Genomic DNA, 144,179 nt, shown 5'->3' on the forward strand with positions numbered 1-144,179 from the left:
AACCATTATCACAAAACACCATTATCTCAAAGCAACATGCATTTAATGAGCTCAGTTATTTCTTATCCAAGAAAACCAAGGATTTTGTAGTCTATTAGGCACCAAAATGTGAAAGATTATCATTGCAAAAAATAAATGTGTGGGGTTTTTTTTCTCTTTGAAAATGTTCTTCTATTAGGAAGTATAATCTTACTTTTAAACAATGCATGCAAATCTCACTAAATTTAGTAGTTTCATTATACACATCTAGAAGGTTTTAGTAAACCAAGTTTTAAAAATGACTGTTACATATTCTCATGTCAATAAGCAACCACAGGGACTTCCCTGGTGGTCCAGTGGTTAGGGCTTTACCTTCCAGTGCTGGAGGTGCAAGTTCTACCCCGGTCGGGAAGCTAAGATCCCACATCCCTTGCAGTGGAAAATCCAAAACATAAAACAGAACCAATATTCTAACAAATACAATATAGACTTTTAAAATGGTCCAAATAAAAAGTACTTCTAAAAAAAGTAACAACACATAGAAAGCAAATTCAAACCATAAGTAAGAGAATCACAGTGTCCTCTAGGTAGTAACAGTGTTTGCTTTATAGTTAACATCCGAACACTCCCAAGGTCTCATAGAACCATATATTCAGTTTACATCCCAGATGTACCAAGCGTGAGTCAGAGAGCTCTGATAAAGAGGTATGAAGACGTGACAGAAGCCATCTCCTGATGCCAAGGCTAAATTTAGAATCATCATCTTCTTGTTTTTGAAAGACAGAGATGAGGAAACCCTTATTTTGAACAATTATCATCAGTCTCTGATCAATATCACCTATTTAATATATTTCAGGAAATGATAACCCTGCTGCATGAATATTAAGCCATTGTGACCTGACGTATTCTACTGGAAAGGGTTTTTTTTTTTCTTTTTTTTAATAAACCCATTTACCCTGGCCAGATTTTAAATCCTGCAGCTCTGAATACAAACTGCAAATTTTGAAATCAGGAATAAAAAGTGTTGGTGATGGACCCACTGGGTATCAAAAGTATAGCATGTATGTGTACTCTCTGATTCAGAAAAACTACTGAAAATATTAGGGAAATAATTACATATAAATGTGCAATTTATGGATCTTCATTACAGAATATTTACAACAACAAAAAAATGTTCTCAAAGTGTTCAAAAATTGACAATAAGTAAAATGTCTACAATATAAAATGAACGAAACAGAGTATTTTGCCATTCCGATAGAAGTGTTATTCTAAACATACTTACCCACACAAAAAATGCTCATGTAAATAGCTACCTGAAAAAATGAAGTGTAAAATAGTAGGCTAAATATGATCCCATTTTTATTGCAAAGAAAAATAAATACATATATTAGTGGTTTTCTCTAGAAGATTGCACCTCGTTTTATCATTGAATTTAGTTTTCTCATTTTCCTTATATATATCTTCTAGTTTTATTCAATTAGTAGGTATTACTTATATAATGAAAAGTTTCAAATTAGTACTAGTAAAAAATGAAAAATTGAAGTGCAAAATAGAGAAGATTTTCTCTTGTCCTCTCTCCCATATCTAAAAATATACAACACAGAGAAAACCAGATTAAACACATTAGGATTAAAACAATCAACAATAAGCACTAAAGTACAACAAGTAAAATTCAACTGCATTTGATCTGCTTAAAACAGTATAAATATACATGTTATATCGTGAAAAAAATTACCAGATTTAAAGGAAAGATAAGTATGTTTATATTTGACTTTTCCTCAATGTCTGAGTGATCTTCTTGGGCAAGTCACACTTACAGTTATCATACCCATAGGATGAGATGGGAGGAGTAGATGATTTCTGAAAGAGCTTCAGATCTAATATTCTATCAACCACTAGAAAGTCCTCTTATCCTCGAATACGCCCTATGTCATAGAAGGTCCCACACCAGTTTTAACAACTGTGCACAAGATCCTCTGAGCAAGGAGTGTGTCTTGCATAAATATTTACACATTAAATAAGTCTCCTTCACATAATAACAGTTCAACAAATATTTGATAATAAATCATTCTTCTTGGTATAGTCACATGTTCATGACCTCAGGAAACCTGTCCCAAGATATTTACAAAAAAATCGATTGACCTCTCTGCACAAATAGCAATGGATAATCTGGTCTAAAATCCAATCATAGTGTAAAAGCTAATTATAATAAGACATAGTACACAGGGTCTGAGTAAGCTGTTTTAATCCAGTTCTCATCATGAGAGAACATGGCCCCCCAAAGTCACTGAACACCGTTGTTCTTATGCTCTGTTAAAGCTCTGAGACGTCTTCCACAGTGGCTGCGTTTGATCCATCTTTCTGGTTTTGCCTTCCCTTTGCTCTGCAGAGGAGCATGAAATTGTTTTGGTAATTTCATCAGCTTCAGAAGAAGCCAGCCTAAGTATGCTGGTTAAAATGTTCAGTGAGCACATCTGTCGGCATGTTCGACGTGAGAAACAAAAGACTAAGGCTGCAACCGTAGCTTTAGGAACCAGCAAACAGAACGGGTAGCTAGGGCAGCCCACAGTCAGGAAACCAACCAAGCTAGTACATGGATGCTAGGGACACAGAGCCTCACAGCCAACAACTCCTCAGCTGGGCACAGGGACAGGGCAAAGTCAGAATGGAGGGGAAGAATGGAAAAGGAAGCGCCGTCACCTCAGTAAACGGAGGCAAATCATATCTCTGTCATTCTTGCTTCTATAAATCATATTTGTTTTGTGGTTTTTTTTTTGATGGGTAAATGGAAAATACGACATATGATTTAATAAAAATTAATCAAAACTTTCAAGACATAGTGTGGTCATCATTTTGCAATATATACAGATATTATTTTGGTATACAACTGAAACTGACATAGTTACATGTAAATTAGACCTCAATAAAAAAAAGAGCTTTCAAGTTTCTAGTTACCATGACATATTCAATGCACTGTAAAATATTTAGCAAAACTAAAGATACTTATATTACCAGCATTATATTCTCTTTTGTAAATAAGGATCAGGAAAAAGATCAACTATTAAAATAAATGCAGTGAATTATTTTAAGTAGAAAGATACACTCACAGGGGGAAAAAAAACGTCTATGGAGGCAACTGTTTTCTGGGACTTTTTAATGTAAAAATCATAGGTTCAGCTCCGGGGTCCCTTCAATACTCCCTACTATATCATAATGGACTTTGGTTTGCAAATCTTTTGTGTTTCAACCGTTCTACAATCAGTTACATGAGTCAAATCCACAGTGTCCAAAAAGGGCCTGTTTAATTCTTAACTATATACACAGACTCTAAATATCTTACATGTGTATATACAAGATACAATTTTTTCTTTGGGGAATATATTATCATTCATAAATTCAAGTAAATGCTTATAATTGTGAGTATCAAAAAATACAAAGCAATACCTGCAACAAAAGCCTCTTTTTGAGAAATAAGCTATTTTGATTGCACTAGGTTGCATATAGATGTGTCTATTAAATGGCATACATGAAAATATAAAACATCATGAAGTAAAACAGACCTTAAGTAATCAATCAACTTTAAAAATATATCTCAGCCAAGATGCATGAAATTTGGAGAATGCCACCAACCACAATAGTCTACTTAAGATGTTGCCTTTTATGTCAACATCCCATTCACTCCCTGGAAGTGGTTTTTTTCCCTTCTCTAAGCGCCTTCAAATTTTCATCTTCATCTTCACTCTTCATGTTCTAACTACGGTCACTGTTACGTACTGTGGGATGAATTTTTCAGAGTGTAAACTCCTTGAGGAAAAGTTGCGCCTTTAAAAATATCTGTAAACTCCAGCCACATTGCTTACCATACTGGAAACAGTACATGATGTTTTGGAGATGAATTCATACCTTCTTTTCTCTTAGGTAGCTCTGGAGCCAGAAGTGTGATAACCTTTAAAGCTTTTATTTGTTTTGATTTTCTCCCCAAATGAAATATATTGGAGATCTCAAAAGCCGGGATGGACTCCAAACAGAGCTGATAAAAGGTGCACAACTTCTCACTTAGTGATCAGGAGAGGAGCTGCTTTCCTGACCCCTTGTAATCCTCAGCCATCTCTAGACATATCTTGTGACTAAAGTACACTTTATCATTCGAATAAATTCTATCCCTGTGAGAAACATGGATGGCAGCAGTGACCAATCAACCAGAGGTGATGAGAAGTTTGGAGTAAGACACAATGAAGAAACAGGACCTGAGTTTTCACCTGGAATGAGGCTTGACTCACTGAGAGGCAAGAGCCAAGTTGGTTCCTGAATTAGAAGTCAGTGGGCCACAGAAGAAGGAATACTGACTGCATTGGGTGTTATAGGCCTTGAAGCCAGATCTTAGCTGCCACTGGGTAATTCTTAACTGGGGGAACACCACTTAATATTCCTGGCCTCAGGATATTTTAAGTTCTCTTATAAATTGAAGAGGCTAAACTCAATATGTTCTGATGTTTCTATAAACTATTAAATTCTATGATTACAAATCAAACATATCTTAAGCCTCTCAGTAACTGTGCAAACCTGAACAGTATTTTCAAAAGTTTTTGAAAGCATAGTGTCTGAAACTGATGATAATAATAGTGATGATAATAACAGCTAATTTATTCAACACATTTGTGAGATGGTTTGGGCTGCTGTCCTAGACCATGAGGATACAGAGGAGAACAAAACATACCTGGTTCCATGGAGCTTATGTTCTAGTTCAGGGAGCCAATATTTCATAATCCAGTGCATTTGATTGCAGTGAGAACCCTGGAGAAAAATAATGCAAAGATGGTGATAGAAAGTGCCAAAAGGCATTTACTGCATACAACCGAATATTTACTACACATTTTACATGTATCCTCTCATTACATCTTAATAGCAATCCTACAAGATAACTGCTATTTCCCTGCACCCTATTGCACAGATGGGGGCAGAAAAGGGTACAGAGACATCAATCATATTTTCCAAGGTCACAGAAAAATTAAGTAATGCAAGTCCAGAGCTTGTGTTCTAACCATTATGTAGTTCTGTCCTCTGCTAGATGATACCATAGTACAAATCTTTTAAAAGTTCATTAACCAAACTAAGCCTCCGTGGTGGCTCAGTGGTAAAGAATCCACCAGCCAATGCACAAGACATGGGTTCTATCACTGGGTTTGGGAAGATCCCCTGGAAAAGGAAATGGCAACCCACTCCAATATCTTTGCCTGGGAAATCCCATGGATAGAGAAGCCTGATGGGCTACAGTCCATGGGGTCTCAAAGAGTCATACACGACTGAGTGACTAAGCAACAGTAACAACAAAACAAAGTACAGATTCTGTGCATTTAGAAAACTCTGTTTTTTCAGCTATGCTTATCACCTAAAAACTATGAAAGGGTGTCAAAATTTTTAAAAGAAGGCATCCTGACATGTGCTTGGGCTTAAGTCAGTGCATCTTGGGCCATAAGTTTCAAAAGCAGCATGCAACAATCATAATTAAAAGATCAAAATTGAAAAAATCATGACCAACTCTTCACGCCATGGTCCTCAACCTTCAGCCTGCTATGCTAGTGAAGCATCCTAAATGAATAGGCATGAGAATGCCAATATTATCTCTGTCCCTCAAGCTTGTTCAAGAAGGAACAAGGAGTCACATTTCCATGGAACATAATACCAGAGGCTGCAACAGAATCAGATTTCCCATAAAGCAAACACACATGAGTGTCATACAGAGGAGTGGTTAAGTGTGTGGGTTCTGGACTCAAACAGATCTGGCTTCAAACTCACTCTTTAACCAGCTCGATTTTCTTAGGCAAGCCCACTAACATTCATGAACCCTAGTTTCCTTATCTTTAGAAGAAGAAGAAGAATACCAACACAATATGCTTTTGTGAGAATTAAAAGAGTTAACATATGTTAAAGACCGAACCCAACACTGGCACATAGGAAATCTGCAGTAAATGTTACCTACTGTTATTATTATGAATAAATGTGCCAATTTGGGCAAAGGGATCTACATTTCTGGAGGAGTAAAGGGTTTGGCATCTAACAGGATATTTAATGTCATTTTTCAAAGAACTCTGCACATGAATGTTGAAGGAAGTCCCCACTGTCCCTTCCCAAATTGCTGCTTCAGAAATATTTTTAGGCACTAATAGTTAACCGGGCTTCCCTCATAGCTCAGTTGGTAAAGAATCTGCCTGCAATGCAGGAGACCCCAGTTCGATTTCTGGGTTGGGAAGATCCTTTGGAGAAGGGATAGGCTACCCACTCCAGTATTCTTGGGCTTCCCTTGTGGCTCAGCTGGTAAAGAATCTGCCTGCAATGCAGGAGACCTAGGTTCAATCCCTGGGTTGGAAAGATCTCCTGGAGAATGGAAAGGCTATCCACTCCATTATTCTGGCCTGGAGAATTCCATGGACTATGCAGTCCAGGGGGTCGCAAAGAGTCACACACGACTGAGCAACTTTCACTTTGCTTCCCTGGTGGCTCAGACAGTAAAGATTCTGCCTGCAGTGCGGGAGACCTGGGTTCGATCCCTGGGTTGGGAAGTTCCCCTGGAGGAAGGCATTGAAAAACACTCCAGTATTCTTGCCTGGAGAATCCCCATGGACAGAGGAGCCTGGTGGATTACAGTCCATGGGGTCACAAAGAGTCGGACACGACTGAGGGACTGAGCACAGCACACGGTTAACAGTAGCAGCATTTTCAAAGAGAAGGGCAATGACATAACTCTGACTTGTTTCTGTACATTTATATAAATAACCAGTTAGTGGCTTACAAGAAGAAAGAATGAAGATGACTCCAGCTGTGTGTAAAAATAGCCAGAGACACTCAGCCCCCTCAGTCAACGCACAATAGCCACCGACAATCTGCTCATTTCCTCTCTGTGTTTGGATGACCTGAAGGCACTTCCCAGCAAGTAAATTCATGACACTAAAGAAACGTTCATTCCCAGTTTACACAGACTTCATCCCACCATATCAATACCCACATAGCCAAAGAAAGGGCTTTCTAACACGTTGTTTCCATGGTGTCTATGTGTTTCTACCCTAAACAGACAGATGCAGATGAAGCAATGCATGTCAATCCCATTATGAGGCTGTGAAATGGGCAGAAGTTTTGCTCCACACTCATGCAATCACACACACTGTGAACATCCTGTTTATTTGGCTCGCCTTCCGATGATTGGCTGTGGTGTATCAGCACATTACTGACAGCTGGGAATTTCTCCAGTGGAACATGCCTTTCCTATGACAAACATCCAAATAGCAATGGGAACACGTGTCTGCCCACTGTGTCCATACGAAGCAGCACGGTTTCCCCAAAAGTAGAGCACATTGGGCGCCTGCATTTGGTTGGAACGGCACCGAGGGGGCCCCTGGTGACCCTTACAGGCCATATGAGATAATACATTCTTGGGCCCCTATTTCCGGACTGCTCTGGGCAAGGTCAGGATGGCAAAGATTCCAATTCCACAATATCAGATGTTACGGTAATTCCTTGGAGCTAATGTGTAAGAGCAAAGGAATGCCTTCAAACCTCATCTAGGCCCTGTGGAATCTGTTGAAAATGCATGACAGCTGTGGGCTTTGGCGAGGCTGTCTGTGAATGTATGAGATTTGGAAACAATTCAAAGCTAGAAATAACTGCACAACTCCTAACCCGGTACCGCGTCTTGCTCTCTCCCTCTCTCTTCCCATCACTCATTTCACACGCGCTGTAGCTGGGTCACCATCTCGTCCTCATGACTTTGAGGCATTCTCCATGGCTGGGAACAGTGGGTCACATCCTCCCCACACAAACACAGATGTGAAAAGAAGAAAGAAACAAGGGGTGGGGGTCAGAGCACCAGAATGATTTTAATAAGGCACAAGAACAGGATATTGAGAAAGAGCCTTTTTTTTTTTTTTAAGTATCCAATTGGGAGTTGAGAAGCAGCAGCAAACTTGCACACTTGTTTAAAAGCCCATCTGCAGCGCGAATCATCATCGAGTTTTCCAGTGATTTATAGAGGCACTCATTTTCCTAAACCTGCATCATTTTTCAAGGCTGTGACTATTTACACTTGGCTTCTCCAAGTCTTCTATGTATTCTGTGCCCTTCACCATTTACTCTCTCACGGCAAGAGTTTGCGTGTAATACAGTTGAAAAGGACCTACGAGAAACCAGTTCTGCTCAAAGACTCTTCTTTTCTTAAATTGAATGTTCAGTTCAGTCGCTTAGTCGTGTCCAACTCTTTGCTAACCCATGGACTGCAGCACGCCAGGCCTCCCTATCCATCACCAACTCCCAGAGTTTACTCAAACTAAATCAAATGACTGTTATCCAACTGCCTGACTGATTTCAACCTCAAAATTCCTACTCTTGTCATTTTGACTTGTGTCATCTCAAGATGCAAAGACCTTCTACAACCTGACTCATAAACAGTATGACATCCTAGGAAACCCTGGCTCTCCTCCTGTATGTTCAGTACTGCTATGTACAGTCCAGTTCCCCCTCAGCATCTGTGTATGTGTTTGTGTGTCTGTGTGTTGGGGCGGGGAGTAGGGGGCAGGGATTGGTTCCAGGACTTCAGTGGATTAAAAAAAATAATAATAATAAAAAGACCAAGGATGCTCAAGCCCTTTACATAAAATGGCCTAGTAGAGCGGATATCTGAATCCACAGGCTCTGGTCGGTTGACTTTGCAGATGCGGAAATTGCGGTTCCAGAGGGTTGACTGTATGTTTAAAATATGACCTCTTGGCACAATCAGGTTATTCTCACACAGCTTTTCCTCTCTAGTTAACCCAGCTTTGACACACATGGTCGCTGCGTGTCAGTCATTAACAACACAGACTCTTAGCTCTTAGCCCAAAACAAACCACACATTACCATTATCCAAAGTTCGGCTAAGGTAACTGGCCAAGATGGAGGCTTTAAAAGTAAGGAATTATTTCTCCAGTGAATATTATCCCGTCGATATCCTAAAATGAAACAAAACCACATATATCATATTTAAAAATAACTTAGGGCCTGGAAAACAATGTAAAGGGGGGAAAAAACATTCCTCCTGAGAACTTGCTGGATGCTGCCAACCACCTCCTTGGCCAGCTGGATCCGTGTGAGTGTTCAGAAGCAGAGAAAAAATTGCTCTGGCCGACCATGCACTAAAACTGATTACACCTAACTTGAAGAATAGACTCCCAAAGAAACTCACTCGGGGGCACAGATGCTTGCTTGGGGGCATTTACTCTTACATTAGGATCAATTCTAACAAGCTGTGTTACTTGGATTCCCAGGCCACAATGGATTAGAAACAGTACATTAAAGAAAGACAGCATGCTGGTAAAGAAAAGTGTGTTGGGAACTACCAGTAGCACAGCTGCCCGGCTCTACAGCAAGAGAAGAGAGCCCCAGTTCAGCAGTGTGATTGTCCAAGCATTCAGGGAAAAAAGCCCCAGAACATCGCACTACAGCACAGAACAATAATGGACATGCATAACAGCAACTCTGAGTCATCAAGGAAAAGATACAGGCTATATAAGAATTCATGGAAGTGCATATATTAATACATTCACAGCGTAGTCACATCCAGCTCAGTGTTCTGTGATGACCTAGACGAGTGGGGTTGGGAGTGATGGGAGGTCCAAGAGGGAGTGGATATATGCATACATATTACTGATACATGTCATTGTACAGTAGAAACTAACAACATTGTAAAGCAACTATACTCCAACTTAAAAAAAAAAAAAATATTTAAAAAAAAAAGAAATAGTCGTCCTTCCAAAGAATTGACTTCTTTTACGTCTAAAATAAATAAATGTGGACTACTTCCCCAAATAACAGATTTTTTAACTATAGGATTTAAATAAGGAGACTTCTAAGGATTTAATGTCAGTGTCTCTTATTTTTCTTATGCTTGTACCCCACAAGATATACATTACATGCCATCAGCTTCATTTCAGCACTTCTTAAATAACTTCAAGAGTATGCTACCAGAAAAGAGAACCAAAGAGACAGAGATTCTGCCTCCATCACTTAATATCTACAAATGGAAAGCTATGAACACATCACTCTATACACACACTCAGAGATACACAGCACTCCACACCAATGACAGGAAGGACTAAAAGGAGGAGGGTGCCTGCCACGTTGGTTTCACAGAGAGAAACTGATAGAGTGGATTAGGCAAGTGAGTGATCCAGGCAAGAGGAAGAGGACAGGGCCATTTCTAACACACAGCATTTATGGACAGACAGCAACAGGTAGATCTGCTTAGGGATTCATGGTTTGGATGGAAGAGTGTGTGCTCTCCTTTCTCATCATCTCTGCTCTCTTGTCTGGATTTCACATGACCTCTTCCCAGCATTGACATTCCATCAAGCAATCACCAACCTGGCTCTCATCCTATATCTGTGACTCGACCTGCTTGTAACTCCTTTTATAAATCCCTCAATGGACAACAGCTCCACATCCCCTTCTTCTGATAACTACCCTTTATACCATCGTATTTGTTCCCTAGGGCTGCCATAACAACCACAAACTGGATGGCTTAATACAGCAGAAATTTGTTCTCTCGTAATTCTAGAAGCTAAAGGTCACAAGTGAAGGTGTGAGCAGGGCTGTGCACTCTCTGAAGACTCTAGGGGAGAAGGCTACCTTGGCTCTTTGAGCCTCTGGTGACCCCAGGTGTTCACAGCTTGTGAGAGCATAACTCCACTCTGCCTCGATCTTCACACAGCCTTCTTCTCTGCATGACCCTGCATCTCTCCTCCACTCACCCTAAATCCATTACTATGCATCCCAAAGTCCTTAACTACTGACAACTGCAGAGACCCTACATCCAAATAAGATGATGTTCTGAGATTCTAGGTGGACAAATTTGGGGGGCAATACTATTGATCCCACTACCCCAATTCACAGAATTACTTTTAAAAGCAGTCATGCTTTATAGAATGACTCTATAGCTCTGGACATGCAGAAACATCCCAATAAAAGACATTTATGGAAACAAATCAGTTCTCATTCAACAGTCAGTCTTCTCCCCATCTTCCCTAGTCTTAGATACCCATCTCCAAAGTTAGCTGCTGCAAGTTTCAGACACTCACTTCCCCAAGATCCTTGCAGCCAGGAGAGATCACATGACTCAGTTCAGCCATGGAGACAACAGAGGAAATGAAACAGAGACGATTTACTTGGAAGCTGGACAAACTTCAGCTTAGGGTCTTATACTCACAATGACCCCAGTCAAGAAGCCCTCTGCCCAATTTTGTATTTTTAATATTGATCTGTTTGAAAGAAGATCCCCAGAATTATATCTGTTCAGGCCTCACTAATGGCTTCCCAGGTGGTACTAGTGGTAAATAACATGCCTGCCAATGCAGGAGACGTAAGAGACACAGGTTCAGTCCTTGGGTCAGGAAGATCCCCTGGTGAAGGGCATGGCAACCCACTTCAGTATTCTTGCCTGGAGAATCCCATGGACAGAGGAGCCTGGCGGGCTACCGTCCATAGGGTCACAAAGAGTCAGACATGAATGAACTGACTTAGCATGCACACATGCAGGCCCCACCAAAGCTAAATGCAGTCATTTCTCTCCTAACAGAAAGAGTATGTTTTACAGAGAGTCTTCTTTTGTGCCCCCTTTCTTCTGCTTCAGAGGCTGCCATGAGGATATGATTATCATAGTAACTGCAGCCATCTTTCTATCACAAGTGGAATGTTGAAAGAATCCTAGATATTCTAACCCTTGACATCATTTAGTGCTGAACCATACCTAGAGCCAACTCCCTCCAGATTTCTTGTTATATGAAAAAATATATATACAATAAAGATTTTTTTAGTTTTTTAAGTCACACAGAAAGGAGAGACATCACTTTGCTGACAAAACTCCATATAGTCAAAGCTATAGTTTTTCCAGTAGTCATGTACAGGTGTGAGAGTTGGACCATAAAGAGGGCTGAGCACAGAAGAATTGGTGATTTCAAACTGATGCTGGAAGACTCTTGAGATTCCCTTGGACAGGAAGGAGATCAAACCAGTCAATCCTCAAGGAAATCAGTCCTGAATATGCACTGGAAGGACTGATGCTGAAGCTGAAGCTCCATCCAATATTTTGGCAATGTGATGCAAAGAGACAACTCACTAGAAAATACTCTGATGCTGGGGAAGATTGAAGGCCAAAGGAGAAGGGAGCAGCAGAGGATGAAATGGTTAGATAGTACTACCGACTCAATGGACATGAATTTGAGCAAAACTCTGAGAGATAGTGGAGGACAGAGGAGCCTTGCATGCTGCAGCTCATTGGGTTACAATGAGTCAGACACAACTCAGGGACTGAACAGCAACAACAAAGGTTTTCTCAGTTATAGAGCACAAATTTACTAACTGGTATAGCACTTGACCTAGGTTGGACCAGTTAGAGTCTTGCTCTGAATACCTGGACTTGAGTCCCAGAGAATCTTGTCATTGTCCCTTTCTTGGCTAAAATCACAAGCTATGAAATTCTGGGATATATGGCTACCTAAATTCTTGCCACATGAATAAAGCCATACAGAAAGAGAGATGAATGAACTTGACACAGAGAAGCACAGCTAAGAGAAAAATAAAGAAGCCTAATGCTCTCGCCCCTGATTCCCAATGTTATGAGAGCTTGTGGCCTTTTTCCGGTCATGGTTCTCCAAATGTTTCGCAGCTTATCTTCCTATTAAAATCCCCTCTTGTGTTTAAACCAAGTCAGGAGTGATTTCTTTCACTAGTAAGTTAAATAGGCTAATTAGTAAAGCTTCCTTTCCTTCTGCCAGATGTTACCATTTCCTGTGTCATTTTCTTTTCTTATTTCTCTTTACCTTCTGCCAAGGAACTGGAATCCAATCCCATGGCTTCAAATGCCCTTGGTGGTAAACAGCAAGCTATGTCGTCCAAAATACCTTGGTTGACTTCCTTACTCTGTTACTTGCCAGCAATGAAATGTTGGCAAGTAACCATCTCAAAGCCTCATTTATATTCTTTCAAAGAAAAGGATCATGGTAATATTAATTTCATGTGTCCCTAAGAAATAAATAAGCTGGTATGCATAGAGCATTTAACAAAACTACTTTACACACAGTAAACACTAAAATGTACTAATTATTATTAAAAATGCAACTGTTAGCATTATAATTTCTGAATCACAAGACAAAAATCTTTCACTAACCTCAATCTCTGGCTTACATTTTAGTCCTACATCTCTTATTCCCTTCTGAGACTTTCATTAATATTTACCTATTTCACCTTCAACTAAACTGATTTCCCACTCTTCTTTCCATCACTCATCTCCCACCCACAGTGTAATCAATAGTCACACTTCAGTTTGTGACACTATTATTACTGTCTCAATGATTCAGCCTCAGACCTCAGCTGGTCTAGTGTTGGTTTTGTTAATTACCCCATTACACGCATATGTAATGCATTCCTAACCAAAGAGCAGAAACAAAAAAATCACAAGGGTTACAGTTTATTACATTGTTACATAATGAATTACAGTTTGTTGTATTTTTCTTTTATTTATTTAGTTTAGCTATTCAAAAATTTTTAAAGTAAATTTGAGACTCTACAATCTTGATTCTTCATTGATTGACTGCACAAAAGCCTTTCACTACTTGGCTCACAACAAATTGTGGAAAATACTTTAAAAAAATGGGAATACCAGACTGCTTTATTTGTCTCCTGAGAAACCTGTATGCAGGACAAGAAGCAACAGTTAGAACCAGACATGGAACAACAGACTGGTTCAAAATTAGAAAGGAGTACGTCAAGGCCGTATATTGTCACCCTGCTCATTTAACTTATATGCAGGGTATATCATGTGAAATGCTGGGCTGGGTATTTTTGCACAAGTTGGAATCAAGATTGCTGGGAGAAATATCAATAATCTCAGATATGTAGAAGATACCAACCTAATGGCAGGAGGGAAGAGGAACTAAAGGGCCTCTTGATGAAGGTGAAAGAGGAGACTAAAGAGGCTGGCTTAAAACTCAACATTCAAAAAACTAAGATCACGGCATCCAGTCCCATCACTTCACGGCAAATAGATGGGGAAACAATGGAAATAGTGTCAGACTTTATTTTCTTGGGCTCCAAAATCACTGCAGATGGTGATTGCAGCCATGAAATTAAAAGACGCTTGTTCCTTGGAAGAAAAGCTATGACAAACCTAGACAGCATATTAAAAAGCAGAGACATTACTTTACCAACATAGGTACATATAGTCAAAGCTATGGTTTTTCCAGTAGTCATGTATGGATGTGAGAGCTAGACCATAAAGAAGACTGAGCATCAAAAAACTGATACTTTCAAACTGTGGTGCAGGAGAAGACTCTTAAGAGTCCCTTGGACAGCAATGAAATCAAACCAGACAATCCTAAAGGAAATTAGTCCTGTATATTCATTGGAAGGACTAATGTTGAAGCTCAAGCTCCAATACTTTGGCCACCTGATGTGAAGAGCCAACTCATTTGAAAAGACCCCAATGTTGGGGCAGGAGGAGAAGAGGGTAACACAGAATGAGATGGTTGGATGGCATTACCAAATCAATGGACACGAGTTTGGGCAAACTCTGGGAGATAGTGAAGGACAGGGAAGCCTGGTGTGCTGCAGTCCGTGGGGTGGCAAAGAGTCAGACACAACTGAGAGACTAAACAATAACAACCATCTTGAATCTACTGTGCTAGGCACAGGTGGTGATTCAAAAAAATCAAATAAGATATCTCTCGTTGGTCATAAAGAACCTGTGTTCTCTATGAGGAGATACAACAAGTGGACAAAGTGTTATTGTATTTATCATATCTTTCCAAGCATGAGGAGGAAAAAATACAAAGTGTTTAGAGATTTCAGAATGATAGATCACTCCTATACTGAGTACACTTTCTTTTAGAAACTTTTCCACTTGGGTAAGAAGAATACCTTTCTTTGGGTTCTACTCTTTAGGGAGATCTGCTCATTATAAACATAGAAACTGAATTTATTAAAAAAAAATACCTGGATACCATGTCAATTGCATCCATCAGACAGAGCTGATCCACCCCAATATGTGATTTTTAAATGATGGCTTTTACATCAAATTTCTCTCAGTTCCCAAATGATTATTCCTTTAAATCTCTTGCTGTCTATTCCCAAAACAAAAGATGAGTGCATCTGCATGCTACACTGGACTTCAGAGATGATATTGCTTCATTACCTAGGGAAGATTTGAGGAGCAGAATCAGTTAAATAAGAGCAAGTGCAGAAATGCAGTAACTGGTCCCGTCCTTCTTCTCAGTGTGGATGCAATAGATTCTTACAAAAGAGGGATCTTTCCCCACTTGTGGATGAGCACCCATTTTTTTCTCCATATGTTCCAGGTGTGGCATCCTGACATAGTCCTCAGTTCAGCTCAGTTCAGTCGCTCAGTCCTGTTTGACTCTTTGTGACCCCATGGACTGCAGCACGCCAGGCCTCCCTGTCCATCACCAACTCCTGGAGTTTACTCAAACTCATGTCCATTGAGTCAGTGATGCCATCCAACCATCTCATCCTCTGTTGTCCCCTTCTCCTCCTGCCTTCAGTCTTTCCCAGCATCAGGGTCTTTTCAAATGAGTCAGCTCTTCGCATCCTACTTTACATAGTCCTACCTTAGCAAATTAGCATATTGGCAATAGGTCTGCATGGCAGCTAAGGAACAATTTGCAATATTAAACATTTCAAATTTTTCTTAAATTTTAGTACATGTAAATGTAGAAGTAGCATATAAATATATTACCTGGTATACTGATTGTTTATATTATCATATGAATTTAGATATTATTTTAAAAGGTAATCAAAGAAATATATTATTGCTAGCACTTTATTCAAGAAAGTTAAAATACCTATAAAATATTTTCTGTGACGATGCTATTTTGTCATGTCTCCTTACTAAAATGTTTAAGCACTATGTATAATATTTATGGTGATTTAGAATCAGATACTGTTTTAAAAATTCTATTGACAGTTCCAGTTATGCTAGGTTACCTCAATATACATACATATCATCAATATACATACATATCATATAATTCTCCAAATTGGAAATTAAAAATACAAAAGTCTAAGAACAATGGTGATTCAATAAATGCTTTCTAAATTGGCATCACTGCCAACATAACATAATTATGTAAAAAAAAAATCACGATTATAACAGCACAACTGATTTTGTTGAAATGAAGGCAAGAAAAATTGCATGAAATAAATGTATCAGATCAGATCAGATCAGTCGCTCAGTCGTGTCCGACTCTTTGCGACCCCATGGATCGCAGCACGCCAGGCCTCCCTGTCCATCACCAACTCCCGGAGTTCACTCAGACTCACATCCATTGAGTCAGTGATGCCATCCAGCCATCTCATCCTCTGTCGTCCCCTTCTCCGCCTGCCCCCAATCCCTCCCAGCATCAGAGTCTTTTCCAATGAGTCAACTCTTCACATGAGGTGGCCAAAGTACTGGAGTTTCAGCTTTAGCATCATTCCTTCCCAAGAAATCCCAGGGCTGATCTCCTTCAGAATGGACTGGTTGGATGTCCTTGCAGTCCAAGGGACTCTCAAGAGTCTTCTCCAACACCACAGTTCAAAAGCATCGATTCTTCGGCGCTCAGCCTTCTTGTTTATATTTTACTACTCATCCAAAAAATGTCAGTTGATCAACACAGGATTCCCAGACATTCACAGTAATTGTGAATTTCATAATCTTGGATATTAGCAACACTGTAGTCTTACACATTTTTCAATTTTGACATTATCTGGCAAGCAAGGTTTTTAGGTAAATTTATCTTTTATATTTTCAGACAAATGGTATGTGGCTCTCATTCATACTTCAGTCCTAGGCTTGCAAATATTAACAGCAAATCTAGTTTTAAAGGCACTTTATAGGTTAAGGACAATCTGAATTTGGCTTTGAAATCCATGTACAAGCTGAAAGAATCCTGAACAAAGTAGAGTTTGGGCAAACTTGTAAGGAGCACACGAAAAATGAGCAAATGGACAAAGCTGGGGATACCCCAGAGATGTTAGAATACAAGGTCCATGAGAGCACAGAGTGTGTCTGTTTCCTTTATTGATATGTCTTTGGAGCCTAGGACATAAATATTTGATGAATGAAGTAATGAATGAATGATAACTAGGAGTCTGATTTAACTAGATTGTAGAGCGTATAAAACACCATACAAGGGAAAGGCTTAAAGGAACAGATAACGGGAGACAGAAAACAGTTCAAATGATGTTTTATCTAACTCATCGGAAAACAGGGCATTGTTGGACTTCCCTGGCAGTCCAGTGGTTAAGACTCCACCCTTCCACTGTAGAGGGTGCAGGTTTGATCCCTGTTTGGGGAAGATTCCTCATGCTGTGCCATGCGGCAAACAAACAAACAAAGAAACAGGACATTGTTTTATAATAGAAAGTGACAGACATCACTCCTCATCCTTTCTTCAAGATGAGGATAATATTGTCCTAGAACATGGAAATCTTCATTGTTAGGATCAAAGAGATTATTGTTGAAAAAAAAAAGAGTAGTCCTTGTTGGTTATCCATATAGCATGGGGAACCCTGCTCAATGTTATGTGGCAGCCTAGATGGGAGGGGAGTTTGGGGCAGAATGGATACATGTTTATATATGGTTGAGCCCCTTCGCTGTTCACTTGAAACTATCACAACATTAATCAGCTGTACCCCAATACAAAATAAAAAGTTAAAGAGAAGAAAGAAGAGAGAAAAGAAAGGAAAAGGAAGAAGGAAAAGCTCTACGTGAAGGATCTTTAGGAGACTTTGGCTTAAGTCTAGGCAGATCTTGGAGGTTTTATTTCTGTAAGACTTCTACACACTTCTGGGAAGAACAGTGGGAAAGTGTCTTGGAAATGATTGTGAGCTTCAAGAGTGAGATATCTAGAAACAGGAGAGGGACAGAGGCCACCTCCTCACCTCTTGGGACCTGTTGCCATTGAACATAAGAAGCTCATGCTTTAGTAAGGGCATGTCACCAAGCTGTGTCCTGTGCAACGATAGTGATTCCAAGTGTTAAGAGGAAGAAACGATCAGAGTGCACTGTCACTGATCCATTCACTATGTCCTATGAATCCGTCCACAAAGAAATTCTTTTAAGTTCCCTTATGAAAGAAGAGCCTTAAAAAAAAAAAAAAAAAAAGAAAGAAAGAGTAATTCAAATCAAAGAGTAACATTGAAGGTAAAGAAATAAATTAAGAGAAGTTCATCTACAGAATCTATCAAAAAACAAACAATCTAGCACTGCAGTGAAGAACTTGTGCAGAATTCTACAGCTAGAACTATAGGGAAAAAAGAGAAAAAATAAGAGAAAATTTTATGAGCTGTTCACTTCTCACCCATATTCTAAGTTGGTTGTTTACAATTTCAAGTTTTCTGTTCGGTCACCAAGTTTCTGTAGAAGTCTCATTTTATTCTTTTAGTTCATAAATATTTTATTGCTAAAACTGAGGCTTCACTCTATGCCTCTTGAATCTGGGTTCCCATTTTGTAGTTGAAAAAATTATATAAAATCTAAAAAAATAATCAAATTGTTTGAATTTTAAGTTCTTTGCACCTAAAATAAATAAATGCCTAAGTTTGCCTAAAACGTGGTCCTAATTCCCCACTGTATTGGGGGACAAATTTCAGTTAATCTGGCACAAAGATAAGAGTTTTTAATGATACCTGAGACCAGGTGAATTTTTTAAATGATTTTAATGCTAAAATTTCACAAAGCTACAGGAAACAAAAATTTTCCATTGCCAAAATGTTTATTTGGTGATTTTTAAAGACAGAAAATAAAGTTTCTTTGAGTAAGTTGTCCTATAGTACAATTCTTTTGTATTTTAAACTGTGGTTTCCCCAAGTAGGCATAGAATAATTTCATGCTCCCCTGTGACTGAGGTCTCAGTTAAGACTTTGAAACACAGAATAGAAGTTCAACTATTTCTCTCTATTTAGTGATTTCTTCCATCCAAGCTTCATAAGCTAAGGTCAATAAGAATAAAATGTATGAGTGAATGGAGATTTTGAAGCAATGGATTATTTATACTATGGTTGTTATTAAGACGTAAGGTGGGGAAGTAAAACGAAATTCTATAAACTGACTTCATGAAGACTTAACAGTTTTTTTAAAACCCAGAAACTAGAAATTCCAATGGGAACATAATTTATCTTAGTTCTAAAATATTAGTAAATTGCTGAGAAGTAGAGTTGCATACCTAACCAGGGAAGAATTGTTAAAAATAAGTTTAAACCAGGCTATCTTCCTCCCAGGGCTTCCCTGGTGGCTCAGATGGTAAAGAATCTGCTTGCCAATGCAGGAGATATAGGTTTGATCCATGGGTCAGAAAGAGCCCCCCAGAGAAGGAAATAGCAACCCACTTGAGTATTCTTCCTGGAGAATTCCATAGACAGAGGAACCTGACAGGCTAAAGTCCATGGGGTGGCAAAGAGTAGGACATGACTGAGAGACTAAACAAAACAACATCTTCCTGCCAAGATATGTTTATATTCTAGATACATATATATATATATATATATTCTAGTTTCCACTGAGGATTAAGTGAACAAGTCTTTAGCAGGCTATTTCCATATTATGCATACATATTACTACATAAGACAGGAATACTGTCTTTCAAATTATTTAAGTTAGGTGGACCTAGCAAGCATAGGCAGGATCAATGTAGAGCTTCCAGAACACTAAATCATCTATAATTCAACTGCTGGATTGTACAGAACAGAATAGAGTTTCAGACAATATTTTTAAAGTTGTTAGCTAAAATTTAAGAACAAATAGGTCTTGCGTTGGAGACTCGCTGACTGCTAGTCCACCCTTCAGTTCAGGCACTCAGTCATGTCCTCCTCTTTGAGACCCCATGGACTGCAGCACACCAGATCTCTCTGTCCATCGCCAGCTCCCAGAGTTTACTCAAACTCATGTCCATTGAGTCGGTGATGCCATCCAACCATCTCATCCTCTGTCATCCCCATCTCCTCCTGCTCTCAATCTTTCCCAGCATCAGGGTCTTTTCCAATGAGTCAGCTCTTTGCATCAGATGGCCAAAGTATTGGAGTTTCAGCTTTAGCATCAGTCCTTCCAATAAACACCCAGGACTAATCTCCTTTAGGATGGACTGGTTGGATCTCCTTGCAGTCCAAGGGACTCTCAAGAGTCTTCTCCAGCACCACAATTCAAAAGCATCAATTCTTTGGTGCTCAGCTTTCTTTATAGTCCAACTCTCACATCCATACATGACTACTGGAAAAACCATAGCCTTGATTAGACGGACCTTTGTTGGCAAAGTAATGTCTCTGCTTTTCAATATGTTGTCTAGGTTGGTCATAACTTTTCTTCCCAGGAGCGAACATTTTTTCATTTCATGGCTGCAGTCACCATCTGCAGTGATTTTGGAGCCCCAAAAAATAAAGTTTGTCACTGTTCCCCAATTTATTTCCCAAGAAGTAACAGAACCAGATGCCATGACCTTAGTTTTCTGAATGTTGAGTTTCCAGCCAACTTTATCACTCTCCTCTTTCACTTTCATCAAGAGGCTCTTTAGTTCTTCACTTTCTTCCATAAGGGTGTGGTGTCATCTGCATATCTGAGGTTATTGATATTTTTCCCGGCAATCTTGATTTCAGCTTAAAAGAAACAACAAAAACAATGAGTTGCAATGAACAGAGTTCATGGGCTAGGGGAAGTGGGAGGAATCAAGAAAGAAACAGAAATGCTGTTAAGAAACACTGGCAGGTAAGGATGGATAGCTGAGCTGCAGCTGGATACAGATGGTATAAATGGGGTGAATGGCACCCTCCAAAAGATATGTCTATATAGTTAGATGCTTTTGATTTGTGGTGATGGAGAAGACTCTTGAGAGTCCCTTGGACTGCAAGGAGATCCAACCAGTCCATCCTAAAAGAGATTAGTCCTGGGTGTTTATTGGAAGGACTGATGCTAAAGCTGAAACTCCAATACTTTGGCCACCTGATGCAAAGAGCTGACTCATTGGAAAAGACCCTGATGCTGGGAAAGATTGAGAGCAGGAGGAGATGGGGACGACAGAGGATGAGATGGTTGGATGGCATCACTGACTCAATGGACATGAACTTATGAATGTAACCTGTTGGGCAGGGGGGAAATCTTTGCAAATGTAATTAAGTTAAGGACCTTGAGATAAGGAGATCATACTGGATAATCTGGGTGAACCTTACACCCACCGGCAAATATCTTTCTAAGAGTGAAGTAGAAAGATATCTGACAAAGAGGAACAGGCTCAGAGAAGAGGCACTAGCAAGACTGATGTGAAAACTGAAATCTTGAATGCGAAACCAAGAAATGCCACCATCTACCAGAAGCTAGATGGGACAACGAACAGATTCTCCATCAAAACTCAAAGAGGGAGCTTGGCCTTACTGACACCTTGATTTTACACTCCTGTCCTCCAGAACTGTGAAGGAATAAACTTCTGTTGTCTTAATCCACCGAGTTGGTGGTAGTTTGCTGTGACAGCCCTATGAAAGTAACAAAAAGGACCTTGAGCTCCACACTGAGTCTGGGCATGCTCTGACGGCAAGTGATTTTATTTTGCTGTAGAGGTGGTTTAAAAGTGAACTACAAGATTGACAGGAAATTACAGCAAAGATTATAGGGAAGGAAACCTTTTGGTAAACAATTACAATAACTCACAAAAGAGGTCAACCTATTGTTGCCAAAGGTATAATCTTCAAAATCTTAAGACAATATAATTCTCATACAGATTCACAAAGTTTTACTGAACTTATTAATAAGGAAATAGAAGTGAAGTGAGAGTGAAAGTCGCTCAGTTGTGTCCGACTCTTTGCAACCCCATGGACTGTCCTGAATTCTCCAGGACAGAATACTGGAGTGGGTAGCCTTTCCCTTCTTCAGGGAATCTTCCAACCCAGGGATTGAACCCAGGTCTCCTGCTTTGCAGGCAGATTCTTTACCAGCTGAGCCACAAGGGAAGCCCAAGAATACTAGAGTGGGTAGCCTATCCCTTCTCCAGCGGATCTTCCTGACACAGGAATCCAACCAGGGTCTCCTGCATCGCAGGGAGATTCTGTACCAATTAAGCTGTGAGGGAAGCCCAATAAGGAAATAAGCAGGATACAAAAGCCAGTCTACCTTTCTGGTTCATTGTCCTAACACATACTAACAAATGTATGTAGAATTGGTAAAAGAAAAATATTTTGGAATGAGATTGCTAAATTACAGCAACAACAACAAAATAATTTATTTTGCTTAAAGGTCGGACATCATAAACTTTGGATTATCTTCTTTCCAGGGCTAAAACTATTGCATTACTACTGGAAAACAATAAGCGTGCATCTTCTTTATTCTCTACAAGCAAATATTTACGCTTACACCTGTAAAGTGTTCTCACAGATACCAGTAAACATCAAGTCAAGGAAAATTACATTCTTACGATAGATGACTTTTGGGTTTGTTTGTGAGGCCATCAGATCAGATCAGTCGCTCAGTTGTGTCTGACTCTTTGCGTCCACATGAATCGCAGCACGCCAGGCCTCCCTGTCCATCACCAACTCCCGGAGTTCACTCAGACTCACATCCATCCAGCCATCTCATCCTCTATTGTCCCCTTCTCCTCCTGCCCCCAATCCCTCCCAGCATCAGAGTTTTTTCCAATGAGTCAACTCTTCGCATGAGGCAGCCAAAGTACTGGAGTTTCAGCTTTAGCATCATTCCTTCCCAAGAAATCCCAGGGCTGATCTCCTTCAGAATGGACTGGTTGGATCTCCTTGCAGTCCAAGGGACTCTCAAGAGTCTTCTCCAACACCACAGTTCAAAAGCATCAATTCTTCGGCGCTCAGCCTTCTTCACAGTCCAACTCTCACATCCATACATGACCACAGGAAAAACCATAGCCTTGACTAGATGAACCTTTGTTGGCAAAGTAATGTCTCTGCTTTTGAATATGCTATCTAGGTTGGTCATAACTTTCCTTCCAAGGAGTAAGCGTCTTTTAATTTCATGGCTGCAGTCACCATCTGTAGTGATTTTTGAGCCCAGAAAAATAAAGTCTGACACTGTTTCCACTGTTTCCCCATCTATTTCCCATGAAGTGATGGGACCGGTTGCCATGATCTTCGTTTTCTGAATGTTGAGCTTTAAGCCAACTTTTTCACTCTCCTCTTTCACTTTCATCAAGAGGCTTTTGAGTTCCTCTTCACTTTCTCCCATAAGGGTGGTGTCATCTGCATATCTGAGGTTATTAATATTTCTCCTGGCAATCTTGATTCCAGCTTGTGTTTCTTCCAGTCCAGCGTTTCTCATGATGTACTCTGCATATAAGTTAAATAAACAGGGTGACAATATACAGCCTTGACGTACTCCTTTTCCTATTTGGAACCAGTCTGTTGTTCCATGTCCAGTTCTAACTGTTGCTTCCTGACCTGCATACAAATTTCTCAAGAGGCAGATCAAGTGGTCTGGTATTCCCATCTCTTGAAGAATTTTCCACAGTTGATTGTGATCCACACAGTCAAAGGCTTTGGCATAGTCAATAAAGCAGAAATAGATGTTTTTCTGGAACTCTCTTGCTTTTTCCATGATCCAGCGGATGTTGGCAATTTGATCTCTGATTCCTCTGCCTTTTCTAAAACCAGCTTGAACATCAGGAAGTTCACAGTTCACATATTGCTGAAGCCAGGCTTGGAGAATTTTGAGCATTACTTTATTACGTGAGGCCATGCCATAGCTTAATAATGAAAGTCATGTCGTTATGTTTTTGGCTTATTTTCAATTTTTCTTAATATTTGAGAATCAAGTTGAGTTCAAAGTAGAGTGGGAAACATGTATTTTAGAGACCTAAAAAAAATCTTACAAGACTAATATCTACCTCACTGTTATGAGAATAAAGTAAATTAATAGAAAAGGTCAGTTTTCATTCCAATCCCAAAGAAAGGCAATGCCAAAGAATGCTCAAACTACCGCACAATTGCACTCATCTCACATGCTAGTAAAGTAATGCTCAAATGCTTTTGCAAAGTAATGCTTTTGAACTGTGGTGTTGGAGAAGACTCTTGAGAGTCCCTTGGACTGCAAGGAGATCCAACCAGTCCATTCTGAAGGCGATCAGCCCTGGGATTTCTTTGGAAGGAATGATGCTAAAGCTGAAACTCCAGTACTTTGGCCACCTCATGCGAAGAGTTGACTCATCGGAAAAGACTCTGATGCTGGGAGGGATTGGGGGCAAAAGGAGAAGGGTACAACAGAGGATGAGATGACTGGATGGCATCACTGACTGGATGGCATCACTGACTAGATGGATGTGAGTCTGAGTGAACTCTGGGAGTTAGTGATGGACAGGGAGGCCTGGCGTGCTGCAATTCATGGGGTCACAAAGAGTCGGACATGACTGAGCGACTGATCTGATCTGATCTGAATACATAAAAAGGCCCTGGAGGAGCACCCCCTCCAATATTCCATCATAATTTCACATTATCCTGATGTAATTTGTTTAGAAAGTCTTCTAAGAGGATATATTTTTAATAAAATGCACTTATATTCCTGTACTCAATAATATCTGAGCAGCTACTGTGCATATAAGGTTATATTCCTTCAAGGACTTTATTGTACTGCTAAGGTTAGAAAGTGTTAGAAGTTTTAACATAAGAAATAATAAAAGCAATAGAAATAGTGTTGTGTTAGTTGTTCAGTCAAGCCTGACTCTTTGCTATCCCATGAACTGTAGCCCGCCAGGCTCCTCTGTCCATGGGATTCTCCAGGCAAGAATAATGGATTGGATTGTCATTCCCTCCTCCAGAGGATCTTCCCCATCCAGGGATCAAACCTGGGACTCATGCATTGCAGGCAAATTCTTTAATGTTTGAGCTACAGGGAAGACTCCAGTAATAGAAATATCATATGATAAATGTTAACCATATTTAATCAAATATTAAAATATATGACTCCCTTCTTATTTAGGTCTCAATGTAAAGTTTCATGGAGAATTTGCATGTAATGGGGGAAGATAATGAGACAAGATTAGAAAGCCAACAAGATCCATTGATGGCTTTGAATTTCATTGATGACCAGAAAGGGAAATCCAGATTTTGCTTGAATAGAATATAGAAGGGACAAAATTAGGGCTTAATGAATTCCATTCACATAATTTGTCCTCAAAACAGATTTAGTAACAAGACAAACTTCCTTGGAAACATGATACAAACAGAAGTCTTTGTTGGCAGCTGATAAAAATATATATATATAATCATAATTTTTTGTTAAATAAAACAGTTTGATGATTTTAAAAAGAGCTGCAAGAGTACTAGAAACTTATGTTTTAGTGGCTACACAGAGGAGAACTTTATGTCAACTATATGAGTAAATTGTGATATTAACATCAGAATTTGTCTAGTACTGTACATATGATGTGACACAGATTTGTTTTCAGGATGCCATTTCTGAGCCATGATTTCAATTAAAATGCTTAAATTTAATTCCCACAGTTCACAGCTGGCTCACAACTACTGCAGCATATATAATACTGTGTTATAATTTTTCCTATTGTACCTACAGTGGAATGTAGCTCCTCAAAGACAGGAACCATGCTATTTTCATCACAATATTCATAGCACAGCACCTGACATACCCAAGATTCCCAATACATGCTAAATTGTAAAAGAATTTATCCATAAATAAACAAAAAGTTTTGTGGTATTCTGCCACAAAACAAGCTTTTAGGGTAAGTTTGCTAAATTATATTATATATAATTACACCTCTAAAAGTGTTTGACTTCACTTTGTCAGCTTTTTGTATATGATATACAAAAGTTCTCTCAAAAGGAAATATTATTAGGAGTTTCTAATTCAAAGCACTAAACAATTCACACAGATATAGAGAGATATATTAATATCTTGAGGAAAACCAGGATATGTCACACCAAAAAATGCCCATTGTATGTTGATTATTTTGAACAAAAAGACACTTAAGAAACAGCAGGTGCAAAGATCCTCTGACCCTCCTCTGTTTCTACTGTGTCTCATGCCTGTTCTCCCTACAGATGATGTACACCAAGTGATCACTCTGGTTCCAAGGCACAGGAGACTGCAGTGGTCACCCTCTACCCAAAGAATAGCCACACAGTGATGGTTAATTAGGGCTCAAATCACATTACATAAGCAATAGCCAATAGTCAAGGTGAATAAAGTCGAATTTTAGGACCTATCAGTTCAGTTCAGTCGCTCAGTCATGTCCGACTCTTTACGACCACATGAACTGCAGCATGCCAGGCCTCCCTGTCCATTACCAGCTCCCAGAGTCCACCCAAACCCATGTCCATCGAGTCGATGATGCCATCTAACCATCTCATCCTCTGTCATCCTTTTCTCCTCCTGCCCTCAATCTTTGCCAGCATCAGGGTCTTTTCAAATGAGTCAACTCTTCACAACAGGTGGTCAAAGTATTGGCATTTCAGCTTCAACATCAGTCCTTCCAATGAACACTCAGGACTGATCTCCTTTAGAATGGACTGGTTGGATCTCCTTGCAGTCCAAGGGACTCTCAAGAGTCTTCTCCAACACCACAGTTCAAAAGCATCAATTCTTTGGTGCTCAGCTTTCTTTATAGTCCAACTCTAACATCCATACATGACCATTGGAAAAACCATAGCCTTGACTAGACAGACGTTTGTTGGCAAAGTAATGTCCCTGCTTTTTAATACGCTGTCTAGGTTGGTCATAACTTTCCTTCAAGGAGTAAGTGTCTTTTAATTTCATGGCTGCAATCACCATCTGCCGTGATTTTGGAGCCTAGAAAAATAAAGTCAGCCACTGTTTCCACTGTTTCCCCATCTATCTGCCATGAAGTGATGGAACCGGATGCCATGATCTTAGGACCTATGGAATTAAACAAAAAGTAAGGAACTGGAAGAGTCTTGATTAATCAGGCAGATATTAAAGGTCAAACGTGTGTGCTAAGTTGCTTCACTCTTTGCAATTCTATGGGCTGTAGCCTGCCAGGCTCCCCTGTCCATGGGATTCTCCAGGCAAGTATACTGGAGTGATTTGCCCTTTCCTTCTCTAGGGCATCTTTCTGACCCAGGGACTGAACCCACATCTCCTGCTGCTCCTGCACTGCAAGTAGATTCTTTACCACTGGGCCACCAGGGAAACCCATTAGGAATCAAAGCAGAACTATAAATCCACTGGGATATGCAGGAAGGCCAGAAACAGGAAATATGGCTATCTCGCCATTTTACAAAGAGGCTGTCCTTTTCAATGAAGTTTTCCTAGAATTTGGGGAATCCTGGGAAGCTCAGCTTCTCTTCTTCACAAACAGAAAAAGGGGCAGTGTTTTTGATAATGCGTGTCTCCACAGGTATACAGGGTTCAGTAAGTGAAACATGAGATGAAGTTTACAATCGAAGGTGAAAGCTAAATGCTATCTCTGATTCAAGAATGCCAAAGCAGAGCTCTAAAAACTTAGAATGAATTTTTAAAGTAATTCTTTTGATGAGCTATATATGTCAAAAGTCCCAGAAGTATCTGTTAAAAGACACTAGACAAAGAATACAGAGCTAAAGTTTCAGCCACACTTAGATTCACCTGAGCTAGATAAATTGGCTTCCTGGGTAGAGGTAAAGAATCTGCCTGCCTCTGCAGGAAACGTAAGAGACGTGGGTTTGATCTCTGGGTGGGGAAGATCCCCTGGAGGAAGAAATGGCACCCCACTCCAGTATTCTTGCCTGGAAGTTTCCATGGACAGAGGAGCCTGGTGGGCTACAGTCCATGGGGCAGCAAAGATTCAGACACGATGGAGCACACAGCACACACCGATAGATTGTCTAATATGTAAGCTTATCTTGATGTCTCCATTTCAGTTTACAAATCAATCAGTTTACACTCAGCTCTGAAATTCAGGATGGTATAAAACAGTACAAAATGTTATTTAATCAGAAAAGATCCAAAATCCCTTAAAGGGATCAGCATATAGCAGAAACTCTCAAGTGAGGGACTCCTTACAATAAGGTAAAGGGAAACAGGCAACACAAACTAAAAGGGTTGCAAGGAGTCAGCACAAATGTAAGGAAATTCGATTCTGTTGACTACATGACAAATATAAAATACTTTGAACATGGTATTCCCTCCACATAGAATGTAGCTCTTAACACAGACTTCAGGTCACGTGCTTTTTGGAGAAGCCTTATCTCTTCTCATGGAGAAGGCAATGGCACCCCACTCCAGTACTCTTGCCTGGAAAATCCCATGGATGGAGGAGCCTGGTAGGCTGCAGTCCATGGGGTCGCTAAGAGTCAGACACGACTGAGCGACTTCACTTTCACTTTTCACTTTTATGCATTGGAGAAGGAAATGGCAACCCACTCCAGTGTTCTTGCCTGGAGAATCCCAGGGACGGGGAGCCTGGTGGGCTGCCGTCTATGGGGTCGCACAGAGTCGGACACGACTGAAGTGACTTAGCTTAGCTTATCTCTTCTCAAGTAGGTTTCCTTATTTTCCATTCACATACAGTTTTGCTCTTCCCTTTATGTCACATTCCCCAATTTTTAACTACAAAATCCCTCATATATTCATTAATTTCTCTATTTTGAAGATAAAGACATAGTCATAGCAGAAACTATATGTATTTTTGTTCACCATCTTAACTGTGCCACCTAGAATACAGCTTTCCAAGTGCTAAGAGTTCAAAAATATTTCAAAATATTTCTTGCGTACATGAATGAATGAATACATAAATGAATGATATCACTAACAGAAGTCACTACTATAATTTTAATTGCAACCAAAACAAGTAGGGGGCTTCCCAGGTGACACTAGTAGTAAAGAATCTGCCTTTCAATGAAGAAGATGTAAGATATATCAGTTTGATCCCTGGGTTGGTAAAATCTCCTGGAGGAGGGCATGGCACTAACTCCAGTATTCTTGCCTGGAGAATCCCAGGGACAGAGGGGCCTGATGGGCTACAGTCCATGGGGTGGCAAAGAGTTGGACACGATTGCAGTAATTTAGCATGCACACAAGTCCACAAAACAAGTAGAATACCATACTTCTGCCCATAAGACTGGACAAATAGAAAAATATAGCCTAGAAAAAATCAGAACACAATTAAAGAGAGGCAAACACAAGCTACTACGAAAATTTCTGTTTTCAGAAAAATAAAATGAGTTAAAATTGTGGCTCCCCTTTCCTCTGGCAATGCCTCCCCTAAGCCCAGTTACTGAAAGCAGACCATATAAGAAACAAAGGAAGACAGTAAAGTGATTTAGCCTTGCCAATGGAGGATGCTTTAAAAGTGGTTTTAGTCATGTTCCCATTACACCCACCAGAGGAGTCCTCCTTTGGAGCTTCCAGTCATAATTGTGATGAGCAAAGTTGGAGGAAAAACTCTGAAAATGATTAAAGAGCCAAAAAACAGATACCATGATGAAAGCCTAAAGGAATCAGGATTATTTCACCCCCAGAAAAAGTTGGCAGATTAAATATTGGAATGTTCTGGATGGTGAGCAGCTGTTGTACATTCCCAGGAGCATAGGTAAGGGAGGAAGGCTTCAAGTTCAGTCTAAGGAAGGACTCATTCCCCCTCCCACTCCAGTTCCCTATACCTTCTATGCACGGCCACAGATTTCAGGGGGGCCTCACACCCCTCAGTGCTGACCCTCTTCTATCTCTTTACTCATGGCTCCCTTTAAAAGTCCTTCTTATAAAAAAAAATCTGACTACAGAAGTTTCATGAAGACTCTCCCATGCAGCAGCCCTCATCCTCTGGAGCAACTATTTGAATCTATTGTTTCTGAAATCTTTTCAAAGCATGTGTTTAAAACTGGAAGCCTTAAAGGATCTCAGATTTCCTTAATGTCTTAAGTCAAAAGCAAAAATGTTTGATGTAGATAACATATTTTCCATAATATTGAAGATATACCCTCAGCAAGGCAACATTTTTAAGGGCACAGATGCCAGCTTGTGTTGTCCCCTGTTGGCTTAAACCTAAATTCCTTTTCCTGTCTTTTTAAGGTCATCAGCAGTTGCAGTTCTGCTTGAAGGTGGGTGAGTGAAGATGGAGGGAAGGAGACTGCAACATCTCTCACAGACTTAGACTAATATATCCTTGAAACAACATAGGCTCATTGGTGTTCACTGAACTGCACTTGATAATCAACTTATTGCATGAACTTTCTCCCTGAACCATAGGCTCTTTTCCCTTTGATGATACTGGAAAGTAAGAAAGCAACTACAGTAAAGCTCAAACAGAATGAAGATGAGTGGCAATTATAGCATCTTATTTGATCTCAGTATTTGTAATCACTGATAGACCTAAATAATATTTTCAAGGAGAACGATTATTTTCCTTTGCTGATACGTCATCTCAAACTTTCCTTAAGGACCAGTGATTTGGGGCTTTATTCATATAGTGTACAAAACAGTGTTTAATAAACTTCAGTAAACTCAGGATTTGGTATGAGCTCTTTTTCCTATTAAATAATACTATCAATGTGGTACTCAGTCAAATACAGAATTACTATTAAGATTCATTCGAAATCTATGGTGCAACAGTCCATACAAAGCTCAGCAACTTATATTATAAAAACTCAAGTAAATTTATTATAACATTAATAAATAAACAATATTTCAAACTAGCAGAGAATCAAAACTCTCAACTAGGGAATTTCTGGCAGTCCGGTGGTCAGGATTCTGTGCTGTCACTGCCAAGGGCCCAGATTCAAGCTGAGCAGCAAAAACAAAAAAAGGGAGAGTGAGAGAGAAACAGATAAACACCTCTCAACAGTACTTTTATCTAGGAAACTTTAAAATAAAACTCTTAACAGAGTCACAGTTCTTTATGAAGACAAGACAGAGTCATCCCATGTCCTAAAAATTCTAAGAATGAGTTATGTTTTGAATTTTAATTGTGTATGCTTATGTATGTATATACATGTGTATTTTAAGTGAAGAGAATAGGTTTTATTCATTTCCATATGAGTCAAATTAATTTTGGAAAGTATATAAGAAGATCTATCTTTGCCCTGAAAAATTAGAACCCAAAGGGAAAAAAAAATTTTTTTTAAATCAGTTAAGAAGGAATTATAATAAGACCTGATTTACAATCTTAAATGCACTGTTCAAATATTCTAATAAGCCACATAGATACTGTGCACAAGTTCATTTTCATCACACCGAAGTGAACAAAAGTTATGACTAACAAAAGCATTTACCATCAGTCAATTAAAAATAGACACACAGTAAAAAAAAAAAAAACAATTCAAGCAACTTTGGGGCTCAGTGCTAACAATTTTATTTCATGTGACCAAATCTGTAGCGTTTTTTTTCTAGAACCAATGAATTTAAGCCTGCCACAGTATTTCATCTTTGGTCTGCATTTATAGAACATATTCGGGGGGAAAAAATGCCTCTGTCAGAGTCCAATTCTAAAGAATTTGTGCAATGCTTCCAAGTTTCTAATTGTATAAATATTCATGCTTCCAAACTGCACATAATAATTAAAGTAGTGTGTTCTACTTCAAGAAAACCCATATTTCATATTGGACGTTACCCATGGTAACATGGACAGAAGTGCATTTATGTGCTCTGTTACACATGCTTTTCATTTAGTATCTAAAAATGATACAGCCATGTGATAGGCAACCCAAAAAAAATCAAGTTGATGGGAAAAGGCCTTGGAAGTATAATATCTTTTTTAATAAATGGTTTTTTATAAAAATAGACTAAACTTCAAATTTAACCAGGTCAGGGCTCCCTCCTCCAAGCAGCGTAAGAAAGTTTCACACAAGCTTATGATAAAGTGACCCCTTATCCATGCAATAGAGTAATACATGCACAAGTAACACAACTGCCTGTTGAGGCTAAACTAAATGCACTTCCTGAGTGTGAAAAGTCTTAAAAGAATCTTACTTACAAATAAATGGCTATGAATTGGCCACTGTCTCACTGGACTTCCATGTTTTTCCTCATCCTTATTATTCTCTTCGCACTCTGCTCCTTCTACATCCATGGTCAAATAAGGTAAATGGGAGATCAAGATCAAAAGGAACTAAAACTGCAAGATTAAGGAATTGAAATGGGAGAAATGGGACTTTTTGCATAACAACTACCGATTAGTAGGCTTCCAACAAGTGCCCCAAGGGCATTGGACACATCACACATTGTCACAAATCATTCTTGTCACTAACAAGCTTGTGATAGACACAGCAGTGACTTTAAAGCCCATGTTTTTCCCTCCATGCCAAATTTTCTTCCTTTGGGGCACTCTGTTGAAGCTCCAAAAAGGTATAGTGTTCCAGCAGAATTAAATGAGTGAGCAAAACAAGTTTGCACAGTCAACGGAACCAAAATCAGAAGACAAGGTCTTGCCTATTTGGATGCCTATCTCTTAAAGGTCAGTCGTACTCAATACAAAGATGAGCCAATGATGGTACGAAATAGGATCCCATCCACCCAGGTGATAGAAGCTAATTGATTTAAAGGATCATATGGAGAGAGACTGCCTGTGGTTGCAATTATGTACCAAATAGAGAAGCCGAAGTCTAGTCTCAGGATGTGTCAGTGTGGAAAGGGCACAGAGGGTGCACACAGCCCCAGGTGAAGTCTTTGCCTGAATCATGTATCCCCATTGGCCAGCCTGTGATGAAGGAAGTGCATGGGTTACCGTTCTGGGGGATAAAGAATGTCAAAGATGTAAAAGAATGAACGTGAAAGTTGCGGATGTTATTTTATTCCATGTCACAATCAGGTTGTCTTCAATGTCAGAGCCACCTTTCCTTTAAAATAAACCAAAGATAGCTCGTTTTAGGGCTCTGTCCTCCCAGAGAACCAAGATTTCTCCCTGTGCTCCCAGGTGGACAAACTGATAATTTACCTAGCTTAGCAGACTAGTGTTTCAGAAAGTTCTACTCATATACAAAAGGAGAGTTTTCTTACTTCTTACTGAGCAGAAGTCAGTTGTATTTTTTATTCCCTTAACACAAGGCCATTAGTACATTTTTTGCTAAAACAAATATTTGCTAAAACAAAAGAAATGAATGCGAAAAAGAACTCATCAGTTTGATTTATAAGACAGTCTAACAAAATGAGTAGACTTAATACCACTCTAACCACATGGATTTGTGAATTATAGCAAATTGACCTGGTAGGATTATTGAAGCCTGTTAATGAAATTTCCCTAAAAGGAAGTCTTGTGTTATTGGTGTTTAGTCACTAAGTCCTGTCTGGCTCTTTGCAACCCCAAGGGCTGTAGCCCGCCAGGCTCCTCTGTCCATGGGATTTCCCAGACAAGAATACTCGAGTAGGTTGTCATTTCCTTCTCCAGGTGATCTTCCCAACCCAGGGATCTAACCTGTGTCTCCTGCATTGGCAGGCAGATTCTTTACCACTGAGCCACCTGGGAAGCCCCTTGGTATTATGTAATAACACACAAAATAATCTGAAAATGAGGTCATTCTTGATTTATTCCATTGTACATTTTCAAATCATTTACAATGTTTATTATCAACATGAATATATCCTGAGGACATTCCAGATAAATATACTCATTATTATCAGATAAACTTACATTGAGAAAGACTTGGAGCTGACATTCATGTAATGCTATCACACTGGACAAAAATCTGTTGTCAATTTTGTATAAGTGACAATAAAAACAATAGTTTATCCATGACTTTGTTGTAGCCACAGGTAGTATTGACATCATGAGTAGAAAAAAATCCCTACAAGAGTAAACCAGACAGAAAGAAATGGCATATATTTAAAACTCTACATACATAAATATTTTAAAACATTTACATTAAGTATATTTCTATTATGCATATTGTTTGAAAGAAATCCTATCTTAAGCTCTCTGAGAAAAATTTAAAAGTTCTCAAGTGACTATGAAAACTAATATAACTTCTGCTGTCTCCAACTTCAACAGCCAGATTCACTGGCTTCATCTGATTTTCAACAACCGATTTCCCAGGTTTAAAAAAATAGCTCTTATAATAGCTAAGGTTTCCAGTAAGCTGTTCTTTAGAGGTCTGGCTTGATAATTACTCCAAGCTCCACAGGAAATGCAGTATTTTCAACACATTCAGAACAGCACACCTGTGTCCCCCACGCAGCCTCCTGTAACCTCCATGCAAGTGTTTCTAACTCGTTGTGTCTTTTGGGTCTCCTCCATTCAGAGAGGGACACAAATGGGAACGTTTTGATGTATGTTAATTGATGTTTGTCCAAGCATTATGAAGTAATAATCCACAGGAGCCACAGAAACTTTTACAAGGCAAAGTCAAGGGAACAATCAAAGCTTTGAGTGGATTATTGCATGTCCACACCCAGGCAAAGCTGACTTACAGCTTTTCATCCTTCCACAATGATACTATAAATAAAGCAAAGAAATTTTTGTTCTCGTCTAATCCCCTCTATTATGTGGTCTTGTAGGCCGTCTCACGCAATTGGTGCAGTCTACACCACGAGCTCGCGGTGTGGCGGGGTGAGGTCACAGAGCCTGTCTGCCGGTCTCTCACCGTAACTCAATGGGACCGTGAGGGACCGGCATGTTCCTGTGAGTAGAATCTCCGAAGGACAGGAAAAGAACTCATAAATCCAAAGAAAGAAAATGGTTTGCAAAGTTGAGGTTAAAATGCCCCAAATGCAATCTCAGAGAAAAAAAGAAAACAAAAACAAAACAGAAGCAACTAACGCTGAGTTGTTGCTCAGTGGAACACTCCATCATTTCCTTCCATTTAGCAAAGATAAATCACTCCTCTGTGTAATACGGTGCCCTTATGCTTCACCTTCAGTGCTACAAAGAACAAGCAGTAGCTGCCATAATTGAGGAAGGAGCAGACGCCCCCATCGGAACAATTGGTGTAAATTGCTGGATAATCATTTCAGCAGCAGTGATTGGTATATTTGAACACCAAGAAAAGACTGAATTGACTCCCTCCTATGTGATTCCTTGTTTACATAAAAGCCCTCAAGGTATTAACAACTTTGTGGTTCACTTAATTTCTTGGAATTACATAAATATATATACATTGTAAGAGAAATAAATTAAGCAATACCTCCAAGCTGTGCTTATTTCAACTCCTGTAGTCATTATTATTTTGTCCTTTTAAAAAATCAGACTGTATGTGTGTCCAGGCAAGTGTGTGTGTGTGTGTGTGTGTGTGTGTGTTGCATACACCCCTTCCACCTGGCAGAAAGCCCACTACACCATTTATTTGGTCATAATACAAAGCTAATAATCATGCCTGATTTAAGGCAGACAATAGAGAGTCATCATATTAATAAGATGGTGAATATAAATTATTATGGGAAGTGTTTAATCTGTTCTTATGCTGCCACCCTGAAAAAAATGGGTATAGACGTTGTATCAAGGTTATTTAGAAATTCTCCACACCATGCCTTAGAGGATTAGGGTTTGTGACAATGAACTCAGTACTATACACACTGGAAATAAAAAACAACTGCTAAATTAATGAACAGACATGAGAAAAACACAGTGGGTGCATGTGTGTTTTCAGTTGTCTAAAAGGGTAGGATAGAGGAAATCTAAGAAAGATTATTCCAACATAAGAGTGGGTGGGAAAAATCAACATTTGCATTACTGTCTACAGATTCAAGGTCTCTTAATTTAAAAAACAAAATCAAAATAAAAGATGTTTGCTTTATCACTGATGAGCAAAGGAATTGGTTGTCCTTGGGTCAAATGTTCATGCAATAACTGGGAACTTAGTGAAGGTCACAGGGTCCTGTTGCTTTCCCAGGACTATGGTATGACAAGTTTTCCTAAAAAAGGATGTGAGCAACACAGGCAATGAAATGAATTTATAAAGACACTATCAAGATAAAATTTGTAAAAAAAAATCATAGAAATGTTTATTCATTCATTCGAAAAGACAATGATCAACCTTTCCAGAAAAAGTACATGGGTTCTGAACAGGAGCAGTGTTACATTCAGACACTAAATGATTTGGGGAAGCCCAAGGATTATACTAATGTTTCAAATGCACAGGAACAAACTGCTTTCAAAGGTCACCTAGAAAGGCTCACTTAGAAAAAGGCTTTAATGAAAAAAAAAAAACCTCTCATCTTCACCAAACCAGTATTCCATGTATGGAAGTCATACTGGTTCTGAAAACTGCAGCGTAATTGGTAGAGAAACCAGTCTGGCCTGACAAATGTTACCACAATCACTCCTGGCTTTCTTGGTAGAGGCTGATGGTAAGGAAAGGTAAGGAAATTCCTTTTTTTTTTTTCTTGAAATCCGAAACTGCCTTGGCTGCTAAGTTGCCCAGCTTTACCACTGAGCAAAAATTAAGGGAAGATCTTGGAGCAGTCAAGGTTATTAGTACAAAGACTGAACCTGGAATACGGGGTTCCCATGGCCTATAGTCTTAAGCCCCGACTCTTAGCATGGCATATAAGGCTGATCTATGATCCCTTCTTTCTGTTCTTCTCCATACATTCTGTGTTTCATGCATTTCAGAAATCAATTAATCTATTTACATTCCCACCAACAGAGCAAGAGGGACTCCTTTTCTCCACACCCTCTCTAGCATTTATCATTCGTAGATTTTTTGTTGAAGGTCATTCTGACCTGTGTGAGGTGATATCTCATTGTAGTTTTGACTTGCATTTCTCTAATAATTAGTGGTGTTGAGCGTCTTTTCACTGTGCCTCTTGGCCATCTCTCTCAGGCTTCCCTGGTGGCTCAGATGGCAAAGAATCTGCCCACAATGCAAGAAACCTGGGTTCGATCCCTGGATTGGGAAGACCCCCTGGAGAAGGAAACAGCTACCCACACCAGTATTCTTGCCTGGAGAATTCCATGGACAGAGGAGTCTGGCGGGCTACAGTCCATGAGATGGCAGAGGGTAGGACATAACTGAATGACTAACACTTTCACTTTCACTTGGCCAACTGTATGTCTTATTTGGAGAGATGTCTGTTTAGGTCTTCTGCCCATATTTTGGTTGTGTTCTTTGTTTTTTTATATCGAGCACCAAGAAAAATGGTACAGATGAACATGTTTCCAGAGCAGGAACAGAGACACAGATGTAGAGACTGGACATTTGGACGCAGCAGGGGAAGGGGAGGGTGGGAAGAACTGGGAGAGTAGCATTGATACACACTATCATGTATAAAACGGATAGCCAACAGGAGGCTCGGCTTGGTACTCTGTGATCATCTTGATAAGTGGGATAGGAGGAAGATGGGATGGAGGCCCAAGAGAAAGGGGATATATGTACACATACAGCTGATTCACTTCAATGTACAATAAAAACTAACACAACATTGTAAAGCAACTATACTCTAATTTTTGTTAAAAAAAAAAAAAAAAAAGTCAATTTATTCCTCCAACGCACCATGCATGTTTCACAACCCCATGTATCTGCGTGTATCTGCCTAGCTGGTCCTTTGTTCTCTTTTCCAACTAGTGAATTACTTCTCACTTCCCAAAGCCCCAGATTGAATGCTACACCCTTTATCTAGCTCTTCCTTATTCCCCAGATACTTTTAACACCCTTTTGGCATTGCATTTTTTACATTGCATCAGTTATTTATTTGTATGCATCTATCTTCTGAGACATTGAACTCACAAAGATCAGGACATCTTCTTATTTATCTTGATGTTGCTAGCATAGTACACAGCATCCAATAGGAGGAAGCTGCAATTTAAAGAATTAGGAAAATACTCATAATAAAAGCCATTAATGGAGAGAAGATTTTGGATAATTCTGAATGTCTACTAAAGTCTTCCACTTCCCAGTAAGGCGTGTCTAAGTTTCTCAACAGAAGGAAAAGGAGTATTTGTTTTAAAACTCTGTAATAACCTGTGTGTGGTTTTAAAAAAGGAAAAGAAAGGGTAAATATCCTAACACTACAGGGAGGACATTGCCTCACACACGTCAGAGTGCTGACCGAAGACAGGAGCCGTGAAGACAGGCTTTGTCATTGAATTAAGGGCATCAAGGTTAAAGAGCATAAAAAAAGAAGTCTCAAGATGAACACGGGAGTGATAGCAGAAATAACCTCATATGATCTCCGAAAGGCAGAGAAAATAACAGCAGCAGCAACAGGAAATGACAAAGGGACCAAAGCAAGACAGGCCTGAGAATGACAGTGTGTTTTTCGTGGCCACTACATGGACAGGAAACACTGGCGGCAGCACTCTTTCATCAGTAAACAAAATCAACAGTCAAGTCCAGGGAGAAAAGTGGGGCTTTGAAACAAAGTAGATCCGGAGTGAAATCCTGGCTCTACCAGTTACTATGTGTAAGAACGAGGGACCTTCCTGGTGGTCCAGTGGCTAAGACTCCACACTCTCAATGCAGGAGCCCTGAGTTCAAACCCTGGTCAGGGAACTAGAGTTCACATGCCACAGCTAAAGATCCCACGTGCTGCCATGAAGATCCAAGAGCCCCAGCACTGCCAAATAAATAAATAAATATTTTTAAAAAAAAATAATGAACCTCGGGAACATCGATAGCCTGGGCCTTCTAAGAGATGCCATTTCTGGGAAACTGACCTTTTATTCACTGGATCCACAGCAAGCACTAAATGTGGAAGCGTTATTTTGTACCGGTGACTTGCAGATGGTCAGATGGATTTACAGAAAAAGCGGAGCTCATCTGGCAGAACTGTCACACTCTGTAGCACGTACGGGCTGCACCTGTACCTCCATCTGGGAGGGCAGTGTGTTGCCTCCTGCTTTGTGTAATTGGTACCATAAGCTTCCACATCCTTTGTGATGAAAGGAACTTCACATCCTTTCACTTATGTCTTTGGTGTCTCTCCATCAATCATTTCAGTACACTGTGATTGCACTATTGTGACAACCACATATTATCTATATGACCCTTGACAAATTACTTAAATTTCTAAGTCCCAGTCCCTCATCTGTGGTACCTGTCATGTAGTAGAAATTTGACAAATGATTGCAATGAAATAGCAAAGAGATTTTTTAAATAATTTCCCAGCTTCAACATCTTTTACCTTTGTTTCATTCCTTCTTACTTCTTGTATTTAATCAGTCACCAAGACACATCAATTTATCTTTCAAGATATTTATTATATGAGCCTTCCATTGGTTTATAAACCACTATGTACAACATCCCTCACTCTCTTGGAAATTTACAATACATATTACTATATTAAGACTAATAATTCCTAAAGAAAAAAAAACTTTACTTAATATTTGCCCAGTGAAATTACCTCTGGAACTGTTTTTGTTTTTTGAATTTGAATTATTTCAAAACCCTAAGCTCTTCTGTTACCAACCAAGACGAAACCATAAACCATGAAAAGTTTTGACCTTGGAAAAGACTCAGGATGAGTGAAGCTGGTTTTCTACTTTACTTTAAAATGATAAATAAGGATACCAATATTGATGTTGGTGGGATAGTAACAATATATTCCTAAATGATTTTGTTTCTTCAAATTTGATTAGTTTTATCCTGATTTAAATTATAAAACATAGTCAAAGTTTATACTTTTATTTACTCTATAAATTTTATTTTAAAAATCTGTCTTTGTACAATAGAATTATCTCTTACTCCCAGAGTCATTCTTGCTTTTCTTACCAAACACAGCTAAATTCCAGAATTTTAGATCCAGGAAGGAATTCCAACTAAAGATCTTAACCCAAGCCATTTGGTCACCAAGACAAGCACAGTTCTGTGCCTTCATGGGGTCGCACAGAGTCGGACATGACTGAAGCGACTTAGCAGCAGCAGCAGCCTTCATGTTTACTTTCTCACTCTCTATGTGTGGAAAATCAATACAAGCCTAGGGAAAGCCAAGATAGGATATTGTCCTTATGTGGCTGCATGTTGAAAATAGAGCAGTTCTAAAAGTAGATATTACTTGTAGTAAAGTAGATATTACGTGTAGAAAAGTCTAACGAGCCCACAACAGAAATGAAGGCTGTTAACGATCCAGAGATTTGGGAGAAAAGTCCAAGGTGAAAGAGACAGTAAAGTGGCAGCTAACTATAGATTGAGGGTAAGTATATTTACAGGAAAAGTTAAATAGTCATAGTTTTATATGAAATTAAGATTTGGTTTTTGTTTTGGTTCTGATTAACATTAGCTTATAATTAAGAAGTTTTCGCTGTTATTTTAGCTAAGTTGGTCTTTCCAATGTGTTGCCTCTTTGTATAACTATTTTAAACGTCTCATTTAAAAAAAAAAAAATACAACAGAAGTAAAAAAGCCAAATTCATTCAGTTGGCCACTAACAAAGAACGACTGGATATGATTTTTCTTCCAGAAGAAGAAAGGTTGAATATTGACCCCAATGAAGCAAAGTACACAAATCTACATGTGGTACTTACATATTTCACACAGAGATTTTCATCTCATACATTTTTGGGTGATTCACTCATACAACAAATTTTATTGATATATTCTTTATGAGATATGCTATTTGGGGGGATACATGTTCTTAATAAACATGTGAAGAACCTCAGTTTAACAGTAACTTTGGCCTCCAGAAAAAGTTGGTTAAAAAAGGGAATCATAAAAAAAAAAAATGCATACATACCTTAAATATTTTGTTCTAACTCAAAACATATAAATGAATATTCATTTGCCAATCTATTGATGTTGGGCCAAGATTGTTTTAGTACAAATCCATTCTTTTTCTTTCCCGAATGAATCATAATCAAAATGCATCATCTAAGATTTCCATTTGTGCTTTTTAAAATGAAAACCTAAAAATATATTTGAGAAACAATATAAGTACATAACTTTCCCAAGTGTATATATCTTCTGACATTTTATAGCTGTCTTGGTTACAATTATTTTGGTAGCAACTTTTTAGCATCAGTTTTTATAGATTCTTTCAAAACAACACTTGTTTGTTTCACCTTCCTACTTAGGGAAAGTTATGCACTTATATTGTTTCTCAAATATATTTTTAAGTTTTCATTTTAAAAAGGCACAAATAGAAATCTTAGATGATTTATTCCTTTAATCTCTAATTCAGTTCAGTTCAGTCCCTCAGTCATGTCCGACTCTTTGCGACCCCATGAATCCCAGCACGCCAGGCCTCCCTGTCCATCACCAACTCCTGGAGTTCACTCAAACTCATATCCATCGAGTCAGTGATGCCATCCAGCCATCTCATCCTCTGGCGTCCCCTTCTCCTGCCCCCAATCCCTCCCACCATCAGAGTCTTTTCCAATGAGTCAACTCTTCGCATGAGGTGGCCAAAGTATTGGAGTTTCAGCTTTAGCATCAGTCCTTCCAATAATCTCTAATTAAATGTTATAATTCCAAAAGAAATAAAGCTGAGAAAGGCTGATCTTCAAAGATACTGTCCAAGTTGACTTGTAGACTGGCATTATAGAGCAGACACCAGATCCTGTCCAGTGTCTACAAACCCCTTACAGAAATACGACATCCATCTCATGCTTTATGTTTTTTTTTCCTTCTAACTATAAAATTTCTGGTACACTGGTGAGTATTTATTAAATAACTGTTGACTGAATGAGGGCACACAAGTAATTATCCAATCTTTACTGTACATGCCTGAAGCTGTGTGTCTGCAGCTAATCCTTTTAGGAGGCAACATGATTTGTGGCTCAGCTGGTAAAGAATCCGCCTGCAATGCAGGAGACCTGGGTTCGATCTCTGGTTTGGGAAGATCCCCTGGAGAAGAGCATGGCAACCCACTCCAGTATCCTGGCCTGGAGAATTCCATGGACTGTCCATGGAGTCACAAAGAGTTGGACATGACTGAGCAACTTTCATTTTCATTTTTCATGATACACTGAAAAGAGTATGAATAATGTGGTTAAACAGACCAACATACGGATGCCAAGCACGTGTGACTTCTGGTGAGGTATTTCACCTAGGTCTCACCTTTATAAGAGAGCTAAAAAACCACCCTTGGGGAGTTATTATGAAGATTAATCAACAGAGCATACTGAAAGTGTGTCACAGGTCAGTTGTCCCAGAGGCAGACTGTGAGATGAAATTGGACTCTAGAACATTTATTAAAGAGTGCTTTTAGGATCAGCACCTGGGGAGGGAGGATAAAAAGGGATTGGGCAAAGGGAAGTTTGAGCTTTGATGCAGACCTGACAACAGCTCCCGCTGACCCCACGGGGAGCTTTAGAGCTAAAGTGAGCCATTGGAATTTCCCCAGGTAAGGCGAAAATGGCTGGATTTTATACCTGATGCTTGATCACCAGGGTGACCTTAGGCAAGGTGACTCTGTGCAGCTGAGGAAACCCCAGAGGGCTGCATGTGACCAACCCTCCCATGGGATGGGCAACAGACTCAAGGATCTAGGCATCCATTCTCCATATTCATCACAAAAGGCCTGACCAATGATATTAGCAAACAAAAGGTAGTTCCTTTCCTTCCAATCAGCAGTCCCTTTTCAGTTTAGACAGAGTCCTCATTCTCTCCAATCACGATCCATGCCAACATGCCCTCAGCTATCAGAGTTGACTCACTTCTCCCCATCTTAGCATTGGAAGCACACCCTTCCCGATAGTTAACTTTTCCCTTCCTCTGCTAAACAGGCACTTTCTTCCTCTGTGCTCACCAACATATCGAAAGCACTCTTATGTTTTCTTGGTTACAAGATCAACTACAATTATACCAGTGTATGTAGTCTATATTTTTACTCATCTGAATGGTCTGAATCTCTATTTGTTTTATCTTACAGAGCAATATTGCACCTAACACTTGAAAATATTTTAAAATTTTAACATATCCACCAAGAAGCAGGCATCATTAGTCAGCCCTTATCAAACATCTGTTATCTGCTCCCTGAAGATCTGAAAGCCATCCACTATTGGAGCAACAATTTCTAACCAGAGTTCAGGCTGCAATCAATGAGAGATATTGGAAAATAAGTTGAGTTCTTCTGAACTAAAACTTTTTCTAGTAAGTAAATGTCAGAGTTTTATGAGTTCAGAATACATCAGGGATTTTAAAAGCCCTGCAGAAGTTAAGGCTGCATAGTCCTTAAAGTGCCTTCAGATGTGGGTCAGCTGGTCACCCTGTAATGAGACCCTTTTCACTGAGCTCTCTCACCTTCTATAAATGGGGTGAAAGTGAAAAGGGGATTCTCCTCTAAATGACCTTGTCCTAACCCTGTAATCTCTTTTATGGTTTACTTTTGGAGGTTGGGAGGGAGGGATATTTGTTTTGTAATCAAAAATTAACTTAAAAATGGAATGAGGATCATGGAATTCTTAAGAATAATCAGAGGATAAGACTATTTCAGGAAACTTGCCTCATTCCCCTAAGATTGAGATTAGGATGCCCTTAGCTATGTGGGAAAATAAAAACCTGATCAAGGTTATCAACTACTGTACTGTTTCTGAAAATAGTCCAGCAAGTGGCCATAGAAGGGGTGGTGTGGTCTTTACTTAGGTAGTAATGACATGACATCCTCTTCCTTTGTTTTTTAACTATTTTTTTAATTGAAGTGTAATTTACAATGCTATGTTAGCCTCAGGTGCACAGCAAAGTGATTAAGTTATATATCCTTACATATATATAATAGCTATATTAAGTTATGTATCTATAAGCCATATGTATATATGGCTTCCCAGGTATTTCAGCTGGTAAAGAATTCACCTCCAATTTAAAAGACCCCAGTTTGATTCCTGGGTTGGGAAGTTCCCTGGAGAAGGAAATGGCTACCCACTCCAACATTCTTGCCTGGAGAATCCCCATGGACAGAGGAGCCTGGTGGGCTACAGTCCATGGGGTTGCAAAGAGTCAGACATAACTGAGTGAGATATATATATATATATATATTTTTTTTTTTTCCCCTTTTACACATCTTCCTCTTTTGAATGGCCACTTTGCTTAGAGGGAAGGAGAATTCTGTCTGCTTTGTGTTACTTACAGTCAGTGGACTGCTTCAGGACTAAGTTTGCTTCTAATGCAGCATTAGGCAGCTTTTATAGAAAAAGAAAGGTCTGGGATTCTCAACAATGCAATTCAACACTGAGGTTTGATCCTGGTTCCTTTGTACATGTGAACATTCCCCACTGTACCTGTTGTTAAGAACTCTGAAAACTTTGGGGAGAGAAATGGGAGTAAGAGAGGAGGAGCCCCTGGAGGAGGAGAGAAGAAAAATGTTGGGAAGGAGAAAGGAGGGGGAAGAGGAAGAAGGAAAAAGGAGAAAAAGAGGGTATTGGCAACGGAGGAGGAAGGAAGTCAGAGGAGGAGGAGAAGGAATATGGTCTTAGAGAAGATCAGAAGTGGAATGGAAACTCCATGTGTGGCCAGAGCTTGGGGACACTGTGTACCTGTGCACACACATGTTCATGTGCATAGGGAGCCCTTTTGTTCCTCAGTTACACTAGAGAAAGCTTGGAATGAGGGGGGTGGGTGAACACGTAATCAGTTCTCACGGGGTCTTCTCTGCTGATTGTGGCACTTTACATTCAGAAGCCCACAGAACGATCCTATAAAATAGACATTATTTTTATCTCCAATTTATATAACAAGGAATCTGAAGTACAGAGGGATAAGCCACTTACCCAAGGTCCTAGAGCAAGCAAATGGTAGAGCCAGGATAAAAGTCCAGTTCTTTTTGACTCAGAAGTCTTTGCTCACAATTGAAGAATGACTAGTGTTAATTACAGATATCATAACTGCTCTTGTCAGTCATTCTAGTTTATATTTTTGGTATGAATATAAAATTCTATTTCATATGAAATAGAGTATGTGGCAATAAAGATTTGATATGTGTAGCTGTCACTGGGTGAGTTCTTAACACAGTGACAGCTGCATCCAGGATCGCCTGGCTGGAGGACACCCTCTTCCCCTCTCAACTAGCGATAGTGGTATGGGCGGTTATGGCTGAGTCTTCCTGCCTTTGTGTATCTGGTCACAACTCTCCACAGTGTGGAAAGAAACATCTCTCCCACAGACAAAAACCAGCGCTGGGTCTCTACACTTGTCACTCAATGTCTTCCATAAAGGCTCCATCTGGAAAGAAAGATCACCTAGGGGTGTGCTTTGAAGACCTCAAAATCTCCTCACCAAAATAAATATCTAACTCATTTGTTTGTTAAAATTTGAAGTCCCATAATTATCATCTTGAGCCAACCAGGAAACACATTTTTTTTGTAGGAGAACAAAGTAAAATTGTGAACCTCAATTTACACAGTTCCAAAATTTCCTAACCCCTCAGCGTGTACCACGGATGCAGATGCTGGGAGCACATCACCTAAACCCAGCAAGATTGTCAATTACTAGGGATTACACTGACTAGGGTTCTTCCTCTGCAACCCATGCTTGCACACATTTGTAATATTTTCTAAAATTTTCTGCATATGCAACCCATATCTTTTCATCTATTACTTGTGTTCAATTCTTTAACACATTTTCTGAGATGTTGGAATATTACACAGAAGAAAACTAGAGTAAGAAATGCCAAGATGTTGCAAATGTTTAGCTGACATAATCCAGGGGAAGGGGGAAAACCTTCGTGGGTATTTTCTGCAAGACTATCATTAGATCCATGTAAGCTACACCTATATTTAATGAGTGTCCTTGGTGAATATTCTCTCGTATTACATGACAGAAAAAAATGTGAAATAAAATTCCAAGGATGTTAAAATGTTATGTTGTGTTCAAGACACATAATAACATTTATTTTGAAGGTAAAGAAAAGGCATACAGGGGCTTTCCTGGTGGCTCAGTGGTAAAGAATCCACCTACCAATTCAGGAGACATGGGTTTCGGCCCTGGTCCGGGAAGATCCCACATGAGGCAGAGCAACGAAACCTGTGCGCCACAACTATTGAGACTGTGTTCTAGATCCGGGGAACTGCAACTATTGAGCCCAAGCGCTGCAGCTGGTGAAGCCCATGCGTCCTAGAGACCATGCTCTGCAATGAGAGAAGCCACTGCAGTGAGAAGCCCGAGTGCTGCCACTGGAGAATACAGCCTGCTCTCTGCGAGGAAAAGAAACTAGAGAAGCATACAGCAGTGAAGACCTAGCACAGTTAAAAATAAGTAAACAAATAAAATTACAAAAAGAAGAAAGAAAAGGCATATAATTTAGGGGCTGGAATTTTTTTTAATGTTTTATTTTGGAATAATTATAGATTTACAGATAAATTACAAAGAGAGTAGAGAGAATTCCTTTATAACCTCATCCAGTTTACCCGAATGTTAACATTGGCAGAACCATGTTACATTTGTCAATACTGAAGATGGACATACTATTAACCAAACCACAGACCTTATTCAAATCACCAGTTTTTCCACTAATGCCTGTTTACTATTCCAAGATCTCCAGGATGCCACATAGCATTTCGTATGATTTTTATTAAAGCATAATCTGGTTCTTTTCAACCCGTGAAATAAATGAATGATGGACAGATAGTTGGTTTAAATGGCACCAGATCATAAGCCTACCAGGGTGCTTGCAATTCTTGGTATTATCCTAATGAAAGAAAAACTGTAGGAAAAAAATTGGAAGAGAAGGTTCTGGCATCTCATGAGGACAGAGGTAGCCCATAAGCAACGCCACTCTGCCATTTATGTGTAGAAGGATAACTCATAAATGGCATAGAAAGTTGAACAGAGTGATCTAGTTTAAAAAAAAAGACAAAACACCTTTACTCTAGGGGATCCTATCATAGGCTGATAATGGGATGGGATATATAGGAGGTAATAAAAAGTATACCTTAGAGTTAAAAAAAAAAAAAAAAAAAGGCCAATACAGGTGAAATCCTACTAGAAAACCATCATCTGGTTCAATATATTTTAAAAAATCATTTTAATAAATGAGCAGATGGCCCTAAGGAATTGCTTTGCCAATATGATTACAGGTAATTTTATTAAATTTTCAATAATGGACATCTACCAGGCCTCCTTATGTGAAACATTCTTACATTTATCATCTAAATGGTAACCGCATTTGCCTTCAATAGTAGGAGAGTTTTTAAAAGCTGGCCAAAGTCAGCATCAAGATAAGCCAACTACCAGAAGATCTAAACCAACATGACTTAAATTTGAAAAGACAAGATGAAAGAAAAAAGGTATTACAATAGAGAGAGGGAAACTTAAGCTCACAGGCAGAGCAGACACAGAGAAAACATGGAAGGAAATCCAAACAGCTGGTTTGTAGATGAAAATCTTCAGTCCAGCAGCTCCACACAGACACCCCTGTCTCACTCTTCACAGTTGGATTGGAGAGAAAGGAAAAAATGCTCTCTCCGCTTTCTCTCCACCCGAGATGCAAAGTTTTGATTCACAGTCAATATTCTCTATGGGCTTCCCAGATGGCACAGGGCTAAAAAAATCCTCCTGCCAATGCAGGAGGCATGGGTTTAAACCCTGGGTCAGCAAGATCCTCTGGAGTAAGAAATGGCAACCCACGCCAGCATTCTTGCCTGGAGAATCCCATGGACAGAGAAGCCTGGCAGACTACAGTCCATGGGGTTGCAAATAGTCGAACACGACTGAGCGCACGCACACACACACACACACACATACACAATCATCTATGAAATCTCAGCAAAATTTTGTATCAGGAAATTAGAATTATTTCATGAAATACTGACCAGGTTAATTAAAATATATAGAGAAAGTGTCATAAAACACTGCATACATGTAGGCTATAACCAATAGCCATGGTTATCATCATTTTACCAGGAAAAGGTAATCAACAAAGTCTAAATGAGCTAAGATTGTAATGTACCTAGAGGAGTGTTAGCCCTATAGTTTATCTTCAATAAACAGTACCTGTTGCTTTGAAATCACTATTTATTAAAAGACAGCTACTAAGGATTATCTCTTTGCCTTTTCATACTGTCCATGGGGTTCTCAAGGCAAGAATACTGAAGTGGTTTGCCATTCCCTTCTCCAGTGGACCACTTTTAGTCTGAACTCTCCACCATGACCCATCCATCTTGGGTGGCCCTACAGGGCATGGCTCATAGTTTCACTGAGTTAAACAAGGCTGTGGTCCATGTGATCAGTTTGGTTAGTTTTCTGTGATTATGGTTTTCATTCTGTGTGCCCTCTGATGGATAAGGATAAGAGGTTTATGGAAGCTTCCTGATGGGAGAGACTGACTGTGGGGGAAACTGGGTCTTGTTCTGATGTACGGGGCCATGCTCAGTAAATCTTTAATCCAATTTTCTGTTGAGGGGTGGGACTGTGTTCCCTCCCTGTTGTTTAGCCTGAGGCCAAGTTATCGACACACCCCTCCACTGGAGACTCCTGGACACTCACAGGCACCTGACTCAGTCTCCTGTGGGGACACTGCTCCTTTCTTCAGTCTCCTGGTGCACACAAGGTTTTGGCTGTGTCCTCCCAAGAGTCTGTTTCCCCAGACCTGTGGAAGTTCTGCAAACAAATCCCAATGGCCTCCAAAGTCAAATTCCCTCAGAGTTCTCAGTCCCTTTGCTGGGTCCCCAGGTTGGGAGTTGGCATCACCAACTCCATGGACATGAGTTTGAGGAAGACCAAGGAGTTAGTGATAGACAGGGAACCCTGGCGTGCTGCAGTCCATGGGGTTGCAAAGAGTCAGACATGACTGAGCAACTGAACTGAACTAAGGATTATGGATCATGTTTACCAAGCATTAATGTTTTATGATACAGTTGATGTAATTAAATTGTAGAAATTCAAATCCTGTACAGTAAGACCCCTACATACAAACCTTCAAGTTTTAAATGTTCAAAGATGCAAACGTGCATTTGCATGTCCAATCACATAAGTTAGCTCGTGTATCTGGCATACGTTGTCATGTGCGTGCATTCCCTACAGGTGGTTGTGCTTTTGTGGACTTTACTGTATAGAGCTGTCGAGTATAGTAGTACTGTATCCTTATTTCAAGACCAGGGTGTTCGGAGCCAAGCACATAAGCAGTGGTAATGTAGCTGGTATTGCTACCAGTCCCTGTACGCCAGCTGTTATACTCTACTACTGCACTTTTCATGGTACTGTACTGTAATATTTAAAATGTTTGTGTTTGCTTGTTTTTTATGTATTATTTATGTGAAAAGTATTATAAATCTATTACAGCACAGTACTATACAGCTGATTGTGTAGGTACCTAGGCTTACTTTGCTGGGCTCTAAGAAGGGAACTCATTCGTGTGTAGGGGACTTACTGTAGTCATCAGGGGCCTGATTTCCTAAATCTTATTCCATTAGATTGCCTAATCTTTGACCCTAAGGGAGTTATGCACTAATGTAATTATAATTATTAAACATAATAAGTTAAATAAAGAGACTTATAGCACCTGTCATTTCTCTACTGTCCTTCCTAAGATTCTCATTCTTACAATTTGCTGTTTAAAAAAAAAAATCAACTTAATTTGAAGTGGAAGATTATGATGCAATTGAAATAATTCCATGCCCATAAGTACACCAGGGCCACTGAGGCTAAAAATCCCAACCATACAATGGTCAAAGTATTTCTAAGTGTTTTTCTTTCAAAAGTTTCTAAGGAATAGCATTCTTTTGAAGCATTCCAGTCACACTGGTATTACTGACATAAAACCAGTATAAATGCACAAATCTGATAACTGACCTTTCTAAATTTGAAAAGAGAGTGCTTTACTCCAGATTTGGAAAGAAAACTGGCCTGGACACTGTGAGATTTCTGGAATATCCTGATTTTCTAGCAGGTATAAACACTGTAAGAAATCTTTTTTTTTTTTTTTGTAGCCAAACCTGGAGAAATACATCTGGGAAAAAAAAAAAAAAAGGTGGAGAATGTTTCCTTCAGAGTTTCTGTTTTGTTTTTTAACCTAGACTGAAGCTGGGAAGACTGAAAGAAGGAGAAGAAGAGGATGACACAGGACGAGATGGTTGGATGGCATTATCCACTTAATGGACATAAGTTTAAGCAAGCTCCGGGAGATGGTGAGGGACAGAGAAGTCTGGCACTGCAGTCTGTGGGGTCACAAAGAGTTGGACACAACTGAGCAACTGAACAACAACAAGGGGGAAAAATATACCCAAAATTTGGTGATCATAAGTATCAGAAATAAAGTGAAGTCTGGTAGTAAGGTGAAAGTAAAGGAAACAAGGAAACATGGGCTTCCCAGGCGGCACTAGTGGTAAGGAACCCGCCACCAATGCAGGAGACATTAGAGATATGGGTTCAATCCCTGAGTGGGGAAGATCCCTTGATGAGGAATTTCAACCCACTCCAGTATTCTTGCCTGGAGAATCCCATGGACAGAAGAGCCTGACGGGCTGCAATCCATAGAGTCACACAGAGTCGGACACGAATGAAGCAGCTTAGCACAGCACAGCACTAAGGAAACACACAAGAGTGTTAAAGACTGTGCAAATCTTTAAACTCTATTCTTATCCCAGGTTTCCCTCAATGACCCATCTCTCCCATCAGCAATTTCCAGTTGGAAATAAACCAGCTAGTGAAACTAATTCATACTGAGATCTAACGTTTTAAAGGCACTATTTGTTAACACAAATGGCCCTCTAACAGGTAGAGCTCAAGCAATTAGGGGAGAGTGTGGGTATGAGGGTTCCCCCAGTATCCTGAGACCATCATAGACCCTCCACCCCTAGGTCTGTTCTTCTTCTGTCAACACTCAATTCTCTTCCTGACCAAGAGTAAATATTTAAAAGGAGGTTAACTAAGGCTCAGAGTGCAGTCAATTCATGGATTAGAGATAAATTAACCTGTTGGTATTGCTATCAGACCTGATCTCTAGGCCACTTCAGCCTCATGCCCTAGGGCCTTGGTACCCAAGTGTGGTCCACAGACCAGCAGCATTAGCATCCCCTGGGATCTTATTAAATATGAGAAATAGCTGGCTCCATCTCAGACCCACAGAATCCCCAAGCATATGCAGACAGGTGAAGTTTGAGGAACTGCTGTAATCTAAGAGCTGAACATGGCCAGCAGGTGATGTGTGGTTGCCTGTGGTGTGTAAGCAGATCTCCCGCTCTTCTGATTAGCAGGAATCCTGGGGCTGTCTGCAGAACACCTTGTTTCCTATCTGGTCCGTGTGAAGTAATGAGACAAGAATGTACTGGCAGAAACAGTCAAGGCTGGAAGTAAGTTTTGCTCTGTTACCCTCATCTGTTCTCTGCTGCTTTCAGACTTCAAAACTGAACTTTCTGGTTTCCACCTTCACCCCATGGTATAGTCATTATGGCAGAATGATACCTAAACTCGTAGCTGCCATATTGACACCTTGGCTATGCATTTCATTACAAAGCCAAAACTAAAGCTAAGGGCCATTCAACATAATTGCTCCAAATGACAAAAAAAGCCAAGCCTAATTCTTTAGCAGGCCTTCCCATGGCAAAGATACACAGAGAGAAACTTGTTACCTATAGCCACTAACGTATCATTTTATCATGCTCCTTTTATACTTAGGCAGGTAGAAAAATGAGGATGAGAGGTGAAAATGAATATACTGGCACCACATATAAGTCACCACATCACCTAGAATGAAAATAATTGTTAAGTTATTCCCAAGTAAGGAATGGAACCCAGTCCTGTTTGATTCATGGGACTACGGAAAGGCATCTCTTTCATTTCTAGAGACTATTTTGGCCATGAAAGCTAGTCATGTGCCAACAGTCAGGGTTCTAGCCTTCAGACTCACAGTGGGGGCAAAGAAAAAGAATTCCTGTGATCTCAGCTGCTAAGCCTAGTTGAAGACTTACATGGCTTCTCCCTGAAATTCTGCAAGCTAGCCTAGAATGAATGCAGAATAGCAGGTAGTGTATAATTCTACATAAGCTTTCAATGAACAGAAAAGGGGCCATAATGAAGAGTGTTTAAGGGAGATCAAGAGTTAATTTTCAAAAAGTAAAGCACATTCTATCCCAGCAGAAATAGCAACCTGATCAAAACCACATCCTGGTAAAATATTTTGCCAGCATCCTGTGTATCGAGTACCTTTGTTCCCTTTGGGTTTTCTCATTTGAAATGCAAATATTATGTGTGGGTTCTCCCCTATACACACCAAAATTTCCTCATTGGCCTTTTCCCACTAACTTGTGTCCTCATGAAATTAAGAAAAAACAACTGTGGGAAAGGAATAAGGGTGTATGTCAACACATGCCTGCATTCCTAAGGTTTACACAAATATCAGGAAAGGTTTATAGAAGAACACAGGTACTGGAACCCATGAAAATTTTCATCTGTGTAATGTTTGGTTCTCATACAACCTGTCTTTGTAATTTCCCTAACTCTAGCTCTACTACAAGTACTCCTCCTCCACACCCTATTTGAGTGTTATGTGTAAGGACATTTAGCGGGCATTCACTGGGCAAGGAGAATATCTTTTAAACTCTTCCTAATATTTATGTGGGATTTACCTGGCAGCTCATACACTAAAGAATCTTCCTGTAATGCGGGAGACCCAGGTTCAATCCCTGGGTCAGGAAGATCCCCTGGAGAAGGGTAAGGCAACCCATTCCAGTATTCTTGCCTGGAGAATTCCATGGACAGAGGAGCCTAGCAGGCTACAGTCCATGGAGTCACAAAGAGTCGGACACGACCGAATGACTAATACTTTCACTGTCACTCTGCCTTTATCTCACATGCTAGCAATGTAATGATCAAACTTCTCCAAGCCAGGCTTCAACAATACGTAAATGGTGAACTTCCAGATGTTCAAGCTGGATTTAGAAAAGGCAGAGGAACCAGTTGGAGAAGGCAATGGCACCCCACTCCAGTACTCTTGCCTGGAAAATCTCATGGGAAGAGTAGCCTGGTAGGCTGCAGTCCACGGGGTCGCTAAGAGTTGGACACGACTGAGCGACTTCACTTTGACTTTTCACTTTCATGCATTGGAGAAGGAAATGGCAACCCACTCCAGTGTTCTTGCCTGGAGAATCCCAGGGACGAGGGAGCCTGGTGGGCTACCGTCTATGGGATCACACAGAGTTGGACATGACTGAAGTGATGCAGCAGCAGCAGCAGCAGCAGCAGCAGCAGAGGAACCAGTGATCAAATTGTCAACATCTGTTGGATTATCAAAAAAGCAAGAGAACTCCAGAAAAACATATACTTCTGCCTTATTGATCACACCAAAGTCTTTGTATGTGTAGATCACAACAAACTGGAAAATTCTTAGAGATGGGAATACCAGACCACCTTATCTCTGCCTCCTGAGAAATCTGTATGTAGGTCAAGAAGCAACAGTTAGAACCAGACATGGAACAGATTGGTTCAAAATTGGGAAAGGAGTATATCAAGGATATATACTTATTTAACTTGTACGCAGAGTATATCATTCTAAATGCCGGGCTGGATGAAGCATAAGCTGGAATCAAGATTGCCGGGAGAAATATCAATAACCTCAGATATGCAAATGACACCACCATTATGGCAGAAAGTGAAGAGGAACTGAAGAGTCTCTTGATGAAGTTAAAAGAAGAGAGTGAAAGAGCTGGCTTAAAACTCAACATTTAAAAAACGTAGATCATGGCATCCTGTCCCATCACTTCATGGCAAATAGTTGGGGAAACAATGGAAACGTGACAGACTTTATTTTTGGGGCTCCAAAATCACTGCAGATGGTGACTGCAGCCATGAAATTAAAAGATACTTACTCCTTGGAAGAAAAGCTATGACCAACCGAGACAGCATATTGAAAAGTAGAGACATTACTGTGCCAACAAAAGTCTGTCTAGTCAAAACTATGGTTTTTCCAGGAGTTGGACTATAAAGAAAGCTGAACAATGAAGAATTGATGCTTCTAAACTGTGGTGTTAGAGAATACTCTTGAGAGTCCCTTGGACTGCCAGGAGATCCAACCAGTCCTTCCTGAAGGCAATCAGTCCTGAATATTCATTGGAAGGACTGATGCTGAAGCTGAAACACCAATACTTTGGTCACCTGATGTGAAGGACTGACTCCTTGGGAAAGACCCTGATGTTGGGAAAGATTGAAGGCAGGAGGAGAAAGGGACAACAGAGGATGAGATTGTTGGATGGCATCACAGACTCAATGGACATGAGTTTGAGCAAGTTCTGGGAGTAGATGATGGACAGGGAAGACTGGCGTGCTGCAATCCATGGGGGTCGCAAAAAGTTGGACACGACTGAGCAACTGAACTGAACTGAACTGAAAGTGTATATATATGTGTGTACTTTGCTCTACATCTGAAACTAATACAGAATTGTAAATCAACTATACTTCAGTTAAAAAAATAATTAATAAACTCTTCGATTGCCACAGCTTCAAGTTTGGTACAACATACACAAAAAGCACTCGGTGAGTACTCATTTATTTAAATGCATGGAACTCTCCAATCATTTGTAGCAGGAACTGAAAAGAAGGTTAAATTGTTCTTTGGGTGGAGATGGAGGATAAAGTACGGTGAAGCATAAAAACACTGCTGCCAGTGGACAGCAGGGCCAGCCCACAGCATCTAAGTACATGCATATGCATGAGGGACACAGAGAGGAAATTCTGGGCTGAGCTACCTGAGGCCCTCAACCCTCCAGGCAGCCCTTAACAGAGGAGTGGTAGCCTTGGCTCTCGGAGAATGCAATGGCAACCCACTCCAGTACTCTTGCCTGGAAAATCCCATGGACAGAGGAGCCTGGTAGGCTGCAGTCCACGGGGTCTCTAGGAGTCAGACATGACTGAGCGACTTCACTTTGACTTTTCACTTTCATGCATTGCAGAAGGAAATGGCAACCCACTCCAGTGTTCCTGCCTGGAGAATCCCAGGGACGGGGGAGCCTGGTGGGCTGCCATCTATGGGGTCGCACAGAGTCAGACACAACTGAAGGGACTTAGCAGCAGCAGCAGCAGCCTTGGCTCTTACTCTGTTGACTTTAACCTGGACGGGAAAGAGGCTGAAAGCTGTACCTGGGTTGGCATCCCTCTCCTTAGGCCCCCAGAACCACAGAGCAAGTTTCAGCTCATGCACATTGTACTCATTTGCCAATAGCCCTGAAAATATGGACAAACACATGCATGGAAAAAAAGAAAGCGGCTGGCCTCCATCCCTCCAATGCACACAAATAGTGTGGCCCAGATCTCCCCATTTGGTGTGAGATTTCGCTGACACTGCACCATCTTCATTAATGCCACCAAGAAATTTCAACCTTAGGCAGCCTTTATCTTCATGGCTTTTTTTCCTTAACTACAATATCCTGTTACTTTTTTATTTCACATACTAATTCTGCATGATTTATTCAGCTGTCTCAGGAAAATGCTATGTTACCATACCACAAAAGACATTAAACTTCATGCAAAGTCCTCCAACATTTAGGGCCTTCATTTTTATCATAAAGCTTTCTTATTCAATCCCCCCAGAAGCAGTGAATAGGGTAACAATTTAACTATTTCTTTGAATGTGTAAAATGATTTTCAATTGTCCCCTGCTTATATTGAGAAAGGATTTTCATTTCCAAAGTAACTTCACTTGGCAGTGGACTTTCAAAATAAGTGATGGTCACAAAGCCATGACTAACTTTAGATACATGTGTGTTAGTGATTCCCAGAAGGTTGACTACCTCTGGCATTGCTAAATCAGGAGGGGACAGCCCACAAGTCTCCCTTTGGCAACAAGCGCCCACATGTAGTCAGAAGTACATAAAAGGAAAAAGTGAAAACAGCCTCTGTTTTTGCCAAAAGCCTGTCTCAGCATTGCCTCTGTGTGCTGTAACCCCAACACCTAAAGCCTGGATGCCATCTATTTTGATACCTCAGGAATGAAAAATTCTTGCTATTGATACTTCTCTGGGTTTGACCTTTGCTCATTCTAATCTATGATATCCAGGGGTATCTTACTCTCTGAGTTCCAACTCCTTCCTTATCTGTCTAAAACCTAACCAAGCCCCTCCCACCAATTCATGACTCTTCATCCTGTTCCTCTTCCTACTTGCTGATCTACTGCTGCCCTGGGGTGACAATTTGGCACAAGTCTGCACACTCTGAGGACCAGCACTCCCTGAACAAGGCATTACATGCTTTTCAGAATTCATCACACACAAATTATTTAAAGAGTCCCTATAAATACACATTTAGATTTTAAAGAAAATGCAGTGCCACTGCTGAGATTTCTCCAGAGAAGAATTCATGGTGAAAAAAAAAGCCTTAAAGGTGGGAATGAAAAGGGCATGGCCTTTCATTCTACCAGGCCTGTGACTTGACCCCACAGAGGTGGACAGTCAGCTGTGACAGCAGCCTTCAGGGTAGCAAAGGCCCCACTTTCTGTTCAGCTCCATATCTATGACCACCAATGACCAGTGTTATTCCCTCAGAAGGTTGACCCCCACCACCAGCTGAGACTGGCACAGAGCCCACCGTCTGGTCCGCTTGCAAATGCCTTCTTAAACCACCTTCTACGAACAGCTCGGTTCTCAGGCTACCCCCAGCACAGCTGTGGCCAGCTGCGCTCAGCCTCTGGCCCAGCCATGGATTATGTACCAGATGATTCTTGTCCACTGAAAATACTAGAAACAACTAGGAATACCTTGTATGGCTGAGAAATCAGATCCACCGAGAGAGACCAAAGGAAAGCTATGACATTTGAGGAACAGGCGAACATTTCTGCTGCAAACTTTCCCTGAGACAGGTATATTATGAGGAAATGTATCCTTTGGATTCCCAGACACCCATTTGTTTTCTGATTCCTTTTTTTTTTTTTCATTTTGTTTCTTTCTGGTGGGAGGAAATTTAGGAGAAGAATTCTCCCATACTTTATCCAATACTTTTTCTTTTCTCCTTGGTCAAAGACCGTAAAAACAACTTTTGCTGGAATGTTGTCACAGTTCTGAATTTGGAAACCGATATAACTCTAGCTGGCAAGGGTGAAGAACACAGGCTCCACACGGTATAATGAGCAACACTTTTTAGAACTCAGAAAACTGACCAACATCCACGAATGAACTTGGTCCACCCAAATATTTCTATGTATTACAAGTAGATAATTAAACTCTGAATCACCACTTTCAGACAGATAATTTAAACTCCACAGAGTAGCTGGATTACTTCAAGGTAAAAGCGTTATTGACATCTAAGCATTATTAACCTTTTCAAAATGTTTCTTGGCAGAACTTCCTGGTGGCCTTCACTGAGTTTCTGTCATTCTTTCCCTCCTTCTGCTCCGTGCTGTCCCACACTCAGGGACTGGAAGGTTTGGATCATTTTTGAAGTGGATGAGGGAAGAGACTGAGAAAGAAAATAATTGAAGAGTGGGTTTACTCTCTAATGGTAACAAATATCTAACTTGAAAGAGGCCTAAGAATAAATCTCCTCTATGTGGACAGCCACATATAAAAATCTTTGAAAAAAATAATCCCAGTATTTAACTCTGCAAACATTAATGCAATTCCATTTGATTCACTTTTTCCCAATATACCTTAAGTCTACTCGACTTTTCCCTTTCAAAGAGCTAAGTGAACTCCTGTCTCCCTACTCACTAATTATTTAAAGAGATGATTCAGTGCTGTGTTTAAAAATGTAAGAAGCTTTATTAGTAAGGGTCAATATCCAGAGCATGGCAAAATCGTTTACTTCATGATACTTCTTAAAATTCTTTTCCCACTGACAAATTTGGCCCTTTCACAGAGGCAGGACCAGTGAGCTTCTGGAAGGAGAAAATCTCGAGTTTGCCAAGAGTCTCCCCTACTGGGCTGATGACACCTATTAAAACTCCAAAAAGGAAAATCCTCCAGAGGTCAGGCAGCAGGCGTTTCAGTCCCAGGTCCCACTGTTTCTCAATCTGAACTGAGTCTGCCAACGGCGCACCAGGGTTCCAGGTGCCTGAAGGAACATGAATTGTTTTGCAACTTTAAAGGTATCCTACTGAAAAGAGGGGTCATGCAGAGATGATGGTACTGTTTCTGAGAAATTTTAGTGGGACCCAACTCATGTGTGGTCAGTTGTGTTCGACTCTTTGCGACCCCACGGATGATAGCTTGCCAGGTTCCACTCTCCATGGGATTCTCCAGGCAAGAATCCTGGAGTGGGTTGCCATTTTCTACTCCAAGAGGTCTTCCCAACCCAGGAATTGAACCCACGTCTCCTGCATTGGCAGGTGGATTCTTTACCACTGTTCTACCTGGGAAGCCCAAGTGGGGCTCAGAGCCTGCTGCAAATCCATTTGGCATTCCTTTTCTTCTAATACCAGCCATACCCACACTGTATCTCAGGGCATTAAAAGGAGTTTTTCACATGTCAGAGTTCCCTGGTAGCTCAGACGGTAAAGAGTCTGCTTATAATGCAGGAGACGTGGGTTCGATCCCTGGGTTGGGAAGATCCCCTGGAGAAGGAAATGGCAACCCACTCCACTACTCTTGCCTGGAAAATCCCATGCAGAGAGGAACCTGGTAGGCTACAGTCCATGGGGTCGCAAAGAGTAGAACATGACTGAATAACTTCACTTTTACATTTCAGAAGCAATTGGGAAAGAACAGATTTCATTGAAAGCATGCTCATTGTGGATTTAAAATTATAGCTATGTGGATCCTGGGGCAGAGAAAAGAGCAAGAGTCATCTTGTGACAGAAACAGGTATAGTTATCCCTTGCTAACCTTTTGTCTTCTATAGTCATAGAATTCCTGAGCTAGTTGGGCATTTGGCCCCCTGGAATAAAGACTCTTTTTCCCAGCCATTTTGCATTTAGGTGTAGCCATTTTTTAAAAAATTCTTGCCTGAAGGATCTTAATAAAAGTAATGTGTGGATCTTATGATAAATATCCCTAAAGGGAGAGAGTGGACTTCTCTCCTTTCTTCTCCTTCCACCTGCTACCTGCAGAGTGGCAAGATGGCTGGAGCTTAAGCAGCATTCTTAGACCATGGGGTGACCTTATGAAGAGAGGTCACAGGTGATGAAACATTAAGCTAGGAGGCACGAGATCCCTGCAGGCTTCAGGGAGCACAGCCTTGCTAATAGCATGGAACTTCTTTTCTCCAGACATACAACAGAGACATAAACTATCTTGTTTTGAGTTTTAGTGTTACTTTAAACCAACTTTCCTCCCAATATATCATCCAACACATTTTTTACAGTGCCTCAGCTAGAAATGTTTCCAGATGCAGTTTGTTTTTGTTGTTTAAGTATCTCCATAGCTTTAAAACAAAAAAAAAGCAAAAAAGAAAATCAAAGGCTGCCATTGACATAACAGTTTCCTGCATATTTATTTCCAAGCAGAAGAAAAACTAGGGAGTTTTTTTCTTCTCCCTTGTTTTGCCAGTTTCTCTCATACCACATCCTATTTCAGTTTTCTCACCCAGTCTATACCGTGGAGTTTTTAACCATCCATAGGATGGGGTTTTTTTCAGCAAGTAATTACAACACATACAAAAACTGAAGTGTTCACAGAGCCTCAGAGAACTTTGAAAACACTTTTTTGAGAACAGCCATTTCAGTAGTGCAAGGCCACTGATCAACTAAGAGTTCAGAGATCAGCACTGATATCTTCTGGGATCAAATGCTCAGCCTTGGAACTTAGCATTAGAAACTTATTGAAAAAAATCTTCTAAATATATCTAAATATTAATCAGTAATCCCCAAACATGTTCACTCATATGAGCTACTCCTTTGAAAAGTGTAAGCTTTATGAGGTTAGAAAGAGGAAGACTATCTGGCACATATATTTACTCAATAACTATTTATAGAATGAATCAGCCAACATTATCTGGTCTGCTTATTTTTATTCATCTGCTTATCTCTTCCATCTCCTCCTAAACCTGGCTTCACAGCAGGGAAGAGAATGAGAACGACTCTGAGGACAGGCATCAGGGAAGGCACTTAATCAAGTGGGAGGTGGTTTCCATTTTCCACTCAGAGGAACTCCGGTAGACATGAATAGAGTGTCTTCCCCTCCAGAATCGCACACCCCGTTTAGACTTTTTTTTTCCACCAAAAATTCTGCATTGATCTTGTCACTCACTTACTTTAAACCTTCCATACTTGGCAACATAGCACCATGATTTAATGGTGAAATGGTTGAAAAGAGACTGGGTCTTGAAGTCAGGGAGACGAGGGTACAAAGCTCTTTTCATCACTCAGTTGAGGAAATGAATTCACCCTCTAACTCTCCTTTTTCTCTCTCTCTTTTCCTATTAAACTGAGATGAGAGTATTAATAAGGACTTTGATGGATTATTACAAGAGTGAAATAAGACACTGGCTCATTGTCTGGTGGGCTTCCCCTGTGGCACTATGGTAAAGAACCTACCTGTCACTGCATAAGATGTCAGAGATACGGGTTCAATCCCTGGTTGGGGAAAATCCCCTGGAGGAGGGCATGGCACCCCACTCCAGTATTCTTGCCTGGAAAAATCCCATGGACAGAGGAGCTTGCAGAGGGCAACAGTCCATGGGGGTGCAGAGTTGGACACAACTGATAGGACTGAATCACACATATAGTGAGGGCAGCACAACAACACCCACTGCAGAGGTTACACTGGTTGTGGCCATGAGTTCTGGTGATGCTCTGGAACAGGGCTGCTCTGCGACACAAGTAGCTGATGTCCCTGGAAAGATGAGTAGGCACATATGAGCTCGACTCTCTAGTTCTGATTTTCTCATCTGAAAATTAAAGACTTAGACCAAAGAATTTCTAGAAACTGTCTGTCCAACTTGTCCAACTCGTATTCAGTTAGCATGGCATTATGACCCTTTGTTAAAACAATTGCAAAAAATGGTAAACATGTTTCTTTTTTTCTTAATCAGAATTTAGGGAAAACTGTATATTTGTATTGGATATTTCTCACTTGTGACTCACTTGTTGGATGACTTGTCAAGTCTAAATATACTCAATTTCATGTTCCACAAACATCAAATAATTGGGAATCCCATGATTCATATAACCAACAGGAGTATTGAGAAAACCATTTAACAAATGCAGAAAGAATGCATGCCAAAAAATTGTTGCCTTAATGGTATGATTCTCTGAAATAGTTTTATAAATTAAGCATAAATGCAATTCTTTTGTGAAAATTATTTTTAACTTACCATATCACTATGTCAAACATTTGAACCCATGAGCTATATTAAATGTGTAAGATAACAGAAAATATATATAATGGTCTATGTCCTGGGTTCCTGGCACTCAGCTCCTAAAATTTTTGTAATTTCTTAAGTGATAAAGAGGCTGGGAGCATCTTTTGTTCTAATATTTGATCTTTGACCTTGGTTCCTTACAGGGTTCCTGAATTTGCTGGGGGAAGAAGTGTCTTCTGTTTTAATGAGGCAACTCTGGCAGAGGAGGGGATCTCCTGGCCTGCTCCTGGATGGAGGGTGCCCACAGGAAAGACTAAGCCATGATTAGAAGCTTAGGATTCTCAGCCCTGCCCTCATTCTCTTGAGAAGAGAGAAGGACTGAAAATAGAGTAAACACTCAATCATGCCTATGTGAAGCATCCATAAAATTCCAAATACACAGAGTTCAGAGAGCTTCCAGGGCTACACATCACCCTGGAAGGGCAATGCAAATAACTCCACCCGGGCAGAAGCTCCTATGCTCAGGACCCTCCCGGACCGCACCCTGTGTTTCTCTTCATCTGGCTGTTTCTTTGTATCTCTTATCTTATCTTTTAATAAACTGGTACACGTGTTTCCCTAAGTTCTGTGAGCCACTCTAGCAAATTCATCCAACCCAAGGAAGGGGTCATTGGAACCTCCCATCTATAGCCAATTGGTCAGAAGAATAGATGATGACTTGAGTTTGTGACTGGCATCTGATGGAGGGAAAGAGGAAGTTGATCTTGTGGGACTGAGCCCTTGGCCTGCAGAATCTGACAGAGTGTCCAGATAGATTATATTAGAATCTACTTAAGTTCTAAGACACCCAGCTGGTGTCACAATTGCTTGTCATGGGGAAAAAACCTCCACACATTTGGTGAACAGAGGTGTCAGGAGTGTTTTGTGAGTGAGAAAAAGAGACACACCAGGAATAAAAACATAGGAGGGAAGAACAGGGTTTTTCCCTACAGCAGAAGGGAAAGACTGGGTCATTTTTCCATTTCCATAAATATATAGCTTGAGATTTTAAACCCATTTTTCTCTTTGGCAAAACATCCAATATGCTAAAGACTTTCACATTAGAGACAAGATGATTTTTGGAAGCACAGACAATAAACAAGAAGCATTTTGCTTCAACTATAGCATACAGGAGTCTGACGACTTTTCTTTCGTCAGTGCTGGAAAGCCATCAATGTGGCTCCCCTAAGAGTAGGATTGTTGCTGTTTAATCACTTCATATTTGGTCCATGGACAGTGGCCCACCAGGCTCCTCTGTCCATGGGATTTCCCAGGCAAGAATACTGCCATTTCCTTCTCCAGGGGATCTTCCGAGACCAGGGATCAAACTGAAGTCTTCAGCTTTGCAGATAGGTTCTTTACCACTGAGCCACCTGCAAAGCCCAAGAGGAGGATACTTGATTCTTTTAAACATCTGGCATCCAACTTGCCACCACTGAAAATGGCTAAAATAGCATGTCTTGTTTCTTAACTATAAAAGTCATGAGTCAAACCCAGATCCCTGGGGAGCCTGTTGTTCCTGAACTACATGAGGGACTAAATGCTCAGAGTGAGGGGAAAAAAAAAAAAATTAGTTCTGAAACTTTTGGACAAATAAGGAGAATCACTCTGAACAGAGACTAAATTGGATTGGAACATATGTTTGGTTTATGCAGCCAAAGTACATAATCAAGTATAACAAAACAAAAGCTTGATACCAGACTTGCCAGGGAAACTTGTTTTGTCATTCTGAAATCTGCTCCACTTTAAGCAAATCTTCCCCAAACCAGAAACAAATATCTAATCACACACACTGTTACTGGTCTTGGTTCACTGCACTGATTGTAAAAGTAAGAGATCAGTCCACTATTGGGAGAAAATCCTGGTTATTTAAATTTAGTTTTCCAGTTGAGAAGTTACTTTGAATGTATCTTAGCTAAGTACACACCTACTGTGCCCTGTAAGATATACTTGCCAAACTGCTAGAAATCAATCAAAAGGTCACTTTTCCTATGTGCTTACCACTGAGGCAGCCATACTGAAAGACATAAAAGTCAAACCTCCTGTTTTCATGATTGCTGCCTAATTAACTGAGCAGTTATTAATATTTGCAAATCCCAACTCTAAAAGCTTAGTAAGAATGAAATAATTCAGGGACTTCCCTGAAGGTCCCGTGGTTAAGACTCTGAGCTTCCAAGGCAGGGGGAGCAAGTTAGATCCCTGGTTGGGGAACTAAGATCCCACATGCCACGTGGTATGGCCAAAATAAAATTTTGAATACCATTGACTATCAATTCCAGTTCTCAAGTTCAATTGATTCAAAAACTATGATTCTAAAATTACTGTATAGGCTTATATTGATATACCTTACTGTTACTACTCAAAATTTCCACCTACATGTGGAACCATTGTTTCTGTTCCTAGAACCACTTCTTCCTGAAAGTAGCTTCCATTTCCAGTTTAATGCTGGATCTTTATCTTCTGCCCATCTTTTCCAACTCCCCTCTCAATCTAACTTGCTTTTCCCACTTTCCCCACCTTCTAGTCCATTCTTTCAGTCCTTCTCCTCTCTCCCCCAAAGGTCAGAAACTGCAATCAAGACCACATCTTTCAGGGTACTCACCAACATTACAAGGTTTATACACTAATATACCTTATTAAAAATCTATAAAATTCCACATATACTTCTTTTAAGTACACATGCATAAGTCGAAGGCAATGGCACCCCACTCCAGTTCTCTTGCCTGGAAAATCCCATGGATGGAGGAGCCTGGTGGGCTGCAGTCCATGGGGTCGCACAGAGTCAGACACGACTGAAGTGGCTTAGCAGCAGCAGCAGTCTTAAGAAAATTATCTTTTATATCCATATTGAGAAGAAAAACAGTGAGATGTATGGTCTTATTCTCTCAGCTGGAAAACATTCTAAAGGAACTTTTAGATGTTTCTTTTTAAAAAATATCACTTAGTATTTGTCTACAGGACAGAACATGAAATATATGATTTTCAATGTTCTGGCCCCAACCTATCTCTCCAGACTTTCTTTTTCACCAAACTTATGCCCATGTCCACTCTCTGAACCCAAACCTTATAAACTACTTAAAAAATAAATATATATGTTTCAAAGCCAAACTCAAGGATCACATTTTCATGGATCACAGATCAAAGCTGACTGATTCCCCTGAGTAGAATAAGCCCCGTTTTATGCCCTCACTGATATCTGATCCAGTTCCTGTAACAGCACTTATAATAACCAGGATACATACGGTTTGGCATTCTGGAACTAAGTCTTCTTCCACGATTGTCCTCACCATCTCAATCCATGTATCTATTTCCAGAGCTGCCACACTTTTACCTGACTCTCTCCCAAAGGCCACATTTGACCGGTCTAGAATTGGGCCCATGGTCTAAGCCAGGATGATCAGAGAACTTCTCAATAATTTTTTTTTTTCTTACACCAAAGCTTTGAACTCATTGGAAAAAACCTTGATGCTGGGAAAGATTGAAGGCAGGAGGAAAAGGGGACAACAGAGGATGAGATGGTTGGATGGCATCACCAGTTTGATGGACATGAGTCTGAGCAAGCTCAGGAGTTGGTGGTGGATAGGGAAGCCTGGCGCGCTTTAGTCCATGGGTTCGCAAAGAGTCAGACACGACTGAGCAACTGAACTGAACTGAAGCTGTGAAAGTTAATTGATCATCTTGGAGGAAAGCACAGCGTGGATGGCCAAGAGTTTCAGTAGTGAGACAGCACCACAGGGAATGAATCTGGCCTGCAGTGAGGGACAGTGAGGGTGTCACTGTGAAGAAAAACACAGGTAGAAGAGAGAAATCCAGTGCTTGGGGAAGTTACCACTGCCAGTTGTCCCCAAAGTTTGGTTGCATCCCTGTCTTTCATGCTTTGTTCAGAACTTCACTGGACTCTGTAGGCCAATGTATACCCATTTTTATTAAACTAACAGGCTGGGTCTCTGTCACATGTCACTCAGAGAGTTCTAACTCAATAATTGTCCTAATTTTTTTTTTTCTTCATACGTCTGTTTCCCTTGAACAGACTGCAAGCTTCTGGAATGCATGGGATATGTGTTGTTTATCCTCAGTGCAAAGCAAGATTCCTGGCACAGAGTAGCCTTTAAATGAATAAATAAATGAGGAAGTGAATGAGTTAAGTGAGTATAACATGAACTAATTAATCTACACTAATAGCTACTTATTCTATTCAGCTGCATCCTATATTTTCACTCTGGCCATTGGTCAACTGTTTTAGGTTCTAAGGTAACTAATTTAAGCACATCCAATCAATCTAAAAAGGGAAATGGAATAGAAAACATATACAAAGATAAACACATAAACATAATTAGCCATGGAAATAGCTACTTATCTTGTTTATTACTGGTTAAATAACAATTTATATTAGGTAAAAGAAAAATCAACATTCTTTCTAAGCGGACCGTAATTTTAAACTTGGGGACCATCATGATACCAAAACACATATTAAGTAAAAGTTTCTCTCTTTTTCTTGTTTTGACTTTAATAACCTTTATGTCAATACATTTTTCACACAGATCTTTATAGACACAATAGTCATAATACCAATGAAAGCTTTAAAATATGATGTCAATGTCATTGTAAAGATAATTTATTAAATCCTTCCTTCAAAAAAGTAACAAAATGTTTCCTCCATAAGGATAAATTTTTAAGAGAAATTAACAGAAGATTGAGTGAAGATAGCGTGGTTGGTTTATACTCTTTTCCCACCAAAAAAAATATAATTGGTGGTGGGAGTGGCCTGGGTCTCATAGCACTGCAAGATGACTAACAGTGTATAGACCACACAAACCACCCACAATGAGCTGTCATCCATTCAGCTCCATTTGAGGGAGGGAAATGAGGGTTTTAGGCTTCCAAACTTCACGAGGACTTATAGTACTCTGAGATTTCCACTTAGCTCCTGCTTTTGTCCAAATTATCTTACATTCCAGAATTCTAGACTCAGCCAACACCAGATGGATGCTTCAAGTTTCCAGAGATCTGAACCTGAAGCCCACAGGAAGCACTGCGAGCAGGCTCAGGGCCTGAGATGCTGAGAGGGCTCTCAGGGGGATGATAAACAATCGCTTTGCATCTAGTCAGCTCGACAAAGCTGGCAAGAGGCTCACCCTGCAGCTGTAGGGAGGTACAAGTCGGTTCTCTGGCTACTGGAACCCTTGGCCAACTCTTCTCAGAAATGATTCTATCACAATCACCAATGTTTCCTCCTCAAGGTCTTATTTCAAAACTATTTAACGTCAAATTTCTGAGACCTCTAAGGAGAGATATCACAGCAACTTCTCTAACCTGTTGGAACATTTAACCACAATGTCACATCACCGTGATTTCTAAATTACATTCCTCAGGTTGCAGCCAAAGTCCTTTTCCATGTTCTCTCCTCGGGGATGATAAACTACAAATAATCCCTCTTCTGAGTGAACAGCACTCCTCCTATTTAAGATAGCTGTCCCACTTAATATTTTCAAGGTCTTATTTTATGACCAAATAACCATCTGTGTGCTTCTCCTCAGAACCATTCCCAAGTTCTTTTTATAAACAGGGAGGTCCTAAGCTGGATATAATATGGACAGGAACACTTCATAATCTCCTTCTACCCCAGTTTTTGAGACGTATGAGTTATGAGTGTGTGCTCAGTCGTGACTGGCTCTTTGCGACCCTATGAACTGCAGGAGCCTGCCAGGCTCCTCTGTCCATGGGATTTCCCAGGCAAGAATACTGGAGTGAGTTGCCATTTCCTTCTCCAGGGGATCTTCCTGACCCAGGGATCTAAGCCATATCTCCTGCATTGGTAGGTGGATCCTTTACCACTGAGCCATCTGGGAAACCCCTACAAAATTTAGCTGTAAAACCTTCAAGAGGTACTCTGCTCTCAACATACATATTCTCACACAACATAACCACAGTTCCTATGATCTTGCAAAGGAGTGTCCAGAAAAAACCATCTATACTCATCATTTCCTTACCCTACATGCCACCTCAACCCAGGATAATCTGGCTTTTGTTCACACAATTTGAACTGTTCTTGCCATAACCTGAGTTAACAAATCTAATGAACAGTTTTTGGTTCATATCTAAGCAAACTTCTTGGCCTTGTTCGACTACCATGCTTTCTTCTATCTGGTGACATCACTTATTCTTCCTCTTCTCAGGAAGCACCTTTCAGATTTCCTTCAAGGGATCTCCTTGCCTGCCTTTTAAATGTTCATGATCCCCAAGATTCCTGTCCAGGCAGCCCTCTCTTCTCTTCATCCCAGCTCCCTGCCCTCCCTGGGTCGGCCCTCTTCCTCCCATATTGTTCAGTTCAGTTCAGTTATCCAGTTGTGTCTGACTCTTTGCAACCCCATGGACTGCAGCAGACCAGGCTTCCCTGTCCATCACCAACTCCCAGAGCTTGCTCAAATTCATGTCCATTGAGTTGGTGATGCCATCTGACCATCTCATTCTCTGTCGCCCCCTTCTCCTCCTGCCTTCAATCTTTTCCAGCATCAGGGTCTTTTCCAAGGAGTCAGCCCTTCACATCAGGTGGCCAAAGTATTTGAGCTTCAACTTCAGCATCAGTCCTTCCGATGAATATTCAGGACTGATTTCCTCTAGGATTGACTGGATTTCCTTTAGGGTTTCCTTTAGGATTGATCTCCTTGTAGTCCAAGGGACTCTCAAGAGTTTTCTCCAACACCACAGTTCAAAAGCATCAATTCTTCAGCCTGTAACATTAGCCATGCTCACATCCCAATGAGTATTAGACCAATGTGTTTGGCTTAGCTTTTCCCCCATAATTTTCAGTTCCTCTTTTGCAATGCCTGCTAGGAGTTGCACCCACTATTAAAACTCAACATGTTCAGAACTTCGTGTCTCATAAGGTTATAAGGCATCCTTTGAAGCAAATGGCACAGCATTTACCCAGATTCTCAAGCTAGAAATCCGAGAATGCCTGCCTCTTCTTTTATTCATACATTCATTCACTCAAAAACTCTCTATATTTGCATCTCCCCTATTTTAACACAATGCAACATACTTGGATAGGATAGTGAGCAAAACAAATAAATGCCCTACCGCAGTAACAAAATAGAGGTTAAATAAACTCCCACACAAATGTGTTCGTGTTATAGATTGTTATAAATTTACTGAGGTAGAAGTATGGTATGAAGTAAGGAAAACTACTTCGGGCTTTAAGGAAGTCACATTAAGCTAAGCCTGAGGGTGAGTCTTCCTGGTTCTGCCCATCTCCTTCCTCTCCTCTGCAACACACGTGTGTTCCCTTGAAGTCTCATAATTTCATGGTAGCTAAGCAATAGCATAAATATTTATTTCTCACCAATTACACCATCCAGTCTCCTAAAATGTAAATTGGATTCCTGTTGCTCCCACACTAAATATCCCTCACAATCTTCCCTTCAGTCTTCCCTGTCGGCTCAGTGGTGAAGAATCTGTCTTCAATGCAGGAGACGTGGGTTTGATCCCTGGGTCGGGAAGATGCCCTGGAGAAGGAAATGGCAACCCACTCCAGTATTCTTGCCTGCAAAATCCCATGGACAGAGGAGCCTGCTGGGCTAGGTCCGTAGGGTTGCAAAAGAGTTGGACCCAGACCTAGCAACTAAAGAACAACAACAAAAATCTTCCCTTCACTGTGAGGTCAAAATCTAAGCCCATTCAATACCACACATGGGAACCTTCACGCACTGATTAGAGCTTTCTTTGATTCATGAAAACATTTGTGCAGAGTCGCTCATGTAGAATGTCCTTCCCTCCACGCAGTCCCTTACCTGATGATTTTCTATTCACTTTTTAGTACTCATTTAGTACCTATTCTAAATGACTTACAGTCCAGGCCATCTGATTCCCCAACTCCAGAAAGCACCATTCACATGGGCTCTGGGGAGGTGCCACTGGTGGGGAATTCTAGGTCACCTGCAGATGTCCAGAGCTACACAGGGACTGAGCCCTGCCCCATGGTGCGGACTACCCACAGCAGTGCTTCCACAGGACCTGGACACAGAGCTATCAGAGTACTGTCCACACTGTATTGTCCTGGCTTGTTTTCCATGACCTCCCCGACTGACCCCCCTTGCAGGCAGGGTTCATGTGTTTGCTTCTACATACAAGCTCATGGCAACATGCCTGGCCTTCGGTACATGCTCAAACACTGTTTTGGGAAATTTGAAATGAAGCAAAATATTGTCAAACAAAAAGGAGAGAAAATAAAATAATGGACAATTTATTTTGCCATTCTTATGCAAGTTTGTATGAGAGACTGTGTCTTTGATGGGTGGTCATTTTCCAAAGAGTGCCTTAGGGTGTCTTCCTCTTTTCATGCTTTTGCCCTGAAGAACCTAATGGTTAATATATTTGCTTCCAGTGCCACATGGCCCTACTACTCCAGGGATAACTCCTTCCAGGACAGTCTTATAATGTAATCAAGCTAAAATATCCCTTTTTTCCATCTAACTTGAAAAACTGTGTTTCCATGGGCATAAAAGGAAGATGTACAATACAGGAAACACTATTAACTCTGAAGTACATCTCCCTTCTCTCTCTATGCATTCTAGGAACCTATCTGCAAATCTTATCACTGCTGAGGAGATTCAGTGACTTAGAATAACAAAGTCTTAAGACCCTGATGCTAGGAAAGACTGAGGGCAGGAGGAGAAGGGGGTCGCAGAGGAAGAGATGACTGGATGGCATCACCGACTTGATGGACATGAGTTTGAGCAAACTCTGGGAGATAGTGAAGTGAAGGGAAGCCTGGCGTGCTGCTGTCCATGAGATCACAGAGTCAGACACAACTTAGCAACTGAACAACAAATTTAAACATTCCTTATTTATGTCTTTTAGTTTATAAACAACTTTTAATGAGCTGGGGATGAGAAAGCCAGGGGCCAAATCCTGTGCTGCCATATTCCTGCACAGAACTTTAAAGATTCCAAGAATTCTAAATTCCAATGTACTTTCCTGGCCATTATGAAGGTACATTTGTCAAAGGAGGAGGATAGAACATATTTTATTTAACAATCTATTACTTTAACTTACAATTTCAAAATATTTAGACGTATTATATGTGGCTCTCCATTCATAATTTCACAATGGGACCCACAAACAGCAGGGAAGTTCTGAAGTGTTAAAATTATTTGGTAATACTAAACAAGATGAAAAATGAGAGACAGAAGTAGAGAAAAGAGAGAAAGAACCTCATATAAACAACATTAAAAATGAAAAGTGGACATTATTGGGTACAGCAGAAATTACATAGAATACTAAGAAAAAAGCCTGTTATTTAAAATAATCAAATTCATAGAAAAGCATAGTTTACCAGAATTGCTTTATGTTTAAATAAAAAACCTAAATAGTCCTATCACATTAAATTAAGCAAAAAATTAAAATTAAAAAGTAGGTAAAATTTTTCCATAAAGGAAAAATAAAATAACTGAGATCTGAGTATTTTATGTGTAAGTTCTATCAAAACATTCAAGAAACAAATAATTCCAATATCATACAAACTCATTCAAAAATAATTAAGAAACAAAAATGTTCAACTCATTTTATGAAACTGTTACACTCTTGATTCCAAAACTAAGGAAGGACATACAGAGAAGAATGTGACATATTAATCCCATGTGTGAATATCGATGCAAAATGCTAAACCAAATATTAGCAAGCCAAATCCAGTAATTAATAAAAATGCTATACTAAGTTTAGTTTGCCCCAGAAGTGCTAGAATGATTTGTCATTAGAAATTCTATCAACAAAATTCATTACTTTAATAGATTTAGTGGGAGAAAAGTATGACCATCTCAAAAAATACTGGAAAGACATTAAATGAAGTTCAAATTTGATTCATAATAGGTATTTATAATGGAAGAATATTTCCTTAAATAGATATGAGTACCCAGTAAAAAATAGAAAAAAAAAAAGCAAAAGTTATACTGAATGATGAAACATCAGAAGTATTCCCATTAAAATCAGGAACAAGTAAAGGAAAAGAAATAAAAGTTAATTTCTAGAAGTGGAATAACTGAGCGATAGGGAATGAATATTTTTCAATAGACACTACAGAAATAACCTCCCGAAAAGGTTCTGCTATTACAACCCGCACCATCAATATATGAGTGACGATTTCCCCACACTTCTATCAACAATGTTATTCTCTTTAATCATTGCCATCTGATTAAAACAACAAAGTTCATTCTAGCTTTGTGAAGTGCCTATTCATGTCCTTCGTAGAGCCTTACTTTTACTTCTGGTTGTCAGAGCACACCATTAGTACTGAACTGGGGGCAGGGGGTCTAAGAGAGGTTGCTAGCAGTCTTAACTGAGCCTAATGGTTTCAGTCAAAACGGATAAGTATCTTGATAGAAATTTGACCCAAAAGAGATAAACCTGCTCAGTATAACAATGTCATCTGCATCAGAAATTGAGTGAGGAAATCCTTTCCTTTGTCTGATGCCTACTCCAGCCCTTCCAGAGGCTTCACGGTAGGCAACACAGAGAAATAGTTCTGGGGTTCTCAACCCTGAAACTCCCAAAAGGAATGGTCTTTAAGATTCCAAAGTGGAGATGATGCTGCCCTCAATCAAGGGTCCTCAGGTGAGTGTATGGGCTACAACCTCAAGCCTAGAGAGGTGACCATCAACAGAGGCACTCCCCTTGCTGCCGGGTCTATGAAAACTCAGTGATAAGAAGACGAGGGAGCTAAATTCTCTTAGGTTTTTGATTTAACTTATTTCTCCTAGCAAAGACCTTTTTGACAGATGGATGTTTCCACAGAAACCCATTCTGTGACCACAGATTCAGCATCAGAGTTGGTAACCCAAATGTTAGTTACTCAGTCATGTTTGACTCTTTGTGACCCCACGGTCTGTAGCCTACCAGTCTCCTCTGTCCATGGGATTTCCCAGGCCAGAATACTGGAGTGGGTTGCCATGTCCTTCTCTAGGGGATCTTCCCGACCCAGGGACTGAACCCAGGTCTCCTGCATTGCAGGCAGACTCTTTACCATCTGAGCCAGCAGGGAAGACTGAAAGTGGAGAGAAGTAATTAACCCAAGCCTGTTGCTTAAATCACCAGGAATAGGAGGGCTAACACATTCCAGAGTTGTATGGCTTTTGAAGCCCTTCCCAACAGCCAGCTTGCTGTTATTTGTTGCTCTTCTTCAGGAACAACTGTAGTTGTTCCTCACTATACATACCAGGGTTAAGATTTAATACGCAAGCAAAGAAGTCTTTGGACACACATGAAAGTGTTCGTTGCTCAATCGTGTCCAACTCTTTGCAACCCTGTGGAGTGTAGCCCACCAAGCTCCTCGGTCCACAGGATTTTCCAGGCAAGAATACTTAAGTGGGTAGCCATTCCCTTCTCCAAGGGATCCTCCTGACCCAGGGATCAAACCTGCATTGCAGGCGGACTCCTTACCATCTGAGCCACCAGGGCAACCCCTATAGATTCACAAAAGTTTGGATTAGACACCAGCTCCTCCACAGAAAGTCTATGTGACTCTGATCAAGTTCCTCCATTTCCTCATATGGCCAATGAAGGAAACAATAGAGTCCTTCACTGGGAATTGTGAGGATTTAATCACACCTGCCTCTTAATAGGGCTTCCCTGGTGGCTCAGAGGTTAAAGCATCTGCCTGCAATGTGGGAGACCCAGGTTCGATTCTTGGGTTGGGACGATCCCCTGGAAAAGGAAATAGCAAACCACTCCAGTACTCTTGCCTGGAGAATCCCATGGAGGGAGGAGCCTGGTAGTCTACAGTCCACGGGGTTGCAAAGAGTCAGACACGACTTTAATAAGTGCTCAATAAATGGTAGCTGCTATCACTATTATTTCTCTCGAAGAATTTTCCATCTAGGTTGCCCAATCATTCTTATTCTTCACAGGAATGACTGGGGGAATGATTGAAAGTTCCTCAAAGAGCTTCCAAATCCAGCCTTAGATTAAGAATCACCGTCACACAGTCCGAGCACAATTCACAGCTATGTCTATAATGCGCCCTCTAGTGGCAGCCCAGGGACTATCAGGCACTTTGGAGATGTTTGCTTATGGCCTCCAGGGTGACCAGAGGGGTGTAAGTCCCTATCTCACAACGCCAGGGACACACTTTCCACTCCCAATTTCACCCAGGGCTTAGCTGTGGTGGTGCTCATGGGGCACTGATACGCCCTCAAGTTTGAATGAGGCTAGACTCCATAAGGTAGGAAATCACCAATCAGGACTAACAGGCAACCTTCAAGTTCCAGAAACCAGAAGTCTTGGCTACATGAACACAATCGTCTGCATATGTCCACCTGGAACCACTGTGTACACAGGTGTAAATCTTATTTAGAGATAGTTCTGAGTATCTCATGGTTCTGTAGCACAGATGGCAGATGACTAATTAAACCCTATTAGTCCAACCAGGCAATCCTAAAGGAAATCAGTCCTAAATATTTATTGGAAGTACTGATGATGAAACTCCAATACTTTGGTCACCTCATGTGAAGAACTGACTCATTGGAAAAGACCTTGATGCTGGGAAAGATTGAAGGCAGGAGGAGAAGGGGACGACAGAAGATGAGATGGCTGGATGGCATCACCGACTTGATGGACATGAGTTTGAACAAGCTCCAAGAGTTGGTGTTGGACTGGGAAGCCTGGTGTGCTGCAGTCCGTGGGGTTACAAAGAGTTGGACACAACTGAGTGACTGAACTGAATCAAACTGAATTAACAGCTTGAAATGATATCTGCTCTTGGGCTTGGCTGTTCCAAGGCAGTAAAACCAAAACCTTGGTTAAATCTTAGAAAAGCCACAACAAATTTGTTGATATAAAACAGCAACATGGCTTTTCAGTTCAACAGGAGTAGGAGGAACAAGAGGTAATACCTATACAGCAATATGTTTAGGTGCTATTCTAAGGCACTGCATATATTTGCTCATGTAACCCTCAAAGCAGAATGACAAGGCATTTATTTTCCCCATGTCTCAGATGAGAAAATCAAGGCACAAAGACATTAGTAAATTGCCTGAGGTTCAGTTCAGTTAAGTCGCTCATCGTGTCTGACTCTTTGCGACTCCATGAACCGCAGCACGCCAGGCCTCCCTGTCCATCACCAACTCCCTGAGTTCACTCAGACTCACATCCATTGAGTCGGTGATGCCATCCAGCCATCTCATCCTCTGTCGTCCCCTTCTCCTCCTGCCCTCAATCTTTCCCAGCATCAGAGTCTTTTACAATGAGTCAGCTCTTTGCATCAGGTGGCCAAAGTACTGGAGTTTCAGCTTCAGCATCAGTCCTTCCAAAATACCCAGGACTGATCTCCTTCAGAATGGACTGGTTGGATCTCCTTGCAGTCCAAGGGACTCTCAAGAGTCTTCTCCAACACCACAGTTCAAAAGCATCAATTCTTCGTTGCTCAGCTTTCTTCACAGTCCAACTCTCACATCCATAAATGACCAATGGAAAAACCATAGCCTTGACTGGATGGACCTTTGTTGACAAAGTAGTGTCTCTGCTTTTTAATATGCTGTCAAGGTTGGTCATAAGTTTCCTTCCAAGGAGTAAGCGTCTTTTAATTTCATGGCTGCAATCGCCATCTGCAGTGATTTTGGAGCCCAGAAAAATAAAGTCAACCACTGTTTCCACTGTTTCCCCATCTCTTTACCATGAATTGATGGGATCAGATGCCATGATCTTCGTTTTCTGAATGTTGAGCTTTAAGCCAACTTTTTCACTCTCCTCTTTCACTTTCATCAAGAGGCTCGTTTCTGCCTTAAGGGTGGTGTCATCTGCATATCTGAGGTTATTGATATTTCTCCCAGCAATCTTGATTCCAGCTTGTGCTTCCTCCAGCCCAGCGTTTCTCATAACATACTCTGCATATAAGTTAAATAAGCAGGGTGACAATATACAGCCTTGATGTACTCCTTTTCCTATTTGGAACCAGTCTGTTGTTCCATGTCCAGTTCTAACTGTTGCTTCCTGACCTGCATATAGGTTTCTCAAGAGGCAGGTCAGGTGGTCTGGTATTCCCATCTCTTTCAGAATTTTCCACAGTTTATTGTGATCCACACAGTCAAAGGCTTTGGCATAGTCAATACAGCAGATGTTTTTCTGGAACTCTCTTGCTTTTTCGATGATCCAGTGGATGTTGGCAATTTGATCTCTGGTTCCTCTGCCTTTTCTAAAACCAGCTTGAACATCTGGAAGTTCACAGTTCACATATTGCTGAAGCCTGTCTTGAAGAATAGCCACAAAATGGCAGAACTTAGTGACAAATGGTTTAAAGAATCCTGAACTACAACTTGAGAGCTTGTCACTGAAAGAAAACACAGACTGAGAAAAGAGAGCGACTCATGACATATTCTAACACAAAGCAGGCCCCCGTCCATGTAACTGGATGATGCCAATAGGATGTTGAAAGGACTCAGTGTGAGGAAAGGAACTTAAAAACTGTTGAAACAATCCAATCCCTTCCTTGAAATTCAGACGGCGGTCCAACCTGAGTTGAAGAACCATTATGAACTCCTCTTGCTCTGGGTCACACTATCTAAACCCAAGCCACATCTCCTGCCATAACACTCTAAACCATAATTCCCACTATGAAATATAAGAAATGTAGCAGCTCTCCTAAGGGGCTTCTTCACCATACAGGAAGATGAAAATATGGACAGGTCTGTAATCATCATGCTCTCAAGAAGTTACTATCATGATGCACTTGTTGAGATGTGAATTATACAGACTAAGACTCTAACGCTAAAATGTGCCCTCGATTAGAGCTTATTCCACTCTGCAAGCAACAGTTATCCAGTTCATGTGTCTCCATTTACTTCTTGGTTTGTTATAGGCAGTCATCGTGGAGGACCTTCAGCTCAGTACTAACAGTGTGGTTTTCAGCTCGTGTCCTGAACCAAGTCTGCATCAGTGAAACTTTCCTTGACTTTTACAGCTTCTAGGAAGTGGGTCATGTCTTGTCCTTTTTGGAGTACGTATTGTTGTTGTTTAGGTGCTAAGTCATGTCTGACTCTTTGTGACTCCATGAACTGAAGCACGCCAGGCTTCCCTGCTCTTCATTATTTCCCTGAGTTTGCTCACACTCATGTCTGTTGAGTCAGTGATACCATCCAACCGTCTTATACTCTGTCCCCCCTTCTCCTCTTGCCTTCAATCTTTCCCAGCATCAGGGGCTTTTCCAATGGGTTGGCTTTATGCATCTGGTGGCCAAAGTATTGGAGTTTCAGTTTTAGCATCAGTCCTCCCAATGAATATTCAGGACTGATTTCTTTTAGGATTGACTGGTTTGATCTCCTTGCAGTCCAAGGGACTCTCAAGAGTCTTCTCCAGAACCACAGTTCAAAAGCATATAGTATGTATAATATGTATAGTTCTCAGTAATCCTCTTCTCAGAAGTGGGGCTCCTCAAGCACCCCCAGTACTCTTCCAGCACCCTGCAGAATCCAAGGCCATCAGTGCTTGCCAGCCATTCACACCACCTCACTGTCTCTCCCCAACAGGAGATTCTGTAGCACAGACACTCTTGACCTACTTAAAGAACTCTAAGCTCTTGCAGTTAAAAAAAAAAAAAATACATGCATAAATATGGACCAGATGCACAGATCAAATTTAAGGGGAATAGATTATGGACACAGAGCTGTCAACAGGGCCCTCACAATCACATTCCTTCATCCTCCCATGTGGTATCCACCTGCAGAGCATCATCTGGGTGGGTTTGCAGTGGGTTCCCACTTTCAAAGCTGGCTCTGTGCCTATGGGGTTTTTCTTCAGCTTTGTTTTTAGCAGTGTGACTGACCATGAAACAAAAAGCCTTTTTTTTTTTTAACCATTCAGTTCAGGTCAGTTCAGTTCAGTCGCTCAGTCGTGTCCGACTTTTTGCGACCCCATGAATCACAGCACGCCAGGCCTCCCTGTCCATCACCAACTCCTGGAGTTCACTCAAACTCACGTCCATTGAGTCGGTGATGTCAGCCAGCCATCTCATCCTCTGTCGTCCCCTTCTCCTCCTGCCCCCAATCCCTCCCAGCATCAGAGTCTTTTCCAATGAGTCAACTCTTCGCATGAGGTAGCCAAAGTACTGGAGTTTCAGCTTTAGCATCAGTCTTTCCAATGAACACCCAGGACTGATCTCCTTCAGAATGGACTGGTTGAGTCTTCTCCAACACCACAGTTCAAAGGCATCAATTCTTCAGTGCTCAGCTTTTTTACAGTCCAACTCTCACATCCATACATGACTACTGGAAAAACCATAGCCTTGACTAGACGGACCTTTGTTGGCAAAGCAATGTCTCTGCTTTTTAATATGCTATCTAGATTGGTCATAACTTTCCTTCCAAGGAGTAAGCATCTTTTAATTTCATGGCTGCAGTCACCATCTGCAGTGATTTTGGAGCCCCAAAAAATAAAGTCTGACCCTGTTTCCACTGTTTCCCCATCTATTTCCCATGAAGTGATGGGACCAGATGCCATTAACAACATAATAAAAGTATATCAGGATAGCTACAAGAATCCAGTATTTTACTTTTAAAACTACTCTCCCAGATGAAAATGCTTCCTATGAAACATGTACCAAACTCCTCTGAATAGAGCCTCATTATTTTTAATATGGAGAAAACAAAACAGAGAGGTAGAGGTATTGAACTAAGTAATAAGAGCCTAAGTCAAGTTCACCTTGGACAAAAAAATACATGTCCCTTGTACTAATCAAGCATCTTGCCTCTTTCCCATTCAGGAAGGTTGAGAAGCAATTCTAACAACATAACAGCTGTTCATAAAAAGAACATAGATGAGAAAGATTCAGAACATGTCTTCCAGATTTAGTGCTTCTCAAAGACGAAATATGATCTTCCATGTAGTCATACAAAGAGCTTCATACAACAGAATCTAGGCTATCTGAAGTTCTTAAAACTGGACCATCTTCTGGCTGCAATTGACTGGAAATGGGATTATTCCCAAAGGTAGTCAAGTATGTGATAAAAATATTAGACTCTCCTACCTCTTCATTTGCACAGCTAACATTTACTAAAGGGTGTGCCAAGATTCATGCTAGTCTCTCTTAGTTTCATCACTGCTAGAGACTTAGAACGTAAATCTTATGTAACTGACCAAGAATGAAAGAACAGGAACAAAACGGTCACTCTAAACTCATCAAACAAATTGACATATTCCTTCTGTAGTAGTAATCAGTGACTAGATTCCCTCTGTTCTCCCCCCAAAAATTTAACATCCATCCTCTTCCCTCTATTCCCAACTCCTGCAGCCTTAGTTCAGGCCTTCCTTCAGTACTTCTTCTCCAGATAATTATAATAGCCTCATGCTTATTTCTTCTGCCTTCATACTTGACCCCTCAACTCCAACCTTCCTGTAACGATCTCCACATAGCATAAACCCAATAATGTTACAAGTACTTCACTTGTTCCCATAAACTTGTCAATAACTTTCAAACATGGTATCATAATATCTAGGGACTTTATGAACCACAATGCTGACTATTTCGCCAGCCTTACCTCCTGACTCTCCCTAAGCAGACTGGCTCTTTGAGTCAGGATTTTACTGCTAGGATGCGTAGCAAGTATCAATACATGGAGCCGGAGGCCAAGCAGTAAAATAGATCCAAGAATAAAAAATGTTAAGGGCAAGATACCCCCCAAAGCACTTCAAAACAAAGGATCAATGAGATAGTTAAGGTGCCTACGCATGGAACCTAGGAGATACTCGGGAGAAAAGAAATAAGATTAAAAATAGAGGAGATACCATGGAGTAAGTGGGTGGGGAGGGATAAATTGGCAGATTGGGATTGACATATACACATTACTATATATAAAATAGATAACAAATAAGGACCTACTGAATAATACAGGGAATGCAGTAGGGGAATTCCCATGTAATGCTCTACATGAGAAAAAATATCTTAAAAAAAAAAAAGGATATGTGTACATGTATAACTGATTTACTTGACAGTATACCTGAAACTAACACAACATTGTAAATCAACTATATGCCAAAAAAAAATTTTTTTTAATAGATAGGGGACTTAATCATGCAGAATGAAGAAGTTCTCAAAAACTGCTGTACATTAGCCCTGTAATTAAAAATACTCTTTTACACACTGAAACTTTTGTTAAGAGGATAGATCTTACATTATATGTTCTTACCACAAGAAAATAAAATAAAAATAAGAAAATAAAAAGAGTGGAAAGGTAGTGAATCTAAGAGACACTGGGCTTTTGTGCACCCAAGGCCATGCTGGCTCTTCTAACTGAAGCACTCTGCCCTTCCTCTTTCTCCTCACCTGACTGACTTCAACACATTGCATTTATCAAAGCCTCTGGAAAAAAAAATTCAGACTCTTAGCTGAGTTGTATCACTTGTTTGTGCTCCTTAATACTCTGCTTATGTTTATGTCAATACCCCTTTCCTCTTTGCTGTAATTGTCAACATAACAATTACACAGTAGGCAGCCTGTAAGCATTAGTACATATCTGCATGTCATATCTCTGAGCCACGTGTGACGTTAGAGAATAGGAATCAACAATACTGGAGGAACATCTTCTTTTTTAAAATGTACACAGACACTACTATTTCTTTACCTGCAAGACTATCATGTGACAATTTGAAGAACCTGGTATTAAAATCAATCACTATTTATCACTACAATCACCTCGTTTCTCTGCATGAAACCACAGGAACACAAGCCTTTCCAAAGATTTCCATGGTATCTTAAAGTTTAGAATTCTAGGGAATAAGACCCAGTTATCTTTTTTTAGGAGTTCTAAGTCCTGAAGTAACCAAGACAGTTTGACAAATTGGTCCTTTTCCTGATGGATGTATAAATTTCCATTGGTTATTATCCAAATTATTTCAAAAATAAAAGAGTCACTTATTATCATCATCTCAATTTGCAACCTTTTAAAATTAACTCCATGATTTCACAAGTGTTTGATTTCACTTTGTCATCATCACTACATTATATTTTTAAAGTACGTGGTGTGTTTGTACTGATTTAGAGATGACAGTGCCGTTGGCAAAGACTTAGAAACATATTCAACATTAATCCAGCAACTTGGAAGCAAAAAAAAAAGAGAAAAAAGAAAAACTTAGCCTCTAAGTTTGAAATTGTTAAGTACAGTTGACCCTTGAAAACATGAATTTGAACTGTACAGTTCTATTTACACATGGATGTTTTTTCAATAGTAATACTACAGTACTACACCATCCAAGGTTGACTGACTCCATTGATGCAGAACCTGGATTCCAAGGAACCACTGTGAAACCTGGTATGCAAGAGGGTCCTGGAATCAACCCCTAGCAGATACAGAAGGACAACTGCAAGATCTGGGGATATTTTTTTTTTCCTTAATACAAATTTTAGAAAGGATCTTTCTTATACTTGAACTTAATTTCTTTTCCTCCTACCCTCTTCTGAACTTTACATCCCACCTCCCTCCCCTTTACACTGAACTTCGACTCTACTCAGTGAATTAGCATTCCACAATTAGCCTGGAAACCTGAGATGTTTCCCAGCTAGAAGATCAATGAGTGTAGAGGAGGACAGAAATAAAGGTTGGAACTCAAGCAGAGTTGCAAATGTCAAGGAATTGACAGAAAGAAGAGAGAAAACTATATTATATATAACCTGAGACAGTTATCTGGGAGGAGAAGGGTAGAATGGAGTACATATCATTAACTTTTTATGAAATTTTATAAACATAATATTTACAAAAGCTCCTCTTAAAATTTCTTGTCACTTATATAGATCTAAATTCTATCCTCTTACACTTCAAGCCAATGAGACTACACTTTACTGCTTGAATAATGTTGAGTTACCCAGACAATATTCCACAGCCTGGGTTGTGTACTCACGAACAGCCAACAAAAAACACACAAAATGTAGATCTCACTCAGTGACATGCCCTTCTTTCAGGGGAAAATTCTCTTTGATTTCTGCTTGCTTTGGGTGACTCTTTAGTGTTTTCAAATAATGAGATTTTTTCTTTGTTATTTTGTGTAGAGTTTATGATTGTTTTCTGTAGGATAGTAAGTCTGACACAAGCTACTTCACCATCACTGGGGTGGAAGCTCAACTCCATTCTTACTTAAAACACCAAAGAAAATAACTATCAAAGCATCTGCATCACAAATAAATGGAAATAAAAAATGATACAAGGAAATGAATATCTTCCCATCTGCGATCTACAAAGTAGATGAAGCAACCTACTATAATCAACATTGCAAGAGATGGGATTAACACTATAACTAAACTATTTATTTTACTACAAATCAACCCCTGACATTGGAGCTAACTAAATCTCATTTGGAAATCAGCAACATCTATTCTACCTTGACTCTCTGAATGTTTTTTTATATGCACAATTGTGTGAGTGTGTGTGTGCTTCATACATGCAAGTGTAAGAAGAATACATAATTCATTCTGGTGGTGAAAGGGAATCTATCCTCATTGTGACTGGAAATTACAGGTGAAAATAAGTTTTTTACATATCATTGATAAGCATTCTATATATCACTGTCCACTGTGTGGGGTCAGAAAACTAAAATATTTGAAAAAAGAAAAAAAAAATCACTTTGGTAAATGGAGTCATTTCCAAAGCCGGATGTATTTAATGCTGAAGAGTGGCCTACCACCAGAAGTTTTGTTTTCATGAAGGATATACATGAACCCATAGAAAATGTGCAAATATTCTAAACTCTTTGGATCCCCTCTTCTATCACAATTGAAGTGAAAGTCAAAGTGTTAGTTGCTCAGTTGTGTTTGACTCTTTGTGACCCCGTGGACTGTAACCTGCCAGGCATCTCTGTCCATGGGATTCTCCAGGCCAGAATACTGGAATGGGTTGCCATTCCCTTCTCCAGGGGATGTTCCCAACCCAGGGATCAAACCCAGGTCTTCTGCATTGCAGGCAGATTTTTTACTGTCTGAACCACCAGGGAAGCCCATCACAATTGCTACTACCCAAAAAGGGTCAGGGATATCCACACACCCAAGACATCTGTCTGTGACAGCAACTCCTGTCACAATGACAATTCCTGAGAGCAATGCTTTTCAAAATATAACATGTATGGGAATTACCAATATCTTCCTAAAATGCAGATTTTTGTTTTGTGAGTCTGAAATGGGGCCCCAGATTCTGTATTTCTAACAAGCTCCCAGGTGGTACTGCTGATTCACAATCTACACTTTCAGTAGCAAAAGTCTAAGTTCAGACAATTACTCATGATCAGGGGTCAGGTTAACATCGTCTTGCTCCCCAGGGATTTCACATATCTAAGTAGGAGCAGGGAGATACAGAGAGCACAAAACGTAGAGACGCTCAGTCTCAGGTGTTGACTCTGCATTACCATGCCCCAGAGAAAGGATGCCTCCTTAACTTTTGTCCCTAAGCACCTCTCTAGTCTGGCTCAAGTCCTGACCCTGGGTGATAGCTGAGACAAGAATCATCATGGAATAGGGTATTGAGATTTAAGACCAAAAAAAAAAAAAGAAATGACAAAGAGGAGAAGGGTGATTGGAAATGTGACATAAATTCCATCTAGAAATTATAATGGCTGTAATTTTTCCTTACCCTCTGCAGTGGCAAGGAGCACACGAAAGAAGGAAGTCAGTCTGTTCCCCTAGAACAGTAGCAGTAGAGTGTTGCAAAAGGCACCCCGTATTTCTTTATTTTTTTTTCTATTAGTGGCACAAAATTTATACTCAAGACATTAAATATTTCACATAGATTGAAGAAATTTTTCACAGGGATTTTGAATGACAACTTCCTATTTTATAAGTAATTGGAATCAATTTATCAAAATTATCAAAATCAAACAAATCCAAGAAAATATTAAGAACCGTGTTTAATTCCCTTAAGGGTTATGAGTTCTGCTATTTAAAAATTATATCTCTAAGAGTGTAATAATATGAAAAAGTGTCAGAATACAATATTAAGTGAAAATATGGATGACTTAAAATTGCCTTTGCAATATGATTGCAACTATTTTTTTTGAAAAATTTTACAAAGAATAATTAAAATAACACTTGGATTTCAACCAATCATTTCCTTTAAGTAAAGAAATATGACTGATTCATTTTTCTTCCTTCATGCCTTTTTTTAAAAGTTTATGTGACTTTTTAATTAAAAACAAGCTCTACAAGTAGCTTTCAAATCATTACTAGCATCACAAAATCTTCATTATCCCCATGCTTCTCCCCAGTGCCTATTCCTCTCCAAACTATAGTATCACTAGTCTGACTTCTAAGACCATAGATTGGTTTTACCTATTTTCATACTTTATAAATCATTCAATTTATATTCTTTTATGATTTCATTCAACACTATACAACTCACCTGTATAGCTGTGTATAGTGTACACCACTCATTCTACCTAGTAACCTATGATTTGAATATAACTCAAGTTACTTATTCATGTTACTGGTGATGGACATTGGTTTTTTCCTAAATTTTGCCTGTGACTAGACTGCAGTGCACCAGGGGGCTTCCCTGGTGGCTCAGAGGTTAAAGCGTCTGCCTGCAATGCAGGAGACCCGGGTTTGATCCCTGGGTCAGGAAGATCCTCTGGAGAAGGAAATGGCAACCCACTCCAGTATTCTTTCCTGGGAAATCCCATGGACACAGGAGCCTGGTAGCCAACAGTCCATGGGGTCACAAAGAGCTGGACACGAGTGAGCGACTTCACTTAGACTGCAATGATTTTTTAGCACATATCTTTTGGTGATCATATGAATACATTTTTGTTGGGTATATATCTAGGAGGGAATTACCAGTTCATGGGATAGGCATAAGCTCATCTTTAGTGAACACTGCTCAGCAGTTTATATCAAATTTATTCTTCAATTTGAAGTGGATAAGATATCCAGTTCCCTTATCAACACTGGATTTTTTTCCATCATTTTTATTTAGCCACTGTAGTGGTAGCCCATCATGGTTTTACTTGAAATCTCCTTATATTTAATACAATTGAACACCTTGTCATATGTTTAAGGTTTTCCTGGTGGCTCATCTGGTAAAGAACCCACCTGCAATGAGGGAGACCTGGATTCGATCCCTGGGTTGGGAAGATTCCCCTGGAGAAAGGAACAGATACCCATTCCAGTATTCTGGCCTGGAGAATTCCATGGACTGTATAGCCCATGGGGTCACAAAGAGTTGGAGATGACTGAGTGACCTTCACATTTCACACATTTTCATACGCTTAGTGTACACTTCACTAGTCTTTTTTGTGATGTTTTTGCCCACACTCAAATTGAGTTGTTGTCTTTCTTACTAATTTATGAGATTGCCTTTCATATGAGGATAAGTTCTTTGTCAGATACATCTCTAATTATGTCTCTGAATAAATAGTTCTTACTTGTATTATACTCTCTTGTATACTATTTTCTTCCACGTTAGGGTTTTTGATTCCTGCCTTAATAATTTTGACTGCTGCAAAGTCAGAAAGATGTTCACGTATTTTTTTCTTCTAATGTTTTATTCTTTTATCTTTTACACTTAGATTTACAATCCATCTGAAATCATTTTTTTATATATTGTGTTTGATACTTTTTTTTCCGTAAGAAAGAGAAAGGCAGTGAAGTCGCTCGGTTGTGTCCTACTCTTTTGGACCCCATGGACTGTAGCCTACCAGGCTCCTCCATCAGTGGAATTTTCCAGGCAAGAGTACTGGAGTGGGGTGTCATTTCCTTCTCCAGGGGATCTTCCCAACCCAGGGATTGAACCTGGGTCTCCCACATTGCAGGCAGAGGCTCTACCATCTGAGCTACCCATGGCAGCACCATTTATTGAAAAGATCACCCTTTCCCCACTGTACTCCAGTGTTACCTATGTCATAGGCCGTTAGGTGTATGCCTGTTTCTTCCTAACTTGGTATGCAATTGGTGAAAAAATTATCTCATCCCAACACAGATTGGGAAAATGCTCTAGGTAAGAATGGAACAGTAAGCCATTTTTTTCTCTTATTCTTATCCTCTTATTAACCATTTTTACCATCACCTTACTCTTTCTTTCTAAATTTTTCTTTACAAAAAGACTTGGCTTCATTTCAGTTCAGTTGCTCAGTGGTGTTCAACTCTTTGCGACCCCATGAACCACAGCACGCCAGGCCTCCCTGTCCATCACCAACTCCCAGAGTTCACCCAAACACGTGTCCATGGAGTTGGTGATGCCATCCAGCCATCTCATCCTCTGTTGTCCCCTTCTCCTCCTGCCCTGAATTTTTCCCAGCGTCAGGGGCTTTTCCAATGAGTCAGCTCTTCGCATAAGGTGGCCAAAGTATTGGAGTTTCAGCTTCAGCATCAGTCCTTCCAATGAATATTCAGGACTGATTTCCTTTAGGATGGACTGGTTGGATTTCCTTGCAGTCCAAGGGACTCTCAAGAGTCTTCTCCAACACCACAGTTCAAAAGCATCAATTCTTCAGCACTCAGCTTTCTTTATAGTTCAACTCTCACATCCATATATGACTACTGGAAAAACCATAGCCTTGACTAGACGGACCATGTTGGCAAAGTAATGTCTCTGTTTTTTAATATGCTGTCTAGGTTGGTCGTAACTTTTCTTCCAAGGAGTAAGCATCTTTTAATTTCATGGCTGCAATCACCATCTGCAGTGATTTTGGAGCCCAGAAAAATAAAGTCAACCACTGTGTCCACTGTTTCCCCATCTATCTGCCATGAAGTGATGGGACCGGATGCCATGATCTTCGTTTTCTGAATATTGAGCTTTAAGTCAACTTCTTCACTCTCCTCTTTCACTTTCATCAAGAGGCTTTTTAGTTCCTCTTCACTTTCTGCCATAAGGGTGGTGTCATCTGCATATCTGAGGCTATTGATATTTCTCCTGGCAATCTTGATTCCAGCTTGTGCTTCCTCCAGCCCAGTGTTTCTCATGATGTACTCTGCACATAAGTTAAATAAGCAGGGTGACAATTTACAGCCTTGATGTACTCCTTTTCCTTATTTGAAACCAGTCTGTTGTTCCATGTCCAGTTCTAACTGTTGCTTCTTGACCTGCATACAGGTTCTGAAGAGGCAGGTCAAGTGGTCTGGTATTTTTATCTCTTTCAGAATTTTCCACAGTTTATTTTTTTCTTTTTCTTTTTTTAATTTATTTATTTTAATTAGAGGCTAATTACTTTATTGTGATCCACACAGTCAAAGGCTTTGGCATCGTCAATAAAGCAGAAATAGATGTTTTTCTGGAACTCTCTTGCTTTTCCCATGATCCAGCGGATGTTGGCAATTTGATCTCTGGTTCCTCTGCCTTTTCTAAATCCAGCTTGAACATCCAGAAGTTCACGGTTCACGTATTGCTGAAGCCTGGCTTGGAGAATTTTGAGCATTACTTTACTAGCATGTGAGATGAGTGCAATTGTGCAGTAGTTTGAGCATTCTTTGGCATTGCCTTTCTTTGGGATTGGAATGAAAATTGACCTTTTCCAGTTTTGTGGCCACTGCTGAGTTTTCCAAATTTGCTAGCATATTGAGTGTAGCACTTTCACAGCATCATCTTTGAGGATTTGAAATAGCTCAACTGGAATTCCATCACCTCCAGTAGTTTTGTTCGTAGTGATGCTTCCTAAGGCCCACTTGACTTCACATTCCAGTATGTCTGGCTGTAGGTCAGTGATCACACCATCGTGATTATCTGGGTCGTGAAGATCTTTTTTGTACAGTTCTATGTATTCTTGCCACCTCTTCTTAATATCTTCTGCTTCTGTTAGGTCCCTACCATTTCTGTCCTTTATTGTGCTCATTTTCACATGAAATGTTCCCTTGGTATCTTTAATTTTCCTGAAGAGATCTCTAGTCTTTCCCATTCCATTGTTTTGTTCTGTTTCTTTGCATTGATCACTGAGGAAGGCTTTCTTATCTCTCCTTGCTATTACTTGGAAATCTGCATTCAAATGGGTACGTCTTTCCTTTTCTCCTTTGCTTTTCACCTCCCTTCTTTTCACAGCTATTTGTAAAGCCTCCTCAGACAGCCATTTTGCTTTTTTGAATTTCTTTTTCTTGGGTTTGGTCTTGATTTCTGTCTTATGTACAATGTCATGAACCTCCATCCATAGTTCATCAGGCATTCTGTCTATCAGATCTAGTCCCTTAAATCTATTTCTCACTTCCACTGTATAGTCATAAGGGATTTGATTTAGGTCATACCTGAATGGTCTAATGGTTTTCTCCACTTTCTTCAATTTTAGTCTGAATTTGGCAATAAGGTGTTCATGATCCAAGCCACAGTCAGCTCCCAGTCTTGTTTTTACTGACTGTATAGAGCTTCTCCACGTTTGGCTGCAAAGAATATAATCAATCTGATTTTGGTGTTGACCGTCTGGTGATGTCCATGTGTAGAGTCTTCTCTTGTGTTGTTATGAAGAGGGTGTTTGCTATGACCAGTGTGTTCTCTTGACAGAACTCTATTAGCCTTTGTCCTGCTTCATTCCGTATTCCAAGGCCAAATTTGCCTGTTACTCCAGGTTTTTCTTGATTTCCTACTTTTGCATTCAGTCCCCTATAATGAAAAGGACATCTTTTTTGGGTGTTAGTTCTAGAAGGTCTTGTAGGTCCTCACAGAACTATTCAACTTCAGCTTCTTCAGTGTTACTGTTCAGAGCATAGACTTGGATTACTGTGATATTGAATGGTTTGCCTTGGAAACAAACAGAGATCATTCAAGTCTTTACAAAAAGACTTGGCTTAATTAATGTATATTATTAGCTCAGACTCCTTTAAGTCTTAAACATCTAAGTAGCTTAAACAAAAAAAAGGAAATTTTATTATAAGGAAAATGATGTCTCATAAAACCATTGGAAAAAAATTTTTTTTTTTTTTTTTGTGAGCATTACTAAAAGCCACTAGAGGAAATGCTGGCCAACTCTAACATGAAAGTGAGCTTCACAGTGGGACTGTCGGACTTCAGGTCCTAGGCTGACTGAAGTGAGTACGGTTGCCGTTCTGTTTAGTGCTTTGTAGAGGGTTTTTGTTGTGAAGAGTTTGAGGGAAGAGCAAATGAGATGCCACCCGCATGCCTGCAGGTGGCAGGCATGCCAGCATGCCCTCCACTCTCTGGCCATTTTCCCCTGTCTCTATAATTTGCTTTCTTCTCTCTCATACTCTACAAAATACTTTTTCTAGTTCTCTGAAGCACACAGCTGAAAATCTGGCCCCAAAACTCTTGAGCTAGAGCTTCAATCATCTGAGGAAATTTCATTTCCTTGGTCTCCCTAATCAGAAAATATTATAAATAATATATATTTTCATCTATCATAGAATTTAACATAGGTAGATATGATGATGATGATGATGCTAGCAACAATTAGATATGAACAGGCAATAACAGCTCATAGTTATTCATCATCTCAAGGGTCAAGTTTAATTGCTGGCACTCAGATGACCAGTATAGGACCAGATCCCACCCTCTCACCACCCCAGCCATTAATGGGAAAAGAAAATTTTTCACATTATCAAGCTGGGCCCCATTGGTTTAAGAAGGAGCATGGTAGATCCTAGACAAGGGTAGATGTCAAAATCTACATCTTGGTGAGTGCTATGTACTGAATTGTATCTCCTCGAAATCCATGTTAAAGCCCTAACCTCCCATGTGACTATATTTGGAATAGGGCCTTTAGAAGGTAATTAAGGTTTAATAAGATTATAAGGGTGTGGCCCTGATCTGATAAGATTAGCAACTTTATAAGAACAGAAAAAAAAGACCCACTCCCTCCCCCCCAACCCTCTCTCTCCTGTACATATAATACAGAAAATACATATGAGGGCATAGTGAGAAAGTAGCCATCTGCGAGCCAGGAAGAGAGCTCTCATCGGTAAACAAATCAACCAGAACCTTGACCTTAGACTTCTGGCCTCTAGAACTGAGAAAAATAAGTTTCTGTCATTGAAGTCTCCCTGTCTGTGGAATTTTGTGATGGCAGCCTGAGCTGACTAAGACAGTGGGCGTGGACAAAACCCAGCAAACCTTCCTTGTAGTTCTGTCTAGCAGGCCTCTACTGACTAGCCCTAATCCAATTTCTAGTCATCACTACTCCCCAGCCTAAGTCTGCTGATTTCCCTAGTGACCCTATGAGAGGACCCATTATTTATTTTGTAAGTAAGCAATTATTATTTAATTTGAAAAACCTAAGGTAAAAAGCATAGCCAGTAAGTTTTACTATTCAATAAAAAGCAATTCTACTAATCCACTGGTAATATACTAAACAGAGTTGTAAAGCACTTTAATGAAAGCAAAATATTCAGAGAAAATAGACATTTATACAAAATTATATAATGCTTGTAATAAGAATAAGGAAAGCATATTGTGTATTTCACGAAAAGCACAAACTTATTTTCATTTATAGAGCCACTTACAGCCTTAAAAAATTTAAGTGGAAATTTAAATGTGCAAAAATGTATAAACATTCTATGAAAGATGGTTGTTCTTTTTCTGATTCAGCTGTGATTTAGCCCCCTGCAGCTTATCTCACCCCACCAGCTCATGACTCATAAGCCACTCTGAGAAAATTCATTTTCTTTTCACTAACTTTTGTTAGTCATCCCCAGCGTGCTTTCTTTCCCCAAGTCCTCCCATTTGGAGTATCATTTAATTCCTGAGGCCACTACCTTTTCTCTAATTTACCATGCTAAGTCTCAGGCCTGCAGCCAAGCATCCACATCTGCCGAAATGCCTCTGCAAGACCAGTGGAGTCCCTGGGTGTGTTAGGGGAAACAGACTGACTGAAACTGCCCACACTGGCCAGGCAGGCATCATAGAAACCATTTGTGTGAGTTATTCTTACCGGGAGGTCCCAGTAAGGAACACGAAACTAATAAGTCACCACCAATGGGAAGAGTTAGGTCAAAAGGAGACACCATGTATCCTACCACCTCCCAGAATCCTTTTCACTGGCATCCATCTTGGCTGAGTGAAGCATGGGCCACCAGGAAGGACCCTGAGTCAGAATGATTGGCCAGAGACAACCCAGAAACTAATCCCATCACCATAAAGCCTGAGCCACTTGGCAGAGTAGTTCTCCTGGGTTCACTTACCCTACTGCTCTCTGCCCCGGCGCCCCTTCCCAAAGAAGTATCGGTTGCATTGTCAGAACATTTGTCTCTTCAGACAACTCATTTCCAAGTGTTAGACAAAAGCTCCCTTTTGGGCCCTGGAAGGTGTCACCCTTCCTGCAACAGGTGTAGACTGGGCTCTTCACAAAAACGGGTCATGAAGTGTAGATGGATCACCAGTTCTGGCATCAAAGGCCAAGGGGTCCAGAGAGGAGGTAGAAAGTCAGTCTCCAGACAAGTCAACCGTTACAGGGCCTTGAAAATGCAAGAGATCTGGCCTGCCACCAGCTTACTATAGTTTGTTTTTGTCCCTCTTTATGCCTACCTAAGACCCTTCAACTCCTCACTTTTCACATATCTGGAGGCTAATCCCATGTGAGAAACACTTAGAAAAACAAGTGTGACGGCTCTGCTTGAGGCCCAGAGAGAAGACTCTTTCTGAAAGGGGCCCTGTGGTTGTTTTCCCAGGTAAGATGCAGAAGACTTGATCCCTGTTGCCTGAATTCCTTTCTCACCACACCCAAGGTCATTTTAATGAAAATTCCAAAGTCCAAGCCAAGAGGATAGAATTGCTCTTAATCCTCCAGCAGTGCTGTCATTCGATCCCTAGACCCGCTGGGGTGATTATGGTGTGTCTGAGGGGCACAGCTGAGCAGACAGCAGAAGGAAGTGGCCGCTAGTGCAGGAGGCTGGTGTCCTGACCCTTGTTTCTGTGTTGATGTCCTGTTGCTCCTTCTCAAAACCCAGAGGCCTACAGCCACCACCCCTAGCAACTGCTTCCCCTATCACTGCAAAATAACACATCACAGCTTTTCTTCATCTTTCTGAGAACTCCAAGAAGTCACTGATATTTTCCTAATATTATTCGTTTTATTGAGAAGGTTGAATCAGAATATAATTCATTTCCTGATATTCTGCCAGACAAGGGAGGCTAAGGTTTGTGAGGAACACGCAATTAACTTCTCGACACCCTCATATCTGTGACTGAGAATTTCATTAGAACACTGAAAAATTGTGTTGAAAAAGCAAATGGAAAACGAAAGAAACAACTCGGGTCCTTGGCAAAATGTTTAATTTGTTTTTACTTTTTTTTTAACTTTCTGAGTGATGGGGGTATAAAGAGGCTGATGACCAAATGTCTAGGATGTTCTGGGACCTCTCTGTCTCCTGATCCAGATAAGTGTACATTCTTCAGCACCACAAGGACTAATCAACAACCTTGGCCCTTCCTAATGACCAGACAGAGCAACAGCCCCCAGCTTCCTGTCAGGCTGAACTCTGGAAGCCAACCTGCCAAAGTCATCTGCTTTGGTATTTTCTTACCTCTGAGATTAAAGGAGTAGATCCTTCTCCCTACACCCGGCTGAGCGGAAGGGAGCCAGGGGAGGCTGTGCTGTGGGGTGTAAAACAGATTCCTTTCTTTTCAAGCCCTAGAGGCAAACATGTGTAGGGAGTATCCGTCTCACAGAAAAAAAAAAAACAAAAAAATCTTTCCTTCTCTTAAAACACTCAGGCTTAAATAGACTGACTACTTTAGAAGAGTTTTGGAAACCAAAAATCTAAAATCTGAAGAATGATCATTATAAATAATGTCTTTAACTTTCTTATTTTTCTTTCCACTAAATATAAAACTACTTAGGGAAGATGAAAGTGAATCTGGCTGTTTTCTCCCTGAATGATACCATATTGGCCGATATTCCCTAACCTCCTTCTCCTTCCCCCCCCCCACCCCCCCGCCAGACTTTTCTCCCACAGGTACTGTTCAGCCAGAAAGAAGGCAAGGAGAGGTTAGGCAGCAGGAGGCAGTCACAGTGCCAATGGCTGGGAGCATGCAGCGCCCGTGCTTTTCGTCATGACTCATTCCACCAAGTGTCCCCTGGAACTTGACACTTAAAAAGCACAGTTGGGGACTTCCCTGGCAATCCACTGGTTAAGACTGTGCCTACCAATGGGTTCCCTGCTGGCTCAGATGATAAACAACATGCCTGCAATGCAGGAGACCCTGGTTCAATCCATGGGTCTGGAAGATCCCCTGGAGAAGAGAATGGCAACCCCTCCAGTACTCTTGCCTGAAGAACCCCATGGACAGAGGATTCAGGTGGGATACAGTCCATGGAGTTGCAACAGTTGGATACGACTGAGCGACTAACACTTTTACTTTCCAATGTGAGGGCGAGGGCAGGGGCAGGCTGGAGATGGGTGTAAGGGTGTGGCTCAATCCCTCCTTGGGGAGCTAAGATCTCCCATCCCTCTTGGCCAAAAAACCAAAACATAAAACAGAAGCAATATTGTAACAAATTCAATAAAGACTAAAGATGTTCCATATCAAAAAAAATCTTTAAAAAAAATTAACATAATACATGTTTACATCATTTCTATAGATGGTATGATTAAACTTCTTGATTTACTAAGAAGTATTCCTAACTTCCTTCTGAGAATATTTAGATTTAATTCTCACAGAAAAAAAAGAATTAAAAAAAATATATATATTATTTAGAAGGTCTACCAAGAAGACAAAAGATCACTATCCCAGAAGGCACCCTATAAACGTCACTGCCTTTCCCCTTGCCTCGATCCACACCTGTGTGTACACAGGGAACAGTGAAGTCATGGCTACAGTTCTCAGACTTTTTCAGGAAAGCCAAGATAATCCTCTCCATATAATTGTTGGCACCATACCTAACTTCCTAAAACAAACCAATAAATGTTTTAACATTCTTTGACAGTTTTCAAATCCTACATAAATGTATCTGGTCTTCCTACTTGACTCTGATTTACAGAGACATAACTGAGGTTCAAGAAGGTCAGAAAAACAAGGAAATGAAGTAGGAACCAGAACCCAGGGCTTCTGGCCCTGACTCTTCAGTCAGATTGTAGTCCTGTACCTGTGACCGCTCACGCTCCGTCTAGCCTTGGGTATGTGGATAAGGTATCTGAGTTTAGATTCCTTTATTGCAAAAAAGGTGAGAAGGAGAAGATGGTTGAGGAGGGTTCGATCAGTTGATGTTTACAGTCTTAGTTTCTATAGTTCCAGAAATCCTAGAGCCTTCTCAAGACACTTGACTGGTGTGGCCTCTTCTCGAGTTTCTTGAGAATAATCAGTAACGATTTTTGTCTTTGCTTTCTGTAAGCAAGAAGTCTGCATAACTTTTGAGATTTCCACCAACTGGCAAATTCACATCAAAGAGGAAGGCTGTTGATCTGTACATAATCTCCGCAGATCCGTGTGTCTTATGCCCTAAGGTTTACATCAGTGTTCTTGTTTCCATCGAAATCTCAGTTTCCCCATAACCTCTAACAGCTATTACTTCCGCTTTTCCAATGAAGACTCAGATGTCAGCCGCTGTAACATCTCCATGCTTCTCCCCACCAGACACCACTCACTGAAAGTACTGGAATGTATATGTGGAAGAATTTTAATGAAGCTTAAGTTCTAACAAAGAAGGTGGCATCACAGTGCTTTAAATTAATTTCCATTATGACTTATAAGGCTCCTGGGTGCCTCAATGGTAAGGAATCCATCTGCCAATGTAGGAGACCCAGGTTTGATTCCTGGGTTGGGAAGATCCCCTGGATAAGTAAATGGCAACCCATTCCAGTATTCTTGCCTGGGAAATCCCATGGACAGAGGAGCCTGGGTGGCTATAGTCCAAGGGGTCGTGAAAGAGTCAGACATGAGTTAGCCACTAACAAGGACAACATGACTTACAGGTACTCCACCACCCAGTCCATGAACATCCTCAGTGGCTGGCAGATCCCCAGCAACCCCTTTCCAGAGATGCCTTACTGCCCGAACCTCCCAGCACCAGCACCATCAGGGGAGATGGGGATGGAGGGCTGGCCATGTTGATTCAAAGGACACAACAAGGACATTTTCTAGATAAAAAGTCACCACCTCCTGTCAGTAAGTGCTTCCCTTCTTTAGGGAAGATGGAGCTGTAATCAGCTGTATTTTTAAGTAATATTCTTTTTCTCTTTGCCTCACTGATGTCAACTAATATGGTGGGGCAGAAAGAGCACTTGGTCTGCTGCCCAGTCCTGCTTTTGCATCTGGATCTGTTTTCAAGTTGAAAAAGAAAGGGCTCAGAAAAGAATAGATTCTGAACTTAGTCACGGGGAGAAGCTTCTTTATAGGCTCCCATTAAAAGACAGAAAAAAAAGCCTTATGGTTACCAAAGGGGAAAGGGGAGAAGAGATGAATGAGTTTGAAATGAACAGATACATACTACTATCTATATAATAGGAAAACAACAAGGACCTACTGGATAGCACAGTGAACTGTATTCAACATCTTGTAATAACCTATAATGGAAAGCGAAAGAAAGTGAAGTCATTCAGTCGTGTCCGACTCTTTGCGACCCCATGGACTGTAGCCTACCAGGTTCCTCTGTCCGTGGGATTTTCCAGACAAGAGTACTGGAGTGGGTTGCCATTTCCTTCTATAATGGAAAAGACTCCAAAAAAGAATAGATAGATAATATATATATATATATGGATGGATGAATAATTGAATTACTGTGCTGTACACCTGAAAATAGCACATTATAAATCAATTAACTTCAATTAAAAAAAAAACACCTCCCATCAAATTTGAGACTATTGGACGGAGAAGAGAAGGACACAGGGCTGACCAGGGGCTGCAGGTAACATCACAGCTACTGAGAACAGGAGAGGGGAGGCAGACGGAGCCCCATCAGCTGTGAAAGGAAACTGGGTACCACAGTGCTCTGGACTGAAGTCTAATAACCTTGTCTGAATCCCAGCTCTACATAACTCCTAGAATGCTGATCTTGGTCAAACTGCTTAACTCATTTAGGTCTCATTTTACTAATGTGTATAAAAATGGGTAATTTGGGCTCTATCCATCTCAGAGGTGATTGCAATCAGGTAATATATGTGAAGTCATGTAAACTGGTTATACAAAATATATAACATTTATTATCAGGTGATCCCTCCTACTTTATTGGTCAGCAACATCAAGGAGACATCCAGTGTAAACAGTTCATCCAGTGTAGATTTTACTAAATGGACCACAAATCAATCATACCAGGATTGTCTAACATCAATTTTACGTCAGTTTCTAAAGCACAAACATCTTGGAAAGTACAGATGATCCTATATAATGCCTCTGGGTGATATCTGATTGCATTTGTCATTTTGTGTTAAAATATTGGCACAGGTAGCCTAAATCAACATTAGGCTAAATCAACATCATAGAAATTCATGAGAAATATGTTTTTTTATGAAACTCACATGGAAGGGCAGAATTAGAAACATAGTAATCCTCTCTTATATCTTATTCAAAAAACACAAAATTTGGAGTATTTTAGTAGTAGTAGTATTGTTATTACTATTATAATGATATATGATATTGTTACTATTTTTATTATCATGCTGATTATTTTTATTGTGGTATACAGATTATTTTCCTTTCTGGCCATTAACCTAAATGATCTAAAGCCTCATCCTTTAAGATCAAGGGAAGATTTACAAGACATCAAAATAATTGTCATAATTTATTATATTAGTTTGGGCTACCAGTTACATCATTCAGAAGTTATACAAATTGTGCCCATAAATATCATGAACTTGAAAAATCAACAAACAGTAATTATATTTGAACACAGAGATTTCAGGGGAAAAAATGATGAAATTAAGGTTCAAATATGCAGAAAAATTAGGGAAAAAATTTCTCCACACAATAATTTACTTTCTTCAAGTTCCAAGGAATAGAAATATGTTAAATTACTTACAGGGAATTGCATTTTAGCATTATTTGCTTCTCTTTTTAAATACAGATTCTGTGGACTTTTTACTAGAATTATAAATTTCTACATGCTTATTTCCACTAAGGATAAACAAAGAGAATAAAACCTACCCCTTAGAGGGAACCACTGTGTAACTCTTTGGACAGAAGGAAGGGCCCTTGAACACTTATAACTTATAGCATTCAAAATGATCTTTTTCAGTCCTGAATGTTCACTGGAAGGACTGATGTTGAACCTGAAACTCCAATACTTTGGCCACCTGATGCAAAGAGCTGACTCATTTGAAAAGACCCTGATGCTGGGAAAGATTGAAGGTGGGAGAAGAAGGGGATGACGGAGGATGAGATGGATGGATGGCATCACCGACTCGATGGACATGGGTTTGGGTGGATTCCGGGAGTTGGTGATGGACAGGGAGGCCTGGCGTACTGTGGTCCATGGGGTTGCAAAGAGTCAGACACGACTGAGCGACTGAACTGAACTGAACTGAATTTACTCAAAATATATATGAAATACCTGAAAAATCATGAATAATTTGTATCAGAATTAACTGTGTTTGTTACATATTCTCAATATTATACTTACCACTTATTAACCAAAAAAAAAAAAAAAAAAGATCTTTTGAGGAAAGTGGTTTTGGCCAATTTCATCTCATCCACATTCCTACATTCCCCTTCTGTTTCTCTGGATTCAAGAGCTTGCCTGATGGCATAGGATGGAGTCAGGCATTGCTCTAATCCTAAGGATGGAAGCTGGCCCCACTGAGCTAACTGAAAGCACAGAGGGAAGAAGCCTGGCTCTCTTCTTGGATGGACCTCTACAGAAAGAATTGGTCTCTCACTCTGACACCAAACCCACCCAGGCAGCTGCTTGCTGCATAAAATATAAATGCAGAGTGAACAAAGAGTGTAAAATCTCTCAGCTTGGAGAACTGCTGCCCCAGCCACTCTGAGCAATGCTCATGAAGGCTGCTCTGCATTCCAGAAAACCAAAGAGTGAGAGCCCTGATAAGATAACCAGGTAATTAACGAGGCAATTTCCCCTTCCTGCTCGCATGCTGGATTTATTTTTTAATATAAATTCTCATCATCTTAAGCAATAATACACTCTCTTCCTGTAACCTTTAAGAACTTGCCAAACGGAGCAGTACAAACATATTACTCACATTTTTTTGTGTCCATTTTTTCAGTTTTTAACTTACACACACAAAAAATCTTGTAAATACAGTCAGCCTTTTAGCTTGTTTTTTTCCTTTGTTTTGCTTCACATTTTTTTTTCTCTTTTACAGAAATAATTTTAACTTCTAGTTTTCTAATCAGCTTTTTTTTCAGGTTAAATAAAATGGACACTTCCCATGGTATCAAATATTCATTTATTATAGTAATTTCTTAAACCATTTTGGCAGTAGGATTATTTTTTCAACTAAAATGTATGTGGACCCCAGAATATTAAAAAATAGTAAGAACTTAGCCATATTCTAATAACATCATGTATGTGTTTAGTTGCTCAGCTGTCCTACACTTTGCAGCCCCATGGACTTTAGCTCACCAGGCTCCTCTGCCCATGGAATTTTCCAGACAAGAATACTGGAGTGAGGCACCATTTCCTACTCCAGGGGATTTTTCCAACCCAGGGATCGAACCCATGTCTCTTGCATCTCCTGTGTTGGTAGGCAGATTCTTTACTAGTAGCACCAGCTGGGAAGCCCCAGTAGCATCATGCCTATGTTTTATAATCCCACATATGGGGTCTTGCCCCATCCTTAACTCATACGCTGTCCAGGAAAGACAACAAAACATAGGTTAATAAAGAAAAAAAACAAAACAAAAAAACCTTCGGCTGCATCATTTGTAACAAACGTATGGCATTAAATATTGTTTACTGTTCAATTTTTTCCACAGTCTATTGTGATCCACACAGTCAAAGGCTTTGGCATAGTCAATAAAGCAGAAAGAGATGTTTTTCTGGAACTCTCTTGCTTTTTTGATGATCCAGCAGATGTTGGCAATTTGATCTCTGGTTCCTCTGCCTTTTCTAAAACCAGCTTGAACATCTGGAAGTTCACGGTTGACGTATTGCTGAAGTCTGGCTTGGAGAATTTTGAGCAATACTTTACTAGCGTGTGAGATGAGTGCAATGGTGCAGTAGTTTGAGCATTCTTTGGCATTGCCTTTCTTTGGAATGGGATGAAAACTGACCTTTTCCAGCCCTGGGGTCACTGCTCAGTTTTCCAAACTTGCTGGGATATTGAGTGCAGCACTTTTGTAGCATCATCTTTGAGGATTTGAAATAGCTCCACTGGAATTCCATCACTTCCGCTAGCTTTGTTCATAGTGATGCTTTCTAAGACCCACTTGACTTCACATTCCAGGCTGTCTGGCTCTAGGTGAGTGATCACACCATCGTGATTATCTTGGTCGTGCAGATGGTGATTGCAGCCATGAAATTAAAAGACGCTTACTCCTTGGAAGGAAAATTATGACCAACCTAGATAGCATATTAAAAAGCAGAGACATTACTTTGCCAACAAAGGTCCATCTAGTCAAGGCTATGGTTTCTCCAGTGGTCATGTATGGATGTGAGAGTTGGACTGTGAAGAAAGCTGAGCACCAAAGAATTGATGCTTTTGAACTGTGATGTTGGAAGACTCTTGACAGTCCCTTGGACTGCAAGAAGATCCAACCAGTCCATCCTAAAGGAGATCAGTCCTGGGTGTTCATTGGAAGGACTGATGCTGAAGCTGAAACTCCAATACTTTGGCCACCTCATGCGAAGGGTTGACTCAGTGGAAAAGACTCTGATGCTGGGAGGGATTGGGGGCGGGAGGAAAAGGGGACGACAGAGGATGAGATGGCTGGATGGCATCACTGACTTGCTGGACATGATTTTGAATGAACTCCGGGAGTTGGTGATGAACAGAGAGGCCTGGTGTGCTCCGATTCATGGGGTTGCAAAGAGTCGGATACGACTGAACAACTGAACTGAATTGAACTGAACTGTTCAATTTAAAAATATTCTTGTAAAAAAATAATTCTTGCACTTCTTTTTTTAACCTCTTTAGGTAAATTATTCAGATTTTCAAGAGGAAAATCATTAGGTTCCGAATTCCATAGTGAGCAAAGTCATTAATGACTAAGTGGCCAGGATCAGGCATGATGTGAAAATACTTGTTCTGCCAATCTGTTTCATGGAGAAGTCTGAGCAAAAGTATTTTTACAATTTGAGATCCTGGACCTTGTCAGAAAATTCACGTATGCCAAATTGTTATGTAATCGTTAAAATAACAAAGCTTTAGAAGCACTAGGAAGTAATTAGAGCAATTTTTTAAGATACATTTTGAGATTTTCTTTTGTCTCATCAGGGCAATTCATGTTTTGAATTACCTGTGTGACCACCTTGCAGAGCACAGTTTCCCAGTGAAATTGTAACTTGGCACATTTGTTCCAATGGCAGCCTGCCCTTCATCCTGATCATGGTTCCATTTGAAAATAAAGACCGTCGTAAGTAACAATGGCTTTCCTATAGAACATCTTAGTTTAAAAGTCTAAGTAACTGAGTAATGACCAACTTACATCAGTACTCCAAATTGTAAAGACAGTGCCATGTTCTAAAGAGATTTTTCTGATAGAATATATGTACGTCTCTGTAAGCTAAGAATTCAGACGATTCCTGCCACCACAGAAGTCAGACATTGACACAAGTTGATGGAAAAGAACATGGAACCCTTTTGTTTTAAAAGACAACTTGTGGTAGGGAGAATTTGCTGAGCTCCTTTACAGTATGACCAAACATGCTTCCCACCTTTTATGGTGAGAACCTCTATGATTTGTTTCCCAAGAAAAACAGGTGTGTGTGTGTGTGTGTGTGTGTGTGTGTGTGTGTACAGACAAATGCTTTGAGCAATAAATGTCTTAAAAAATAAATAAATAAATGTCTTATTTCTTCATATCTTTTTTACCCCCTTGAAGGACAAAAATTATGTCAGACTTCAGTTGATATTTACTTAAATTTCTAATCAAACAAAACACATGTACCCAGCATATTCACGTCTACATTAGACTGTAAAAGTGAAAAATGCTATCATCTGTGCATTTGACTTTGAGTACAATATAAATAGAAGTATTTGGTGAACTATCTGTCAAATGAGAAAATCCATGACAGATCAGGGATGTGTTTATGAGACAGTGAAAGGAGACTGAAGAAATCAAGGGAGTAAATTAGATAATAATTTCTAATTACTTGGAGAATTGGGATTTGATGAAGATGGGATGTTTGAAAATAGTCACTTTGAATTTAAAGTTGGAGATTGTTTGGTTGGCATTTCTGTCGTCCTTTTAGAAAGGAAAAAGAAATAAAACCAGATGAAAATTTGTAAAATAAGGACGAATTCAAAATGTCCCTTGAGCAGAAATTTAACACATAGATAATGAGGTTGATAATGGAAAAATTGCATAACCTTTATCCCAATTTCTTCTTCTATAAAATGCATCCGACTTATACTATAGAGTCATTCCCAGGGGTAAATGAGACAATGCAGGTACAACATTTAGCAAAATAAAGTGAAGTAGATGTTCAATTCAGTTCAGTTCAGTCGGTCGTTCAGTCCGGTCCAACTCTTTGCAACCCCATGGACTGCAGCATGCCAGGCTTCCCTGTCCATCACCAGCTCCTGTAGCTTGCTCAAACTCATGTCCACTGAGTCAGTGATGCCACCCAACCATCTCATCCTCTGTCACCCCCTTCTCTTTCTGCCTTCAATCTTTCCCAGCATCAAGGTCTTTTCCAATGTGTCAGTTCTTCGCATCAGGTGACCAAAGTATTGGAGCCTCAGCTTCAGCATCAGTCCTCCCAATGAATATTTGGGACTGATTTCCTTTAGGATGGGCTAGTTTGATCTCCTTGCAGCCCAAGGCACTCTCAAGAGTTTTCTCCAATACCACAGATCAAAAGCATCAATTCTTCAGCCCTCAGCTTTCGTTATGGTCCAGCTCTTGCATCCATACATGAATACTGGAAAAACCATAGCTTTGACTAGACAGACCTTTGTCAGCATATTCTATTAGTATATATTAGCTATTAGTATGTATCCCCTGGAGAAAGGAATGACAGCCCACTCCAGGATTCTTGGCTGGAGAATCCCGTGGACAAAGGAACCTGGCGGACTACAGTCCATAGACTATCAAAGAGTCAGACATGACTGAAAGGCTAACACTTTCACACTAAGTAAGTGTTAGTCACTCAGTTGTGTCTGAATCTTTGTGACCCCAAGGACTGTAGCCCACCAGGGTCCTTTAGGCCATGGAATTCTCCAGGCCAGAATACTGGAGTGGGTAGCCATTCCCTTCTCCAGGAGATCTTCCCCACCCAAGGATCAAATCCAGGTCTCCTGCATTGCAGGTGGATTCTTTACCATCTAAGGCACCAGGAAAGCTCAGCAATTAGCATGAGTTAGGGTAATTCACATTAAGAGTATCATGACCATTTGTATTATTCACAGAACTTACATTACTGTTTTAGCATGATTTCATCTTCTAATAATCAATTGTTCTGGGTGTCAAGTCTTGCCATTCCTCACTTTTTAAAAAAAAATGTTTAATACTGATAATAAAGTTTATAATATAAATAATATTAGAAAAAATTAGTAACAGTCAAATATGTTCCTAAGATATAATAATGATCTTTAGCTAACTTTAAATTAATTTTTTTCCTGTAGAAATAATACTGAGGTCAATTTCCTATTTTTTAATCCCCTGCCTAAACGTGATTTGGATGTCCCAGGATTCTAAGAAAAACAACTAAGTCTTCCTCCAAAATATGTTTATACTCTTCCCCAACATCTTTTATTTCCTACTGTTTTGTTTTCAAAAGATCATTTACAAAATTAAAAATCTCACTTTGCACAAGCACTCATCTTACAAGGAGAATAATCTAATCATTCTTTCAGAGGAGTTACCACCTTTAAATTTAAATTTATATCTATATTCCAACATGATTATTTTTGTAAGCATGAGCTCTGAGGACAGAAGCTTTAGCTTCTTTTATATACATCTTAGTAGCTATTTCAAACCTGTCCACAGAGCAGATAATCAATACATATGAATTAATGACTAATATGTTAGGAATGAGAAAGGGACAAGAAGCAGAGGTTAATTGTTAAGGCCATCTGATTTTAGATTTATAACGAGAATTCACTGAGTCTTTTGGGTTTCACCTCTTTCACTATGATTGAAATGCCAAGTACAAGCGAAACAGTCTGCTAACAATCTAAAAAGAAAATATATTACCATGATTGTACAGGGAAACTGGAAGCGATTTTCTCTTGGGTTGGAGGTTTAAACAAACAGGAAGCCCTGTTTAGGATTTGTCTCCATCATCTTTCATCACAAGTCAGCCTGACTTCCTGATGAAGAAATGTGGAACTGCTTTCAGATACTCAACCAAAGGGGACAGAAATGCCAATCCAACAATCTTCAATTTTAAATTCAAAGTGGCTATTTTCAAACATCCCATCTGTATTAGACATTAACTCTCCAAGTAAAACATTGTCTCTCTTTTTTTAAGCTTTATATTTTGTATTGGGGTATCATATTCAAAGAAACACCTTATTTCCACCATCAAACATCAAAAAGGGATGAGAAACAAACCTTATGCTAGAGAATAATAATAAGCACAAACCTCTTAAAGTATTTGCTTCTCAGCATCAGGACAATAAGTTTTCTGTAACTACCTGAAAAAAAAAAACATTATTTATGAAACAAAATAAAGACTTTCTATTAAAATCTGTTACTTCAGGATGGAAAAATAACATTTTATTATTTATCTCTAATCCATGTATTTAAATTTTTACATACATCTACATTTTGAAGTTAGCAATTCTTTCTTAAACTTCAAATTCCATGAAACTGTTGATTGAACTGCCATTACTAAAATAATAGAGTCGACACGACTGAGTGACTGAATAGCAATAACTAAAATAAAAAATATTACCAGCTTTTAGGGAAAAGTACAACTTGAGGATTTTTAATTCAAATAATGTTTTGTACAAAAAGCTCAAGATGAATTGATAATTCTCTTACATGAAGATGCTAATGTCAAAATTTGAATCTGAACTTCCGGATACAAACTGCAAAAGAATGACTAGTGTTTTATCTAATATAAAGTGGAAAATACAAAATCAGGACTCTCAGTACTCTAAAAGTTATAATGAGTTACCAGTTCACACAGTAGATTTTTATCTGCTAGGACTAGATACACCATTACTTCACTTGATGAATTGGTAAGACCTAGTCTCACTAATATTTCCAAACATGATTTATTCCAAGGTTCCATTCTTACAATATCCTTGAAAATGCTAGTTTAATATAAGAAAGGAAGAATTATTGTAATACAAAGAGAAAGAATCAAGAGTATATTTATTAAATATTATTTGAACCGGGCTAACAACAATAAATACCTGCAATTTAAATATATCCTGAATCAATTAAATTCTAGAAGTCACTGATTAACGATGAAGCCCAGAAGACAATGCAGGCAACCGCCACATCACAAACATTCCAGATGCTTCTTGAAGCCACGATTCTCTCCCCACTTATTAAGCCTGTGACAACTACCACTCAGTCTTTTGCATTGCCTTTCAAATTGCACACTTCATATTTATTTTTAAAAAACAAAAGAAGCAAGTAGAGAGATGAAAATAAACTCAAAGACACACAGTTTGTCTAGATGAAAAGAAAATATGCATTTGTTAAGAAACATAGGAATGAATTTCCTTACAATGATGCAACCCCTCCAAAAAAATCACAGGAGTCATCACCCTGGGTGGTAGGATGCTGAGTTTCCCACAGGAAGCAGCTCAGGTAATTGCTTGTTTGTGTTTGTACTGAGAGGCATGCCATCATGTGCCTACGGGCTTCTTCTAGGAGAAAATGTGCCGTGTGGGTCATTTTCTTTCAGGTATTTCATGGGCAATTGTCTCTTGTGTTTAGAAAGTCCGTCATCTTAATAAGCATCCTGGAAAAGAAATGACTAAATGGGAAATACATGTTGTCAGCCAACAAGCTATGTTACAACATAAAGAAGAAAGTCTACAAATAATGTAAAGATATGAATTCAAAGTTAGGAAAACAGTCACTGCTGGAGTAACACCGCAGATCGGAGAAGGATTGGGTTATCCAGCCAGTTCGGTTGTTTGGAAGGAATTCCAGTGCTGAGGCCACAGTCAGGCAGCCCCATGAAAGGAAATATGGGTTAGCACATCACTGTCTCCATCCCCTCAGACTCCAGTGAGGTCAGTGTTAAAAGTTCTACGCATATTAATAAATCTGGCTTGGGTACACTGCACCAAGCACTGAGCTACACAGTGGGGAGACAAATGAATATGCTCTGGTCCCAGCAGTCATAGTCCATCAGAGAAAAGAGACCCATGAACAGATCCTTCCAAAGTAAGGGAGGACATAATGACAGTCATTTCCAGTGTGCAGTGGCATCCGTGCAAAAGGCAGGCACTTGGTCCAGTATGAAGAAGGGAAAGGCTGTTCAGGGAGGCTTCCTGGAGGAGACAATCCCTAGACTGAGCTTTGAAAGATGGGCTGGAGGTGTGCAGTCAGCAAGGTGAAGAAGAGCAGGGGAACATTACAAGTCACAAAGAGTGTGAAAAAAGATACATACTTTCTAAGTAGGGTGGGATGTGTGGGCAACTGCCAACCAGGGGACCAGGGTATAAATTTAAAATATAGCAGGTATACATTTTAAAAGTTAAGGTTGAAGAGGGTGTAAGGACCCAGGCCTCAGAGAACACGTGACCCACACTGAGGAGCTTGGATATTATCCAGTGGGTATTGGGAAGCTGAAGCTCTAATACTTTGGCCACCGGATATGAAGAGTCAACACACTGGAAAAGACCCTGATGCTAGGAAAGATTGATGGGAGGGGGAAAAGGGGACCACAGAGGATGAGATGATTTGGACGGCATCATTGACTCAATGGACATGAGTTTGAGCAAGTTCTGGGAGATGGCAAAGGACAGGGAAGCCTGGCATGCTGCAGTCCATGGGGTTGCAAAGAGTCGGACACAATTTAGCGACTGAACAACAATTGGGAAGCACTTGGAAAACCAAACTCCTCCAGTCCCTTCATTGTCCCTCCCCTGTCACCAGCACACAGGACAGTCCTCAATCCGTCACCTCAGAAAGTGTGGGCAGGAGGGGAGGGGAGGAGAGGTACCAGTTTCTTCTTTCTCTTTCTGCTGCCGTCTCTGAGTTAATGTTAATTCTCTTCCCTTTGCACCTCATTGGATTGAAGGGTACTGGGGACACAATAAAAATTAATGAGCATCACAAACAAGTAATATTAGAAGAAATATTAATTCTAATACAATAGAAGGAGAAAATATATCAAGAGCTAGAAACCAGAGGCAAAAACAATTAAACAAGAATATATAGGAGCAAGCATGGTGTCAAAATGTGCAGGTATGAGATGGTGAATATTCAGGAACACATAGATGAACGTTCAAATTATGGTAAGAGAGTTTGTTCCACACATAAAATAATGTTTCATGCTTAAATAAGTGATTTATGTACATATTGTAGGAGGTGTAATTATAATGAGATCTATTCCAAAATCATCACGTGGGAACCAGCCCCACTATTTTATAGACTATGCTCTACACTCATGTATAAAAAAATTAATTAACCAGAAAAGGACAAACAAGTGCACTTGGGAAAGTTGAGTGACAGGTTGATTTGAGAAAAACAAAAACATAAGAAGAAGGATGACTGAACACAAGAGTAGAAACACAAACTCCAGCTACAATACTCTAGCGTCTTCCAGCGAATGTTACGATGGCTACTCAGGGTACCCTGCTAAGGGTCTTAATTGCATCTCATTAAATCTTCACACAAATAACCTTACTGCTATTTGCCCCATTTTATGAATGAGGAGACTGAGGCTCAGAAAGGCTGAGTAGCAGAGTCATTAAATGAAAGTCGTGCTGGAAATAAATGGCAAGACTGGAGTTGGAAACAAGGGGTCAGAACGCAGGCCCCCTAAGTGGAGAGGGGTTGCTCTACCAAGGAGAAAAACTCTAGGTAGAAACCATGGATTCAGTGAAGCAATTTAACCCCAAATAATAACCCCCAAAAGGCTTCCCTAAACATGCTATGAAGAAGAAAAAAGCTAGTTTTAATTCTTTTCAGAATATCCACAATAAAAAACATTGACATCTGTGCTGTTTTCCACCATGCTCCAAACCTACGTACTACCATCAGTTATGAAGCGTAAATAACTTGTTACTAATAACCATCTTGGTTTGTAAACAAAAATTCCACATGGAAAAAAAACAATTTTGTATATCTACAAAGAAGCTATACACTTTTTTCTTTATGCTCACAGACATATCCTCTCATCTGAAAAAAAAATAAATGGCATGCATGTGAAGTCTGGTACAAAAGAGAAGAATTTGCCTAAAGTTATGACAGAGCAAGTGGAAAAATAACTTTGGAGAAGATCTCTAGTCGGTAAAATAAATATCTAATTAGCTTTATCTGCAATTAGCTAAATAGAGAAAGTAACCAGTTACCCTGACCAGGAGTTTATTTATTCAATACTCTTCATTCAAAGCTGCTAACCCCTACAGCTTCATGTTTCTGAATGTTAATCATATCTGAGCAGAGTTCATCTGGTCTGATTTCTCTATAAAAGGACAATGTCATGAATACTGCTATATTACACCAACTATAGTTTACTTCAAACATGCACTAATGTTGACTTTAAGAAAAGTCCCTAAATTATTATTTTTACACTTCTAATGTCTATAACGGCAAGAAGATCAAACTAGTCAATCCTAAAGGAAATCAACCCTGACTATTCATTGGAAAGACTGATGCTGAAGGTGAAGCTCCAATACTTTGGTCACCTGATGCAAAGAACCAATTCATTGGGAAGGACCCTGATGGAAAGGAAAGATTGAGGGCAAGAGGAGAAGGGGGCGACAGAGGATGAGATGGTTGGATGGCATCACTGATTCAGTGGACATTAGTTTGAGCAAACTCAGGGAGATAGTGAAGGACAGGGAAGCCTGGCATGCTACAGTTCATGGGGTCACAAGGATTCAGACACAACTTAGTGATGAACAACGAACAGTAACAATGTCTGTATTAATCCTTTTAATGAATAATACCATTATTATCACTGTTAATCTTGTTGGTAACTGATATCATAAAATGATTAACAGAGACTTATATTCCAAACTTCTTAAGATTCATTCAAGTCTGTCAAATATCTAACAGGTACAATAGAGGGTGTTAAGTGATAAACAAGGCTGCTAAGTCACTTCAGTTGTGTGCGACCCCATAGACAGCAGCCCACTGGGCTCCGCCGTCCCTGGGATTCTCCAGGCAAGAACACTGGAGTAGGTTGCCATTTCCTTCTCCAATGCGTGAAAGTGAAAAGTGAAGGTGAAGTCACTCAGTCGTGTCCGACTTTTCATGACCCCATGGACTGCAGCCTACCAGGCTCCTCCGTCCATGGGATTCTCCAAGCAAGAGGACTGGAGTGGGGTGCCATCTGAACTGGAAATCAAGGACCTTACCATGTAGTCAGCACCTCTTTTTATCTAATAACTTCCATAATCACAGCATAAATATTTAAATAAGCCTGTAGGCTAATCTTTCACAATACCTCTCCTATGGATAACCTTTGTTCTTTTTTCGGTGTATCTCAACCATATTGAGAAACCCAGCCCACACAATAAGATTTCTATTTCTAAAACAGTGGTGAATATGACACCTGATATTTTTACTTTCTATGTCTAAATGCAGCAAAGTTCTAAGTGTTCCTGCAGAGGAAGAAAACCCATGACAGAAATTATTTGCTTTTTTTAATTTCAAATTTCAAGTCATCTTTTCCACAATGAAAACATGTCCACTTGTTGACATGCTCTACTCTCACTGAAATGATACAATCATTTCAACCCCCTGAATTTAAAACTGAAATGTCTTTTTCTTCTTCCAGAAAAGAAAGAACCACCCTATGATTCAAACTTCCCACAGTTGCTTTTAAAGTGCTGGAACTTAAAAAGCCCTCCTCTATTTTTATCAGAAATCACCCTTCCTAACAAACACTGTGGCTAGCTCTGAGTGGCTGGCGAGTTGAGTTCTTTGCCTTCCTCCCACCTCTCCTCCATTGGCCTATTCTTTCCAGGAGTACAAGTGGGCAGCCACATTTGAGCATTTCCTATCTTGTTCCACTTCCCCCTCCAAACACTGGTTCCCTTCCCCTTTCCAGCTGTGGTTTCCCTCAAGTGGCTGAACCGCATAGAACATCCTCTTCACCTTACATGAGTGCCATAGAAAACTGAGTCTTTAGATGGTATAATGTCTAAACATTACCTCCTCAAATCTTTCCAAACAAAGATATTCCTGAATTGCTTTTATTTTTTTAAGACTTTTTTAATTTATATGAAGCATTTGTTTTTAAGGTCTTTACTGAATTTCCTATAACACTGCTTCTGCTTTTAAAGTTTGTTTTCTCAGCCATGAGGCATGTGGGATCTTAGCTTCCCAATCAGGGATCAAGCTAGCACCCCCTGCATTGGAAGACAAAGTCTTCATCACTGGGCTGCCAGGAAAGTCACTGAATTGTTTCTGAAGTCACTAAGTGTACACCTACAAAAGCTTGATTAGGCCATTGTCATTATTAAAATATATATTTACTCAGTACTTACTGAGCATCTATATTACGCTAGGCACTTTACTAGGCCCTGTGGTAGAAGACTTATGAAATGACAGCATGACTGTCCTCTGGGGACTCTTAGAGTCTACAGGAGGTGGATGCAAATCTACATAGACCAACATAGACAAGGAAATGCTACTGAAGCACCGACCCAAGGGAAAACAAAAGGCAGAGGGGATGGTGGGCGGCAGGAAAAGAGGAGTTGTTGACGTCATCAAGGAAAGGTTTCACTGATACTTTGAGATTCAGCTAACTGAAAGATCAAAAAGTACTGAATGAAGTAAAGAGAGACCACAGATTCAAACAACTAGAATACAAATTGGCGTTCTTTTTTTTTTTTTTTTTTTTGGAATAACAATCGGTTTAACCATACCTGAGTGTTTACAGCTCAGAGGGAAATCCCTGGGAAATATAATAAAGATTTATATACATCAGATCAGATCAGTCGCTCAGTCGTGTCCGACTCTTTGCGACCCCATGAATCAGGCTTTAGAAAATATTCACTGACAGACACCAACTATGTGTTCCCAGGGACCTGGATGAGACTGGAACTTCTCTCTAGCTGATTTCCACTCATTGTAACAATCTACACTCTCCCTTCCTTTGGCTCAAATTTAATTAAGCCCTGAGGACATCTTCACTATATTCTCTCTTTTTTTAAAATTTTATTGACTTATAAAAACATTGATTTACAATGTTGTGCTTGTTTCAGGTGTACAGTAAAGTGGATCAGCTATACATATACATATATCCACTCTTTTTTTAGATTCTTTCCCATATAGACCATTACAAAGTATAGAGTGCAGGTCCCTGTGCTATACAGCATGTTCTTATTAGTTACCTATTTTACATATAGTAATGTGTAATCTCCCAAGTTACCCCCTTATCCCTTGGTAACCATAAGCTTGTTCTCTGTATCAATGACTTAACTTCTGTATCTATGACTTTACTTCTGTTTTGTAAATAAATTCATTTGTACCCCCCCTTTTTTTTAGATTTCATATAGAAGAGATATCATATATTTGTCTGTCTGACTTATTCACTCAGTATGACAATCTCTAAATCCATCTATGTTGCTGCACGTGGCAATATTTGTTCTTTTTATGGCTTAGTAATATTCTACTATATATATGTACCACAACTTCTTTATCCATTCCTCTGCTGATGAACATTTATGTTGCTTCCATGTCCTGGCTATTGTAAATAGTGCTGTAATGAATACTGGGGTGCATGTATCTTTTCAAAGTATAGACATTTCTCCAAAGAAGACATACAGATGGCTAACAAGCCCATGAAAAGATGCTTACATCACTAATTATATAAATGCAAATCAAGACTACAGTGAGAAGTCACACCAGTCAGAAAGGCCATCATCAAGAAAATCTCCAAACAATAAATACTGAAGAAGGTACGGAGAAAGAAAACCGCCTACGCTGGTAGTAGGAATGTGAATTAGTATAGCCACTACGCAGAACAGTATGGAGATTCCTTACAAATCTGAAATAGAGCTAGCAGATGACCCAGCAATCCCTCTCCTAGGCATATACTCAGAAAAAGCCTTCACCTTATTCTTACAAAGTTCTACCACATTCAACCTTCATTCAACAAACATATATGAGTACCCAACTCCAGTATTCTTGCCTGGAAAATTCCATGGACAGAGGAACCTGGCAGGCTACAGTTCATTGGGGCCAAAAAAGAGTTGGACACGACTGGGCGACTGAGCACACACACGCACTATAGGCAAGTCTCTGGGCTAACAGCAATAGAGACGAAATACAGCCCTTAGCTTTAAGGAAGGCACTTCTAACAAGTAAAACGAGTGAAATGAGAGAGGCACTGAAGTGGGGAAAGGCGCTGTGGACAAATAAGGGAGAGAGCATTTAAATGGAGGAGGGGGAGAGAGAAATAGTCCAGGGAGACCTCACGGGAAGGTGACCTCTGAGGAGCATCTGGAAGAATGCTGGCCCTTTTCTTATAGAACAGTAACCAAATTTCTTGGAATGAAGGCAAGAGCCAGAGTTTACAGAGTCAAATTAAAAGAGTTAAATATGTCCTATCAAGGGATTCATACTTTAACCTCTAGGCATGAGGTGGAATATTAAGCTACTGAAGAAGGTTAAACAAAATGAATGTATATACATATGTATATTACATTTATTTGTATACATGTAGTAAACAGATGGATATTTATGTTATCTCTATTTAATACTATATTAGTGTTATAATTAATGTTGAATTAATTACATATGTACATAAGTACTCTGGCAAATCAGTGCAAGACTGATGGGAGAAATCAAGCTAAAAGCAGGAAGATGAATTAGAAGACTACTCCAGTATTGCAAGTAAGAGATGTGGGGGACTTGAACTTAGTGAAAATTGAAATTGAAAGAAAGGGATTTTAAAAATGCATCAAATGTTTAACTGAGAAATCTTGATTATCAATTCCATGTGTGGGGCTTCTTGCTCCCAAGGAGAACTTGGAAGGCTCTCTAGATTTCTGATTTAGAGAAGGGGGTACAGAATTGCCAGTAAGGTATATATTAAGCATAACAGAGGTATTATATTTGAGGTGGAAGAAAATGAGTTGATTAAAGCTTGTTAACTATGAGGTACCCATGGGTAGTTCAGATGGATTCATTCAAAAGATACCTGAAAAATTGTATGGTGATATTCTATTCCCCACACAAAAGTACATGGGGAAGTAGAGAAAAGAATCCAGATTGGTTATGGATTATACTAAAAATTTAACAGAAACACAGCTGGAAAATCTCCAAATACTTGGAATTACACAACACACTTCTAAATAGTACAGATATCAAGGAAGAAATATCCAGAAAATTTAAAAATATTTTTAACTAAATGAAAATACAACTTATCAAAATGTAGGATGCTGTTAAAACAGTACTTAGAGGAAAATTGAAGAAAAGAATAAAGATCTAAAATCAATAAACTAAGCTTCAACTTTAGGAAACAAGAAAAAGAAAAACAAATTAAATCTATATTAAGCAGAAAAAAATGAAACAATAAAAATTAGAGCTGAAATGAATGAAATTGAAAACAGGAAATCAACAGAGAAAATCAGTGAAACTAAAATCTGGTCCTTTGAAAAGACAAAATCAATAAGACTCTAATCAGAATAACTAAGAAAAAAGAGAGAAAATAAAAATTACTAATACCAAAAATAAAAGGGGGGGTGTCATTACAGATCCTATGGATATTAAAAGGCTAGTAAATAAATACCATGAACAACTCTATGCCTATAAATTTGGTAACCTAGTTGAAAAGAATTCATTTCTTAAAAGGCACGATCTGCCATACTTACATAAGAAGAAACAGACAATCTGAATAGGCCTATACTATTAAATAAATTGAATCAATAATTAATAACCTTACAAAAGAGAAAGCACCAGGCCCAAATATTGTATTCCAATATCAAATGGCAGATTTCAACAATGCAAAAACTCACAACATCAACAACACATTTGGTCCAGGAACTGCTATCGAATGTATAAAGCAGCAGTGGTTTGAGAAGTTTTGCATGGGAGACAAGAGCCTTGAAGATGAGGAGCGCAGTGGTGAGCCATTGGAAATTGAGAACAATCAATTGAGAAGATCATCGAAGCTGATCCTCTTACAACTACAGGAGAAGTTGCTGAGTAAAACTTAACGTCAACCATTCTATGGTCATTAGGCATTTGAAACAAACTAGAAAGGTGAAAGGAGAAGGCAATGGCACCCCACTCCAGTACTCTTGCCTGGAAAATCCCATGGATGGAGGAGCCTGGTGGGCTGCAGTCCACGGGGTCGCTAAGAGTCGGGCACGACTGAGCAACTTCACTTTCACTTTTCACTTTCATGCATTGGAAAAGGAAATGGCAACCCACTCCAGTGTTCTTGCCTGGAGAATCCCAGGGACGGGGGAGCCTGGTGGGCTGCCGTCTATGGGGTCGCACAGAGTCAGACACAACTGAAGCGACTTAGCAGCAGCAGCAGAAAGGTGAAAAAGCTTGGTAAGTGGGTGCCTTATAAGCTGACCAAAAATTTTTTTAAAAATCATCGTTTTGAAGTGTCTTCTCTTATTCTACACAACAACAATGAACCATCTCTCAATCAGATTATTATGTGCGACAAAAAGTAGATTTTATATGACAACTGGTGACACAGTTGGACTGTGAATAAGCTACAAAGCACTTCCCAAAGCCACACTTGCACCAAAAACAGGTTATGGTCACTGTTTGCTGGTCTGCTGCCTGTCTGATCCACTATAGCTTTCTGAATCCCAGAGAAACCATTACATCTGAGAAGTATGCTCAGCAAATCACTGAGATGCACCAAAAACTGCAATGACTGCAGCTGGCATTGGTCAACAGAAAGGACCCAGTACTTCACCAGGACAAATGTCCGACCGCACATCACACAACTAGCATTTCAAAAGTTGAACAAATTGGACAATAGAGTTTTGCCTCATCTGCCATCTTCACCTGACCTCTCACCAATGGACTACCACTTCTTCAAGCATCTTGAGAACTTTTTGCACGGAAACCACTTCCATAAACAGCAGGAGGCAGAAAATGCTTTCCAAGAGTTTATTGAATCCCGAAGCACAAATTTTTATGCTACGGGAATAAACAAACTTATTTATCTTTGGCAAAAATGTTTTGATTGTAATGGTTCCTATTTACTTAATAAAGATGTGTTTGAGCCTAGTTACAATGATTTAAAATTCACCATCAGAAGCCACAATTACATTTGTACCAACATACCAATACTCTATAATCCCTCCCAGGAAACATAAGCAAAGGGAATAGTTCCTAACTCATTTTATGAGGTCAGCATTACATTAATACCAAAAACAGACAAAGACATTGCAAGAAAACCACAGACCAATATCTCTTATGAATATGGATACAAAACTCCTCCTCAAATACTAGCAAATTGAATTCAATAATGTATAAAAAGAATTACACATTGTGACCAACTGGGATTTGGTATGCAAAGCTGGTACAACATCCAAAAGCCAGTTAATATAAGCAATCACATCAACAAGCTAAAAAAATAAGATCACATCATCAGATTAACAGATGGTGCATTTGACAAAACCCAACACCCATTCATGATAAAAACTTCAGTACACTATGGATAGAAGCGAATGTCCTCCAGCCTTCAGAATGGAAGAAAACGATAGCAAATGAAACAACTGACAAAGAATTAATCTCAAAAATATATAAGCAGCTCCTGCAGCTCAATTCCAGAAAAATAAACGAGCCAATCAAAAAAATGGGGCAAAGAACTAAACAGACATTTCTCCAAAGAAGACATACAGATGGCTAACAAACACATGAAAAGATGTTCAACATCACTCATTATCAAAGAAACGCAAAGCAAAACCACAATGAGGTACCATCTCACAATGGTCAGAATGGCTGCTATCAAAAAGTCTACAAACAATAAATGCTAGAGAGGGAGTGGAGAAAAGGGAACCCTTACACTGTTGGTGGGAATGCAAACTAGTACAGCCACTATGGAGAACAGTGTAGAGAGTCTTTAAAAAACTGGAAATAGAACTGCCATACAACCCAGAAATCCTACTGCCGGGCATACACACCAAGAAACCAGAATTGAAAGAGACACATGTACCCCAACGTTCATCACAGCACTGTTCACAATAGCTAGGATATGGAAGCAATCTAGATGTCCATTGGCAGATGAATGGATAAGAAAGCTGTGGTACATATACACAATGGAATAGTACTCAGCTATTAAAAAATGCATTTGAATCAGCTCTAATGAGGTGGATGAAACTGGAGCCTATTATACAGAGGGAAGTAAGTCAGAAAAAAAACCAATACAGTCTATTAATGCATATATATGGAATTTTAAAAGATGGTAACAGTGACCCTATATGCGAGACAGCAAGAGACATGGTGATAAAGAAGAGACTTTTGGACTCTGTGGGAGAAGGCGAGGCTGAGATGATTTGAGAGAACAGCACTGAAACATGTATATTACCATAAGTGAAATAGATCGCCAGTCCAGGTTTGATGCCTGAGACAGGGCGCTCAGGGCCGGTGCACTGGGACGACCCTGAGGGGTGGGATGGGGAGGGAGGTGGAAGGGGGGTAAAGGATGGGGATCACATATACACCTATGGCTGATTCATGTCAGTTCAGTTCAGTCAGTTCGTTCAGTCACTCAGTCGTGTCCAACTCTTTGTGACCCCACGAATCGCAGCACGTCAGGCCTCCCTGTCCATCACCAACTCCCGGAGTTCACTCAGACTCACGCCCATCGAGTCAATGATGCCATCCAGCCATCTCATCCTCTGTCATCCCCTTCTCCTCCTGCCCCCAATCCCTCTCAGCATCAGAGTCTTTTCCAATGAGTCAACTCTTTGCATGAGGTGGCCAAAGTACTGGAGTTTCAGCTTCAGCATCATTCCCTCCAAAGAAATCCAAGGGCTGATCTTCAGAATGGACTGGTTGGATCTCCTTGCAGTCCAAGGGACTCTCAAGAGTCTTCTCCAACACCACAGTTCAAAAGCATCAATTCTTCGGCGCTCAGCCTTCTTCACAGTCCAACTCTCACATCCATACATGACTACAGGAAAAACCATAGCCTTGACTAGACGGACCTTTGATGGCAAAGTAATGTCTCTGCTTTTGAATATGCTATCTAGGTTGGTCATAACTTTCCTTCCAAGGAATAAGCGTCTTTTAATTTCATGGCTGCAGTCACCATCTGCAGTGATTTTGGAGCCTCAGAAAATAAAGTCTGACACTGTTTCCACTGTTTCCCCATCTATTTCCCATGGAGTGATGGGACCAGATGCCATGATCTTCGTTTTCTGAATGTTGAGATTTAAGCCAACTTTTTCACTCTCCACTTTCACTTTCATCAAGAGGTTTTTTAGTTCCTCTTCACTTTCTGCCATAAGGATGGTGGCATCTGCATATCTGAGGTTATTGATATTTCTCCTGGCAATCTTGATTCCAGCTTATGTTTCTTCCAGTCCAGTGTTTCTCATGATGTACTCTGCATATAAATAAGCAGGGTGACAATATACAGCCTTGACATACTCCTTTTCCTATTTGGAAGAAGTCTGTTGTTCCATGTTCAGTTCTAACTGTTGCTTCCTGACCTGCATACAAATTTCTCAAGAGGCAGGTCAAGTGGTCTGGTATTCCCATCTCTTGAAGAATTTTCCACAGTTTATTGTGATCCACACAGTCAAAGGCTTTGGCATAGTCAATAAAGCAGAAATAGATGTTTTTCTGGAACTCTCTTCTTGTATTCATGTCAGTGTATGACAAAAGCCACTACAATGTTGTAAAGTAATTAGCCTCCAATTAAAATATATAATTTTTTCAAAAAGAAAAAAAAAAGAAGTGAATGTCTTCAAGTTGATATGAAGAACATCTACAAAAAACCTACAGCTAGCATCATATTTAGCAGGGAACCTGGAAGCTTCCCACTATGATCAGAAATAAGTCAAGGATGACCCTTCTTGCCACTCCTTTCATCTTTATACTGGAAGTTAGAGCTAATAAAATAAGCCAAGAAGAGGAAATAAAAAATTTGGAAGAAAGAAATTAACTGTCTTTGTCCTAAGATGACATGGCTATTAATGTAGAAAGTCTGAAAGAATTGACAGAGAAACTCTTGGAACTAAGAAGAAACTCTAGAAAAGTTGAAGGATATAAAGTTAATACACTAAAGTCAGTCACTTTCTTGTATAATAACTGTAAACAATGGGATTTCAAATTTAAAATAAAATTCCATTTACCAACCCCCCTAGTAAATGAAGTGCTTAGGTATAAACCTAACAAAATATGTACAAGATCCAAACACTTAAAGGGTAAAAAGTACCATATTGTCCTATATACAATTTCCTTATATATGGCTTTCTGCCAAGTTAAGAATCTCTTTGGCTTTAAGAATCAAGTAGTAGAGCATCTTCTTCAGGGTTTTAGTCCATGTAATAAACCAGTTCATTCATATGTATTAATTAATCAGATTCAGTACTTATGTTTATAAACTACTGTGCTGGAAACTGGGGACAAAAAAAGACAGTAAGAGACAGTTCTGACTCATTTGATTAAAGTACCAAAGAGGAGAGGGGAGAGTGAGGTGAAGTCAAACAGCAAAAAACTCTATAGAGTGACATTTGGGCTTATATTCCCCAGGTCTGACATGGCTTACATTTTTATTTGTCTCTTGGAAATATAGAATTAGAAAAGCCACCAAAACCAGTTAACAATTAAATAATTTCCCAAATGAGGCACTGTTAGCCAGATCAAATACTAGACACCCAAACCCAAGAACTAGCCCTCTAATGCAGTTTCTTTACCATAAGGTATAGGACATCAAACCAAGGATCTCTGAGACAGGAAAAGTACTTATCTTCCTGGTAGAGGCACACTTAGGGTCAGGCACCACTTCAAAGAATGTTTACTCTCCTATCCCTTGGACGCCCTGGTCTAGTAGCCAGTACTAACACTCCATTAGCACTTCATTAGCCAGGGCTCAAGAATGCTGGAAGGGTCCTGGGCCTCGGAAGCACCCCCAGACTAAAACTAAGAGGATTCTTGCATTTTTCTTACCACTTCTATAAATGCTCCAAAGGTCATTTATGACCCCCAAACAATACATATCCGAGCTGGTGTCACCTAGAAAAACATAGCAAGGTAAGACACATTTTAATATCAAGATATCACATACCCAAATCTTTGAAAATACACCAAAATAGACATCAGGTCTAGGACCACTTTGACTATACGTGAATCCAAAATCCTTAACTAACAACGAAACTTTGACATCCACTCAAGATTTTTTACAATAACTTCTTGGTCTTTTCTTTCTACTAGAATTCCTATAGCTTGTATACCACTTAATCCAACAGTTTATATATACCTTCACCATTGCAGGCACTGAAATTCCAGTACAACAGTTCAAAACATTCTTTCTTCATGAAAAGCAAAATCATCTTCCCGAAGATGCTGTTATTAGCACATGTCATCTGTTTCCATGGGTTCCTGCAGGAGAACCAAACCTCCTTTACAAATTTTTCCTGATGCACATAGTACGTATTAGACTGAATGAATACACCAGCCTAAAATGTTAACATAAATGTATAGCTTCCAGATAACAAAGATTTTAAGAAACTTCATGTTATTGAAATGTTAAAGGAAGGTCAAGAATTCTAACTTGTTAAGGGTTAAAAAAAAAAAAAGAGAGCAAGACCTCTTGATGCTGTTTTGTTCCAGAGTACAACACAAGAGTTACTTTCTCTAAGTAGTTAAAAAGAAAACTAGAAATATATGATGAAAATTGAATTCTTCATATTCCTTTAAAATAATGAAAATATCTGATAAAGCTGTTAGTGCACTTAAAATCTCATGACCTGGTGGAAGGATCAAGTTTTCCATAGAATATCAAGCAGTGATTCCACTTGGAAATTCCAACTAATAAAGAATGAAAGGAAAAACCTTACTTGATAAGCTATGTTGTGAAAACACATTGGTAAAAGTCATGTTTGCAATTCTAGGCCAGTTGTATAATCTAAGAGGAGTAGCAGAAAAATTTACTGACTTTGCAAATTCTAGTTTGTTGTTAAGAATAAGACGAATGATTTCATGAAAGTAATAAAGTAAAAATAGTATTCAAAGGGGGATACAATGAAAACTGATAGCTTCTCCCACTCTTACTGTCACTTACCACCGTCAACAATTTCTTCATCAAATGTTCCATCAAAAATCTGTACATATTTTTATTCAAATGGACATATATTATTTACATTGTTCTGAATCTTCCTTTTTTATTTAACAATATATTTGAAGCTCTTTCCATATCTGCATAAAGATAGCTACACATTCCTTTTTAATGGCTACATAATATTCCAGTGGCATTTAACTTTACTTTGGGTTATTTCCAGTTTAGCAACCTAGACGTGAAATCTCTTTTTCAGGATCTTGTTTCAAAGTGTGGTGAAAAAAAAGTGTGGTGAAAGTGAAGTCTCTCAGTCATGTCCAACACTTTGTGACCCCATGGACTGTAGCCTACCACACTCCTCCATCCATGGGATTTTCCAGGCAAGAGTACTGGAGCGGGTTGCCATTTCCTTCTCCAGAGGATCTTCCCAACCCAGGGATCGAACCTGGGTCTCCCACATTGTAGGCAGACGCTTTACCATCTGAGCCACCAGGGAAGTCAAAGTGTGGTAGCTTTGCAAAAATGAAACTGTAGCATTTCTCTACTCAGTTCCAAACAGTGTATAGGGAGCTTTGATATCATTTCTCAAGATCAACTGATTCTCCCAGAATGCTTTCATTGAGTTTGCCAAACTTTCACCCAACCCATGGTGGTGACTGATAAACAAGTGTGGTTCAACATGAATGTTGGATGATATTTTCTCTTATGTTAATAATTCAAACGAAAGTGAAACAGCAAAGACGTGCATCTGGGAACTTCACTCCTTTGTCAAGGACTTGAGCAACTTATTTGCTGAACATAACAGATTCAAACACTAGAAAAATACATCCTCAATTTTTTGTGCTAGAGACATAACACTGTTAATGTTAATCAGTGTGATTAAAATGTTTTCCATCATTTTAAGACGAAATAATAAATAAGGCTATAAATCCAGGGCTGATCTGTAGCATTTGCAGATTTTCATGGTATAATTACTCCCACCATGGCTAATTTCAAGCCATCATACCTGTGATATCTCTGACCATAGGGTTAGGAAGAAATGCACAGTAGGACACTTATATAATCCTCTCACCAACGAGCTACAATCAATGTAAATAACCTTATGAACAAAGATAATAGTAAATTATAGTAACTAAGGAGTGACGAATTTTGGGTACTTATTGCTTTTTAAATATAATATATTGTACATTTATAATTTAATTTTTAATAGTGACTATGTATAACAATCGACTTGCAAAATTTCAAAAATTTACTGTCTCCAGAGAGCAGACATGAGCTGGCTCCAGCACATCATACATGTCTTCAGCTGCCTGTAATTTCCTATAAACTTTGTTGGCCTCCTAACATCTTCTCTTTTCCTAGAGGTCAGCCTGATTCTGATAAAATGGTTGCTGTTGTTGGTCAGTTGCTAAGTCATGTCTGATTCTTTGTGATCCGAAGGACTGTAGCCTGCCAGGCTCCACTGTCTATGGGAGTATCCAGGCAAAAATACCGGAGTGGGTAGCCATTCCCTTCTCCAAGGGATCTTCTCGACCTGGGGATCGAACCCGAGTCTCCTGCATTGGTGGATTCTTTACCACGGAGCCACCTTGGAAGCTCAATAAAATGGTATGTCTGATAAAATGGTAAATCTGTTTAACCATCACCCTGCTCCTCTTTGGCTCTGTAAACCTGAATTCACTGACCTTCCTGTAGCCAAACCCCCAAATTCTGGGATTCCAGGGGAAAATCCTTGGTTGGGCCCCCAGCTTATAAAGTGCTATGTTTACCACCAGAGATCAGAGATGTCCATGCCAGCAGACTGAAGCCATCTCAGTTCACTCCTAATTTCACTGTTTTGGGCACCTACGCTTTGCCGTCTAGTTTGCCTGTGCCTGATTTCATCAAACACAGGGTTTCTTATTTGTTTTGCCTTGTTGTTTCTTAATGTTTCAAGGAATAAACTCGGCTACAAACACATTTCCTCTAACATCTTTTGTCAAAAATCTGTATTTGGTCTTAAACATTTTTCCCTTGACAGCCATGGTTCTCTTGACAAGCAATGCCCTTGAGATACATAATCTTAAAGAGGTACCGTAAGAATATCACGGAGAAGGCAATGGCACCCCACTCCAGTACTCTTGCTTGGAAAATCCCATGGATGGAGGAGCCTGGTAGGCTGCAGTCCATGGGGTCGCTAAGAGTCGGACACGACTGAGCGACTTCACTTTCACTTTTCACTTTCATGCATTGGAGAAGGAAATGGCAACCCACTCCAGTGTTCTTGCCTGGAGAATCCCAGGGACGGGGGAGCCTGGTGGGCTGCCATCTATGGGGTCGCACAGAGTCAGACACGACTGAAGTGACTTAGCATAGCATAAGAATATCAAGTATAAAAGTACCAAAATAAATGTCCCTCCCCAAAGAAGGTGCTGAGTATATAGAGAAAGATTACAAAAGTGAAAAAAAAAAATCATCTGTGTCAGGACATTTGCTGATTGTATGCAAATATTCAAAGAACCAGAGGTTTTTTTTAATCTTCAGCTGAAATGCATTACACACATTGTTTAACGATATGAAAGCAAGAACTCTTTACATATGTTTCCCATTTATATGGAAGAGACAGCTTTTTAAGGAGGGAAAACAAGGACCGTCAAGTCATTCCAAAGTAGTGGATCTTGTGGTATTTATTCTCTGTGTGTGGAACATTGACAATTGAGGGGTAGGGAAGGGAGGGGGCCCATACTATTCCCACAAAGTCTTCTATTTGCTGAAAGGAAATGTCATTCAACAGTGGAGGTGTGTAATTAACATTCTCTGGGTGTTGTTGTTGTTTTTCAATACAGATTCGTTTCAGAACACTTTGAGATCTATCCTAACACTTAACATGGAAACACTTGAACACATGCTCATTTTGGCATGTCTTCTTTTCTTCAGAATTCACCTCCAAGTGTTGGAAAAAAGACAATACCACCTAAAATAAGACAGAACATTTTTGGAGGACAGACATGTAAGGATGATGCCCATCCTGACAGCAAGGCCTCATTCAAAGCTAAACTGTTTATCAGGCCAAAAGTCAACTATCTTCCAATAGAAAGTGGCAGGAGGGGAACACTGGCAAATCTTACATTCTGAAGGAGACAGAGAGTCCCCAGAGTAATGATGACCCAATCAAGTTTGTACTGAAGAGTTTCTAGATAAATAATGTCTTCGCACAAATAATTTGCTCTCGAAAGGCAGCCCCCAGACACAGGAAGCAGAAGGGGTGGCTAAAGGCTGTGGAATTTTTGAACGTGAACAGTAAAGAATGTAAGCCTTTGTAATTGAGAAATAACATCACTTTGAAAAAAAAAAAAAACGTCTAGATCCAGGACTATTGCACAAGGTGGCACGTTTTCAGAGCCTTGGGAAGGAAAAAAAAAATGCAGTCTCAAGATTAATCTTTACATCTGTTTCCAGGGACTTCATTCAAAAGTTGACACTTTTGTACAAAGAACACCCTGATGCTGACTGTCACAAGCAGACACCATTGCCAGCAAAGCACTAGCAACTCATAAATCTGTGGGATGTAGTGTGTGTGCCGTGCGGTCACCCCCACTAAGCCCCTGCAACCTCTCCTTTGCCCCACAAATGTGGAGGCTTAAAGTGAGAAAAGAAAAGCAATATAGAGTGTGAGAAGAAAGTGGCCTAATATGTAAAATAAAAAACAAAAGCCGACTGGATTATGCCAGCCAGCCATCTGCACAGCTGAAGGCTTCTTCAAGCAAAAAAAAAAAAAAAAAAAAATGCTCTACTGTTCTTGAATCAATTGCTTCCTTTTCACAGGCCCTCTGTATAGGGCCAAATTCAAAATGGCTCTCGGGAAATTCTTGCCAATCCTGTGGTCTGATTTTAGGCTCCATTTTTCCTTTTCTTTTTAAGACCCGAGGATGTAAGTATGTATCAGTGCTGTAACCTTGCCAGCATTCGCTGGAATGAGTCAAAGGAACCTGGCATTAAATCACACGGATTTGAGTTGCTAATAAATACAGCAGGCCCCATCCATTGTTGATTAATTCTGACTGAAATCTAAACACCAAACAACAAACACTCTTCTGAACTGCTCTGGTACCCATTAGTTTGATGTGTTTATTAGACAGGGCTGTGTTCTTTCAAGTATATTAACAACAGATTAAAAAACTGCAAACAAATCTAGGTTTCTTTTTATGATTTAAAAGTGCGGGTACCATTTACTAATGTTTTTAGCGTTTGACAGAAAATCCAAACAAAATGAAAACATGCCATCATGTCAAATTAGGATCTTGGTACCAAGGATGAATATTCACTGTCAATGTGCAGCTCCCATGATTCAAACAAATAATCAAAATGTCTACTTAATTTTTTAATGTTTAGAACTGTCATGTTATTTAAATCCATTATTGAACAGGGATTTAAGTGACAGTGTAGGATGAGATGTAAAGATCTTTGCAAGTCATAGGATTTATTGCATGGTTTTAAAGAGGACAGAGGTTAGTAAGATACGTTCATGGTATTTGATTATATTTGTCACATAGCAAGAGTTCCTGCAGGTTAATCTGGACTGGGCCAAGTAACACATGGTCATGAAAATGCCATATATTATATATTAGCAGTGCCTGAAAGTAAAAAAATAAAAAGTACAAGCAAATGTAAGTGTACAGAGATAATCAGTGGTGGCTCAGTATCAAGGATTCAAGAGATCAAAGACCACAAGTACAAATTTTCACACTTTTGAAATGTATTAATCCTAAATACTAACGCCTGACTGAATCCTTGGAAATTTCCAAGGTATGCAGTTTTAACAGACAGGTAGAAGACACAGAAGTCTCTGGGTGTCTCACAAAGGCCCAGTTACTGTTATTTCAAGTTCATCAGCGGAAGCAAAGACAACAGAGACATATATGCCATATTTACAGCCCCAAGAAAATGATCATAAAGGATATTTACCTTAATTCAAGCTGTCCAAGACAGAATAGATTTTACTGGCTTAAAGACCATACATTTATATCCTGTTTATAGTTTTTGCAAGCCATGTAATTTTACATGACCCTTTAAATAATGTTGTGAAAGGGAACCATTTTCAAGGTTTGGTTAAACAGAAAACTTCTGGTCACATCTAGAGCCTTGGGAGAACCATCATGTCCTAAGGTCGCATGAGGCAATATCCTGAAATGAAAAGGCTTCCATAAGTGCATCTGCTATTGCATTCACAAAACATTCCAACCCAAATCTGTTACCGCAATATCTGGATTTCCCCCAGAGTTCTGCAGACCACCAGAGCTCAGCTCAGCAACTCCAAAATTAAATCACTACCTCCTTTAATCCTAAATCATGTCCTCTTAATTTTTACAGCATGTAAACTACTAAGCTTTCATTCTCTACTTCTTTCACAAATGTATACAAGCCACGATAGTGAACATCAGAAGACAACTCTAACAGATTATAAAATCAATTCATTGATTGAACCCAAAGGTTACTGTTACTCTGGTGGTATTGGTGATGATTATGATTACATGAACCAAGAATGATGTTTGATTTTATGCCATCTGTAAACAAATCTTTTTTACCAAAAGAAAGTATTGTAAATATTTCAAAGACCATATGGTATGAAAATATAGCTTTGTGCCAAAATTTGTAAAAATTCACACACCTCATTGAAAAAAATAATCACTGCTAGGCTCTGCCCACATGAATAACTGATTGATTGCTAATCAATTGAGCAAAGAAAAGAAGAGCGAACGGGAGTATAGAAGGGAGGAAAGAAAGAAAGAAGAGGGTGTACTAAAGGTTATTATTATAAAACAGTCAAGTACTATTTTCAATCATTGATAGTTAATCAAGAAAATGGAAAAAATAAAAGAATAAATAAGACTGCCAACAATTAAGGGGCCTCCCAGGTGGCGCTAGAGGTAAAGAACCTGCCTGCCAATGTAGGAAACCTAAGAGCCACAGGTTCAATTCCTGGGTTGCAAAGATCCCCTGGAGGAGGGCATGGCAACTCACTCCAGTATTCTTGTCTGGAGACTGCTATGGACAGAGGAGCCTGGCAGGCCACAGACCACAGGGTCATAAAGAGTCAGACATGACTGAAGTGACTTAACACGCAGCACACACCAACACTTAATGACTAAATAGTTCACTTCTATCTATTAGAAAGTTAGTACTTCATAAAACTAAACTTCACATTGTCAATTTTTTGAGGAATACATTGACATAATTATATGTCATACTCTATGTTTCAAGATAGATGTAGAAAATGGGGAATTTCAGGGGAAATTTATCTGGTTTTCTTTGATCCTATTTGAAACAAAATTCCTCTACCCAAAAACTAAATGGTATTTTGGGTTGGAATCCTAGATGCTTAATAATATAGCCCCACACAACTTTTCCAGACTTTTTTCCTTTAGTGCCCCGATTTCTGATTCATGTAGCTTTGACCCTGTCCTTTGTTTTATGTAGAACATTCTTTCCTCTGTATGCATCTGTCAACATTAGACCTATTCTCCAAAGTCTATCTCAGGGTTAATGAAAAGAATGTCAGCTGTGAGACAGATGACCAAATCTAAAGAAAGAATGAGCAATGATTATAGGAACCAGAATAACTTAATGTGTACAACTTCCTTCTAAAATTGTGCCAAAATCAGGATTTTTAGAGATCCCTGGTCTTTCCATTGAAAAGTAATCTTGTAGATCCATTAACTATTTCTTGCCTACTGACCACATGCTGAGTCCTGAGCCCCTAGCCTCCAGGTGTTGTTATAGATTGACACCCTTTCCTTTTTCCCAAGTTCGTCTAAAGCACCGCTTTGAACCTCAGCTTTGACACTTATACTCAACCTTTTCTGGTGTGATTTTTTTTCCCCCTTCAATCATTGTTAATTTATTTTTAGTGTCCTACTATATTAAAAAGTCCTCCAAAACAAGGAATTTGTCTTTAAAGCCCCCACATTCCAGCACCTGGCACATAGTGAATGCTCAGTGACTATCGCTGATTACTAGATAAATTAAGCGAAGACACAAAACTGATGTTTAAAAGAACAATATCCAAAATACAAACTCCATTTTCAGTACCACTTGGAGATAGCTAAAGCCCAAATCACAAAGCATGTGTGGTGGTGGAGCAAGAGAAGGTAAGCATGCTGAGAGGACTCTAAGGTCACAGAAAGAGCCCACTAAGTAGACTTTCCAGTGCTGAGAAGCATACTCATCCATGAAAAACCTAAATTCCATTTTTTTTGACAGGAGTTGGAAGAGTATGTTGTGTCTGGTCTCTAGAATTTCTCTGTGGTTTGGTTCCAAAAAGCAAAGAAGATAGGGATCAATAAGAAGCCACACAAACAGGCTGTATTTGCAAGGAGCAAGAAAAGAAGGGAAATTGCCCTGTAGAAACAAAACATACACACACTCACAGGACCTCCACAAATGGCTCCCTATCTCTCTAAGAAAAGCAAAGGCTAACCACAGTTACACACAAAGACCTGACTTATAACACAAACTCAGTTGTCCTGAAACCAGCCCTGACCACTCCTCCAGGGGAGCCTCCTACAGATAGCTGGCCCCGGGAAAACTCACTTCCTTCCAAGACAGTTAATCAGAAAAGAACATTCACAGTATCGACTCAGACATACTTCACAGAAAAGGAGAAAAGAAGCAGGAATTACAAATGACCGATACAGACCACTCTCCAGAAAAAATTGCCACTGAGGGGATAAATAGCATGCTAAACATTTTCACCATTAATCTGGAAACTTCAAGGAGGTCATAGCATCTATAATGCTAGAATACAAAACTGTGGATACAAGATGCAAGAACTCAGAAAGCAGTGAGACTGCTAGAGGAAATGAAACATGAGCTTAGAGCTCAAGCAAGAAATACAGGAAAAAGTAAGATTATCAAAAAATGAAGGTGAAATCAGAAGACATGCAAAGGAAAACAGACATTGCTAAAGTACACTAGGGACATAGAGCATAAAAAGAGGAAATCAACCCCCAAAAAATGGATCCAGAGAGATAAAGATGATTAGGAAAAAATGATTAAATGGCAAAAATAAATGTTTCACAAACCCAAGAAGAAAACTAAAATAATGGAATCACACACACTCACATATATATATAATTCAAGAAACCTTTCTGAAATAAAAGAGAATTTGGATCAAGATGTTGAAGCGTACATACAATATGTCCCAAGAAAAACTGGTCCATTAGTAAATAGCAACTAGTAAAATTTAAAGAAAAAAATAAAAGCAGGCATTGGGAAGCCAGATAAAAATACCATGTGACTTTAAAGGAGAGAATGTCAATTTGGGTGTATTTCTCAAAAGCAAGATACAGCTAAAAGATATTCATTTACAACTGCTCCTGCTGCTGCTACTAAGTCGCTTTGGTCGTGTCCAACTCTGTGCGACCCCATAGACGGCAGCCCACCAGGCTCTGCTGTCCCTGGGATTCTCCAGGCAAGAACACTGGAGTGGGTTGCCGTTTCCTTCTCCAATGCATAAAAGTGAAAAGTGAAAGTGAAGTCTCTCAGTCGTGTTCGACTCTTAGCGACCCCATGGACTGCAGCCCACCAGGCTCCTCCATCCATGGGATTTTCCAGGCAAGAGTACTGGAGTGAGGTGCCATCGCCTTCCCCCTCATTTACAGCAGAAGATGGTAAAGATGTAGCTATTTCACATCTAGAAGGTAGCTACGTCCAGAAAATCATCAAATCACCCTAAGATTTGCCACCCATACAAACTGTCATTTGATAAAGAGAACAAACAATTTTGCACATACAAAAAAATCAAGGAATATGCCTCAAGAATATCTGGCTCCCTTTTCATTTGCAGAGACTCTGAATAAAGTGGTTCGGGGCAGACTGTTACAAGTATGGAAATAGGTGAGAAGCTATGACTATCAGTTATGGTGAAGTACTGTTCCCCAAACCTAGGCTACTTGCAGTTATAAAATTCAGGTTGGACTTCACTATGTGGTTCAACTATTCCAGTACTATAGGTACCAGAATTAGCGATTGCCAAAAACCCTCCAGATCAAACCATCCCATTAGCTATTCCAACCCACACACTGCCTCATAGCCTCTAGCACAATGATTCCTTCCTTCATTCCCATTAAAGTCAAGTGAACCATTTCAATGGCAGCATCTCACACCTTGCTTCCTGGACAGCAGTCACTATAAAGCTGGTGCTTCCACTGCTCCAGTTATGCACCCTTAACACACTATTTCCCAACGGCTTAGTATAGACAGTGTACTCTGGGCTCTCCTAGGATATGTAGTTAGGAAGTGAATGAGTAGGTCACACATGATATACACTCCTAAATCTTTGGATTCCTTAATCAATGTTTTACCAATGACTTTCTGGCATCATGATTTCATTGAGTTTAGGAGGACACTGAGATTTCAAGCCAAACAACTGACACAGTTAGAGCCCCAAATTCTCAAGTTTATGTTGAATTCAGAATTTTTGGTAAGTGTACCCAGACAGATGAAATAAGCCTAAAATTTATGTTCCTTTCTTCCTGGTCGAGCATCATTTTACTCTATTCCATGCCTTTTCTTCAGACTTCTTCTTTCTTTTTTGATCTAAGAAAAGTGGAAAAGTACAATTTCTAGTCTGCAAGAGATTTCATCCAAGAGTGATATGTGTATCTCTGCACAGATCTTTTTGCTAGTAAAAAAGAGAAGAAGGAGAGAACGAAAGTAAACATGTTGGTTATAGCCTTTAACAAAATAATTTCTTAATGTACAAGAGAGAGACCTGAATCTAATCCTCAAGAGAAAAGTATATATATATATATATATATATATCTCTCTCTCTCAAAATTTACATCTCTAATGCATGTTACCAAGAGGAGTACAAGGTAAAAGGAAAAGTTTAAAATATTTCCCAATATTTTATTTTGTGCATAAACAAGACTAATTTCTTAGTGGTAAGAACAACGATTTGAGATATATTGGGAACTGTAACTGGAAACTTTAACCAGATATACTGATTTTATCTTTTAACTCAATCAGCTAGTCAGTCAGAAATGCAACTATCCACTTATTGGATGCCTAAAATGTGACGTCATTCAAAACCACAGAAATTCTGGAGAACAAAACCAAAGCAGCCCCTCCCTGATGTAGCCAACACACAGTTTGAGGGGAGAGAGGTGCACATCAAACAAAGAGTATCATCAGTGAACACGTGATTGGTAAACACAGACAAGAGGAAGAGAACAGGAGGCAGGAGAGGAAGTGATGCTTAACCTGAAACTTGATATGAGGACTTAGTTAGGCAAAAACATAATAATAAAAATAGACCCTTGGCAATCCCATGGACTATAGCCTGCCTGCCAGGCTCCTCCTGTCCATAGAAATCTCCAGGCAATACTGGAGTGGATAACCATTCCCTTCTTCAGGGGATCTTCCTGACCCAGGGATCAAACCTGGGTCTCCTGCATTACAGGCAGATTCTTTACCATCTGAGCCACCAGGGAAGCCCCTCGCTGGGCAAAGAGTAAGTAAAAAAGTACAATGCAGGCAGCAGGAATTGTATGTACAAAGGCTGTGAGCTTGAAAAGACGTATGCTTTAAGAATTCAGTGAAGGTACGTGCTATTGAATCACAGTGAGCAAGAGAGAGGTTGATACAGAGGGACTGGAAAGGGGGTGCTGGGGTCATGTGCTAAGTAGTTCAGAGGACATTTAAAGAACATGAATAACAATTGAAGGTTTTTAATGATGGACTCAGTATGACTAATGGGCACCTTCTGCAGCTTTCCTTAAAAATTCAAAGTCTCCTTAAAATCCAAACTCCTTCCTGTGACTAGGTAGTACAGCATAACTAGAAAATACTCTAACATGAAAAAAATGTCCTAGGACCATATGCAGTGGAAGTGAAAATAGTCCATTTCTCCCCTATAGCTGGTATCTTGCCATTTAATGAAATATGTGTATCCAGTAGGGGAGGGAAGATGTGTTATTAGTAAACCATCTCGTAGCTATATTCCCCATTAGAAAATGAGAAGATGAAAAACACAAACATCATAATAGAAACAAAGCCAAACAAAAAGAGCAAAGGACATAAAGAGAATTCACAGAAAAGGAAATTCAAATAGTAATAAACTTATGAAAAAGGGTTCAACCTCATTAACAATCAAAGAAAAGCCAAATAGAGTGAAACGAGAGGCCTTTGGGCCTCTTAGATTGGCCATTTAGACTGGCCAAACCCTTTCAAATGTTTAAATGCTACTATATGTGTGGTGGGACTGGCACTCCCATGCAATGCTGGTCTGGGACACAAATTAGTAAAATCTGCCTGGAAAGCAAACTGACAATGCGTTCATGATCCCTAAAATATTCAGTGATTTTGCTTCTAAGAGTCTATACAAGAAAATAGTAAAGAGATATGTGACTTTTCTAAATTAAAAGTTAGAAGTAGTATTTTTTATTTTAGTGAAACACAAAGAATCTAAAATTGCAAATGTTTGAGTATCAGGGAAGAGTTAATGAAATACTAAAAGGTAGGATGTCACACAGACAAAAAAAATCACAAATTAATATGCTTGAATGTCATAATGAGAAAAAATGTTTTGTAGACTTACCTGTAAAATATACAACAATAAACAACAGCCATAGCATGATATACTTAAAATAAGCAATCAGAATGTAGAGACGGGACTATTTCTGACAGTTCAAGGGCTAAGAAGAGCGATCCAAAAGCTTAGTGATCAGAATATCCCTGGTGGTCCAGTGGTTAAGAATCTGCCTTGCAAAATGCAGGGGATCCAAATTCGATCCCTGTTCAGGGAACTTAGGTCCTACATGCCATGGAGCAACTAAGCCTGAGCACCATATATACTGAGCCTGTGTGCCACAACTAGAAAAGCCATGCCCTCCAATGAAAGCTCCCACATGACACAATGAAGATGTGATGCAGCCAAATAAATAAATAAATACAATCTTCTTTAACAAATTCTTAGTGATAAGTGGGTATCAGTTCAGTTCAGTTCAGTTCAGTCACTCAGTCCTGTCTGACTGTTTGCGACCCCATGAATCGCAGCACGTCAGGCCTCCCTGTCCATCACCAACTCCCGGAGTTCACTCAGACTCACGCCCATCGAGTCAGTGATGCCATCCAGCCATCTCATCCTCTGTCGTCCCCTTCTCCTCCTGCCCCCAATCCCTCCCAGCATCAGAGTCTTTTCCAATGAGTCAACTCTTCGCATGAGGTGGCCAAAGTACTGGAGTTTCAGCTTTAGCATTTCCCTCCAAAGAAATCCCAGGGCTGATCTCCTTCAGAATGGACTCGTTGGATCTGCTTGCAGTCCAAGGGACTCTCAAGAGTCTTCTCCAACACCACAGTTCAAAAGCATCAATTCTTCGGCGCTCAGCCTTCTTCACAGTCCAACTCTCACATCCATACATGACCACAGGAAAAACCATAGCCTTGACTAGACGGACCTTTGTTGGCAAAGTAATGTCTCTGCTTTTGAATATACTATCTAGGTTGGTCATAACTTTCCTTCCAAGGAGTAAGTGTCTTTTAATTTCATGGCTGCAATCACCATCTGCAGTGATTTTGGAGCCCAAAAAAATAAAGTCTGACACTGTTTCCATTGTTTCCCCATCTATTTCCCATGGAGTGATGGGACCAGATGCCATGATCTTCGTTTTCTGAATGTTGAGCTTTAAGCCAACTTTTTCACTCTCCACTTTCACTTTCATCAAGAGGCTTTTGAGTTCCTCTTCACTCTCTGCCATAAGGGTGGTATCATCTGCATATCTGAGGTTATTGATATTTCTCCCGGCAATCTTGATTCCAGCTTGTGTTTCTTCCAGTCCAGCATTTCTCATGATGTACTCTGCATATAAGTTAAATAAACAGGGTGACAATATACAGCCTTGACGTACTCCTTTTCCTATTTGGAACCAGTCTGTTGTTCCATGTCCAGTTCTAACTGTTGCTTCCTGACCTGCATACAGATTTCTCAAGAGGCAGGTCAGGTGGTCTGGTATTCCCATCTCTTGAAGTATTTTCCACAGTTTATTGTGATCCACACAGTCAAAGGCTTCGGCATAGTCAATAAAGCAGAAATAGATGTTTTTCTGGAACTCTCTTGCTTTTTCCATGATCCAGCGGATGTTGGCAATTTGATCTCTGGTTCCTCTGCCTTTTCTAAAACCAGCTTGAACATCATAAGTGGGTATGGATTCCAGTGAACCTCCCTCTTGTTGATTGCACTGTTGAAGGACTACATCTTGAGAATTAGGGTGGATCAGAAGTAAACAGGGCCTCATAGAAAGTAACTTTAGACAATTTTAATTTACAAATTGAATTGAGGTGATCCTGGAGTGCTACTGGCCACATATGCTTAGAAGAATAAACACTTTTAGGAGTAAGGTAACATTATCCTAGGCCTAGAAAAATTTAAAGCAAGCAAAGCAAAAAAAAAAAAAAATACCTTCAAATAACAACTAGAATGAAAGCTGAATTCTCAACAGAAACAATGGAATAGATTCAAAATTATGAAAGAAAAGGCCACCAACCCAGAATTCTGTATGCAGAATTCAGAAAGAAAATGAGAAAAGAAGAGTAAAAGAATGAGAATTATCCCACCTTTTCTCCTAAAAGCGTTAAAGATTGAAATCTTTAATCTACCTGGAATGGATTTTTGTGTATGGTGTGAGGTAATATTTCTTTCCTTTTTTTTTTTCATTTTTATAACCAACCATCTCAACACAATTATGAAAAAATAGGGACCAATCTACTGTTAGCATAAATCAAGAATCCATAGATGTGTGTTTCTGAGCTCTTTTTGATTGTTCCATTGATCTGCTTATTTCTGTGGCCAAACTGATTTAACTACTATGGTAAGTTTGGTATGTAGTAGGGCAGTCACTGCACATTATTCTTCATCAAAAATATCTTGGCTATTCTAGACCTTGACATTTGTACAGAAATATTAAAGTCAGCCTGTCCAATTTCAAAAAAAAAAGAATCCTATTGGAAGCTTGATTCTTCCAATCTTGAGCATGATAAATGTCTCATTTCATTGAGAGTTTTTCCGTTATAAAATTTATAATTTTATTAAATTTCCATGAAGATATTGCACAAAGACTGTACAGCTTATTTCTAGGTACTTGATACTTTCACATAATTATAAATGACATTTTAAAATTTTATTTATTAAATGCTTAGCATTGATTTACGAAAAAGCAATGTATCTTTAAATTGATTTTGTATGCAGCAATCTTGAAATACTTTCATATAAACTTACAATTCAGCTGTGGATTCTTGGGAATTTTCTAAATACACAATTAAGTCATTTTCAAATAATAGCAGTTTTCTATTCTTGTTCCTATCATTTTAAGTGTGAGTTTATCTCCGAACTGTCTGTTCTGTTTCATTGATCTATGTGTCTATTTTAGCACCAGTATCATTCTGTTTTGATTACTGTAGCTCTGTGATATGGTTTGGAATCAGGGAGTGTGATACCTCCAGCCTCGTTCTTCTTTTCAAGGCTGTTTTGACTATTTGGAGTCTTTTGTGTTTCCACAGAAATTTTATAAGTCTTTGTTCTAGTTCTATGAAAAATTATCTTGGTGCATTTGATAAGGATTCCATGGAATCTGTACATTACTGTAAGTAACATAGTCATTTTAATATTAAATTTTCTAATCCTTGAGCACAATGTATCTTCCCATCTATTTGTGTTCTCTACAATTTCTTTCATCCATGTCTTATAGTTTTCTGAGTACAGGTCATATATCTCCTAAGATTTATTTCTAGGTATTTTCTTCTTTTTGATGTGATTCTAAGTGGGATTATTTCCCTAATTTCTTTCTGATATTTCAGTGTTGTGGGTCAATCATACTTCAAAAACAAACAAACTCATTTAAAAAGAGATCAGATTTGTGGTTTCTAGAGGCAAAGGGGAATTGAATGAAACAGTCAAAAGGCACAAACTTTCATTTATATGTAAATACTAGGGATGTAATGTACAACATGATAAATATAATTAACTGCTGTATGTCATACGTGAAAGTTGTTCAGAATAAAACATGAGTTCTCATAAGGAAATATTTTTTCTATTTCTTTAATTTTGTATCTATATGATACAGACATTCACTAAACTTACTGTGATCATCACTTCATGATGCATGTAAATCCAATCATTATTCTGTATACCTTAAAACTATAACAATGTTGCCTGTCGATTATATCTCAATAAAATTGAAAGGAGAAAAAAAGTCTGTCCCTGAGATTCATTTGTAGAAAGATTTCTAGCTACTGGTTTATCTTTAATGGTTATGGTATTATTCCAAGTTTGGTCTCTTATTGAGTCAGTTTTTCAGTTCAGAGATGAACTCACACTTAAGATGATAAGAATGAGAATAGAAAATTGGTATCAGTTTAAACAGGTACATCCACAGAACCTAAAAGATCTTGGGGAATATTTTAAAATCTAATCATCTAAATGAAAATCCCAATAGCTATGTTAGAATATAGAATTGAGAAAATCTCTTAGAAAAATAAATTTTAAAAAATAAGCCAAAGAGGGACTTCCCTGGCAATCCAGTGATTAAGGTTCCACACTCCCAATGATGAAGGGGGCAGGGATTCAACCCCTAGTCAGGGAACCCGAATGTCACACAGCCAAAAAATTTTTAAACTAAATAAGAAGAGGGGGCAGGTGAGGAGAGAGACAGACAGAAATTTAAAAGAGAGATAAGAAAATCACAAGAGCAGTCCAAGAGAATCACCATTCAACTCATAGAGTTTCAGACGTAGAGAACAAAGGAAGTTAACCAAACTAGAAAGGACATGATTCTTCAGATTGAAATATTCTTCTGAGTGCCCAGCAAAACATACAAAACAGACATATATGAAGACATATGTTATAAAATTTTAGCATACTGAGGACAAAGATTTGGCAGAAGAGGGGGCAAGACATGTCAAAGACAAAGAATTCTAATAGCTTTAGAATTATCTACTGTAACATTGAAAGCAAGAAGAAAATGGAACAATGGCATCAAATTTCTGAAAAGGGGAGACCCGGGTTCAATTCTTTAGTTGGGAAGATCCCCTGGAGATGGAAATGGGGATTCTCCAGTATTTTTGCCTGGAGAATCCCATGGACATAGGAGTCTGATGGGCTACAGTCCATAGGGTTGCAAAGAGTCAGACAGGTCTGAAGCAACTTAGCACATAGAGGTCTATACTAAACTCTCAAGTATGATGATGGAATAAAAATGTTTTCAAACATACAGGGCCTCAAAACATGTACCTTCTGTGCACCCTTTTTGAATAGGTACTGAAAACACTTTTAACCCAAACAAGTAAACCAACAAAGAGGAAGATGAGGTTTCCAGGAAACAATAGGTCTAATGTCATAAAGAAGCAGAGAAGTCACAGTGGGATGCTGTTTGCTACGAGGATGGCGCTTGCTCTGTGCTAAATTGCTCAGTTGTGTCTCTCTTTACAACCCTGTAGACTGTAGCCCACCAGGCTCCTTTGTCCATGGGATTTTTCAAGCAAGAATAATTTCAGGCAAGAATGGAGTGGGTTGCCATTTCTTCCTCCAGGGAATCTTTGCAACCCAGGGATTAAACCTACATCTCCTGTGTCTCCTGCATTGCACATGGATTCTTCACCCATGGAGCCATCCAGGAAGCCCACAGTATGATGGCAAGCAAGTACAAATAAGTGCAGTGCCATAGGTCCAGAGATGTTGGCCAAGAAGATGAACTCCACAGAATAATTCATATGTTAGATGATATAGAAAGAGGGATTAGAAAGATGTCTCGAGTTTGCAGTTGATAAGAACACAGAAAACCAATCAAGTAGTCAGAAAAACCAATACAATTGTTAACTCCAAAGGAAACAGAAAATTGTGCAACAGAAAAACTGTGCAAACAGTTTTTTTTTATTACTGCATGGCTCAGTTAGAAATAGTGTTTACATATTCCTAAGAACATAAACTCCTGGCATTGACCAAAGCAAAATTTTCAATAACTGTATTGAAAAAAATACAGGACCCAAGTGTGTGTGTGTTTGGGGGGGGGGGGGGGTTGCAAGAGAGTGCTAAAGTCTTCTTACTCTTAGAGGTAAGTAATAAACAAGATCAAAACCTTCACTATTAAAAAACAACATTAGAAATGTATCATTTGAAGATGTGGGAAAAATACAACGAATCAATTTACTTTATTGAAAACAATGAACAATGACCTCTGAGGAGAGAAAAACCGGGGGAAAGTCAGGAAGCCAATGGTTTTGTGTAACAAAATTCATAGAAAAATGAACTCTTTAAGCATCATGTGTGTGTGCTGGGTCGCTCAGTCATGTCAGACTCTTTGCGACCCTATGGACTATAGCCCACCAGACTTCTTTGTCCATGGGATTTCCCAGGCAAGAATACTGAAATGGGTTGTCATTTCCTTCTCCAGCATTAAAAATCATAACTTTGATGAAAAAATAAAACTCAGGACAATTTTGTCCGCTATTCTATTTGGGCCTGTAATACAGGACATCCAAACACTTTAAGATTTAAATACTTTTATTCTTCTTCTACTTTATAGAATAAAACCAATCAAAGGCAACCCCTATGCCAGGACACCTGTATCACAAGGAGCTTATCACCCTGGACAAAAGGAGGCAAATGTGAAATGCTGCCACCTTTCTCTTGGCTTGAGCAGCCCCCTCCTGCCACACTGCCATGAAGCATAGGATACTGCATTGCTGGGGCCCTACTCCTGACACCACAATGCTTCTGAGAAATATACATGGTTTTCCTTTCATTGTGATGTGCCAGACTTGTGCCAAGGAAAGGCACTTTCTGCCCACTTTGGGCACCATCATCTCTTTCTCACAGTTTATGCCTTTGTATGAAACTTCCCTTCTACCACGTAAGAGGCTGTTCCTACACTATTTCTACTGTCCTGTCCTGAAAATTGTGTTTCTCACCCACTCCCTCACTGTGATCCGACCACCACAGGGCATTAGTGAAGCTTTATGCATGGTTCAGAGTAAGGAGGGTGACAACGCTCTCTGGTTTTCACTCTCCACAAATCATTTCATATGTTTCATATTTAAGGAGGCTGGACTCAATCACTCATTCAGTCTTTCTAAAGCTCTGCTATATTCTGGTGCCAGAGCCCATAATTACCATGAAACAGGTTGATTTCAGGCCGAATTGCACTGGAAAATGACATTTTGCATTTTTATTGGCACTTTGAAGAGAACATATTCTTCTCCAGTTATTGTACCTTTAACACATTAAAACACTGAGAAATCGTCTTTCCATATGTATTATAAGAAAAAATATTCAAAATTTAAGATTTATTCCCGTCTCTTATAATTTTATTAGCACTTAAGCAAGTTCAGTGCCCATCAGACCTAGGTCTAGTTATTTTTATTGATGCCATATAGACAATCCATAATCAAAACCACCAGCAAAACTGCTATGTCTCCTCTGCTTCTGCCAGAAAATTGGCAGAAAATTCTCATTTAAAGCTTGCAAGAAAAACCCAGAGGAAGCTTGCAGAAATCCTTTATGCTATATTTCCCAGCAACAGAATATTTTCCTGTCTTTGAAAACTCAATTAAATTTTACTTTGCCAAAAGTGTGAAAACCAGGTGGCACTTAAGAATCCCATCCCCACTCGGGTTGATCCTTATAAAAATAACATCGTGGTATTTTGCAACAAATCGTATAAATCCTTTTTGACCACCCTAGTAAAGCGTTATGTCGGAGACCATGAATATGGAATATTGATTTTCCCCCCAACCATGAAAAGAAGAAACTTGCCTACAGCATAAATCTGTTTTGTGTACTTCACCAAGAACACACTTATTCTGCTGCCCAGTGTGGTACTAGCTTTGCCTTCGTGTTTGAAGCTCTCCTCAGAGTTCTGTTCCTATAAGGGATGCCTTAGTAAGCTCAAGCCACATCTTGAATGAAAATTTCTCAAATGACCACTTAAGCTCCTAGCTGTCGCTAAACTCCACCCAACTTCTGGGCACGTCTGGGAGGGACCTTATCCTTCTCCAGAGAAATCCAGTTACTGTTTCTTTTGTGGGTTTAGAAAAGAGAGCTGTTGGGTTTCATTTTTCCTTTACTCGTGTTCAATTAACATGGCTCTAACTATGCTAGTCTCTCAAGAGGCCTGAGTTGAAGAGAAACGTGTTATGAATGCTTCTGGCAGCAGCACCAGCTTTTGTAAATCCGAGAATTATATCAGTTTTGTTTGGTTCAGCCAGAGCCAAAGTTTCATCCACATTTTGTTTTATTACCATGTTGCATCAGTAGGGATAGAACCACAAAGCAAGCCAATATACTAAGCAGAGTTCAGAATTCTTTCAGCAGGCTAGTTAGAACTATGTTTGGGGGCTCTTCTGGGTTTCTCCAGAAAGCCTGCTCAAATTCCCTTCAAGGGTTAATGGCAGCACCAGCTGGAGAACCCAGTTCTCTCATCTCTCTTTACCATGTTTATATTATATTACCCACGGTGCCAAATATGGCAAGTCAGAGTAGATTTCCTGTTGCAATTAAATACAGGACAGAACTCACATGAAAGGACAGAATTAGAGGTAGAAGTTCAGAGACGCGCCAAATGAAGTCTGTAGCCACTGACTTTCCCAAAGAGGAAAACGTGAATAGGATATATTTACTGTGAAAAAGATTATACTTAAAATTGTAGTTTTGAGCATCTGTGAATAAATCTGAAGGCCCAAGATACATGGTGCTTTGAAATTTTGCTAAGATTGGAAGATTAACTGGTCTGTGAGCCTCACCTCAAGCCTAGCATACATACCTCAGCAGAACTTTATTGTCCTACACTTCTTCTCCGCCACAAGTAAGGTGCGTAATGTTTTGTTTTGTTTTGTTTTTTAAGAAGAGAAAGTCAACTAGAGGTGTGAACGAGAAAACAAATCAAAAGCAAGTATATCTTTAAAAATCATGTTAGGACTTCCCTGCTCGTCCAGTGGTTAAGACTTGGCACTTCCATTACAGGGGATGCAGGTTTGATCCCTGGTCAGGGAACTAAAATCCCACATGGGCGTGATGCAGCAAAAAAAAAAATGATGTTTCTTAGATGAAATATGAGGTAAAGTACATATTGTTGAACTTGAAATGAACAGGCCTATAATCATTCAATCAATTAACCAACAAAAAGTATTCTTTGAGTCCCTAATACATGACTGGACTAATAAGTCTTAGGGGTACAGCTGTCAATACTTAAGACATAACTCAATGAATTACAAATAATCAATCTCCAAAAAAGATGCCTTTTCAAAAAGAAGAGTATGAGGCGCCTCAGGACCATTTCACGAAGGAGCCTGCCATTGTCCTGCAGCTCAGAGCAAACCTACCTGAATGGGCGACACTGAAGCCAAGCCCTGTACTCCATACGGAAATAAGAGGCAGTCATCAACTTGCTTCACCAAATGCCACGTCAGTCCCAAAGTTATACTTCATGGAGAAAGATGTGTCGTTTAGAAATCTTTGCAAATTTAAGGATTCTCGAAGTTCTAGAACTATTTATCCCTCAAAAATGTTAATGACAGGGGAATGGCTGAGGGCTGATGACTGAGACGCCTGTTAGGAGGTAAAATGATGAAGTTGATACAGAGAGACAGAAAAATGTGGCTGGAGAGATGGACGAGGTGAACAAGAGTAAGAAATGCTTCCAGGGGGGTTAAGAAGAATAAGGAAACAGAAAAGAGAGTGTGTTGGAGATCTTCAAGAGGGTGGAAGGGTGATGTGATTGCAAGGGCTTATAAAGGGCTCAGGTGGACTGGAAACAGAGGGAGCCAACAAATAGCTTCACTCTTGCAAAGTTGTTGCATGTGTTCACCCTGCCACACTTCAATGACCTAAAATCCTACTGTCTTCAAGAAATTATTTTTAATAGGAAGAAGACATGAGGAACACTCTTCCCTACTTTTCCTCAAACATCATCACAAACTCTCACTGCTGCTGCTGCTGCTAAGTCGCTTCAGTCATGTCCGACTCTGTGCGACCCCATAGACGGCAGCCCACCAGGCTCCCCCATCCCTAGGATTCTCTAGGCAAGAACACTGGGGTGGGTTGCCATTACCTTCTCTGCAAACTCTCACTAAACATTAGCATATTCTAAAAATTTAACATCTTATTTACTCAATATTTATTTCACACAATCAGATGCTTTTATTTTTTAAACTTTTATCGTAGTAGAGTTGCTTTACAATGTTGGGTTAGTTTCTACTGTACAGCTAAGTGCATCAGCTATATGTATACATATATCCCCTCTTTTTTGGATTTCCTTCCCATTTAGGTCACCACAGAGCACTGAGTTCCCTGTAATATACAGTAGGTTCTCATTAGTTATATATTTTATACATTGTAGTGTATATATGTCGATCCCAATCTCCCAGTTCATCCAATTCTTCCCCTTTCCCCTTGGTATCCACATTTATTCTCTGCTTTCAGTTCAGTTCAGTTCAGTCACGACTCTTTGCAACCCCATGGACTGCAGCACTCCAGGCTTCCCCGTGAGTCACTATCTCCTGGAGCTTGCTCAAACTCAGGTCCATCCAGTCAGTGATGCCATCCAACCACCTCATCCTCTGGGCCCCACTTCTCCTCTCACCTTCAATCTTTCCCAGCATCAGGGTCTTTTCCGATAAGTTGGCTCTTCACATCAGGTGGCCAAAATATTGGAACTTCAGCTTCATCATCAGTCCTTCCAATGAATATTCAGGACTGATTGCCTTTAGGATTGATTGGTTTAATCACCTTGCAGTCCAAGAGACTCTCAAGAGTCTTCTCCAACACCATAGTTCAAAAGCATGGATTTCTTTATGCTCCAATTCTCACATCCGTACATGACTACTGGAAAAACCATAGCTTTGACTGTACAAACCTTGATTGGTAAAGTAATGTCTCTGATTTTTAATATGCTGTCTAAGCTGGTCATAGCTTTTCTTCCAAGTTACAAGCGTTTTTTAATTTCATGGCTGCAGTCACCGTCTGCAATGATTTTGGAGCCTAAGAAAATAAAGTCTGTCGCTGTTTCCATTGTTTCCCCATCTATTTGCCATGAAGTGATAGGACCAGATACCATGATCTTAGTTTTTAGAATGTTGAGTTTTTTCAACTTTTTCACTCTCCTCTTTCACTTTTATCAAGATTCTCTGAGTCCGTGTCTCTATTTCTGCTTTGTAAATAAGATTGTTTATAGCAATTTTTTCAGATGCATTTAGATGGGCAGCAAACTGAGAAAATATGGTTCTGAACCATTGATGATTAAGTCAATAAAATCACTACTATTCGGATCGATCCTGGAAAACTTGGTAATATACAGCCTTAAAAGAATGTCACCTTCACAGCTGAGCCAGCTCTGCCTCTCACTGTTTGATCAAGTGGCCCCACTGTTTTTCATGTTCCAAGTGCTCTAATGCTCACAGCTTTTGGTTCGGTCACTCTCTCTGCTCAAAAACATTTCAAGTTTCCTTTATCTATATGTAAAAGCAAGCATGCCCTAGCTTATCCTAAAAGGTCCTCTACCATAAAGGGTCCTCAGCTTGGCCAACTTTCCAAAACTGCCTTTTAAAAATCTTCCACTTCTGTCCAATTGACCTACTCTCTATTTCTTGCGCCATTCCCCCTGAATGAAAGCCAGTGTCCTCGTTTGTAGGGACATGTTTCTGTTGGGTGTCTCTGCCTCATGCCTTCCATTTGACCATAACTAAGAGAATACAATTAAAGTATTTATGACAGCGTCTGGCAACAGTGGGCACTAGATACATTTTTTTGCCTTTTTTCCCTTCAGTAGGCATTTATTAATGAACTGTGAACAACTGATTATCTAGTTTCTATTGTGTCCAGTCCATTCTGAAGGAGATCAGCTCTGGGATTTCTTTGGAAGGAATGATGCTAAAGCTGAAACTCCAGTACTTTGGCCATCTCATGCGAAGAGTTGACTCATTGGAAAAGACTCTGATGCTGGGAGGGATTGGGGGCAAGAGGAGAAGGGGACGACAGAGGATGAGATGGCTGGATGGCATCACTGACTCGATGGACATGAGTCTGAGTGAACTCCGGGAGTTGGTGATGGACAGGGAGGCCTGGCATGCTGCGATTCATGGGGTCGCAAAGAGTCAGACACGACTGAGCGACTGATCTGATCTGATCTGATTGTGTCTTGCATGTGTCTTGCATGATTCTTTTTGTCTATTTATCCTTCTTCAGATTTTGTCTTTTTTTTTTTAGTTCAAGATTCCTAGAACTAGAAAGTCTGTGTACTAACACTGTAAAGCCAGCGCTGTGAAATTATAGTCTCCCCATAAATATTTCTGGATAATGACGATAGCTCATTTTCTTTGAATGAGTTAGTATATACAACACATGAAATGAACTCAATTATGAATTTATTATCTATAATGGATTGACAGGTTAAGTCAGAAGATTAATTTTATGTAATCCATATAAATATGATTCCACAAGAAAATACACGTTTTATTTATTTTTTAAAAGTCAGTGCCATCTCTCAATACCTTTCCTGTTTTATTCTATTTCATATAACTATGAAAATTATGCCCAGGCTTCAAAAATATTCTAAACTTTTTAAAGTCACTATTTTTAAAATCTAATATCAAATGCCAATGATTGGCATGCAAAATAGTTACCTTTCCAACAGTTTAAACAAATCCTATTTTTCACACAATAAAATGTGCCTCCATACCTTAAAGAATATATATACTTACTTCACTTCATCTAGTTTTCCAATAAGTTTTATTTTCTGCAAATATTGTGGTCTTATTTCTCTAAGTGGCTACATAATAATGACATAAACTTCCTAACCCACATTTATTATGGAGAAGTACCATTTTTAACACTAAAAATAGCTGCTGGTAAATTTGTGCAAAATTCAGTGATTGCTTCCAAAACTTTTTATCAACATTTTTCAATTGCTCTGTTTCATGATTGTAAAGCTCGAACCAAAGACATTTGCAAAGAAACTGAAATCATGTGAATCAAAGATGATGGTAACCAGAATAATGAAAGTTGATTGATGTGAAACTCACAAATCTCTCCTAGTTTTAACCAAAAAAGTCAAATTAGATGACTGTGCTCACCTTCCCTCCAGCTCCTCCCTTTCCCGTCCACCAGGACCATGACACCCCTGCTGTTTTATGTGATTTCTACTAGACTAAAAATTCTTACCTCTTTCCCACCTTTGGAGAAAATGAGGAAGCACTATCCACCTGGTCTAATAATGACCAGTTCCAAAGCATGATATCCTTTGCAGAGACCATGCAAGTATTATTGATTAATTCTATCAACTCCTACTTGATATTACTTTTTCTTGAACATTAGCAAATTTTGCCTGTATCTGCACACCATCACAAACCAGTTAATAAGAAAATTCAAACACTTAAAAATGATTTTGAACTGTGGTATTAAAGGTTCTTGAGAGTCCCTTGGACAGCAAGAGAGTCAAACCAACCAATCCTAAAGGAAATCAATCCTGTATATTCATTGGAAGGACTGATGATGAAGCTGAAGCCACAATCCTTTGGCCACCTGATGTGAAGAGCTGACTCATTGGAAAAGACCCTGATGCTGGGAAAGATTGAGGACAAGAGGAGAAGGGGGCGACAGAGGATGAGATAATTGGATGGCATCATTGACTCAATGGACATGAGTTTGAGCAACTCCGAAGATAGTGAAGGACAATGAAGCCTGGTGTTCTGCAGTCCACGGGGTGGAAAAGAGTCAGATGCGACTGAGCGACTCAACAACAACAGCAACAATTTCTTTTCATCCATGTAGTGGCATGCAAATGTTTTTTGGCTTCAGGAGAAAGTTTTGTTTTCTCTTCATTTATCTTTTCTTCATTTTCTTTTGCACTGAACTGCATTGAGTGTTTGCAACTGACCCAGAATTGAGTGTCGTGAAGATACAGATTAAAACAATAAAAAGTAAGTATCTTTTTTAAAGTCACACAGATAACTGATAGAAATCATATAGCAAGACAACAGCAGGTATAGTGGTGAGAGAGACTATTTGCTACATAGAACTATATAATAAACATGAAATAGGAGTCACGAATCTTATACTCAAGGAATTTAACTGGAGAGATAGATCATATAAAACCATGATAGAGCTCAACCCTGTTACCCTTGTCTGTTTGACTTTAGGCTTGTCATACCACCTCTGTGGCCTTCACATTAGCTTTACTTGTAAAAGTAATAGACTGGGTTTTAATCAACTCCAAGTCTAGCTCAAAAACAGGGACTAGGAGGCAAAATGTAGTGAGTGCTCCCAAAATGCAATAATCAAGATAAAACTGTTTAATGTGATTTTTTTAATGAACAAACTATGCCCCAGAGATTACCTATTTTTTAAATAAAGTTTTACTGGAATTGGGGCCAGGGTTAGGATGAGGTGAGTGAGGCAGAATTGTTCAAATATAAGATAAAATTCTGTCTTTATTTAAAATTTCCATACAGTCTTTATCAAGGGGTTTTTTTGAACTAATTTTGATTTTTTTTTTAACAGAGCAGTTATCTTTATTACTAAAATTTTTGCAACTCCCTTAAATTCTGTGCCTGAAATGAATACCTTACTCACTTTACTTTAAATCTAGTCCTTCAAGACTCTAACAATGCCTGAAAATAAAATAACAGGAAAAATATCCAATGCATATATGACAAATTATTGAAATCACTGGCCAGCAAGTTGTTTTAATAGGTTATAGACATACACTTTATTTTAAACAACAAATTCCACAAGCAGCCTAATACTATAAAAGCTCAATGCAGGAAAATTATCTCTACAGGCAGGGTGGTAATATGTGAAAAAAAATTATTAATAAAATACTGACAAATCCAGAAGCTAGGGTTTGGTTTTCTTGCCCTTGTGGTGTGACTGGGCCATGTTTAGTCTGGCCATTCCACTTCATAGGCAAATCTTTGAGTGTTAG

General features: G+C 39.6%; 4 long non-coding RNA genes across 6 annotated transcripts; 2 read left to right on the top strand and 2 right to left on the bottom strand.

The window, feature by feature from the left end:
* Nucleotides 1-4,602: 4,602 nt before the first annotated feature.
* Nucleotides 4,603-103,742, bottom strand: LOC147355178 (uncharacterized). 2 transcript variants are annotated; one of them, XR_015144364.1, is made up of 3 exons: nucleotides 103,607-103,742; nucleotides 102,469-102,520; nucleotides 4,603-4,773 (listed from the first exon to the last, which is right to left on the bottom strand). It is a non-coding gene; the product is annotated as an uncharacterized LOC147355178 (long non-coding RNA). The 2 variants fall into 2 exon arrangements; XR_015144363.1 differs by lacking the exon at nucleotides 4,603-4,773 and adding an exon at nucleotides 20,431-20,643.
* LOC147355179 (uncharacterized) lies at nucleotides 36,108-37,301 on the top strand. The gene is made up of 2 exons (XR_015144359.1): nucleotides 36,108-36,230; nucleotides 36,697-37,301. It is a non-coding gene; the product is annotated as an uncharacterized LOC147355179 (long non-coding RNA).
* Nucleotides 56,708-61,522, top strand: LOC147355180 (uncharacterized). Its single transcript, XR_015144362.1, has 2 exons — nucleotides 56,708-58,463; nucleotides 61,104-61,522. It is a non-coding gene; the product is annotated as an uncharacterized LOC147355180 (long non-coding RNA).
* A 12,805-nt stretch (nucleotides 103,743-116,547) lies between the features above and the next one.
* On the bottom strand, nucleotides 116,548-123,396 carry LOC147355181 (uncharacterized). 2 transcript variants are annotated; one of them, XR_015144361.1, is made up of 4 exons: nucleotides 123,178-123,396; nucleotides 117,436-117,557; nucleotides 117,126-117,191; nucleotides 116,548-116,575 (listed from the first exon to the last, which is right to left on the bottom strand). It is a non-coding gene; the product is annotated as an uncharacterized LOC147355181 (long non-coding RNA). The 2 variants fall into 2 exon arrangements; XR_015144360.1 differs by lacking the exon at nucleotides 116,548-116,575 and having other exon boundaries at nucleotides 116,587-117,191.
* Nucleotides 123,397-144,179: the final 20,783 nt, after the last annotated feature.

The sequence above is a fragment of the Bos grunniens genome, chromosome 17 (genome assembly GCF_055505025.1).
Source record: "Bos grunniens cultivar Pamir isolate PY7600 chromosome 17, Bosgru_T2T1.0, whole genome shotgun sequence".
In the NCBI taxonomy this organism is placed as follows: Eukaryota; Metazoa; Chordata; class Mammalia; order Artiodactyla; family Bovidae; genus Bos; species Bos grunniens.